The following is a 144,179-nucleotide window of genomic DNA, read 5'->3' on the forward strand; positions in this document are numbered from 1 at the left end:
AAAAATAATAGTTTTGAGCTGATGTTCTAAAAATACACTTTTACAATGATTCTGACATCAGGGATTTTGGGCACAAGTCGAAGATTGAAGAAAAAAAAAAGTCAAATCTGTGAGAGCTGGAATCGCACGGCCAATGTCTGAGTCTGTGGATCTGAGGCTCAACCAGTGATGTTTAGAACCACAAACCTTCAGGTGAGTAGGCAAATGCTCAACCAGCTGAGCCACCGTCGCCCCCTGTTGGTGATACTTAAATAAAAACTGACGGATTTAGTTTGTGGCGCAAAAATGTGGCTGGTTTTGCTTGAACAGGTTTGTTTTAAAGTGTTTTCTTTCTGAAGAGCGTCGGCAGTTTCCTCCAGAGAGAAGAACGACACGACGGAGCTGAGCCAGTTGTGTGTGTGACGGTGTGTGTATGTGTGTGTGTGTGTATGTGCTAATTACTTCACCTGTGAGTTCATAAACGGTGATGAAGACGACATTAGTGGATGAAGAGCGGTCTGTTCACTTTACGAGCCGTTAACATCGGCGTGGCGGCGTGAATCACTCGTCACGGCTGTTTTATGATCATTTACGACGCTGTGGTGAAAAATGTGCCACAGACGCAGTGAAGATGTGATTCTGATTCTGATTCGGTTTCGCCGCGTGTGATGGACGACACGACTCAGAGGACGCCGTTCTGTCTCTTTTATGACATGATCAGAGTTTAGCTCAAAGACTCAGAGACACAAGGCCACGTTAGAGGAGAATCTGCAAAACACTTTATATTTTACATTTTAAATGATTTACACAGGCTCCAGTGTCCAGCAGAAATCTGACCAATCTGAAGAAATGTCTTGTAGTAGTGGAGACATTTTTCTTCGTTTGACAAACGTCTTCACTCCAACGATTTGTCCATTTGACAGATTTTATATATATATATATATATATATATTTGTGTTTATGTTCAGAGTATAATTCAAACACTATTTTCATTTTATTAAGAAAACATTTGTAAACTCTGCCCCTGGATCTGGAGCTGTGACCGGGACATGAAAACCGACTCGGATGGAACCAAACTGACCTGAGGCGGCTCCGACCTGCGGGTGGAGAAGAGGCTTTATCTTTGTGTCCAGTGTCACAGTTTCCATAAATTCGCACTTTTCCAAACATATTGTGTCAAAGTTTATATTTTAAAGCGACAGCATCAGGTCGGGACGTCCTCCTGGTGGAATCGTCTCAAACTCAAAGTCCTGACCTGAGCTCCGTACACCTGCAGGCTCCACCATGACACGGCCCATTGACTAAAGTAATACAGTTTGCTGCAGACGGGGGGAGACGTGTAATCCATTTTCCTGTCAGACGGCGGCGTGTAGCTCGGGCCCCGGGGCTTTGCTCAGTAGTTAAACCTTCACACTCTGTGCTGCGCCTGCGGTGGAAAAGGGCCACAGTTTTATGGCCCAGATCTCAGCGGGAACCTCGCCGTGGCGGCTCGTATAATATCCTTAAACGGGTTAGCTCATATTAGCTTACACGCTGCTCCAAACATCCAGCAGTTTGTGAACAAGGAGCCTTTATGTGTAATGTCATCGTCAAGTCTCTCACGATGAAAAGCGATTACACAAACACATCGTCCAAAGCCACAAACGAACTCTGAGGTAAGTGAAAATTGTTGCTTTAACTTTATTCACCCCGGGTCTTTTCAAACTGTCACATTTTGGAGTTTTAATCAAATAAATACAAGTTTTCTCTCCAAACTTTTGACGATTCTCACGGTCAGAGTCGAGGCTGTAGCGTGGACTGTTTATGTGAATGGACGTAGCTAACCTGCTAGCGACACGCGCCAAACAGGAAGTGATCATGTGCGCACTTCCTGCTCCGTCAACTCTGGCTGCAATTCACTTTCTACTGAAAAACTGCTGTCAGACTCATTTTGGTCTTAAATGTTCGTATTGTAGGAGTGAAGACGTTTAGCTGCTCGTCCAAGCCGCAGCTAAACGTCTTCACTCCTACAAGACGCTTCTTCTTCATTTGTGGTCAGATTCCTCCTGGACACTGCCTTATTTCTGTCTGAAGGAGGCGCTAACGACACTGAAACTGTAAACACCTTTCGTCTCCAGTTTCAGCCTTAACGACCCTATTCAACCTTTAATTGTTCTCTTTGTTCCTGTTTGCTTTGGGTCTGAATGAGCACAAATGAGCACAGATGTTCCCTGTCACCTGCTGTTATTCTCACACTCGCCCCCTGCTGGAGAGTGTGTCCGACTGCAGCTGAGATTAAAAAAAGAATAACTTTGTCTAATATCAAAATAAACCAGTGGATTTTGTGATGTTTAATTGTATAAAAATGGAAATAGATGGAGCTACGTCGAAGAAGGGACATGTTTCCGTATTGAGGCATTATCGACACTTCTGCCCATTTATGTTATGGTTTATTTGAAAATCATCCCATGGGTTTGTTTCGAAAAGGTTTTATATCACACAAAAAGACTCTTCTGAGCTTTAATCCATGTTAGAAGGTCGTTAGTGCATCAAAAACAGACCTGGAGTTGTGTTTTGTTTCATTCACACATGTTTGAGTCACTTTATTATTCGTCTGTCACATCTACAAAGCTCAAAATGCGACGTTCCACCTTGTGATGTCATCAAGTGGTAGTTTTCAAGTTCCTCCTCCTTTTACCTTTAGTTCAGTCGAGATAAGAGACAACTCCAGGACTGAAATGATCCAAATGATTCTATAAATGAAGGTGTGTGGAGTTTAAAAACACAGTGGAGCACTTCCTGTATCACATGATGACATCACAAAGTGGAACAGAGATTATAACAGAACATGACGATACAGATGAGAAAATAGCGCACATTAAAAGAATATTAAATACATTCTTACTATGAGTGGAATTGCCTCCCCGCAGATCTGACCTGTACTTGTCTTAGTGACCTGTTGTCTCAGGTTACATCACACCTCTGTCACGACGCCAGAACCACAGAGACGACTCGTAACTAACTGTGTCCTTCACTGTGGCAGTATTTTATGAAACGTGACGCGGGTTGAAAATGTGTCAAAACTTTGCACATTTTCAAAAGTCGTGCCTCAGAGATGGAGCCGCGACGGCGCCGTCCGGACGACCTTGAACCGGACGACCTCGGACCAGGGACACAAACACAATCTCTTGTTTGCTCATTACGGCGGCGACGTGAGGCGAGTTTTAACGACTTTGAGACTGAAACTGACGGAGCAGAAGTGAAAAAACAAACGACAAGACTCAAGACGTTTATGTGTCAAACTGTTTTGTTTCTGATTGAATCCTACAGGGGGCGCTATGTAGGGGTCACACCATCTTTATCTGTGTCCAAATGTCCAGTTGGTGAGAAAACTGTGCACTCAAACTTTCCCACAATGCACCTTGTAAAGCCGTGTTCCTCAGTGGTCAGTAGAGCGGTCAGTATATCCCACAATGCACTGGGAGAGTCATAAAAACCCCAGTGGACAGAGACAGGTCTTTAACTGGACACAACACGACTGAAGCAGATGAAGCTCTGGTTTATCTCACTGTGGATCTGATTCTGAATAAAACTCTGAAATAAAGCGTCGCTGTGTAAAGTTGCTAGCGTTAGCCGCTTTAGCTCGAGCTGTTAACAGAGCCACAATTTCCACATCTCAGATAAAAAAGTGAATAATCCAGTGTGTTTATGTGAGATCAGCTCCACATAAACTCGTCTGATTATTATTAGTCCATAAAGACTTGAGTCCAATCTGATCATTATTTATGACACAAATCCACTTTTATCACAGTTTACACTTTACACTTTTGCTCTGACCTGCGGCTGAAACAGAAATAAACTGATTAAATCCAAACAAACACGTTACAAAATTCTCCACTTCATAAACATGTCACATTTACAGTATTTATGTAATCGGTCGATGCATAAGACGTTTTCCTGGACTGTCCACTCCACTGACCGTCTCTGGAGCGAGCGCCAGAAAAACAACACGTCAGACATTACAGCCACGGTTACCACGGTGACGTAAAGCTTCTCCCTGTGGCTTTCCTGCTTGAGAGTTCAGCTCCTGCTCGTCTGTGGAGATGTGATTGTGTTACTGAGGCCGAGCGCAGGCACGAGTCAGACCTGTGGAGACGCGAGCCCGTTCACTGGAAGATAAGACGATAAAAAGAAGTAACATGAACAAATGAGACACGTGTTTCAGGTGCAAGGTTAATGCTACACAGTGGAACATTTCAGGCACAGGAGTGACATCTCCATGGATACGAGCAGATGACACTTGACCTGATGCAGCTTTAGTCACAGAAGCTTCATCAAACTGTTTGTGTTTTGAAAATGAGGGAAACTCTCGTGCGAATGGAAATGAAACTGAGATAAAGAGACAAACGTTCCTGGTTTGGTCCAAGTTTTGTTTGTTTTTTTATTTTGGATTTCTGACCTGGAGCATCATAGCAACCACAGAGCCAATCAGGAGGGAGGCTGCTGAAGGGGCGTTACCTTCAACAGCGTCACAGGAGAGACCTCGGGCGGAGAACGCTCTGTGGTTTGATCTTTACCTCGGCGACTGAAGCGTTTCACAGTTGTAGGTTCGATAACGATGTGATATTTTGTGTTTGAGACGACACCTTTTGTTGCTCTTGTTCCTGTTTGTGTTTTTAATGTTTTGCTTTTGACACTTTGTTGTTTTGAGCTGATGTAAAGATTGTGTCGCTCGGCGGCTCGTCTGTTTTGGAGGATCTAATGAGTCGAGACCACTGTTGTTTTTCTCTTGTTTTGTAAAGAAATAATCTGAAATAAACCCAGAGCAGAGCCTGAGATCATCTGGAGTCTCCTGAAACGACACTGGGAGACAGAGGTTTATGAATCCATCACCGAGCCTCATGTTTCTGTTCGGGGCAGTGATTTTCTCGCTGGTCGTCCTGTCGCTGGTACAGATTGTGTCTGGGTCTCTGTTTTCTGTTTTCCTTTAACATTAGAGACGGGAGCTGTCATAACAAACCCATGAGCCGTGCTCTTATCTTAAAAAATGGACACTACAGCTGTGATAAAGACAAATATGTGTCTTAAGGCTCTGCTCTTTCCAAATGAAGAACAGATAAACTAATAGTAAATGACACTGTGCTGTTATTACGGCAAAACTACAACAACTGTGTGTGTTTTTGTGTTTAGACCAAAAAAAAGTCATTTAAATCAGATCATTCTGTTATAATTTACACATTTTAAATCACAATATTCATCTAAAACCACTGAATAAAAGAAACAAGAAAGACGCCATAAACGTCATGACAATAAAGAGGCGTGCAGCTGTAGCGCCCCCTATGGACAGATGCACGTCACACTAAAGCAGAGCGTTTTAAAAATTAGTTTAAAAAAAAATGACGATGCGACATTGCTGAATCCTACGAGTATCAACGATTAAGAAAATAAAACTGGAGAAGGAAGAGCGGACGTCACAGGGGGCGTGTCACAGGGGGCGTGTCACAGGGGGCGTGTCACAGGGGCGTGTCACAGGGGGCGTGTCACAGGGGGCGTGTCACAGTGGAGGTTAAACGGGGGCAGATCAACAAAATGGCGTCTTGAAAATAGTGGATTAAAGATTAAACTCAAACATGAATCAGTCCAAATAAAACTTCAGAGGCTCAAGCAGAAGAAACGACTGAAACATGAGAAACATCTGAACAGTTTGAAGAACATGGAGGTTTACCAGGACAGAACCTTCAGCCTCCCTGGAGACTGTCTCTAGTTCTGGCTGGTTTAGTTCTGGTTTGGTCCAGGTCTAGTCTTGTCAGTTTTGGTTTTACATTTATGATCCTGATCACTGTTAAAACATTGTCTAGTTTCACATTTTGGTTTGGACCCAATTGGACGACTGAAGTATCACAGTGTCGACTGACTCTGGCTCCACTTCACCCTCTGTGTCCCCCTCTGTGTCCTCTCTGTGTCCTCTCTGTGTCCTCTCTCTGTCCTCTCTCTGTCTCTGTCCTTCAGACTCATTCTGGTCTTAAATGTTCGTATTAACCCTCTACATGATCCTGGGGTTTTTATTTCACTATTGTGTCTGTAAATCAAGATCTGAACATTAATAACAGACAAATCAGGTCCTTCTTTCCCCGAGGTCGCTCCTGTTAGCGTTAGCAACAGGTTTGATTGACAGTGTTTCTAAAGGAAGGGGCGTTACCTTCAACAGCCTCGCTCCTGATTGGCTCTCTGGTTGCTATGATACTCGTGGTCTCTACACCTGCTCCAGCCTGGATGAGCTTCCTTTGACTGAACGCTGTGACACATTAAACACATTAAACTTTCAGCATTTTCAAAACCCTTAAATTGAAAAGTGACTGATCTGCTGCTTAACACTTTTCCAATAACAGGCCGAGCTCTGGACTCATCTCCTTTAAACGTTCTCTTCTGTAAAGTCGATCTGAACAGTCCGCCGTTAAATCCGATGTGAACGTGCGCTTCATAAATGAGGCGGGTGAGGGACCGCAGAGACTTTTTATGCAGCGAACGCCTGACATTAGTGTTACTATGGAAACCGGGGCGTGTGGTTATGTGAGCAGCACTGACTGGTTTGTTAAGGAAATGAAAAAGGAGCAGAAGTCGTGACAGTTTGCATGTGTAAGAGTCAGATGTTGGAGCAATTAAGAGCTGAGGTTGAACAGGTGGTGGATTTTCTAAAAGAGCTGGATAATTATGAGTAATACTCCCTCCAAACGGGAAAATCATACAGCAAAGGAGCATGGGAACGCCACGGACTTAAAGCGCCGCAGTGCACTGTTCTGAGTAATGTTTCCTCATCACACACAGACCTGGAGTTGTGTTTCATTCTCACATGTTTAACACACAAACTTTAGACTGAGTTCTTCTCTCAAACTGAAAACACTCTGTTCCACCATCACCAGCATTTGGTCTGTGTGAATCGTTCTCTCTCTGAAGTGTCACAAAAACCACAAACATCAGACCAAATGACATCATGATAGTTATAATCTCAACAGAACTTTCATCTCACCAGAACCAGAGACAGAACCAGAGACAGAAGAGCCAGTGGAAACAGTTGGACTTTAGTGTCAGACTCAGATGAACCAAAACTTTAGACTTGAGCTGACGCTGATGTGTCTGGACTTTGGTCAGACCAGGGTTTGTTTGTTTGTTTGTTTGTGTTGTGAATAATAAAGAAAAGCTTTTATTTGACTCTATTTTTGTCTAAAATGTTACACAGTGTGGCTTTAATTACCCAGCGTCACAAACAGAGTAAACGTTGAAACTTTTCCACCTTTATCTCTTCGTGGTTGTTCCGTTCGGGCGTCAGAGCCTCAAACCCAGAGACGCTCCCAGGACGACGGCGAAGCTTTGTGTCCACGGCGTCTGGAGCTGGAGATAAAGAGCCACTGGAGCCTCCGTCTGGACCGATGCTGCGGCGCTACGGCACGCCAACACAGGACCACGACAACACGACAACATGCCACCACAGGACCACGCCAAAACGCCAATACGCCACTACGCCAACACAGGACCACGCCACCACACCACCACAACAACACGCCACCACAGGACCACAGCAACACGACAACATGCCACCACGCCGCCACGCCACTACGACAACACAGGACCACACCAACACGCCACCACAGGACCACACCAACACAGGACCACGCCAACACGCCGCCACAGGAACACGACAACACGCCACCACATGACCACGCCCCCACACTCCCCTGGACGCTCTCCTGCTGACTGAACACACACATACTTCGGACGTGTGTTCATCTTATTCCTGAAGTTGTCGTCGTCTTTTGGTTTGTTTTATCTTGTTGGAGCTGCAGATCTTGACGGTGAAGAAGTTCTAAAGGGACAGAGCCGTTTAAGACTCAGAGAATCAGTTCAGTGTCGACTTGAACATTTGACACAAACCAATGACTTTATATAATATTTTAGCAGCAAAACTTTTCCCAAATTCTCCATTGGAACGAACAGGATTTCTCCTGAGTCAGAAGAGCCACAGCGAAGAAAAGAGCCGTTTAGTCGCATTAACGGAAAAAGTGGGCGTGGCAGAATAAGGTCGATATAAAAGACGATCCTGCTGCGTTAGCTCACGGGCGGCTCGTCCTGTGATGAGACGAGATACGGCCCACGTCTGTTTGAGTAATGTGGGCCGCCTGAGTGGATTACACTGAGCAGACTCATTTGTAAAGAGCGACAGCAGCGATTATGTTTTCATGAATCTATCAAAGGCGTTTAGGACGAGTTAAAGGAGACGACAGGAGCGTCTGACAGAAACAGCTGTTCTGTGAATCCCCCAGCGACTCTGGACAAACGAAAGTAAAACAGACACTGAGCCGAGAGTCTGTGGAGCAGGAGATGAGTGGAGTTATGTAGAGAAGAAAAAAGGGAAATATATTATTTTTGAAACATATTTTATATCCCTCCCTTTGCTTTGTCAAAAAATACATCTAGTTATTTAAGTCTGTGTCCACATTTTGCCTGTGATGTTTAGACTCCAGTCAGTTTGGACACATCCCTTCAATGTGTTTTTTTCTTTATTTTTATGACTTTCTACATTTTATATTCACACAGAACACATCACATGTATGAAGTAAGACAAATGGGATTATGTGATAAAGAAAAAAAATTAAATAACTGTACTAAAAACAAAGCAAAAGGCGGAAACTATGAATATTTGAAGGTAAAATATAAAAACAATATTTAGTAGAGTTATTTAAATTTCTTTCTTTGTTCATATCTTTGAGATTTGGGCTGAAAAACATGGATTTCTGCAGAATCAGTGGGTGAAGCACTAAACTCTTATTCTGAGGTGACGTTTGTATTTGTAAATCACACGTGACCAGTGAGCTCCATTTCACATCTCACTGAAAACAAACAAAACAAATCCGGCTGGACGATCACGATTGATCGAGTCTGTAACGGACGAGGAGATGACGACTGATATAAATCTGTGTAAAAAATACAGAGATGAGTCTGAATTTACCAAATAAATATTTACCTTTAGTTCAGTCGAGATAAGAGACAACTCCAGGAAATGATCCAAATGAATCTAGTGAAGGTGGAGTTTAAAAACACAGTGGAGCGTAGAGTGTGTGTGGGGCTGTGTTGTGTTGGAGCTCAGATCTGAAGTGGAGGTGATTATGAGCGTGACATCAGCTCTAATCCTCCTGTAAACGTCTCCGGTCCATCGCAGACTCTGGTCCATCGCAGACCCGGGCTCCGTCGCAGACTCTGGTCCCTCTGATCTGAGATTACACAGAATTAGCCGCTAGCTCCATTAGCAAAACATGATCACTTCAGTAAAGATCAGGGGCTCAGGGGCCGCAGGTTTATCTGTGCCACAAATGAGACGATAAGTTAAAGAATAAAGATTTAGTCTATGTATAAAAGACTAAATATGAATAAAACTTTCCCACAATGCACCTTGTAAAGTCGTGTTCCTCAGTGGTCAATATATAAGATCAGATAAGATCAGATCAGATCTGCCTTTATTAGTCCCACTGTGGGGACATTCCAGTGTTGCACTGCACAGTTAAAGAACAGAAGGAAAATGGAACATTCAATAAAACAAGATAATAGATAAATAGCTTGAAATAATTTAAAAAAATAGACTTAAAAATAAACTAAAAATAGACTCTAATGTAACATCTCTGTAAAGTGACTTGAGTATTGCACATACGTGTGAATGACACATGTTCAGTGTTCACTGTGTTCATTGTTCAGTCTGACACTGAAGCTGCTCTCCAGGACAGAGCGTCCTGCAGGGGGCGAGACTCATGGACCAGCATAGAAATGACCTTAGCCAGGACCCTCCTGTCCCCCACCTCCTGAGTCCAGAGGACAGCCCAGGACCCTCCTGTCCCCCACCTCCTGAGTCCAGAGGACAGCCCAGGACGGAGCTGGACTTCTTGATGACCATGTCCAGCTTCTTCCTCTCCCTCTCTGTGATGATGTGTGAATCGCTCTGCGTGGGGGGGGGGCGCTATAGAGTCCACTAAAGAGACAGGGGTCAGGGGCTGGGGGAGACACCAGCTGCCAGTGTCTCACTTTCATCTGTGCATGTGTAAGGTCAAAGGTCACTAACCACCAGGCCAGAGTTCAAAACGACGTCTTAAAGTTTCATATTACACTGTTCTAGGGACGCACAAAAACACTTTCTCCAAAACGAGTATCAGTTTCCTTATCCTCAGATGATCCTTCATCCTTAGTTCTCACGATACCAGACATTATTTTTACTGAGGTTCAATTCAACTGAACAATTACATAAGATTTTTAAAGCGTCGCTGAAGTTTTCATCTTAGGATCCTGATCTGAGGCTGTTTATCCAATGTCATTTATTTAAACTGACCCTCTGCTCTCTGTGCTGACCGCTCAGGAGTGACTTTAGCTCTGGTGTTGACCTGAGGACACAGGAGCCGCTCACTGAACCAAACGAGGCCACGCAGAGAATGTGACTCAGCGGCGAGTCTCAGACGGATGTGACTCGTCCTGTGGAGCCTCAGACTGACTCACGACGACGGGTTTGGTTTAATTAGAGGAGCATTTTTTCTTCATCTCAAATTAGCCCAGATCACACGTGTCATTTCAGCTGTTTGTCTCTGAGGCCTGAGGAAAAGTTAAATCTGTCACTGGACAAAAAGTTTAGAGTGAAGACGTTTGACTGTTTATCCAAGAGGCTTCTTATTTATCTTTATTTATACAGATACAGATTTATGGGCTCTGTTTAAAATACAATATAAACAAACAAAACAAACACGTCCATATTTACGTTAAAAACAGGAGGAGGTGTAAAAGTTTGTAATCAGATTATTAAAGTCTCCAGTTTTGTTTTCCGTTAAAGTTTGTTCCATTTTTGTGAAGCAGAACAGATCAAAGCCTCTTCCTCGTCTCAGTCCTGGTGCTCGTCTTTATCCTTATGTGTCATGTGATCTGGGGTTAAATGTTGAGGCATTCTGGGAGATTTTAAATACTTTATGGACACATTTATACGGAGCTGTTCTCATCTGACAAATTCACTCTTCTTCAGTTCTGGTCAGATTCCTGCTGGACACTGTCTTATATCTGTCTGAAGGAGGCGCTAACGACGCTGAGACTAAAAACACCACCTATTATCATCCCGGCTCTATTGTTCTCTTTGTTTCCTTGTTTGCTTTGGGTCTGAGGGTGGAGCGATGAAGTGTCTGAACATTTTGTCCAGTTGACAGATTTTACATTTGGCTTTTCTTTTGTTCCATCCAAACAGAGATAACGCTGAGTGTCTGGAGCAGTGCATGATGGGTAAAGGACACAGGAGTCAGTGATTCAGATGATTCTTCGCTGAGACTCGCTCCTGCTTTTGTTTCATCTTTAGTGACACAAGCATCAGTCACAGCCACCAGCAAATGTGCCTCATTCATCAAACCCCAAGAATCAGGCAAAACAGGAGGAGCCAACGAGTACGAGCGCACAACACACACACACACACCCCCACAATGTCTACACACACGACTACACACACACACACGTACACACACACACACACACACACGTACACACACCCCTACACACACACGTCTACACACACACACGTCTACACACACACACATACACCCCCACACGTCTACACACACACACACAAACCCCAAGAACTCAGGCAAAATATGAGCCAATGAGTACGAGCGAACGACAACACACACACACACAAACATACACACATCTACACACACACGACTTTTGTTCTCGTCTCGTGTCCTTTTCTTACTTGAGACTTTTGAGGATTTTTGCACCAGTGAAATAGAGACAGTGTAAACTCCAGCCACAAGGGGCAGTAAAGGACCAAATGTTCTTTTTATTTACAGCTGCGACTCACTAACGCTCCGATAAGACGCAAAATGGACTAATGATGTCACTTTATCAAAAACAGACCTTGGACTTGTAACATCTACAAAGATCAAAATGCGACGTTCCACCTTGTGATGTCATCAAGTGGTAGTTTTCAAGTTCCTCCTCCTTTTACCTTTAGTTCAGTCAAGGTAAGTGACAACTCCAGGACTGAAATGATCCAAATGATTCTAGAAATGGAGGTGTGTGGAGTTTAAAAACACAGTGGAGCACTTCCTGTATCACCACACGATGACATCACAAGGTGGAACAGAGTGTTTTCAGTTTGAGAGAAGAACTCAACAACTCCAGGTCCGTTTGTGACGAGAAAACAACACTATAGGTCACAAAAACCAGAGTGACACGAGCCGTTTAAAACATGTCTCTGAATAACAAACACAGCCAGTCTAATTCTCATCGTCCTCACGTCTCAAATATAAACCAAGTCGTCTTAAAACAGAGCGGAGTCGTTTAAATCACTTTAATTGAACTCAACGGGAAAAAGATGCAGTCGGCTCAGCTCTTTACACCGACACTGAAAGGGCAGGAGTCAGTGATGCAGAGCTGAGGTTTTTGTGGCTCCCGGCGTCTGGTCAGTTTAGAGTATTTGTGTATACGCCCTGGTGGATGTGTTTGGTACTGCAGTTTAACCAGAGAAATCACCACACAACACGACAATGTGGACAATTATCAACAGAGACTGAGTTCAGAAATGTGATTGTTTGTGCATTTCTTCTGTCTTTTGTTCGTTTCTCTCCATGAAACTCCTCAGATTTTGTTTTTATCACATGTTTTTGGACATTTGTTCTTCATTTTTTCAGTTCTTACAGTCGTCTGTGTGGAGCACTCTTTGTGTATTTGTACGAGCGATATCAAAAGTGAGCGGGAAATGAGATTTTTAATAGAACATAGTGTTTATATTCTGTCAACTGGACAAATTGTTGTAGGAGTGAAGATGTTTGTCTGCTCGTCCAAGCCGCGCAGACAAACATCTTCACTCCTACAAGTCTCTTCTTCAGTTCTGGTCAGATTACTCCGGGACACTGCCTTATTTTTGTCTGAAGGAGGCGCTAACGACACTGAAACTGAAACTAAATCACCTGTTTGTTTAGTTTGTGTTTGTTGTTGTTCTGTTGAGCTTCACTAAGTGTGCACTGTGTCATATTTAACATAATATCTCAGGATCTGTGTTTGATTCTGACCAAAACTGAAACAGCCAAACGTCTGACGACTCAAAAACTATTCTCTGTCCGTGTAAAAACATTGTTATATCTTAGAAATGTTCTGAGGAGTGTTTTTCTCTGTTTGATTCTGTGACACTGGAACAAAATACTACCCATCTCTATTTATTCATTTATCGTTTATATTCGTTTGTTAAAAATCAATAAAAAAACAAAACAAAACAATGAGTGAAAAAGCGACGACACATTTGACCGTTTTAAAGTCACTGGTCACATTAATTATAGTTTTTCCTCGTGTGTTGCACAAAAGGTCAGTCTCAAAACAAAATGAAACTAAGAAAACAAAGACACTGGAGTTTAAAAAGTCTCAGGAAATATGGTCTTCAGGAAAAAAACAAAACAATGGAGGAAAGTTATTTTCTTAATTAAAGTGTCAAAACCACAGACTGTGAAGAAGTGACTGAAAGTGTGAGACGTCACCTCAGCTTCAGCTCAAATGAAGCTCATCGAGGCTCAAGAAGGTATAGACCACGAGTATCATAGCAACCAGAGAGCCAATCAGGAGCGAGGATGTTGAAGGCTGAGCCCAGGATCATGTAGAGGGTTAATACAAACATTTAAGATCAAAATGAATCTGAAGCAGCAGAGACAGAGAGAGGAGACGGTTTAAAACACAGAAAGTGAAAATGGAGCAGGAAGTGCGTCTATGATCACTTCCTGTTTGTAACGTGGCGCTAGCATGTTAGCTCTGTCCATTTATATAAACAGTCTATCCACACAAATACCAACAATTTAAACTTGATACTGGATTTTAGAACAAAAACCTAATGTTATGACTTTATATCTGAGCTTTAAAACACATTTCCATTGACCAGCAGTTGGATCGTGATGTTATTGATTAACGCTACGATTCCCGCCGTTTTGGCCCCTCCCCCCTGCTGCGCCTCAGTGATGTGATGGAGCACGTCTTCAGCTCAGAGTTTAAACGTTTCACTCAGAGCCGTGTTTAAATACATCCATCTGACTCTGATGACACACACGTAGAGGAGTGTGTGGGGCAGAACGTGGAGTCTTCGTGTCGATGGAAACATGTGGGAATCATTCCGACGCCGGGAATCTGCGTCCTGCTCCTCCGGCTGAAAGGTCGTCCCAGAGCGAACTGTAAATGTGCTTTTCAACGTCTCACAATCAGACGAGGCTGTAACCTGAGCCCGAGTGTGAAGAGAGTGAGGATCAGACAACCTGCACACACAGGGTTTAGAGCAGGATTTACACATTTATACTGTTTATTTAAGGGGTCTGTTTACTTTACTTTTATTACATGTTTAAAATTCTCTCTTTTCATATATAATCAGTATTTATTAAAAGTCCTATGTTTGACTCTTGTAGCTTTTAGTGCATCAAAAACAGACCTGGAGTTGTGTTTTGTTTCATTCACATGTTTGAGTCACTTTATTATGAGTCTGTTACATCTACAAAGATCAAAATGCTCTGTTCCACCTTGTGATGTCATCAAGTGGTAGTTTTCATGTTAACTCCTCCTTTTACCTTTAGTTCAGTCGAGATAAATCTGGAGACACGTGCACACACCTGACGTCCCCTGAGAGGTTCTGTGGAGATTTAAAATCATACAGTGGGACATTCCAGAGCGACATCGTCTCCATGGAGACACTCAGAGCCTCTGAAGTGTTTGTGTTGTCGTTGTGAGTTGTGTGTGTAGTGTTTGTGTAACATGTATTTGCGTGCTAACTTATATTTATTAATTAATTGTTAATAAAAATAAAAGTTCCTGTGTGAATTGGGCTGAGTTTGACTGAATCAGTAGATTGAGATTCTGCTGGAGCTGGTGTAAAATGCAGGAGGCAGGAATTATGTTGGTGCTGGTGCCGTATATTGAAGTGAATTATATTACAAAATAATATTTACAGAAACAAAAACAGCAAAACACAAAATAGTAATAATAATGACAACAATAATGAAAACCCCGAATATTTACAGTCTGCAGATTTGAACAGGTCAGATGTGATCGGTAAGTGCACTTTAAGGTCTAGTTGGTTGAGATGAGTCGGTTGCAACAAAAGGAAAAATATGAAAGGAAGTTAATCCGTACAGGTGGAGTCCACTTAATACAGACTTTTCAGTATTTGAGAGTTTGTCTTTGCTTAGTGTCCATTTGTATTGTTCATTAGAATAGTGTCCATTGGCTTTGATTATAGTTAAAAAGAGTGGAGCTGTGTCACCTCCTACCAGACCCGTAGGTGATGAAGCTGTAGGTTCTGGTCTCGCCATCGTAATCAAGAACACCTGACCTGTATTTGAATAAACACGACTAAATAAGTGACTTGAATAAATAAAAATCAAATGTCTAAAGTAATTAACCTGAGCTGAGTTACATTGTTCAGTTCCATTGTGTTCACAAAATAATGCACCATTCAAATACAATTAATCAATTAATTGCTTAATTGCAAATAAATAATCTTTGAACACGGTGCTGTGGCTGTAGCCCATAGCTGCAGTGTTAACCTCGCAGGTTTTCCCATAAATACATTCAAAATAAACATTTAGCAATAAATGGTCTTAAATTAGCGGCATAAACATTAAATAGTCATTTCACAACAAAGTGCTAAATGCTCCACAAAGGCATTAAAAGTGTTTTACAATGAGCACAAACAAGAAAACAACGTTAGCCCGAGCATGCTAATGCTAAGCTAATTAGCTTAGCATCGGACGCTAGCGGCACTTTACATTCATTCAAACTCACCAATTCCCCAGTTTAACATCACATGATGACGTCACGGACTCCCCACGGACCGAAGGTTTAGATCTACAATGTTCAGAGAGGAACTACTGAGTTTGTTGAAGCTTAAAAACACAGAAAAGAGCGAATATTGTAAATAGTTTGGGCCTGACCTTTTCACAGCTGCAGCTCTGACCCGGAAGAACCGACACAGAGTGAAAAGACGCTCTGCTGTGATTGGCGGACTCGGGTCACGTGATTAGGGGTGCGGTTACGTAAGGCACGTATGAGACACGGAGCAGAAATAAATATATAAATGTAACTTTTATATAAACAAGATTTAACGGCAGGTCAAAGCAGGAGTTTAATAAAACATTTAATAAGACAGAATTTTAACCTGGTGTTAAACCTTTCCTGCTTCGCGTCCCCTGACCGTGGTCGGGAGACACAGGGGAGAGCCGTCCTCTCCAGGGCCGAAGGGTCGCTCGTCCTTCGGGGTTTAACCCCCAGTTCTTTACCTTGTTGTTTGGAGTGTGGTGCGAGTTGAAAGACCACTCCAGTCTGCTGCTCAAGAGTTGGCTGCTTTATTAGCTCTGCTGCACCGTCTTGTCCCAGGACCACTCTAGACTCACACACATCTCGCTTCTTCGCGGGTTGAACCAAAACTATATGCGCCACATGCACGCGCACGCCACCTCTCACTCACGCTCACGCACCACACTGAGCTAAAGCACATAAAAGTCTGACACACATCGCACAACACAGGGTTACATTTGTGTTGAGCTGAGTGTGGTGTTTGTGTTGTCGTTGTGTGTGTGTGTGGTGTTTGTGTTGTCGTTGTGTGTGTGTGGTGTTTGTGTTGTCGTTGTGTGTGTGGTGTTTGTGTTGTCGTTGTGTGTGTGTGGTGTTTGTGTTGTCGTTGTGTGTGTGGTGTTTGTGTTGTCGTTGTGTGTGTGGTGTTTGTGTTGTCGTTGTGTGTGTGGTGTTTGTGTTGTCGTTGTGTGTGTGTGGTGTTTGTGTTGTCGTTGTGTGTGTGGTGTTTGTGTTGTCGTTGTGTGTGTGTGGTGTTTGTGTTGTCGTTGTGTGTGTGGTGTTTGTGTTGTCGTTGTGTGTGTGGTGTTTGTGTTGTCGTTGTGTGTGTGTGGTGTTTGTGTTGTCGTTGTGTGTGTGGTGTTTGTGTTGTCGTTGTGTGTGTGGTGTTTGTGTTGTCGTTGTGTGTGTGGTGTTTGTGTTGTCGTTGTGTGTGTGTGGTGTTTGTGTTGTCGTTGTGTGTGTGGTGTTTGTGTTGTCGTTGTGTGTGTGTGGTGTTTGTGTTGTCGTTGTGTGTGTGGTGTTTGTGTTGTCGTTGTGTGTGTGTGGTGTTTGTGTTGTCGTTGTGTGTGTGGTGTTTGTGTTGTCGTTGTGTGTGTGGTGTTTGTGTTGTCGTTGTGTGTGTGTGGTGTTTGTGTTGTCGTTGTGTGTGTGGTGTTTGTGTTGTCGTTGTGTGTGTGGTGTTTGTGTTGTCGTTGTGTGTGTGGTGTTTGTGTTGTCGTTGTGTGTGTGGTGTTTGTGTTGTCGTTGTGTGTGTGGTGTTTGTGTTGTCGTTGTGTGTGTGGTGTTTGTGTTGTCGTTGTGTGTGTGTGGTGTTTGTGTTGTCGTTGTGTGTGTGTGGTGTTTGTGTTGTTGTGATGCTCCAGATATAGAGACAGAGACACCACCTGATTGTGTCCTCCATCAGAGTCTGAGAGGACAGAGCAGAAGACGGAGGAGCAGACGGAGGAGCAGACGGAGGAGCAGAGGACGGAGGAGCAGAGGACGGAGGAGCAGACGGAGGAGCAGAAGACAGAGGAGCAGACGGAGGAGCAGACGGAGGAGCAGACGGAGGAGCAGAGGACGGAGGAGCAGACGGAGGAGCAGAAGACAGAGGAGCAGACGGAGGAGCAGACGGAGGAGCAGAGGACGGAGGAGCAGAAGACAGAGGAGCAGCAGACGGAGGAGCAGCAGACGGAGGAGCAGCAGACGGAGGAGCAGCAGACAGAGGAGCAGCAGATGGAGGAGCAGAGGACGGAGGAGCAGACGGAGGAGCAGAAGACAGAGGAGCAGCAGATGGAGGAGCAGAGGACGGAGGAGCAGACGGAGGAGCAGAAGACAGAGGAGCAGACGGAGGAGCAGACGGAGGAGCAGCAGACGGAGGAGCAGCAGACGGAGGAGCAGCAGACGGAGGAGCAGCAGACGGAGGAGCAGACGGAGCAGCAGACGGAGGAGCAGATGGAGGAGCAGACGGAGGAGCAGCAGACGGAGGAGAAGACAGAGGAGCAGAAGACAGAGGAGCAGAAGACAGAGGAGCAGAAGACAGAGGAGCAGACGACGGAGGTGCAGAAGACGGAGGAGCAGCAGATGGAGGAGGTGGAGCAGTGCTGTGTGGGCTCAGATGGAGACGCAGGAATTTGACCCAACCCAGTGAAAACTGGTCTGAGTCCAGGGTCACGCCTCCACCCACAGAGTCTGACCCCGGACGAGGCGTTTGTTCAACTCGAGGCAGAAAAGTAGTATGAGTAGCTTGAGTATGAAAATGTAGAGTTTTATGGAAATGAAAGACGTGGGAGGAAAAAAATATTTTGTCAAGAGAACTTTTATTTCCAAATAAGTTTAGAGCGAAGTAAAGTACAGCTGTGCCTCGATATAGACCATTGTGTCGTGCGTCCTGATTGGCTGTTGGACTGTAGACCATTGTGTCGTGCGTCCTGATTGGCTGTTGGACTGTAGACCATTGTGTCGTGCGTCCTGATTGGCTGTTGGACTGTAGACCATTGTGTCGTGCGTCCTGATTGGCTGTTGGACTGTAGACCATTGTCCATCAGTCTCCTCCGTGCCGTGTCTCCTGTCCAGTACAGAATGTGTTCAGACAAATTTACATAAACGTTGGATCTCAGTGTGACTCTGAAGTGCTGTACGTTTGCAATTTGTTTTCTCCCCGACAAAACCCACAATGTCGATGAAACGTTCTGCACCGACAAAGACGCCTACGAAGGTTTGAACTTTGAGAGAGTTTAAACGAGAGCGTTACCTTCAACAGCCTCACTCTATGGTCCTTGGGCAAGACACTTCCACGACTCGACTGTATAAATGTGGTGTTTGTGGCGCTCGGTCGTAATAATCACTCGACTCATTCAGTATCGTGTATAATCTTATATATTATGACTTTTTGGGTCAGTATTTCTCGTGTTACTTTTTCTTTGCAGGACTAATACATTTTTGATTATTTTTTGTTTTTTTTGATCAAATTTAAACTGTAAAATGTTGAATTCATCACTTGTCTCTGACTCATTCCAGACTCAAACTCACGACTAAACTGTTTCATTCTGTTTGTTTATTGCAGCTCATGTTTGTAGATTTAAAATAGTTTTTGTGGAATTTTTAATACGCAACTCTGCTCCAAACTCCTAAAAACATATTGTCATTTCCCAAAAGAACAAACTCTTTCTCCAATAAAGAGCCTGATGTTCATCTTCAGCGCGTCGAGTGATGGAGCCGAGTCAGATCTGCGACGCTGCGGGACTCGAGTCCAAAAACACAAACCCCGAGGGAGACACAAGCACGTCCTCTGCACACGGCTCCACAGACAAAAGCCCAGATGCCCCGAGTCCTGACGTCGTTTGGAAGTGATTTGTACAAACGGTTTGAGTCAAATCTAAATTTGAGTTTATTTTGTGCAGACGGAGCCAAAACATCTGGAATCAGCCGATCTGGATCTGAGTCAAACTGAACACACAAAATATTTGTTTTACAGATTCTGAAAATTAAATCCGACGTGTGGGACGAGAGCGGCTCAGCTGGTAGAGCGTTTGCCCACTGAGCTGAAGGTTAGAGGTTTGAATCCCGCTCTCAACAGAAACATCACAGGTTGATGGTGCGATTCCAGCAGATGAATACTGTTGTTGTGTCATTGGGCAAAACACTTAACCCCCTCACACATTTATATGTGTAAGTTTTTGGAAGGTGTAAAAGTTCTGTATAAAAATGTAACAGTTTGTAGTTGGGGCCGTTTGCTGCAGATCAGGGTCAAATCAGTTTAAATCTGAATAGACACAAAAAGTGTCTATGTCCAGGCGTCACTTTATTATTATTTATTATTTATTTATTTATTATTATTTCTCTCTGTAAACAGCAGAATGTTCTGTCTCCATTGAGGTCTCGTTCTGTAGAAAACCTGTGGTCAGGAGCCTGTGGTCCGAGTTTAACAGTTTGATTTTACACAAAAAAGTGAGAGTGACTCACTGAGAAACTGTTGGCTAATGCTAATGCTAATGCTAACGCTAATGCTAATGCTAGAGACTGTGATGTTGTTTGAGAGGGACTTGTCTAACAGCATAAATCACCTCACTGTTGGAGTTCAGGTCAGTTCTTTCTGTGTTAAAATGAAGCTCAGATTAAAGTGTCAAAGAGCTTCAGACAGAGCAGTGCACACAGTTAGCATCACGCCGGGAAGTGTTGATGACATCAGCTCTATCAGTTGTAGTTCTCAGATTTTTACAGTTTTTGAAGCCTGTATTTGCTTTGTTTCATGTTCTCTTCTGTGTGTCTGCACAGATCCATCGTCAGGAGTAAAATATTCACCATCACAGTAAAAAAAAGACAAACTGAACAGAAACGTCGCTGACTTTGCATTTTGGAATTTTCAATCCAAGATGGCCGACTTCCGGTATGTCAGGGGGTGTGGCCATAATAATCTTTTTTGTTTGGCATCACTTGAAGAATGCGTGTACCAAATTTCGTGGCTCTACGGCAAACTTGACGTCGGGACGTCTCCCTTTGACGCAATGTATTTTGACTTTTGTAGGGGGCGCTGTCGCGCCATTTTTTTTTTATACCAAATGATGCACCACATAAAAAAATAAATTTTTCCAGACCTGAATTTTGGGCAAAATTTGGTGAGTTTTTGAATATGTTCAGGGGGTCAAATTGCTGCTCAAAGAGACTTTGAAATGTACGAAAATTAGTCAATTTTCCCATTAGGATAACATGGGCTGTTTTGTGCATCGCCATGGCAACACAGTGAAAAATATGACATGGGTCCAGTTGACTTTTTTCATCAGGATGACATGAAGACTCATTGTGGCAATTTTGACAATATTCCATGAAACTAATGTTTTTCTGATGATTGGATAAATGTGGGAGGTTTCCCATTAGGATAACATTGGCAGTTTGTCACATCGCCATGGCAACACGGAGCAAAAAAACACATGGGTCTGATTGACTTTATTGATTGGGATGACCCAATAGACTCATCGTTTTATTTTATTTGTGATTATTATTATTATTGTTTGTGATCTAAAAGCACAATTGAAAAAGATAAAAATTGTCTCCGTGGCGCCGCCTTAAAAAGTCAAAATACACGATGTAAATGTGACGACTCCAAACCTTTTTCAACATTTAAAGATGTTTGTGTTTCCCTCAGTCGTCCTGGTCTGATCCAGAACAAAAGACCAAGTTTAAATCTGTAACTGGACAAATCGATGTAGGAGGAGCTAACGACACTGAAACTGTAAACATGTTCACAGTTTCAGTGTCGTTAGCGCCCCCTTCAGACAGATATAAGGCAGTGTCCAGCAGGAATCTGACCAGAACTGAAGAAGAGACTTGGACGACTCCTACAACGATTTGTCCAGTTACAGATTTAAACTTGGTCTTTTGCTAAACATATAAAGATGAAACTTAGTGTGACAAAGGCCCATGACACATAAAAAACTCTATTCTGACCCCGTCCTAAATCCAACAGGACGTCGGCCATATTGGACAGAACGCCACTTTTGCAAAATTTCCCTTCTCTTACTTTTTATATCTCCACCTTGGAATTTATTTCAAGATGCTTGAAAAAAGGTAAAACTAACCAAAACTCATGTGCAATTAAATATTATTATTTATTTTTTTGATGAATTTTAAAATGTGAAGCAGTGCTTCACCAACACTGTTTACAGTGCGGGTGGAGAGCTGCTGACCTCCACTGGGGATGTTGTCGGGCGGTGGAAGGAATACTTTGAGGATCTCCTCAATCCCCCCGTCATGTCTTCCGAGGAGGAAGCAGAGACTGGGGACCCGGAGGCGGACTCGACCATCACCCTGGCTGAAGTCACTGAGGTGATTAGCAAGCTCCTCGATGGCAAGGCCCCGGGGGTGGACGAGATCCGTCCCGAGTACCTCAAGTCTCTGGATGTTGTGGGACTGTCTTGGCTGACACGTCTCTGCAACGTCGCGTGGCGGTCGGGGACAGTACCACTGGAGTGGCAGACCGGGGTGGTGGTCCCTCTGTATAAGAAGGGGGACCGGAGGGTGTGTTCCAATTACAGGATGGGTTTGGCTAATCCACAAATCAGTGACTGAAAGGCTCACGAACAGCCTCACGAACTCATGTAAAGTCCATGCTGCTGTTCTGTAACCACAACAGTCTACACACACACACACACACACAACAAGGCGAGTTAAGTGTCTTGCTCAAGGACACCAAACCCACCAGATCCGCTTAGCGGCGTCTCGCTCTCTCAAAAATCCTGGTGAATATCCCTGAGCGTGTCCTGTTTTTCCGATCCTGTTGTTGCTGTTTCTCTGTATTTTCCACACTTTGGGATAACTCTTGGACTCTGATTCTGAGTTGGAGTTGACTTTGTGCTGACTCTACGCTCTTCTGTCGCTCCTCCATGTGCTTTTGTTGTAACTCGTACACTCTGTTCTCCAGCTCCAGTTTGTCTTTTGTCAGGTTTTCAAAGTGACTCGTCCAAAATGCGTCACTTTCCCTGTGATGTTTCTCTAAAGTTTCTCTGAGCAGAACCTCACGTTTTAACGCTAAACTGTTCTCATTAAACATATTTTCAGTCTGGGTTCTAATTGCAAAGAGATGAGCAGCTTCCCTTTGTACCATTTCGTCTTTTAAAAGTTCTACTTTTGTTCTTAAATTAGCGTTTTCGTTTTGCAGAAACTTTATCTGGACCTGCTGATCTGCCAAAGTAGATTTTGCCTGTTGAGCCAATTCATTCCTCAAATTCTCAATATTTGCTGCAAGTTTTGAGTTTTCTTTTTCCAGATCTGTGCCTTTTTGTTCCTTCCTCCGGTCCATGTCTATGGAATCCTCGACTTGCCTTAGCACTTGATCAGAGAATTTAAAAGGAGCCTCTTTTTGGCTCAGTTTCACTTTCAAAATCTCGATCGTTTCTTTAAGTTCTGCTCGTTCTTTCTGCAGATTCTTAATCGTTTGCTCCTTGGCTTCAGTTTCCATCTGTTTTTCCTCCAAAATCGTTTCTCTCTGGGCCTCCAAGATTTGCAAGTTGGAACATTCCTTCTTCAAATGTTCTATCTTTTGCCCCATAACTTTGCTCATCTCTAACTGCCCCTCCATCGTCTCTTTGACAGATCTCAGCTCCTCGTTTTCTGCCTTCATGACGTCCTCGTTTAGTTTTGCTCGTGTTTCCTGAAGTTCCTTCTCTTTCTGAGCCAACTTCTGCTGCTCTAGTTGGAGCTGCTCTTCAAAGTTTCTCTGCTTAGTGTTGAACTCCTCCTGTTTCTCACGAAGACATTTAACTACATGTTTAAATTCTTCTTGAAAGTCTTCTACTTCCTGCTCTGAATCTTTGATCGAGTGTTTCAAAAAGTCTTTTTCTGCCCTTTCCTTTTGAATATCTCGATCTAACCGGCTCACCTCCCTTTTAGAGATCTCCAGTTTATTTTCCAAATCTTTCTGCTCCTGACTCCACTTTTCTTTGTCCTCCTCAAACTTCATTTCTTTGATTTTGTGCAGTTGCTTAAGATTTTCGATTTCTTTTTTTAACTCTGCCGTTTCGTGTGAATCGTCCCCTCGTTCATGATGTTCCTCAGTTGTTTCTCTGGTTTCAGTCTGAGTTTCTGCAGTGGATGTTTGAAGCTCAGACTCTTTTACACTGAACCGAGACTTGAGTGTTTTCATCTCCGTTTCATATTTTAGGACTTTCTTCTCAGTTTCTCTTTCTGCTTCCTGCCACTGTCTAAACTGCATCTCCATTGTGCGTTGTTTCAGAGTGAGCCCTGAGACTTTATTTCCCATAACTTTGCCCGTCTCTAACTGCCCCTCCATCGCCTCTTTGACAGATCTCAGCTCGTTTTCTGCCTTCATGACGTCCTTGTTTAGTTTTGCTCGTGTTTCCTGGAGTTCCTTCTCTTTCTGAGCCAACTTCTGCTGCTCTAGTTGGAGCTGCTCTTCAAAGTTTCTCCTCTCAGTGTTGAACTCCTCCTGTTTCTCACGAAGACATTTAACTAAATGTTTAAATTCTTCTTGAACGTCTTCTACTTCCTGCTCTGAATCTTTGATCGAGTGTTTCAAAGAGTCTTTTTCTGCCCTTTCCTTTTGAATATCTCGATCTAACTGGCTCACCTCCCTTTTAGAGATCTCCAGTTTATTTTCCAAATCTTTCTGCTCCTGACTCCACTTTTCTCTGTCCTCCTCAAACTTCATTTCTTTGATTTTGTGCAGTTTGAGTTGTTGCTTAAGATTTTCGTTTTCTTTTTCTAACTCTGCCGTTTCGTGTGAATCGTCCCCTCGTTCATGATGTTCCTCAGTCGTTTCTCTGGTTTCAGTCTCTTGAGTTTCTGCAGTGGATGTTTGAAGCTCAGACTCTTTTAGACTGAGCTGAGACTTGAGTGTTTTCATCTCCATTTCATATTTTAGGACTTTCTTCTCAGTTTCTCTTTCTGCTTCCTGCCACTGTCTAAACTGCGTCTCCATTGTGCGTTCTTTCAGAGTGAGCGCTGAGACTTTATTTCGCAGACTCTCTACTTTGTCCAACAATTGAATATTTTGTTGTTTTAGTGAGTCCAGATCCTCGCTCTGTTTTACGGCGTCTTTATCTTTGGTGAGTTTATCAGAACTGCACGTTTCTGACTTTACTCGTTTCAGTCTTTTGATCTGAGCCTGAATGTCCTTTGCGTTCATTGTTGTGTTTGTGAATCTGTTTCACTAGTGAGTTACTCTCTATTACTATAATCTGTTACTCGTGAGTTTATCGTGAGTTTATCAGACAAGTTCTTCTGCTTCAGCTGAAGGTTTGAGTGTCTTCTCTCTACAAACTCTCTGAAACTAAAACTTTGAGGCTTTACAGGCTGTGCCACTTTGTGACATCACACAGTTTGAGAATCCCGGTTGCCGTGGCAACGCCGTGGCAACGCCGTGGCAACGCCGTGGCAACGCCGTCAACACCGGCCCTCAGGGTTTTTTATATATAAATATACAGGCATCGCCATGGCAACACCGTGCAAAATACAAAATTGGCCCCCGACTTTTTGACGGGAACGACCTGAAGTGTTACTGTGGTAAATTTCACAATGAAGTGAATAAGTCGTTATAAGTTTTTGAAATGTACGAAAATTAGTCAATTTTCCCATTAGGATAACATGGGCTGTTTTGTGCATCGCCATGGCAACACAGTGAAAAATATGACATGGGTCCAGTTGACTTTTTTCATCAGGATGACATGAAGACTCATTGTGGCAATTTTGACAATATTCCATGAAACTAATGTTTTTCTGATGAATGGATAAATGTGGGAGGTTTCCCATTAGGATAACATTGGCAGTTTGTCACATCGCCATGGCAACACGGAGCAAAAAAACACATGGGTCTGATTGACTTTATTGATTGGGATGACCCAATGGAATTTTATATCAAATTTGGTAACATTTGGGAAAACTAAATTTTTGGCCGTCCATACAAATATATTCGATGTAACACAATCGACTGGGAAAGTTCACTGTAACTGAACGCCGTCGTGCGCTTTAACTGAACGCCGTCGTGCGCTTTAACTGAACGCCGTCGTGCGCTTTAACTGAACGCCGTCGTGCGCTTTAACTGAACAGTTCCTGGTAAATTGTCAGGTCATATCATGCTTTACATCAAGGAACCACACACACACATTCACACACCAGCGCACACACACACACACTGGAGCTGGAATCGCACCACCAACCTGTGGATCAGTGGACAAACGCTCTACCAGCTGAGCCACCGTCGCCCCTTTGATAAGAAATTTTTATACATTATGAACAAATGAACGTGACGCAGTCGTCCTTGGTAATGAAAAATAAATCTGACTAAATTACTTTTATTTAATAATGTGAGTTAAACTTTAAACTTCAAAATGAGTCACTGTTTTTTCAATAAAATAAAAACATCACATGATTTATTATTTATGTTACAGGCCCAAAGTGAAAGACCCAGGAATCAGTCACATGTAGAAACTGTGAGAGGAACTAATCACCATCCATCCATCCATTTTCTTCCTCTTATCCGGGGCCGGGTCGCGGGGGCAGCAGTCTAAGCAGGGACTCCCAGACTTCCCTCACCCCGGACACGTCCTCCAGCTCCTCCGGTGGGACCCCAAGGCGTTCCCAGGCCAGCCGAGAGACATAGTCCCTCCAGCGTGTCCTGGGTCTTCCCCGGGGCCTCCTCCCGGTGGGACATGCCCAGAACACCTCCCTAGGGAGGCGTCCAGGAGGCATCCTGAGCAGATGCCCGAGCCACCTCAGCTGGTTCCTCTCAACGTGTAGGAGCAGCGGCTCTACTCCGAGCTCCTCCCGTGTGACCGAGCTCCTCACCCTATCCCTAAGGGTGCGCCCGGCCACTCTGCGGAGGAAGCCCATTTCAGCCGCTTGTATCCGCGACCTTGTAATTTCGGTCATTACCCAGAGCTCATGACCATAGGTGAGGGTAGGAACGTAGATTGACCGGTAAATCGAGAGCTTCGCCTTCCGGCTCAGCTCCTTCTTTACCACAACGGACCGATACAGCGACCGCATCACTGCAGACGCTGCACCGATCCGCCTGTCAATCTCACGCTCCATCCTTCCCTCAGTCGTGAACAAGACCCCGAGATACTTGAACTCCTCCACTTGGGGCAGAGACTCACCACCCACCCGGAGAGAGCAAACCACCTTTTTCCGGTCGAGAACCATGGCCTCGGATTTGGAGGAGCTGATTCTCATCCCAGCCGCTTCACACTCGGCTGCAAACCGCCCCAGTGCTGCAGGTCCTGGCTTGAAGAAGCCATCAGGACAACATCATCTGCAAACAGCAGAGATGAAATCCTGTGGTTCCCAAACCAGGCCCCCTCCGGCCCCTGGCTGCGCCTAGAAATTCTGTCCATAAATATAATGAACAGAACCGGTGACAAAGGGCAGCCCTGGCGGAGTCCAACATGCACTGGGAACAGGTCTGACTTACTGCCGGCAATGAACACAGCTCCTGCTCCGGTCATACAGGGACCGGACAGCCCTTAGCAAAGAGCCCCGGACCCCATACTCCCAGAGCACCCCCCAAAGGACACCACGAGGGACACGGTCGAATGCCTTCTCCAGATCCACAAAACACATGTGGACTGGTTGGGCAAACTCCCATGAGCCCTCGAGGACCCGATGGAGAGTATAGAGCTGGTCCAGTGTTCCACGACCAGGACGAAAACCACACTGCTCCTCCTGAATCCGAGGTTCGACTATCGGTCGGATTCTCCTCTCCAGTACCCTGGAATAGACCTTACCGGGAAGGCTGAGGAGTGTGATTCCCCTGTAATTGGAACACACCCTCCGGTCCCCCTTTTTATACAGAGGGACCACCACCCCGGTCTGCCATTCCACAGGCACTGTCCCCGACCGCCACGCGATGTTGCAGAGACGTGTCAGCCAAGACAGACCCACAACATCCAGAGACTTGAGGTACTCAGGACGGATCTCATCCACCCCCGGAGCCTTGCCACCGAGGAGCTTGCCAACCACCTCAGTGACTTCAGCCAGGGTGATGGACGAGTCCGCCTCTGGGTCCCCAGTTTCTGCTTCCTCCTCGGAAGACGTGACAAAGTGAAAAGTGAAAGACCCAGGAATCAGTCACATGTAGAAACTGTGAGAGGAACTAATCACACAATCCTCAAAAATAAAACACACAACTGTTTTCCAAGTTGTGTCCTGCGTCCTGATTGGCTGTTGGACTGTAGACCATTGTGTCGTGCGTCCTGATTGGCTGTTGGACTGTAGACCATTGTCCATCAGTCTCCTCCGTGCCGTGTCTCCTGTCCAGTACAGAATGTGTTCAGACAAATTTACATAAACGTTGGATCTCAGTGTGACTCTGAAGTGCTGTACGTTTGCAATTTGTTTTCTCCCCGACAAAACCCACAATGTCGATGAAACGTTCTGCACCGACAAAGACGCCTACGAAGGTTTGAACTTTGAGAGAGTTTAAACGAGAGCGTTACCTTCAACAGCCTCACTCTATGGTCCTTGGGCAAGACACTTCCACGACTCGACTGTATAAATGTGGTGTTTGTGGCGCTCGGTCGTAATAATCACTCGACTCATTCAGTATCGTGTATAATCTTATATATTATGACTTTTTGGGTCAGTATTTCTCGTGTTACTTTTTCTTTGCAGGACTAATACATTTTTGATTATTTTTTGTTTTTTTTGATCAAATTTAAACTGTAAAATGTTGAATTCATCACTTGTCTCTGACTCATTCCAGACTCAAACTCACGACTAAACTGTTTCATTCTGTTTGTTTATTGCAGCTCATGTTTGTAGATTTAAAATAGTTTTTGTGGAATTTTTAATACGCAACTCTGCTCCAAACTCCTAAAAACATATTGTCATTTCCCAAAAGAACAAACTCTTTCTCCAATAAAGAGCCTGATGTTCATCTTCAGCGCGTCGAGTGATGGAGCCGAGTCAGATCTGCGACGCTGCGGGACTCGAGTCCAAAAACACAAACCCCGAGGGAGACACAAGCACGTCCTCTGCACACGGCTCCACAGACAAAAGCCCAGATGCCCCGAGTCCTGACGTCGTTTGGAAGTGATTTGTACAAACGGTTTGAGTCAAATCTAAATTTGAGTTTATTTTGTGCAGACGGAGCCAAAACATCTGGAATCAGCCGATCTGGATCTGAGTCAAACTGAACACACAAAATATTTGTTTTACAGATTCTGAAAATTAAATCCGACGTGTGGGACGAGAGCGGCTCAGCTGGTAGAGCGTTTGCCCACTGAGCTGAAGGTTAGAGGTTTGAATCCCGCTCTCAACAGAAACATCACAGGTTGATGGTGCGATTCCAGCAGATGAATACTGTTGTTGTGTCATTGGGCAAAACACTTAACCCCCTCACACATTTATATGTGTAAGTTTTTGGAAGGTGTAAAAGTTCTGTATAAAAATGTAACAGTTTGTAGTTGGGGCCGTTTGCTGCAGATCAGGGTCAAATCAGTTTAAATCTGAATAGACACAAAAAGTGTCTATGTCCAGGCGTCACTTTATTATTATTTATTATTTATTTATTTATTATTATTTCTCTCTGTAAACAGCAGAATGTTCTGTCTCCATTGAGGTCTCGTTCTGTAGAAAACCTGTGGTCAGGAGCCTGTGGTCCGAGTTTAACAGTTTGATTTTACACAAAAAAGTGAGAGTGACTCACTGAGAAACTGTTGGCTAATGCTAATGCTAATGCTAACGCTAATGCTAATGCTAGAGACTGTGATGTTGTTTGAGAGGGACTTGTCTAACAGCATAAATCACCTCACTGTTGGAGTTCAGGTCAGTTCTTTCTGTGTTAAAATGAAGCTCAGATTAAAGTGTCAAAGAGCTTCAGACAGAGCAGTGCACACAGTTAGCATCACGCCGGGAAGTGTTGATGACATCAGCTCTATCAGTTGTAGTTCTCAGATTTTTACAGTTTTTGAAGCCTGTATTTGCTTTGTTTCATGTTCTCTTCTGTGTGTCTGCACAGATCCATCGTCAGGAGTAAAATATTCACCATCACAGTAAAAAAAAGACAAACTGAACAGAAACGTCGTCACTTTTCCTCCAGTGACACAAATCACTTTTTCCTTAAAAGCAGGAGATGCGGTGAGTTCGGGTTAGGCTCAGATACTCCATTGCAGCGGTCGGCTCTTCGAGGATAAAGCCCCTGATCATGAAGGAGCTGAGGTTTAGTTTGTCTCAGACCTGAAGAAAAGGAAAAGTCGTTTATTAAAACACCGAGCGTTGACGTGTTTCCTCAGAGTCTTCATCTGGACGTCAGGTGGAAACACGTCGGCCGCTCCGTGTCATAATAAACGACTTGTGCCTCTGATTTTTTGAGCTCGTTCATTCACACGTCTCTGTTCCTCCGTGAGTTTTAGTTTTATTGTATCTCAGACCTGGACGAGAGGATCACACAGTCGTTTTACATCGTTTACATCGTTTACATCGTTTTACATCGTTTACATCGTTTACATCGTTTACATCGTTTACATCGTTTACATCGATGTGGCGACACTGGAAGAAATAAAAACCTCAATATTATGAAACACGATAAACATCCAACTGAAATGTGCCAAAACAAACACCAGAGTCATGACGGGAGCAGGTTTACATCCATTTTCTTTTACAGGTTTACGTCCATTTTCTTCTGCTCTTCTGGGGCCCCGGGGCAGCAGAGTCTCCCAGACTTCCCTCATCCCAGACACTTCCTCCAGCTCCTCCGGTGGGACCTCAAGATACCAGCCCAGAGACATAGTCCCTCCAGCCTGTCCTGGGCCTCCTCCCGGTGGAACACCTCCCCGGGGAAGAGTCCAGGAGGCGTCAGACGCCCGAGTCTCAGCTGCTCCTCTGCACGAGGAGAAACACAAACAGAGAAGAAGCGACAGAGAGAGACGTCACAGCTTCAGCTCCACATGAAGAGACCACGAGTATCACAGCAACCAGAGAGCCAATCAGGAACGAGGCTGCTGAAGGTAACGCCCCTTTCATTAACATAAACATTTAAGACCAAAACGTCGAGTCTGACGCAGCAGAAACAGAGAGACACAGATTTTCAATGTAAAGTGAACTGGAGCCAGAGTCGATGGAGACGTTTTAATGCGCCGTTAGCGGAGTTAGCGGAGTTAGCGGCGTTAGCGATGTCCGTTTATATAAACATGAGGAGAATGTGGAGGACTGAAAGGACCGAAAGTGCAGCCATATGACCTTTAAATCACATTTTTATAGGTCACAAAACGTCACAAAACGACACAAAACGACACAAAACGACACAAAACGACACAAAACGTCACAAAACGTCACAAAACGTCACAAAACGACACAAAACGTCACAAAACGACACAAAACAACACAAAACGTCACAAAACGTCACAAAACGTCACAAAACGTCACAAAACGTCACAAAACGACACAAAACGACACAAAACGTCACAAAACGTCACAAAACGACACAAAACGTCACAAAACGACACAAAACAACACAAAACGTCACAAAACGTCACAAAACGTCACAAAACGTCACAAAACGTCACAAAACGTCACAAAACAACACAAAACGTCACAAAACAACACAAAACAACACAAATCGTCACAAAACGTCACAAAACGTCACAAAACAACACAAAACAACACAAAACGTCACAAAACGTCACAAAACGACACAAAACGACACAAAACGACACAAAACGACACAAAACGACACAAAACGTCACAAAACGTCACAAAACGTCACAAAACGACACAAAACGTCACAAAACGACACAAAACAACACAAAACAACACAAAACGTCACAAAACGTCACAAAACGTCACAAAACAACACAAAACGTCACAAAACGTCACAAAACAACACAAAACGTCACAAAACGTCTCAAAACGACACAAAACGTCACAAAACGTCACAAAACGTCACAAAACGTCACAAAACGTCACAAAACGTCACAAAACAACACAAAACAACACAAAACGTCACAAAACGTCACAAAACGTCACAAAACAACACAAAACAACACAAATCGTCACAAAACGTCACAAAACGTCACAAAACAACACAAAACGTCACAAAACGTCACAAAACGACACAAAACGACACAAAACGTCACAAAACGTCTCAAAACGACACAAAACGTCACAAAACGACACAAAACGACACAAAACGACACAAAACAACACAAAACGTCACAAAACAACACAAAACATCACAAAACGTCTCAAAACGACACAAAACGTCACAAAACGTCTCAAAACGACACAAAACATCACAAAACGACACAAAACGACACACTTTTGACACACTGCCAAGGACACGTCTGTGTTTCACTTTTATTTTCAGATTCCAAGGTGATTTTCTCTTTTTAAATTTCTGTTCCAGCCTCTGCTCCTTGTCACAGGAAAACACAACGAGATGGATTTATATTCTGTGGTTTAAAGAATCACCTCAGAGTCTATGGAAATAACCAGAGCAGTACGACTTTAAAAGACTTATATTACACAAAATGGACCAATGTGAGATTAAACACACACACCCCAACCCACACATAAACACACACACACACCCCCACATGAACACCCCCCCCCCACACACACACACACACACACACCCACACACACACACACACCCCCACACACACACACACACACCCACACACACACTGTGGTGCTGTTAAATCATGTCCAGAGTTTTAACTTTATAGAACCGTCGAGCTCCTGGTCTCGAGGCTCCGCCTCAGCTCAGTCCAAACCCCTGGAGTCCTGCTGTTACAGCGCCTCCAGTCGGACTAGTGGACACTCAGTGGAACTACAACTAAAAAATCATGGTGATTTTGATCTATTTTCAGATCATAAACTTTTTCTCAGCCCAAAATCCGTCTGTTTTCTTAAACTGTTTTTAATCGTGAGCTTCTTCTACGCTCTGTCGCTCTGGCTGAGCTCGAGCTCTGATTGGTCAGAGCGGTCACATGGTACGACATGAACGATCACCTGAGCGACGTGAACGAGCCCGACTGTACTGAACGAGCCGCAGGTTTAGAACATGGACCAGACGCTCCTGAAGCACAAACATGAGCATTTATTATTTATCATGTATTTATTATTCCTTTGTCTCCTCCCATTGTTCCACTCGCTCCAGTCGCCCTCAGGAGGGAGAGAGAGAAGGAAAGAGGAAGAGAGGAGGGAGAGAGGGAGAGAGAGAGAGAGAGAGAGACATGTAAACATGTAAATGAAAACAGATACAACAAGAAGAGGAGGGAGAGAAAGAGAAGGAGAGAGGGACAGAAAGAGAGTTATAGCAGTTATATGAAGGAAAAGAGAGCGGGAGAGAGGGAGAGAGTTATGAGAAGCAGATGAAATGATGGGTGTGAAGGAATGCAGAGGCGTGGCCTCAGACTCCAGCTGATGGAGACAAGAATAGAACAGAGGAAGAGAGAGAGAGAGGGGGAGGGAGAGAGAGAAAGGGAGAGAGAGAGAGAGAGGGAGAGAGAGAGAGAGGGAGAGAGAGAGAGAGGGAGGGAGAGAGAGAGAGGGAGAGAGAGGGGGAGGGGGAGAGAGAGAGAGAGGGGGAGGGGGAGAGAGAGAGAGAGGGGGAGGGGGAGAGAGAGAGGGACAGAAAGAGTTATAACAGTTATAAGAAGCAGAGGAGAGAAAGAGAGAGAGGGAGTGGAGCCTGTGTATGTGTGTGTGTATCTGTGTGTGTGCATATGTGTGTATATATGTGTGCGTGCGTTTGTGTGCGTTTGTGTGTATATCTGTGTATATGTGTGTGTGTATGTGTGCGTTTGTGTGTATATGTGTGTGTATATCTGTTTGTGTGTGCGCGTTTATGTGTGTGTGCGTTTGTGTGCCTGGAGCCTGTGTGTGTGTATGTGTGTGTATATCTGTGTGTGCGTTGGGGTGTGTGTGTGTGTGTGCGTATGTGTGCGTTTGTGTGTGTGTGCGTATGTGTGCATTTGTGTGCCTGGAGCCTGTGTGTGTGTGTATGTGTGTACATATGTGTGCATTTGTGTGCGTTTGTGTGCGTTTGTGTGCGTTTGTGTGGAGCCTGCTGTGGCGTTGGCCTCGCTCTGACCCTGAGGACGGCCCAGTTCTATATTTATATTTATGGAGCCTCAGTGAAACGACGCTCAGATGCACCGGGACCTGAACGTGACCGTGATCCTGCAGAGAGAAAAAGACCAGAGTCTGGAGGAATTTTGACGCAACAACGACGTCGAGTTTAAAGAGACGAGTGAAAATCCGACTTTAAAGTGTTTTCATTACATCATCAGTGAAATGTGGACTCTGCATCTGGAAAAGTCTGTGGTTTATTTACGCTCGTTTGTTTATACGGTTCATAAAACACGCCTGATGTTGTTTTTCCTCACAGCTGGTGGTGTTCTACATGTGTCTCCATGGTGGAATGTTTAGCCGTTGCCATGGTGCACTGCCAAAAAAGATTTAAGATCGTCTGAAAAAATATAAAAATGGATTTAAAGAGACACATGTTCAGGAGCCTGTGGTCAGTCTGAGCTCATGGTCCAGTTTAAGAGTTTGATTTTACACAAAAAACTGTTGGCTAATGCTAATGCTAATGCTAATGCTAATGCTAATGCTAGCTTGTGATTGTAATATTAAGTGTGAAAGATTTGTTTAGCAGCACAGATCAGCTGTTGGAGCTCAGATTAAAGTCTATGGTGAGTCACAGAGCTGCAGACAGAGCAGTGCCCACAGTTAGCATCAGTCAGACTTGAGCTCAGGTCTGAGGGACACACAGAGACACAGGCCTGAGGACACGACGCCGTGATAAAACCTGAGTCTGTCCTATTTAAAATGTGCAAAAAAAAATCTGATTTTATTTTTTTAAAAACTTCATAAAATGAACTGGTCTGACTCTGGGTTTATTTTAGAACCACAAAAACAGAAAAGAACAATCCAAAAAATCAGACAGAAAATAAACTCGTCCATTTTGTTTATCTCAGATTCACCTCCAACACGACGCAAATCAATATCACCACAAACACTTTTTAGATACTTCAAACCACAATACACCAGCGAATGAGCCACAGCGCCCCCTAAGAGCCACTGAGAGCCACTGAGAGCCACAGCGGCCCCTAAGAGCCACTGAGAGCCACTGAGAGCCACAGCGGCCCCTAAGAGCCACTGAGAGCCACAGCGCCCCCTGAGAGCCACTGAGAGCCACTGAGAGCCACAGCGGCCCCTAAGAGCCACTGAGAGCCACTGAGAGCCACAGCGGCCCCTAAGAGCCACTGAGAGCCACAGCGCCCCCTGAGAGCCACTGAGAGCCACTGAGAGCCACAGAGCCAGTCCAGAGCGAGCCTGTTGGAGGTCATGCTGCCTCCTGGTCACATTCTCAAGAAACGTCTAGAAAATCCTGCTCTGCCAAATGAAAATGAGAAAATGAACAAATCTGAAGAGTCAATAAAAATCCTGAGACTTTAATGAATAAATCAGACCTAAGACCAGAGTGAGTGATGGTACAAAACTTTACTTTGTGATGGAAATATGGAGTTTTTATAAAGTTTGAGGGATTTAAACCAGCACTGAGAGAACTGGACCTTTACCCTGTAGAACTGGGACAACAGCAGAGTCGACATGTTCTGGATGTTCTGAATGTTCTGGATGTTCTGGATGTTCTGGATGTTCTGAATGTTCTGGATGTTCTGGATGTTCTGGATGTTCTGAATGTTCTGAATGTTCTGAATGTTCTGAATGTTCTGGATGTTCTGAATGTTCTGGATGTTCTGGATGTTCTGGATGTTCTGAATGTTCTGGATGTTCTGGATGTTCCTGAAATAGAATCATGATAAACCTGATGCCCTGCAGACTCACCACAGACTCTGAGGAGCCAAAAAGTGACGATGCAAAAAGACTCTGCTTTTGTTTCAAACGTTTAAGTCGACTGTTTCCATGTTTAGCCTCAGAGTCGCTGATGCGGACGCTCAAGGTTTTGTTCTGTTTTTAACCAAACTTCACCGAACGAGACTCGAGTTGAACATCTGAACACAAACTCGTCTGGACTCTGAGGCTTAAACCATCACTCTGTGTCCTCGAAAACAGACCTGGAGTCGTGTTTTGTTTCATTCTCACATGTTTGACTCACACTTTATTATTAGTCTGTTACATCTACAAAGATCAAAACGCTCTGTTCCACCTTGTGATGTCATCATGTGGTAGTTTTCAAGGTAACTCCTCCTTTTACCTTTAGTTCAGTCGAGATTGGACATTTGTCGTAACGTCTGGAGGATCAAAGGTTCAGACTCAGGTAAAAAGCTGAACAGAATTTATTTACAAACACGGAAAGGTAAATGTTGGTTGACGGAGCAGATCATAGAGAGCAGAAGGTCGAAGTCTTCGAGCAGGTCGTGGGTCGCAGGGCTGGAGGGTGGGGATGTTCGTACCGGTGGAGGCGAGCTGGGTCGGAGGCGGAGAAATTCCAAGGAATAGGATCTGGAGAAAAAGAAGAAAAGAGCAGAGAACTGACACGAGCACGAAACTACACTGTACCACGGAGGAAACACCGATGATCTGGCGACGTGAGCTGGTCCTCGGTCCCTTAGCGCTCCACGGGTGAAGGTTTGATTGCTGATTGGCTGCAGGTGTGTCGTGGGTGGTGCCAGAGTCTCCGCCCCCAGGTCCAGACACAGACGGGAAACACAGGGACGGACTGGGATCTGGACACAACTCCAGGACTGAAATGATCCAAATGATTCTAGTGAAGGTGGAGTTTAAAAACACAGTGGAGCACTTCCTGTATCACCACATGATGACATCACAAGGTGGAAGAGAGTAAATACTTTGGCCCTTCTGTGTTCTTGTTTTTGGGGGCGTGGCTTTGTCGTTACGGTCTGATATAAACCAAACAAGTTTCCAGTTTGTGCATTCTGTTCACTGAATTAAACTTATTCTGACAAAACAAAAGACAAAAACATCAAGGAGCCGCCGACAGCTCCCATAATCTGAAGAAAACGTGTTCTTCAGCCGCATCTGCAGGAGCCGCGTTTCCTGTTGATAGAATCGGCGTAAATCAAATTGCTGATGTCACATTTGTCAAAATTTGGAATAAAGTGACAAGTTTGAGTCGATCTCCAAACACTGGAGGAGTGAACGAGCTCAGGGACACGAGAACGAGCCAAAAACACAAAATGAAATCCTGATGTTTCAGATAAAATGACATCGGTGTAAACACAACGGAGAAAGAACGACTTGGAGAGCTGAGAGGGTTTCAGTTTGGAACAACTCATGCAACTAAAATATGTCGTTCAGAGGAAGAGAAGAAGTGCTGCACATTTATTTAGGCTGAAAGTAAAACTGAAGGAAGGAACAAGAGAAAAACTAAAAGTATTTTTGATGGTCCTGAGATGTTGACATCACTTTTAACGTTAGACGTGTTTGTCTTCTTACCTTTTGGTCTGTAGTGTGTCTGTTTACACGTCTGTGGGACGAGGAGCCTCTAATATGAAAAGAAGTGGGTCCAGTTCTGACCCTTGAGGTCCCGGGACAGGAGACTCCTCTGTCCCTGTGGTCTCCTCTGTGTCTCTGCACATTTCAGAGATGAGGAGCCGTTTCCCATAAAATCAAACCCTTTATTTTCAAAGGTTTTTGGGTTTGCTCTTTGAACATTTTAAAGTTTCACTTGTAATTAAATAAATTATTCAACTGACTATGAATGTTTTATTATTTCACTACTTTTATTCATATATTCATTAAATCAAACTGTTCAGATGTTTCTCATGTTTCAGTCGTTTCTTCTGCTTGAGCCTCTGAAGTTTTATTTGGACTGATTCATGTTTGAGTTTAATCTTTAATCCACTATTTTCAAGACGCCATTTTGTCGAACTGCCGTTTAACCTCCACCTGTGACACGCCCCCTGTGACACGCCCCCTGTGACACGCCCCCAGTGACACGCCCCCTGTGACACGCCCCCTGTGACACGCCCCCTGTGACGTCCGCTCTTCTCCAGTTTTATTTTCTTAATCGTTGATACTCGTAGATTCTGCAGCGTCGCGTCGTCATTTTGGTACAAATAAAAATGCTCTGCTCTAGTGTGACCTGCCTCTGTCCACAGGGGGCGCTGCAGCGGCGCTTTGTTGTGACGACGTTTACGGCGACGTCAGCTCCATTGGACACTGCAGTTTTCTAACGCGGCAGTCAGTGGATTTGTTTCTTTTATTAATCCTTTTAGATGAATATTGTGATTTAAAATGTGTAAATTATAACAGAGATGAGAACCATAGAGACACAAGCTCAATAGAACTGATTAAATACTTGATTTAATAAACAAGCTCCAGTTTTTGACAGTTCTATCTGTGAACAAAATGACATAAATTGATTGTTCAGTTGTTGGTGGCGGCGTCTTTAAAGTCATGACTCTGCACTAAACAGAAGCGCTTTGAACTGAACACGGCAGCTGAAGCATTTGGCTCTTTATTCACCGGACTGAAGCTCCTCACACTCTCCTCTCACTCTCCTCTCACTCTCGTCTCACTCTCCTCTCACTCTCGTCTCACTCTCCTCTCACTCTCGTCTCACTCTCCTCTCACTCTCGTCTCACTCTCCTCTCACTCTCGTCTCACTCTCGTCTCACTCTCCTCTCACTCTTCTCTCTGTGGTGGAGACATTATCACCTGATCCAGACTAAAATGCTCTGACCTCGTTTAAACTCTTTCCTCTTAAAGTCTCTGTGTCACTGAGTCTGGATCATTTCCCTCTGATGAAGAAGAATCTGAGTCTGAGCCAGAACCAGAACCAGAACAGAACCAGAACCAGCGGGTTTGTCTGGAGCAGTGTTTCTCAAAGTGAGGCCTGGGGGCCACTGAGGGGAGGGGGTCGCAGGAGGATTTAAAATCTTCTACTGAAATAAAATCAAATAAACCAGATTTAAAATCTTACAAACTGAAATGATGCATCAGATTCATTTGGGCTCAAGCTGCACGGCTCCTGTGGGGACGGGACGATACTAAGGTTAAATAAAATAAATAAATAAAAACTATCGTACATCGTCCCATCCCTCATGGGTGTGTCCGCTCTGGGTGTGTCCCCTCTGGGGGTGTCCGCTCTGGGTGTGTCCACTCTGGGTGTGTCCACTCTGGGTGTGTCCGCTCTGGGAGTGTCCCCTCTGGGTGTGTCCACTCTGGGTGTGTCCCCTCTGGGAGTGTCCGCTCTGGGTGTGTCCACTCTGGGTGTGTCCACTCTGGGTGTGTCCGCTCTGGGAGTGTCCCCTCTGGGTGTGTCCACTCTGGGTGTGTCCCCTCTGGGAGTGTCCCCTCTGGGAGTGTCCCCTCTGGGGGTGTCCACTCTGGGTGTGTCCACTCTGGGGGATCTGGACGTTTATAGAGACTCTGCTCAAATGAGAAGCTCCACATTATTATAATAAATCTCATCCTCTCAGTGAGTCTCACCTGTCGTTAAACTTTTAGGACAAGCACAAACTAAAATCTGGGCACATTTTCAAAAAGGCGCATTAGCGCCACCAACTGGGTAAAAGATGAACCACATAAAATGATAGTGGACATAATGACACAGCCCCACAGAGAACAGACTGACAGCTCAGGATAAACGGCTCCACCACAGCGTCACCAACGGCCGAGAGGAAACAGGAGGAAATGAGGCGTGTCAGCGCCATCTGCAGCTGGCACAGTATTTATGTGACTGAAAATAAAGTGATAGCAGAAAAGATGAATCTACAGCAGAACCAAACATTTAAACCTAAAGCTCCATAATGTAAAGCTCCAGGTCGTGTGTTTGCCTCAGAGGCTCCTCCCCCTGAGCGCGGCCTGATCATCGTTTAAATTATGAGCCTCATTGTTCTCGTCACATGAATCTTCATCATCAACTGACAGAAAATGAAAGTCTCTGAGGCGACACGTGAAAGAGGAACAAGTGAAGTGATATGTTCATCTGATCAGAGTTTGCTTGTTCTCTCTGTGAGTCCTGATCAGGATCTGGACTTTTGTAGAAGCTGCTCGTCTGTGACCTCTGACCTCTGCTCCTCGTTCAGGGTCAAATGCAGACGACAAATGGGACCAATGAAATTGACCCTGTTTCTTTTTATCAGTGCACGACAGACAGTGACTGTGAGATATAAATATAATATATAATATAATAAAGATATAAATATATTATTAAAGCTCCTTTAGTCACATGACTCGTGCGGTTTGAGTCGTTTAAATATGAAAACACAGATTTTGGCTTTGAAATTATAATTTATGTTCTCTTTATCGCCCCCTGCAGGAGCTCGTCTCTTCCATCTGTCTCTTGTTCATGTCTCATACGTCTTTCTTGGATGGTGCTCCTCCACCTGCCTCCACCTGCCTCCACCTCCCTCCTCATCCTCCTCAAACTAATGGAGCACATAACAGACTAAAAATAGCTCCGGACACAAAGTCAATTCCTTTTTCCCTCTTCGTTGTGTCTTCCTCTGGTTCTATTTTTTCTGCGTCCCTCAGGAGGGAGTCGAGCGCTCGTCAGGTCGTTTATCAGGTGGAGGATTTGGACGTATGTCGTGGGTCGTGGCTCCGCCCCCCCTCGGTCTGACCGCAGAGGTGAGGGGGCGGAGCTATGATGGAGGCCAGAGGGACTTAACTAAAGCTGCTGTGGCCCAGAGTATTACTGTGTTTGATCAGCTCAGTTAAGCCTCTGATGAAGAGATGTGGAGGAGGTGAAGCAAATAAAATGAAAAAACGTCAAAATCAGATTTATGTGTTAATCTCATTTAAACTGGGATTATTTATCACACAAACTGTATCTTTAATCCATGTTCTAACACCGATCCCTCCTCAAAAACAGACCTGGAGTTGTGTTTTGTTTCATTCTCACATGTTTGAGTCACTTTATTATTAGTCTGTAACATCTACAAAGATCAAAATGCGACGTTCCACCTTGTGATGTCATCAAGTGGTAGTTTTCAAGTGAACTCCTCCTCCTTTTACCTTTAGTTCAGTCGAGATGATGATTCAAATGATTCTATAAATGAAGGTGTGTGGAGTTTAAAAACACAGTGGAGCACTTCCTGTATCACCACATGATGACATCACAAGGTGGAACAGAGTGTTTTCAGTTTGAGAGAAGAACTCAGCCTAAATCTGCAGGTTTGTGTGTTAAACATGTGAGAATGAAACAAAACACATCTCCAGGTCTGTGTGTGACGAGGAAACATTAAACAGATCATAAATAGGGTCGTGTGCTCCTTTAATCTCTGCTTCAGTCAGTTTAAAAACGTGGCGTAAATTGGTGTGAAATTAGATTCTGAATGATTCTGTCCCTCGCTCTGCCTCATTAAACCTGGAGGACACATTTTTCAGTGGCTTTAAAAAAAATAAACATTATAAAAACACAGTATTAGTGTATTCCTCTGTGTGTTACGCCTCAGTATTCAGAAATACACAAATTACAGTTTTCAGTAAATCGTATATTCATGATCGTGTTTTAAGGCAAAGACGATTTTCTGTCACGGTTGGGATCATAGACTTTATATAAACGGACTGTGACCTGCAGCCGCCATCACGTCCAAACAGGAAGTGATCATAGGCGCAATATAGGCTCCACTTCACTCTCTCTGTCCTCTCTCTGTCCTCTCTCTGTCCTCTCTCTGTCTCTGTCCTTCAGACTCATTCTGGTCTTAAATGTTCGTATTAACCCTCTACATGATCCTGGGGTTTTTATTTCACTATTGTGTCTGTAAATCAAGATCTGAACATTAATAACAGACAAATCAGGTCCTTCTTTCCCCGAGGTCGCTCCTGTTAGCGTTAGCAACAGGTTTGATTGACAGCGTTGCTAAGGGAAGAGGCGTTACCTTCAACATCCTCGCTCCTGATTGGCTCTTTGGTTGCTATGACACTCGTGAGTCAGTCACTTCTTTACAGTCTGTGTTTGGGACATTTATCTTAAAAAGTATTTTCTGATGCATTTTAGAGACTGAGGTTTTACTTTTCCTTCAGTTTGTTTTGTCTTACAGAAAAGACTCAAGGTGTTTGAACAGCTCTGTGTAAATGTGTTGACAAGAAACTCCCAGAACATTTAACCCCAGATCACATGATGCATAAGGACAAAGACGAGCACCAGGACTGAGACGAGGAAGAGGCTTTGAGCTGTTCTGCTGCACAAAAATGGAACAAACTCCAAAGACAAACTGAACTGGAGACTTTAGAGACACAATCACAGTTTAATGATCAGGACGATTGTCCTCAGACCTGCTCCTGTTTTTAATGTTTTAAATGGACTTGTATTTATTTATTGGTTTGTTTTTTGTTTGTATTTTTGAACAGTTGACCCATAAAACAGAGTCTCTTTGTATAAATAAAGATAAAACAGGATGAAGTCTGGGCTTTTTGCCACAAACCTCAGATCAGTTTGAGTCTCATTAAACCTCAGGCTCATTTAAAAACAACTTCACTGAAAAATAAAGTCAAGGTCCAAACTTTTACTCGTCCTTTTCTCATTTTTCAAGATTTATTTCAAGAAACTCGTCCAAACTTTCTCCCGTCACAAACAATTGAAACGATGGATTGATTCGACCGTTGTGTTGGTTCCAAATTGTTGTGCGTTCATTCTGAGTGTTTATGATTGTGCGTTTGTTCAACACAAAACAGAATCCTCCGCACAAACGTGGCCCAGACGCACAAACAGCAGGAAAAGGTTAAACGGAGCTAATCACAGCGACAGAGGAGCCATTACCACCGTCTTGTGTGTAATGAAGCTGGAAGTGCGGCCGACTCCCCAAACGCTGCTCGTAAACGGAGCGGCTCCACACACAATGACACACAACGACACACAGGCTGGGACGCACACAACGACACACAAAGACACACAACCACACACAAAGACACACAGAAGGCACACAACGACACACAAAGACACACAGAAGGCACACTAAGACACACAACGACACACAAAGACACACAACGACACACAGGCTAGGACGCACACAACGACACACAAAGACACACAAGCTAGGACGCACACAAAGACACACAACGACACACAGGCTGGGACGCACACAACGACACACAACGACACACAGAAGGCACACAAAGACACACAACGACACACAGAAGGCACACAAAGACACACACAACAGGACACACACAACGACACACAGGCTAGGACGCACACAAAGACACCCAAAGACACACAGAAGGCACACAAAGACACACAAAGACACACAGAAGGCACACAAAGACACACAAAGACACACAAAGACACACAAAGACACACAAAGACACACAAAGGCACACAAAGACACACAAAGACACACAAAGACACACAGAAGGCACACAGACCAGGACACACACAACGACACACAGACCAGGACACACACAATTACACACAGTCCAGGACACACACACTGTTTTAATGTTAATTTTATGATGATTATTTGTGATTTGTGGGATTTTAACGACTTTCTTATTCTGTAAAAGGTGAAACAGCCAGAGAGAACAGCTCAGGACACAGTCTGCTGTTCATCTACATAAGAGAATAAACAGAGAGAACAGCTCAGGACACAGTCTGCTGTTCATCTACATAAGAGAATAAACAGAGAGAGCAGCTCAGGACACAGTCTGCTGTTCATCTACATCTCAAAGACACTGAGTTAAAGAAGAGATTTTTGTTTGTTTGAACAGGAATGAGGCCTGAGACACCACCTGTCCCTCATCTATAACTCCACCCTCAGACACAAAGCAAACAAAGAGAACAATAGAGCAAGCCAGGATGATAATAGGTGTGAAATCACTCATTAGGGGCTTGAATGACTATGCTAAGTAGGCACAGTGCACACTTAGTGAAGCTCAATAGACCGAATCAATAAACAGAAACAGTAAACGACAGATGTTTTTAGTTTCAGTGTCGTTAGCGCCTCCTTCTGACAGATGTAAGGCGGTGTCCAGGAGGAATCTGGCCACAAATGAAGAAGCGGTTTGTAGCTGCAGCAGCCAAACGTCTTCACTCCTACAACAGATCTGTCTAAAAATAGAAGAATTAAAACGATCCGTCAAAACAAACCAGATTAAAAACGACGCAGATTAGAGCATTTCCTGTTTTAAGCGAGCGCCGCGTCCACGCTGTGAACGAGCCTCTGCAGCAGAACCACACGACCATCTCCAGAGCAGCTGCTGTTTCCCACTGAGCCTCTGTGAGATGGATGTGTTCATCTCTGCAGCAGCGATCACGAGACGGGGCCACACGTGTCTGTGTTTGGGCTGAGTGTGAGTCAGACGAGTTAAAGCTCCACGTTACGCTGTTTTCTCCTCTGTGTTTGGATGTTTCCTCGTCACAAACAGACCTGGAGTTGTGTTTTGTTTCACTAGAATCATTTGGATCATTTCAGCTCCTCGAATTAGCAATTTTGACTGAGCTAAAGGTGAAAAGAGCTGTTGAAAACTACCACTTCATGACATCACAACGTGGAACGGAGCATTTTGAGCCACTCTGCAGATGAACAGTTGGTTTTGTTAGATTTGCTCTGATGAATCACCAAACGAGCAAACATATGGAGGAGTGTTTGAGTTGGCAAATCCGAGCAGTGAGTCTATTTATTACTTCTGTTTATTCACAACAGGGACCAGTTTTACTGCATCACCAGAACCAGACGTAGATAAACTCCACACTCGGACTAAATAACACCTCAGCTCAGAGTTCACTGGTCCCTGGTTTATCTCAGGGGTCACGTTCTAAAAATAATCCACAATAAGCGAAATCTGTGAAGTATCATCTTTATTTTTTACATTATTCTCTCTGTTTTTGTCTGTCAAACCCCTCACCACACACTTTATACACTTTTCTCACACAGGCGTTAACATTTTCTCACATTTCTCTCTCGTTTAAACTCTCTCAAAGTTCAAACCTTCGTCGGCGTCTTTGTCGGTGCAGAACGTTTCATCGACATTGTGGGTTTTGTCGGGGAGAAAACAAATTGCAAACGTACAGCACTTCAGAGTCACACTGAGATCCAACGTTTATGTAAATTTGTCTGAGCACATTCTGTACTGGACAGGAGACACGGCACGGAGGAGACTGATGGACAATGGTCTACAGTCCAACAGCCAATCAGGACGCACGACACAATGGTCTACAGTCCAACAGCCAATCAGGACGCAGGACACAATGGTCTACAGTCCAACAGCCAATCAGGACGCACGACACAATGGTCTACAGTCCAACAGCCAATCAGGACGCAGGACACAATTAATGCACATTCAAAAAAAATTCACGAAACAGCGAGACCGTAAAAGATGAACCACGATATAGTGACAGACAACTGTAAACGAGGTGTAATTCTCCCTGTACAGACACAAGTGCACAGCACTTTACATCAAGAAACCACCACTTGATGACATCACAAGGTGGAACAGAGCATTTTGAGCTTTGGAGATGTTACAGACACATAATTAATGATGTGTTGAGTGTATTTGGGTTTGTTTTTGTCATCACAACATGATTTAAACCTCACAGGTGAAGAACGGACCAAATCCTGTGTGCGTCCATGTCATGTTTCAGTGATGTCATGTTTCGGTGACATCATGTTTCAGTGACATCATGTTTCAGTGACGTCATGTTTCAGTGATGTTTCAGTGACGTCATGTTTCGATGATGTCATGTTTCAGTGACGTCATGTTTCGGTGACATCATGTTTCGATGATGTCATGTTTCAGTGACGTCATGTTTCAGTGATGTCATGTTTCAGTGATGTCATGTTTCAGTGACGTCATGTTTCAGTGGTGTGAGCCGTTTCCGTTCTGTAATGCCTCTCTGTTGTTAAACTTGTTCTTCATTACGTGGTGTTTCCTCTTTACACAGACGTGGCTTCAAAGCTTTTCCAGCCTGATCGAGTTTCAGACACAGAGCCGTTTCCTCCAGGTGAAAGAAGAACATCCGAGCACTTTGGAAAATCATCAGCTCCAGTCGGACTCACAAACACAATTAGGGAAGATTGGTCGGATCAGGATCCAGTGATGGAGAAGGTTTTTCTTGTGGCTCTTTTCTAACGAGCAGGAAACCGGAGGGTCTGATTAGAGCCTGATTATTCTGAGGAGCAGGAAAATGGATGTGAACGAGACGAGTCTGTGTTTGGTCGTTTTGTGGATTTGGGACATTATTCTGTTCCACTTTTTTCTTTATAGTGAACAAAGATCCTCTGTGTCTCAGTCGTCCAGGTCTGAGCCACAGTGAAAGGAAAATATAAAATCTGTCTCTGGACAAAAAGGTTTAAAGTGAAGACGTTTCTCTGCTCGTCCAAGTCTCTTCTTCAGTTCTGGTCAGATTCCTGCTGGACACTGACTTATATCCGTCTGAAGGAGGCGCTAACGACACTGAGACTGTAAACACCTTAAAGTGCGTTCACATCAGGGCAGACTGTACCAACGCCCTCAACGCCCTGAGACTGTCCCAACGCCGTCCGGAGCTCAGTCGCTCAGTCGCTCATTTCCATCATGTGATTCTTAAAAATTCTCATAACATTTAGAACAAACTGTAAAACTTATTTTCTGTGATAAATTCGTTTGCTGCTTCCTCTGTTTCTTCTGCTCAATGTTTTGTTAAACCTCCATGTTTGTTTTTACCTGAGTGCAGCTTCTCTCTGATTGGTCAATCCACCTGTCAATCACACGCTCCAGATCCGCTCGTCTTTGTAAAGTTCTGAGCGTGTGGTTCAGGTGAGATAGTGGGCGGTCTCACCTGTTAGCATACGAGCTAGCAAAACATCTTCACTCTGAAACTTTTGTCCAGTCTCCAGATTTGAATTAAATGTTTGCAATGATCGAGCTGTTAGTTTGTTTTTGTTTTACATTTTGGACACTGAACTCCGTCCCTCATGAGTGCGGCGGTCGTTGGTTGTTGGTCGGCGGTCGTTGGTCGTTGGTCGGTGGTCGTTGGTCGATGGTCATTGGTCGTCAAAGGGGCAGCGGGTTCAGGTCGGTTGCCGTGGAAACAGCCTGACTGCCTAGAACCATGTGACCTGCATGAAACTATAATGTGCCTTTGTGTATTTATGAGAGTGAGATATAAATAAATCATACGTCACATTAGTATTTTTGGGCCGAGCGCTCGATCTGGAGAGGTTGGATTCTGCTCTCCTCACTCCACAGATCTGATCCGTCTGTTTGTAAAAGAAAACAGGTCGATGTTTCTCACCTCTTCCTCCTCTCGGACGCGTTTATTCTGAAGCGTCACATGAGACACATTTAGAATATTTTTACTTTTTGGTGGAGAGTTTAGATAAACGTCATCATCAGGTTAAACTTACAAGTCAGACCTGTGGAGAGGCGAGCCTGATGACAGTAAAAATACATATATTCCAATTAATCCGGTTAATTCGATCTCTACCGATACAAGCAGGCAGTAGATGGCTCACAGAAAAGTTACATAATGCAGCTTTAAGCACATTGTGTGAAATATGTGAGATCTGTGACGCTGCACTTTGCTCTGACGTCTGGAATTTACACTTTAAAAATTAAAATAAAAAAAAGACTAAATAAAATGTCCAAAGTGCAGAGACAGAACACGGATCGGCCTCGTGCGACGGCGGTCTCCTCGTGCGACGGCGGTCTCCTCGTGCGACGGCGGTCTCCTCGTGCGACGGCGGTCTCCTCGTGCGACGGCGGTCTCCTCGTGCGACGGCGGTCTCCTCGTGCGACGGCGGTCTCCTCGTGCGACGGCGGTCTCCTCGTGCGACGGCGGTCTCCTCCCGCTCGCCGTAAAATCGTTTGGGACTTTGAATCGTGTTCCATTCTCTCTGTGATGTTTTTATGTTGATGTTTCCTAATCATGAATATTTAGCTTTAGTTTTTTTAATTTAATTCACAAAACCAGGACAGAATCACAGTGAAAAAACTGATAAAAATAAATTATAATGAAGACGACGATAACAGACGTTTATAACGACGTAAAGTTCAAAAATAACATTAATAAATATTATCAGTGACCAACAGAGAGACAGTGAAAAGATGCACATTTATTTATTCTTTTTTTCTATTTTACTACTGTTTTTTTTATTTTACTTTTTTTATTGCATATTCTGTGTGGTTTGTGTTTTGTTTTCTGTGCCGTGTTGTTGAATATTACACTTATTACATTCATCAAACAGGAGGGATGTAAAATGTTAAAATGAAATAAAATATATAAAAATAAATTAAGAAAAACAATCACAGTGACATTACACAACGACACAAAAGAAGCATAAATAAAACTTCATGTGACTGTGTTGTACTTTCTCAGAGGCGTCAGTTAAAGGGAGGGCATCAGGCACAAACACTGATTCTACATTTTCATTCTGAAGTAAAACAGAGTTAGTTTTACTCGACTGATGATGATGTGGTTAATAATAATCCTGCTCAGTGCGAGAGGAACTGCATGTGTTTGTCTGAGGAGCCAATGGGGCCAAATCTGTGGGATTTTGACCGAACGCCTCAAAGTCAGACTCCTCCCTAAACGTCAGACTCCTCCCCAAACGTCAGACTCCTCCCCAAACGTCAGACTCCTCCCCAAACGTCAGACTCCTCCCTAAACGTCAGACTCCTCCCCAAACATCAGACTCCTCCCTAAACGTCATGATCCCGTAGAGCGGTGGATCTGGTCAAGGACAGTCGCCCCGCAGGGGTCAGTGAGCAGAGCCGTGACAGGGCTGGGGCGCGGCCAACACGGGTCGCGTGGAGGAGGAGGAGGAGGAGGAGGAGGGATGAAGAGATGGAGGGTGGAGCAAAGGGGAATGTCCTGCTCTTAAAATAAAGCAGGTAAAAAAGGAGAGATTTTTGCAAACTCAGAGAAAAAGAGTCAGAACAAACTCAGAGCGAGAGAATCGATTCGATTTCATCATTTCACTGCAAAAATCCTCACCTGGAGACGCCACACCTGACAAACCCCGCCTCCACAGACTGAATCACATGACACAGACCCCGCCTCCACAGACTGAAATTGTGTTGTTTGGTTGTGTTTATTGATGTGTTGGGGTTGGTTGTCGGGCTGTGGGGTGGCTGGGTGGGTTTGGTGGGTGGGACTGATTTTAATGCTTTGTAAAGCACTTTGTGTTACTTTTTTGTATGAAAAGTGCTATATAAATAAAGTTTGATTTGATTTGATTTAAATCACCTCGAAGGGCGTTCATGTTTTGGTTGATGGGGGAAACCGGAGTACCCGGAGGAAACCCATCCAGACACGAGGAGAAACATGAAAAACTCCACTGTCATGATCCGCACTGTCCGCTCCTGGTTTTCCTCCCTGTGTGCTCTTCCCCCTCCCTCACCTGCCTGTACCTGGAGCTGGGCGGAGCTCTCGGCTCCTCCCACGCGCACACCTGCTCTCCATCTGGCGAATCACCACACCTGCCGTGGATAAGAGGAGATGGGGGAAGACACTCAGTGGGAGATCGTCTGCATGTCCTCACCCTGTCTGTGTCGTCTTCTCTTGTTCCTGTCGTCCCTGTGTTCCTGTCGTGCTCCGGCCCTGGATGTCTCCTGCCCGCTCTGCCCTACGCCCGTCTGGTCTGCCTGTCTTCCTGTCGTCCCTTCATGTTGTCTGTCCCTGTGTCCCGTGTTCCTGCTCACCTGCTCACCTCCGGATCACCCTCTGTTTGTACTTGTCCCATTTCTACAATAAATCCTGTAAATATTCCCCGAGTCTGCATCCTTTGGTCCGCTACACTCACCCGTTATGACATCCACACAGAAAGGCCTGGGCGACCCGGGGATCCAACCAAACCTTCTGCTGTGAGACATGAGCCACTCAGCCACCGAGATATACACACAAAAACACAACAACACACAAAAACACAACAACACACAAAAACACAACAACACACAAAAACACAACAACACACAAAAACAAACAACAGGAAAATTCAGACAAAACAAAAAAAATCGGCCAGACGAGGAGGAGGAGAGGGTCCATCTGTCATCGGGGCATCTGACAGAGTTACACTCCACAGGGGGAGTGGGACAGGGGACAACATGTGAATAGCATTGCTGATGAGAAAATAGGACAAAGCAGAGGATAGTGCTCAGGTTGCCATACTTCCCCCAGCTAGTTACTCCTACTGCAGCCTGTCTTATCCCGGGTTTGTCCCTAACTCCCTCACTATGTAACCTGGTCTATACCGAAGAGGAAGGTTTTAAGCCTGGTCTTAAATACAGAGACTGTGGGGGCCTGTTTAACATCAGCAGGGAGTTGATTCCATAGCACAGGAGCTTGGTAACTGAATGCTCTCCCTCCCACTGTACTTTTGGACACTCTAGGAACCACTAATAGTCCTGCATTCTGAGAGCGGAGTGCTCTGTTTGGCTGGTACGGGACAATAGCATCTTGCAGATAGGATGGGGCCAAACCGTTTAGGGCTTTGTATGTCAGGAGGAGGACTTTGAATTTGATTCTAAGCTCGACAGGAAGCCAGTGCAGATATTTTAGTACAGGACTGATGTGGTCTCTTCTTTTAGTTCCTGTTAGGACTCTGGCCGCTGCATTTTGGACCAACTGGAGGCTCCTTATAGTACAACACGACACAGACCCCGCCTCCACAGACCCCGCCTCCACAGACCCCGCCTCCTCAGACTGAGTCACATGTTTGATACATAAATGTGTGGAGTCTCTGTTCATGTCAAAGTCTCATCTTTATATTTTTCTTTTCTCTCTTTTCCTCAGTTTCTTCGCAGCAGCTTCAGCTTCACCTGTTTCATAAATGACATGATAAAGTTTTTCCCTCGTGGCGTCGAGTCCTGATCAGAGTCTGGTCTCTGGTCCAGGACAGACTGAGGTCCAGAGGCTCTTAAAGGGATAATTAAAGTCATATTTAAATGTTTAAAGGGATATCGATGCAGAGACTTTTGCCGCAGTGAAAACAGACGTTATATTTAAACCCTGAGCTCTGTCCTCGACTGACCTGCACTGACCTGAGCCACAGACCTGAGCCACAGACCTGAGCCACAGACCTGAAGCACAGACCTGAGGCACAGACCTGAGGCACAGACCTGAGGCACAGACCTGAGGCACAGACCTGAAGCACAGACCTGAGTCACGTGCTCTCGTGGCGGGAGCGCGCGCGCGCCGCGTCAGCTGGGTCTATTTTTAGAAACAATGTTGCAGCGAAGAATCAAACACCGAGACTCAGAGTCTGTGAAGAGCCGCGGGAAGAGCCGCGTCTCCGGCTCTTCAGGCACCGGCTGTTCGGCCACGGGCTCATCAGGCATCGGCTCTTCAGGCTCCGGCTCTTCAGGCTCCGGCTCTTCAGGCTCCGGCTCTTCTGCTGCAGGTGTCTGTTGCGCACAGGACGCGCTGGACGCACGCGCAGAGTCTCTGATACCACAGGATGTGTGCGTGTGCACGTGCGTGTGTCCGTGTCTGCGCGTGTGTCCGTGCGTGTGCCCGTGCGTGTGCTCGTGCGTGTGCGCTCGCGGGGGGCGCGCGCCGCTGGACGCCAAACTTTTGCTCCGTGGAGCCGCTGAATCTGACCCGGTGCGTGTTTCCTGTGAGGAGCTGCTCTGCTTCTGCTTCTGCTTCTTTTTCTTCTTTTTCTTCTTTTCCTTCTTTATCTTCTTCTTTTCTCTGACGCTGATGCTTCGTGTCTTGGGGCCACGCGCTCTGCGGGATTTTCTCGTTTGAACTTTTGCACATTTTGTGCACATCCTGCACATCCCGGGCACATTCTGCTCCTATGGGCGTCAAACACTCGTCCCGCTGCGTCCTCAGGAGGAAAATGGCGGAGTCTGAGTCTGAGGTAAGTCACAGCCAAATGTAAAGATGCGGAGTTTGTGACGCTGCGCGGGACTGATGCACCAAACTGGACAGGACAGAGGGACAGAGACAGAGACACAGAGACAGAGACACAGAGACAGGTCAGAGACACTGAGACAGAAGCAGGACACTGGACAGGGACAGGACACTGGGCACAAACTGGACACCGACAGAACAGACACAGGACTGTGATCTGCTCCTGTCTCTGTGTCCAGGACAGAGACAGAACACAGGACACAGGACACAGGACACTGGACACTGGACACTGGACAGAGACAGGTGCGGGTCTCAGTGACTGTGGACAGACTGTGGTTTGTGTAAAAGTCTTTGCTGCTGTGGACAGAGACACCAGGACAGAGTTTAACCTGAGACTCAGAAGAGTCTGAGACTTTTATTTAGTCCAGATTTAAAGACACTTTAAACACAGTGAGTCTCAGAGTCTCAGGACAAAGTGGATCAACTCGTCTCAACATGTAGTTTTCAGGCGTGAGTCCAGTTTCTATGACATAAGTCTCCAGAGATCAGGTCTGTGGAGTGGCGCTGTCCGAGGTGCTGCAGACTCTTTTTCCTGTGGGACAAACTGAAAACAGTTTTATTCTGAGCTCTTTTCCTTCGCGCTCGTCTCTGTTTGTAAAAACGTCTTGACTGAGGTGAAAGTTTTTCATGACAGACTCAAAGAGCAGAGTCTGGAGTCGTGAGGCTTCAATTATTCATCCTAAAAAGTTCCCTGGAAGTGGTGGACGGCAGAGGCTCGGTGCAGTATCAGCAGTGTGGAAAATCATGCAGTACATTATAATGAGAGGAAGGACCCACTCCTCCTCCTCCTCCTCCTCCTCCTCCTCCTCCTCTTATCTCCACAGCTCTAAGTGCAGTAATGGCACTAAACCAAATGGGTTCCTCTGCACTTCCTCATGAAAAAATGTGAAACCACATTGTTCCTTTGACCTTGTGTCGTGTGGATGGCGTTGATTTGGCTTTGATTTGGTGTTGATTTGGTGTTGATTTGGCGTTGATTTGGTGTTGATTTGGCTTTGATTTGGCTTTGATTTGGTGTTGATTTGGTGTTGATTTGGTGTTGATTTGGCGTTGATTTGGCTTTGATTTGGCTTTGATTTGGTGTTGATTTGGTGTTGATTTGGCGTTGATTTGGTGTTGATTTGGTGTTGATTTGGCTTTGATTTGGCTTTGATTTGGTGTTGATTTGGTGTTGATTTGGTGTTGATTTGGCGTTGATTTGGCTTTGATTTGGCTTTGATTTGGTGTTGATTTGGTGTTGATTTGGCGTTGATTTGGTGTTGATTTGGTGTTGATTTGGCTTTGATTTGGCTTTGATTTGGTGTTGATTTGGTGTTGATTTGGCGTTGATTTGGCGTTGATTTGGCGTTGATTTGGTGTTGATTTGGTGTTGATTTGGCTTTGATTTGGTGTTGATTTGGCTTTGATTTGGCGTTGATTTGGTGTTGATTTGGCGTTGATTTGGTGTTGATTTGGCGTTGATTTGGCGTTGATTTGGTGTTGATTTGGCGTTGATTTGGTGTTGATTTGGCGTTGATTTGGCGTTGATTTGGCTTTGATTTGGCGTTGATTTGGTGTTGATTTGGCGTTGATTTGGCTTTGATTTGGCGTTGATTTGGTGTTGATTTGGTGTTGATTTGGTGTTGATTTGGCATTGATTTGGCTTTGATTTGGCGTTGATTTGGTGTTGATTTGGCGTTGATTTGGCTTTGATTTGGCGTTGATTTGGCGTTGATTTGGTGTTGATTTGGTGTTGATTTGGCATTGATTTGGCTTTGATTTGGCGTTGATTTGGTGTTGATTTGGTGTTGATTTGGCGTTGATTTGGCTTTGATTTGGCGTTGATTTGGCGTTGATTTGGTGTTGATTTGGCGTTGATTTGGTGTTGATTTGGTGTTGATTTGGCTTTGATTTGGCTTTGATTTGGTGTTGATTTGGCGTTGATTTGGTGTTGATTTGGTGTTGATTTGGTGTTGATTTGGCTTTGATTTGGTGTTGATTTGGCGTTGATTTAGCGTTGATTTGGCGTGACATTGATCTGATGTCGAGTTATTAAAAGTGTCCAGTTTCATATTTGGACGTCTTTTACTGATGGAGTGTTTCATTTCCTCCGTTGCCGCGGTCACAGTCTCACTCTTCACTGCAGAGGGTCAAAAAGAACAAAAAAAAAAAAAGGACTGTCCATAATTAATGTTTTTTATTTGTTCATTTTTCTGGGCTGCACAAACAAAACTCGGTCTGTGTCGTGTGGAGCGTGGGACATTTACAGCTGTGACTGTTTTTTTGCTTCTTAAAAAACAAAAAACAAAAAAAACATCTTGCCTCTCCACAGATCTGATCTATACCTTGTCTTAATGTGTCGCCTGATCATTTTAATGAGTCAAATGCAGAGGGGAAACATCTCTACGGGCGATGCTAAAGTGTACCTTAACTTTAATGCTATACTGGGGACATTTTTGCATAAAGAACAAGCATCTCTATGGATACGAGCAGAAACACACCACCCACACACCACCCACACACCACCCACACACCACCCACACACCACCCACACACCACCCACATGACCCTTTGGAGCAGGGCCGTCCACAGACATTTTGGGGGCCCAGGGTAAGAAGGCGAATATGGGCCCCTTTAATATAAGTTAATAGGATGAAGATCCAATTCTGGGCCCCTGATGTTCAGACCTGCCACGATAACAGTTTGAAGAAAGAAAAACTGTGATAAACGATGATACACTGGTCCCTCGTTTATCTCAGGGGTCACGTTCTAAAAATAACCCACAACAGGCGAAATCCGTGAACTATCAGCTTTATTTTTACATTATTCTCTCTGTTTTTGTCTGTCAAACCCCTCACCACACACTTTATACACTTTTCTCACACAGGCGTTAACATTTTCTCACATTTCTCTCTCGTTTAAACTCTCTCAAAGTTCAAACCTTCGTAGGCGTCTTTGTCGGTGCAGAACGTTTCATCGACATTGTGGGTTTTGTCGGGGAGAAAACAAATTGCAAACGTACAGCACTTCAGAGTCACACTGAGATCCAACGTTTATCCATAAACTAAAAAAGCAAACTGAAAAATCCACGAAACAGCGAGACCACGAAAGGTGAACCACGATGTAGTGACGGACGACACTGACACAATAAGAATAAGAATGTCGGATGATTCCAGAAAACATGTTTTAAAAGACAGTGTCATTAAAATGTCTGAGCTGCAACACATAATGTCAAGTTTATTTCTATAACACATTTAAAACAACTTCACATAAAAGTAAAAAAAACAGCAAATATACAGACACACGACACACAGGAAAAGAACAAGAACACACCTGTGTCCTGTGTTAAATACCAGGGAGAAGAGGTTTTCAGTCTGGTCTTAAACTGTGTTAGACTGAGAGGATCTGACAGGCAGAGGGCGCTGTTCCAGAGTCTGGGCGGAGCCACAGAAAAGGCTCAGTTGCTGATCAGAGTCATTAATTGAACCTTTTCCAGCTCAAACGTCCCCCCTGCACAGAACAAACACACACACTGTAAATATTCTGCTCCAGATTTCATACACTGAACCAAAAGTTGATATAGTTACCTTTTTTTTATATTTACAATATTATGCCCCATTTGACCCCGCCCCCATCACTGCCTGATTGACAGCTCTGCAGCCCCGCCCCCACATTGAACAGGTCCAGAGCCAACGCAGCGTTTGGACTTTTATAACAGAATCAGATCAGAGCTGCATTCTCACGTTAGAGTCCTCATCTTCAGAGTGTGTCCTACAAAGATGTGTCCTACAGAGATGTGTCCTACTGAGGTGTGTCCTACAGAGATGTGTCCTACAGAGATGTGTCCTACAGAGATGTGTCCTACAGAGGTGTGTCCTACAGAGATGTGTCCTACAGAGGTGTGACCTACAGAGATGTGTCCTACAGAGATGTGTCCTACAGAGGTGTGTCCTACAGAGATGTGTCCTACAGAGGTGTGTCCTACAGAGGTGTGTCCTACAGAGATGTGTCCTACAGAGGTGTGTCCTACAGAGGTGTGTCCTACAAAGATGTGTCCTACAGAGGTGTGTCCTACAGAGGTGTGACCTACAGAGATGTGTCCTACAGAGATGTGTCCTACAGAGGTGTGTCCTACAGAGGTGTGTCCTACAGAGACGCCTATACTTGGACGTCGCTAACCTGCAGCCGCTGTGTTCCAAACAGGAAGTGATCATGTGCACTTCCTGCTCCATTGACTCTTTGTCCATTTCACTTTCTGTGTCCTCTCTGTGTCCTCTCTGTGTCCTCTCTCTGTTTTCTCTCTGTCCTCTCTCTGTCCTCTCTCTGTCTCTGCTGCTTCAGTCTCATTTTGGTCTTAAATGTTCGTATTAACCCTCTACATGATCCTGGGGTTTTTATTTCACTATTCGCTCCTGTTAGCATTAGCCACAGGTTTGATTGACAGTGTTGCTAAGTGTCCGCTCCCTGTTAAACCAGCGATGTGGACAGGAAGAGGCGTTACCTTCCACAGCCTCTCTCCTGATTGGCTCTTTGGTTGCTATGACACTCGTGAGCTTCCTTTGAGCTGAAGCTGTGACGTCTCACTCTTAGTTCACTTTACTCACTCTATGTCCTGGAGTGTCTCCTAAACAGACGCCTCGTCTGCAGCTGCAGTGTCGTCTTAATCCTGCTGTCGCCTGCAGTGATTTACGCTGAGCGCGGCGGCGTTTACAGAGCCTCATTGGATTTTGTATTAAACTTGGCGTTCTCTTAATCACATCTGCCTCTCGTGTCAGTATCGACTCGGAGCTTGGACTCGATCCAGATGTTTAAACGAGGTCTTTGTTCTGCCCCTCGTCTCATTCTGTTAATCAGGACAGACTGAAAATGAAGTTTAATTGTTTTTTCACTTTAGTTTATTTTACAACACAATACGATCGTGATGAGATTAAACAAACTGTGTCTGCAGAGTTTGGACTGAATCATGTTTGAGTTTCATCTTTGTCCATGTTTCAGATCTGAGACACATTCACATAAACCTGGACAAAATAGAACAGGCCTTTTAAAAACAGAAAAATCTTACAAAAATTATTGCTAACCACTCTGCCAATGTGTCCAGCAGAAACTCCCAGACCTCCCTCACCCCAGACACTTCCTCCTGTGGGCCGATATCGTCACAATCTAAAACTTCAAACATCATTTTGACAAAAGGAGTCGATCGAGTTTGACGCCACAAAATCACAGCAACAATGAACTATTTTCAACACAACAAACAGAAGCTGTTCCTTGTGTCCAGTTTATGTGTTTTTCCCGTTTCAGTGTTTGGGGCGACAGTGGCTCAGTTGGTAGAGTTTGTCCATTGATCTGAAGGATGAATGGAGTCGTTGGGTGTGTGTTTGAGTGGTTCTTTTGAGTCACTTTTAGTCTTAAAGTTGGAAAAGTGCTGGAAAATGTGACTATTTATAATTTTTACCATTAGTTTAAATTAGAATCTGACTTTGACACAAATCTGAGCAGAATTTATCGTCTCAACCAGGATTTAGTTTGTTTGTCTTTAGGTCAAACCTGCAGATAAAGGTCCAACATCACACAAACCTGACTCTTCTAAACTTTAATCCATGTTCTAATGCTGTTCCCTAGTGAAATAACACACCGCCAAAGCTCAAAACACTCTGTTCCACCTTGTGATGTCATCAAGTGGTAGTTTTTTTTCAAGTTAACTCCTCCTTTTACCTTTAGTTCAGGAGTAGATTGACAAATTTCAGGACTGAAATGATCCAAGTGATTCTAGTCAAGGTGGAGTTTAAAAACACAGTGGAGCACTTCCTGTATCACCACATGATGACATCACAAGGTGGAACAGAGTGGGTTTTTTTTCAGTTTGAGAGAAGAACTCAGCCTAAATCTGCAGGTTTGTGTGTTAAACATGTGAGAATGAAACAAAACACAACTCCAGATCAGAGAATAGTGTAATATCGGTCCTTTAATGTCTGATTATCTCATGTAAAAACATTGTCAGGTGGTGCAGGTGGTGCAGGTGGAGTTTTTATGGCTCTAATAAGGAGGTTGGGTGTAGCTGATGAGGCTAACAAAGGCCCATTAAAGTGCACATCTCCCATCGCTGCAGTTTGTTGGACTTATCGACTCGACTCTTTACAGCGTGAGGGAATAAGGAAACAGTCCAAAGTGTTTGTGCGATGATCCGAGCTGGAAATAAACTCACTGTCTCCTCCTGGTCCAGTTGTTCATGTAGAAGTAGAACTCTCCAAAATGAGAGTTTATCGTGAAAAGTAAATTATAAAATGTGTTAAAGGCCCATGTGACGCTGCTCTAATGTCGTTTCCTCGTCACTGAGGAGACTCTAGAATCAGGATCTGCCCACGAGCAGAAATCAGCAGCTCTGTGTCCTCCAGAGACTGGAGCTTCATCACTGATCAGCTGCAGGTGTGTCCTGCGTCCTGATTGGCTGTTGGACTGTAGACCATTGTGTCCTGCGTCCTGATTGGCTGTTGGACTGTAGACCATTGTCCATCAGTCTCCTCCGTGCCGTGTCTCCTGTCCAGTACAGAATGTGTTCAGACAAATTTACATAAACGTTGGATCTCAGTGTGACTCTGAAGTGCTGTACGTTTGCAATTTGTTTTCTCCCCGACAAAACCCACAATGTCGATGAAACGTTCTGCACCGACAAAGACGCCTACGAAGGTTTGAACTTTGAGAGAGTTTAAACGAGAGAGAAATGTGAGAAAATGTTAACGCCTGTGTGAGAAAAGTGTATAAAGTGTGTGGTGAGGGGTTTTACAGACAAAAACAGAGAGAATAATGTAAAAAAAAAAGATGATACTTCATGGATTTCGCTTATTGTGGATTATTTTTAGAACGTGACCCCTGAGATAAACCAGGGACCAGTGAACAGAACCTTTAACATCTGACTTACACTTTGACTTGCACTAAATCTCTGATTGAACCTGCTGCTGTTACTTATGTAAGACACACACACACACACACACACAGGTCTCGTTTCAAACAATGAGGCTTTGAAATCTCGTCCGAGCTCTGTGAGCCTCGTCTTTCAACCAGAATTGTTCGTTCAGTTTAAAATAGAAACAGATTAAATCAAAAGGAGTTTCTCTGATGGAGCTGGAGGGATTTTGAGTTTTATTTTTAGACGTTTAAAGGCTCGTGTCACTCTGTTTCCTGATCTACTTTATGATGTCACTTCCTCGTCACACACAGACCTGGAGTTGTGTTTTGTTTGTTTTTTTTGTTTCATTCTCACATGTTTAACACACAAACAAACCTGCAGAAAACACTCTGTTCCACCTTGTGATGTCATCATGTGGTGATACAGGAAGTGCTCCACTGTGTTTTTAAACTCCACACATCTTCATTTCTAGAATCATTTGGATCATTTCAACTTCTGGAATTGCTGAAGTCGACTGAACTAAAGGTAAAAGGAGGAGTTAACTTAAACTACCACTTGATGACATCACAAGGTGGAACAGAGCGTTTTGAGCTTTGGAGATGTTACAGACTAATAATAAATGAAACAAAACACAACTCCAGGTGTGTTTTTGAGGAAACATCATTAGAACATGGTTTAAAGTTCATATGAGTCCAGTTTGTGTGACGTTGGACCTTAAATACTCCATTTTAAACTTTAATCTTTATCTTGTGTTTGCAGCCGACACAGCCTCAGCCGATCCGCATCATCCCGTCTCAGCCCATGTCGCTGCCTAAGCCCGTGCCTTCGGTCCAGCCCGTCCCTCGTCCCGCTCTGCCCCCCCACACGCCTCACGCCTCCAGCCTGCCCACCTGCCCCGGCCGAGGAAAGATGGCCAAGCTCCTCAACCCGGAGGAGATGACGTCCCGGGACTATTACTTTGACTCCTACGCACACTTTGGTATCCACGAGGTATGTGCAGCTACACAACGCTACGCTACGTTTTGTTTTACTGATTCTTTTTTCAGATCAAGGTTTTAGTTTGTTTTCATCCCTGGAGGACGATAGCGCCATCTGCAGTTCTTCATGACAGTATGGCAGTGGTGTGTGAGAGTAAAAAGGCCCCTCGTCCCGATTTAAAGTCCTGTGTTTCTGTTGCGTCCTTAATGCAGCACACAGTGTTTGTTGTTCTCTGTCCTTGTCCAGATTGTGGTTCTCTCTTTTACGATGTTCAGAAATGGCTGATTTGAGTCGCTCCTGTTCTGTTTTCTGCGAGTGAGAAGTCAAAACTGTCAGGGATGAAAATAGAGTAAACCTTGATTTGTGTCTGTGTCCCTCAATCGTCCAGGTCTGATCCCAAAGTAAAAGAAAAATATAAAATCTGTCAACTGGACAAATCGTTGTAGGAGTGAAGACGTTTCTCTGCTCTTCAAAGTCTCTTCTTCAGTTCTGGTCAGATTCCTGCTGGACACTGACTTATATCTGTCTGAAGGAGGCGCTAACGACACTGAAGCTAACGCCTGTTTGTTTACAGTTTCTGTTTGTTGACTCTGTCTGTTGTGCTACTCTACAGTGTGCACTGTGCTGTAAGCATGTTCCTTTTATCCGATCAGAAGAATCACTGGAGCAGAGAGTAGAATCACTCGGGTTTTATTGTTCTCTATACATCCAATCTAATACACGTCAGGCGTGATGCTGTCCCTAGTACGTGCACGGAGATCTCAGGGGCGCTCCTGTTTTGATCTGAGTGCCTGACCCTGAACGCCACATTTAAACATAAATCATGAATATTCAGTAGCTCGGTGTGGACATCTTCTTCTTCCTTCTGGCACTCCTCTACCCTCCAGGCGCTCCACTGGCGCAGCATTATCTGTAACAGCTTAATCTGAGGACATGCTACACAATCTATCTATTGTCACAGTACGTTCTTTTCTCTGCGATAGGGCAAGAATGGAGTGTGTTTGTGCAGTGTTGTCCTAAATCTCCTTTTAGTCTAATCTTTAATATTATGAGCAATGACGTTTACGTCCTTCAGTGCCTAAGTCATACTCAGTGTAGTCATTCAGGTCCCTAATGAGTGATTTCACATCTATTAGCATCCTGGCTAGCACTACTGTTCTCTTTGGTTTACTTTGTGTCTGAGGATGGAGTTATAGATGAGGGACAGGCCTCATTCCTGTTTAATGAAGGATTGTCTTTCCAAACAAAAATCTCTTCTTTAACTCTCCTCTCAATCCATTTCTTTTCTCTGGCTCAGATCTGACCCTCTCTCTGTTCAAAGCAGTGGTCAGTGTCTTTGAGATGGAGATGAACAGCAGACTGTGTCCTGAGCTGTTCTCTCTGTTTATTCTCTTATGTAGATGAACAGCAGACTGTGTCCTGAGCTGTTCTCTCTGTTTATTCTCTTATGTAGATGAACAGCAGACTGTGTCCTGAGCTGTTCTCTCTCGTGTTGGTTCTTTCTCTTATGGAGTGTGTGTTTCTCCAGTGTGACGCTCACTCTTCACTGAATGGAGGAGACACATTACTTTGTTTGTGTCTCGGGGTTTTGTCCTTTGGATGAATCAGTTTCTCTCTGAAAGTGTTTGTAGGTTTGAAATAGACCAGAATCTCAAATAATTCTCTTCAGTTTTTCAGACACTGTGTGAGGAATAGTTACACCTTTCCTTCTCGTTCAGATTCCCTGTTGTCCTGTTTTTATTTCTCTTAGATCTATTTTTTGAATAAAGGCCTTAAATATCATTTTTCCCCCGTCTATAACTCCATCGTCTGAATCAAAACAAAGAGAACAGTAGTGCTGCCCAGGATGCTAATAGGTGTGAAATCACTCACTAGGGACTTGAATGACTACACTGAGTATGACTCAGACACAGTGCACACTTAGAGTAGCACAACAGAGTCAACAAACTAAAACTGTAAACAAACAGGTGTTAGCTTCAGTGTCATTAGCTCCTCCTTCAGACGGATATAAGTCAGTGTCCAGCAGGAATCTGACCAGAACTGAAGACGAGACTTGGACGAGCAGAGAAACGTCTTCACTTTAAACCTTTTTGTCCAGTTGACAGATTTTATATTTTGCTTTTACTATAAACCTTAGTTTGAAAAAATAATGTATTAAAATAAATGATGAGACCAGATGAAGCTCGAGGAAACACAAAGTGAGAAGAGTGTAAAAATAAAATAATGAAATGTTTTGAATGTTTCTGAATTTATTTAAGAAAAGAGGGAAAAGTGCATATTAATGAACATTTAGACAAGTATAAATATGACAGATTATAGTCGTGTAGATCATTTTCACCTTCAGACGCCCGACAGGTGTTAAAAATAAACACACACATAAACACACACTGTTTACAGTTAGACAAGACGAGAGCAGTGATCAGTGTGTGTTCAGTGTGTTCAGTGTGTGTCAGTGTGTTCAGTGTGTTTAGTGTGTTCAGTGCGTTGATTCAAGGGTCTGTGGTTCAAATCCCCTCAAATCCTCACATTAAATAGTGAAGTAGTGAAGGTCACAGGTTGGTGGTTGAATCTCCAGGTGAAGACTGTGTCCTTGAGCAAGACACTGACCCATAAAAAAAATATATTAATGTAAGTTTGTAAACCTGGTACATATATTATCTCCAAAACATCACCTGCAAAAAAAAAAAAGTCTAAAAAGCTTAGTTTTCTGTCTGTATTGATTTGTTTTAATTGTGATTCCGAGCGTTAAAACCAAACACCACTTCATCTAACTGGTCTTTAAAAAGTGAGTAAAACATGAAAACCTTTGTAATGTTTCTATTTTAGACGACACGTCTCCATTATTTCTGAGTCCAGATCAAATATTCAGGCGTGTCATTTTCCTGGTGCGTGAGTGACACTGCGGCGAGCGGCGTCTGACAGGTGAGTCCTGGCTCTGCGCCGACCTCCATCACCTCGTTCAACTCCGAGTGTTTTGACAGAAACGGGACAGTGTTTATTTAAAGGTTAGAATCGGCCGGTCCCATTAAAGGACGATCATGTCCAACGCTCGTCCAAAAGAGCTGAACCTGGAGGAGCGGCCAAGTCCCTCGGCCAAGTCCCGCCGCCAAAAGTGTGAGGGAAAGGACGTCCTGAAATAGAACGTTCAGTTTTAAAAAGAAGATTCTCCAAATATGTTTTTTTAATAAGTTTGATATGAAGATCAGGGCTTTGAGAAACAATAAATGATAAACACAGACACTGGGGAAAAGGGTTAAGTGTCTTGCCCAAGGACACAATGATTTTTCTGTTGAGAGCAGGATTCTAACCGCCAACCTTCAGATGAGAGCACAAACACTCACACTCTGTCACTGAAATCTACAACAAACACAACGATACAAAGAGGAAGTGTTTTTTAAGAAATAATTGAACAATATCGTGAAACCTGGAAGTTTAAATCTCTGTTTATGTTTATGTTTATGTTTATGTTTATGTTTATGTTTATGTTTATGTTTATGTTTATGTTTATGTGTCCATGTCCATAAACAGACACTCGTCTTATCGTCTGTGACTCTGCGTTCGGTCGTTTTTATAAATCCTCTGTTGTTCTTCGCCTGTAAAACACGAGACTCCAGGTCTGTCAAACCCCAGGGGCCGTTTGGCCGTATTGTTCTAATCTGATCTTCTTTGTTCCATATTCAGGAAATGCTCAAAGACGAGGTGCGGACGCTGACCTACCGTAACTCCATGTACCACAACAAGCACATCTTCAAGGACAAAATCGTGCTGGACGTCGGCAGCGGCACCGGGATCCTCGCCATGTTTGCTGCCAAAGCTGGAGCCAAGCACGTGTACGGAGTGAGTCCAGATTTGTCTTTTATCATGTCACTGTGGGTTTTTTTGCAATATTTTATTTTTGCTTTCAGTTTAGAACAAAGAGACAAAAGGCGTTTGACGTTTGGGTGTAACGGGGTTTTTCTGTCCTGTGGTGTGACTCGACTTTGCAGCAAATGATTTTCAAAAACAAATCGATTCTACAACAATTGTAAGGAGCCTTTTCACAAACGTTACATAATCATCTGTTGAACTGTTCAGGACAGTGTGTGCTCAACTGCGCCCCCTAACTCTCCAAATTTCCAATGTCCAAATTTATGTCCAAATTTATCTCTGAGGTTTTTGTCAAGTCACGCTAAAATGTATAAATATTTAAAGATCAGACCGTGGACAGGGGCTGGGGGTGGGTCTAGGGTCAGGGGTCAGAGGTCAGGGGTCAGTCAGTGGACAAGGAGCTGCAGGTGGACGTCACTGTCACATGTTACACACAAATAAAAAAAATACTTCACCAGAGACACTTCTGTCTTTAGAAAGAGGCATGTTTGTGTCTCAGTGCTAATGCTAATGCTAATGCTAATGCTAATGCTAATTTTGAGGCGTAATATTAAAACAACACAAACTGAAATGTTCTACAAATAAACACAACTGTGTCAACTTTATTTCAATGAATATTACAGGTTGTTTATTTTATGTTTTCTGATTTTAAGTAAAGTGTTTGACACAAATGCTCAGTGTTTGTGATTTTGGACAAGATTTCCCCAAAGTCAAACCAGAAACTGTTTATTTTGTGGTTGGACGAGTTTGAACAGACAGAGCAGTGTGTCCAGAGTGAGTGTGTCCAGAGTGAGTGTGTCCAGAGTGAGTGTGTCCAGAGTGAGTGTGTCCAGTGTGTGTGTGTCCAGAGTGTGAGTGTGTCCAGTGTGAGTGTGTCCAGAGTGAGTGTGTCCAGAGTGAGTGTGTCCAGTGTGAGTGTGTCCAGAGTGAGTGTGTCCAGTGTGAGTGTGTCCAGTGTGTGTGTGTCCAGTGTGTGTGTGTCCAGTGTGAGTGTGTCCAGTGTGAGTGTGTGTCCAGTGTGTGTGTGTCCAGAGTGAGTGTGTCCAGAGTGAGTGTGTCCAGTGTGAGTGTGTCCAGAGTGAGTGTGTCCAGTGTGAGTGTGTCCAGTGTGAGTGTGTCCAGTGTGAGTGTGTCCAGTGTGAGTGTGTGTCCAGTGTGTGTGTGTCCAGTGTGAGTGTGTCCAGAGTGAGTGTGTCCAGTGTGAGTGTGTCCAGAGTGAGTGTGTCCAGTGTGAGTGTGTCCAGTGTGTGTGTGTCCAGTGTGTGTGTGTCCAGTGTGAGTGTGTCCAGTGTGAGTGTGTGTCCAGTGTGTGTGTGTCCAGAGTGAGTGTGTCCAGAGTGAGTGTGTCCAGTGTGAGTGTGTCCAGAGTGAGTGTGTCCAGTGTGAGTGTGTCCAGTGTGAGTGTGTCCAGTGTGAGTGTGTCCAGTGTGAGTGTGTGTCCAGTGTGTGTGTGTCCAGTGTGAGTGTGTCCAGAGTGAGTGTGTCCAGTGTGTGTGTGTCCAGAGTGTGAGTGTGTCCAGAGTGAGTGTGTCCAGTGTGTGTGTGTCCAGTGTGAGTGTGTCCAGTGTGAGTGTGTCCAGAGTGTGTCCAGTGTGAGCGTGTCCAGAGTGAGTGTGTCCAGTGTGAGCGTGTCCAGAGTGTGTCCAGTGTGTGTGTGTCCAGAGTGAGTGTGTCCAGAGTGAGTGTGTCCAGTGTGAGTGTGTCCAGTGTGAGTGTGTCCAGAGTGTGAGTGTGTCCAGTGTGAGTGTGTCCAGTGTGAGTGTGTCCAGTGTGTGAGTGTGTCCAGAGTGTGAGTGTGTCCAGTGTGTGAGTGTGTCCAGTGTGAGTGTGTCCAGTGTGAGTGTGTCCAGTGTGAGTGTGTCCAGTGTGTGAGTGTGTCCAGTGTGAGTGTGTCCAGTGTGAGTGTGTCCAGAGTGAGTGTGTCCAGTGTGAGTGTGTGTCCAGTGTGAGTGTGTCCAGTGTGAGTGTGTCCACATGTGGAGTGTGTCCCAGCACATGTGCATTAAAGGGGTAACACAGAGGGACCCGTCAGCTGAATGTAATCGGTCTCATGTCTGACCGTTAGCACACAGGACACACACACATGGACACACACACAGGACACACACACAGGACACACACACAGGACACACACACATGGACACACACATTAGCACAGGGACACACATATGGACGTACTGGAGCCTCTGGTCACACAGGACACGCACATGGACACACACACATGGACACACACAGGACACACACATGGACACACACATGGACACACACAGGACACACACATGGACACACACAGGACACACACACAGGACACACACAGGACACACACATGGACACACACATGGACACACACATGGACGTCCTGGAGCCTCTGGACATACAGGACACACACACATTAGGACATGGACACACACAGGACACACACATGGACACACACACATGGACACACACACCCCGACACACACATGGACACACACACATGGACACACATGGACACACACACATGGACACACACATGGACACACACAGGACACACACATGGACACACACATGGACACACACATGGACACACACATGGACACACACATGGACACACACAGGACACACACATGGACACACACATGGACACACACATGGACACACACATGGACACACACATGGACACACACATGGACACACACATGGACGTCCTGGAGTCTCTGGTTCCAGACTGAACCTGCCGCCGTCTGGTGGTGATTAGTGGGGACATGTCTCTGGAGGACAGTTGACGTTATGTTTGTGTGTGTGGCCCTCAGTCTGTGTGAGCTGCTCTCTGCCTTAAGACGGTTTACATTTATTTAGTTTAGTTTAATTTCGCTGAAAAAAATATTGTGATGTTTATGGAAAGATTTTAATATTTTTCTTAATTTATAGTTTTTTTCTTTTTGACTGTTGTTTTACTCCATGTTCTAATGTTTCCTCTGAATCAGACGTGGAGTTGTGTTTTGTTTCATTCATGTGTTTGTGTGACACTTTATTATTCGTCTGTTTGTGTGTTAAACGTGTGAATGAAGTGTGTGACATTAGTGTGATCAGAGCTAATGATGCACATGTGCTCTGTGTGTCTCACTCGTCCTCTGTCCAGTCAAACATCTGAAGGTTTGTCTGGTTCACTCATTATCGTATGTTCCGGTGGCCGCTCCACAGACCTGGTTCATCACATCTTTTTACACAGAGAGATGGAGGAAAGTGTCCGAATGAAACCTGGACTCACAGAGGGACGTAAAAGTAAAAGTCTCTGTCTGAATCCAAATTGTCGAGCAGTTTAACCTCCGTCTCTGCAGGGGGCGTTAATGTGCCCCGGCCACGGATTTAACACAGACAACGTCCACAATGAAGAGTAAAAAGTGATGAGCAGATTTAGTTTGGATCATTTAAAAGATTCAAGAAAATGATTTGAATCAACACTGAAACATCGAAAAAGAAATACATTTGAACAAGTGTAAAAAAGAGAGAGGACACAGGGGGGACACAGAGAGGACACAGGGGGGACACAGAGAGGACACATGGGGGACACAGGGGGGACACAGAGAGGACACAGGGGGGGCACATGGGGGACACAGGGGGGGACAGAGGGGGACACATGGACACTTTCTAGGACGTAGCGGCTGTAGTTTGACTCTGTCCATTTACAGTCTGATAATAACAGTCCTGCATAAATCCCCCGTGTGTCCATTGTCCATTATCGGCCCTAACGTCCCGGTGCTTCTTTTGGTCTCTCTGGTTCCTTCTATAATTAGTTTAGTCTAAATTGGGCCTAAGTGTGACCCATTTAACACGATACAGAAAACATCACTGACACTGTCTCCCTCAGAGATCTGATTATCCAGCAGGTCCAGAGTCTAGTCCTCACGTCGTAAACAGTTTACGTGTCTTTTATTTGCAGACCTTTGTTTCAGTGGATTGTTTTCAGATTCACATCGTGCAGACGAACAAACTCTAAAGATCTGATTATTTATGATGAATCTCCTCCACAGTCTGTGTTTCTGCAGCTCACCCTGAAGATGCTTTTTCACCTCCAAGCTCCTTTCTCACCTTGAAGCTCCTTTTTCTTAAGTAATGTCGGCAAAACTTAATCCTGCGAAATGAAAAGCCTCTGAATACTCCCAGATGAAAGAGTAACTGTACTCTGAATACTCTGAGTACTCAGATACATTTATTCAGTCACTAACACAGTTGTTTATCGGGGCTGGTTGTGTTTTGGCTGAAGTCTCTGGGACCAGCCGCTGATGAGCCTGAGGCTGTGGGGCCCCTGAGGCTGTGGGGCCCCTGAGGCTGTGGGGCCCCTGAGGCTGTGGGGCCCCTGAGGCTGTGGGGCCCCTGAGGCTGTGGGGCCCCTGAGCCCAGTGAGTCCGGCTCTAATGGGGCAGAGGAAAGGCTCCAAACTGCACCTGTTCAGTCAAACAAAATGGCGGTTTCTTCTGCTCCTCGGGTCTAAAGTTTAGTTTTTTCTTTTACAGACTTATAGACGTAAACAGGGCCGTTCACATTTCGGGGCCTGGGGTAAAGAACCTCACATGGCCCCCCTCGAAGGTAAATTCATAAATAGAAGGGCCAATTGGCTCAGTGCACATGAAGAAATCTACTTAAGTAAAAGTATTTAAGTACCTATTTAAAATGTGCTTTCAGTATTTCTCAGTGATTTTGATTAAATATGATGCATATTTTAGTCACAGTAACAAACAAATCAACTTCTTCAGAATGTTGTGTTTATTTTAGTTTTGCTCAAAGTCGAAGCTTAAACTTTATTCAGGACGTTTCTGTGAACATGATGAAAATAATAATAATAATAATAATAAGTACTTTTACTCACTGAACCAGGACTAAGGCCTAAACTGCATCAATAATTAAAACTCATTTCCTCTAAACGTTTCGTCATGAAGGAGACGTCAGACGTGGTGAGACTGACCTTTCAATGACCTTCACCTCGTGTTTGATACAGTGAGAGACGAGGACCTGCTGGACACATTTATCTGGGGTTTATCAGGGTTTTATCTGGGGTATATCCCAGGACGTCACAAACAGACGACCATAATGACTTTACGTGGACTTTTATGAAACACCTCAGGGCTGAGGTGATTTCTAATGACGCCATGTTTTTTTAAAATCAGTGTTAAATCTGTTTATTTTACTTTAGAATGAATTAAAAGTTTATTTTTGAAGCTTTGGTGAATGGCCACATTTTTATATATCACTTTTCCAACTTTGAAGACTCTCAAAACACTTTACATGAAGGAAACACTCACAGTCACACACACACACACACACACACACACACACACACACACACACACACACTGGGCGAGGTTAAGTGTCTTGCCCAAGGACACAACAGCAGCATTCTTTTGTGGGAGCTGGAATTGCACCGCCAACTGTTTTTATCTTTATTTATACAGAGGAACCCAAGGAGAGGACTCTTTTACTGGCACCGTGTTCAAAATACAGACAGAAATAAGTAAATAAGTGAATTTAAAACATTAAAAACAGGAGCAGGTCTGAGGACAATCGTCCTGATCATTAAACTGTGATTGTGTCTCTAAAGTCTCCAGTTCAGTTTGTCTTTGGAGTTTGTTCCATTTTTGTGCAGCAGAACAGCTCAAAGCCTCTTCCTCGTCTCAGTCCTGGTGCTCGTCTTTCTCCTTATGTGTCATGTGATCTGGGGTTAAATGTTCTGATTAACAAACAGCTGAGGCATTCTGGGAGATTTTAAATACTTTATGGACACATTTATACAGAGCTGTTTTACAAGGCACTTTTCCATAGAGTGAACACGATTCAAACCACCATCGTTCTGCCAACAGATCTACTGTCGCTCTGCACAAACACGTCTGATTCTGCTCTGTGTTTATGCTCCACAGTCGACAAACACCAGCCAAAAGTCAAACTGGAAACAGAAACTGGTGAGAATAGATTTATAAGAGACTAAATGGATCCACTGGAGTCATGTTGGTCTCAGGTTGTTTCATAAACACGACGCAGTAATTTAAGTGTAAAGTTTCAGCATCATCAGCCTGTAGTGTCCGGACCGGACCGGCTCTGTGGAGTTTATGACCAGCAGCTGGATCGCACACGTCAGAACAACGACGAGGCTCGTCTTTGGTCGACAGAAAACAGAACACGGCGTCCACACTTCAGGAAATGTACATCCTCAGGAGCAGCTCCTCAAAAACACGTCTCTGTTTGGGCCACGTCCCACTGGAGTCAAACCACGATTGAGTCAAACCACGATTGTTTTACCAATGAAATCAGACATTTCCAGGACGGATGATTGATGGCAAAAGATAAAAGTCTGAAAAGTGTCAAACGCAGAGGCTCAGATTAAGATAAAATGAAAGTGAGGACAGTGCAGCTCCACAATCAGACTTTAGAAAATAGAGAAAATAGAGCAGAGTGGGAAATTTACAGTTTTAAAAAAGTCTGACAGGAGGAAAAGAGAAGAGGAGAGGAGGAAGACAAGAGGAGGAAGAGGAGAGGAGAGGAGGAGCTCGGTGGTATCGTTCCATTTACACTTGAACAGAAATGTCCCACACGGTGACAGTGGCTCAGCTGGTAGAGCGTTTGTCCACAGGTGTAGTGTTTATTTATTTATTTATTTATTTAACCTTTTTTTCACCAGCCAAAACATTAAGAACAAATTCTTATTTACAGTGTTGGCCTGGGCCAGAGCCGCCGAGGGAAGAGGAGTTAACACAATTAGACTCACATCATTTCATTAAAAAACAAACATTTACATCTGTCTCTAAAAATCTCCTTTTGTATCATCAGTAAAACATTTACACGTCTTTAAAAATGACCTTCAGTTTACATTTAAAAGCAGAAAGAGAAATGAAGGAGTCCAGTTTCAGTGAGATTTGAGCCACATTCCAATCATTAGAAGCATCGAAATGACACGAGGCCAAGAGACGACCGAGACTTAGGAACGTTCAGTCTGATGAGCTGAGGACAGAGTGTTGTATCTGGAGGGAGACTCTTGTTGGAGCAGCTGACGTAGAGAAGAAGGTGTGAACCTGAGCCTGGTTTTATACACAAACATAAACCAGTGCATGTTTGGGCGAGACTGAAGTGAGGACCGCCTGAGTGAACAGAGACAGGGACGTGTCCTGGGCATTTGGAACAAAATCGCAGAATGAGAAATGGAATCTAATTTTGCAGGGTTACTTTTGGAAGCATGTCCATAAACGATGTCGCCGTAGTCAAACTGTGGAAGAATCTCAACAAAGGCACGTTCAGCTGGGATTGTGAAACAGGAGCAGTTTCTGTACAAAAAACCCAATTTAGCCTTTACCTTTGCCTCTAAGACAGTGATGTGATGATGGAAAGATAACGTACTATCGAGCCAGATTCCCCGATATTTATAATCTGTAACCTGCTCAAGGTGTTTCCATCTGCTGTGAAAGAGTTTATGAGGATTAGCAGTTTTAATGCGGCTAAACCAGATTGCCCTTGTTTTTTTGCATTTAGTGTTAAGTCCAGTTGCAAAAAGGCTTTCTCTACATTAAGAAAACTTTCTTGTAAATTTTGACTATTTCAGGGCTGGGGCCAGAGGAATATAAAACTGTATCATCTGCACAGACTTTGCTAACAGACAATGGGAAATCATTAATATAAATGGAGAAGAGAGTTGGTCCCAGGACTGACCCTTGAGGGACTCCCCTGGAAACGTGGAGAGGTTGAGAAAGTCGAGAGTCGATCATTACCTGTTGTACTTGGTCTACTAGAAAATTTGAGAACCATGAGACTGGAAACCCCAACACGGCGAAGTTTTTCCTGTAAAATGCGGCGGTGAACTGAATAAAAAGCTTTTGCTAAATCAATAAAAATTGCTGCACAAAATAGTTTGGAGTCTAGTGCAGAAGTGATATCATCAAGGACTTTTAAAACAGCTGTGATACAACCATGACCTGAAGAAAACCAGACTGTGCCTGAGTCAGAATGTTACACATGGAAATATAGAAACAGGCCTGTGACTGTTCAAGTCAGATCGACCGCCACTTTTAAAAAGCGACGAACCAATGCAGATTTACACTCTGAGGTATTTCACCAGTTTGAAGAGACAAATTAAAAATGCTAACAGCTCTAGATTCACTTCTTTTACAGTGAACGGTTTAAAAGAGTTTTTGATCCAACAGGTTTTACACTTGTGGAGACATCAGAGTCTGTGTTTACATCAAAAGGGTGAACTTTGTAAAGTGGTGGTTAAAAACATGTCCACACTGAGTTTATCTGTAACCACATTATTATCTGTGACAGACACAGATGGAACAACTCATTTATTTTACTGTTTAAGTGTGAGTTTGAGGCATCTGTTCATTTCTCTTTAAAATAGCTCGTCTTTGCCCGGCGTGTTGCTTGTGTGGCCTTGTGACGAATTTGATGAAATACTAGTCTGTCTTTTTCTAAACCTGATTTTTTATCTTTGCACCAGGCAGCATGTTTTTCCCTGAGCATCAAAGGCTAAATCATCAGAAAACCAAGGACTAATGTGATTCTTAATGCGCATGTTTTTAATGTTTTTAATGTTTTTTAATGGGACGTGCTTATTGATAATTGTACTGAAATTATTTTTGAATGTTGGGATAAGTACTGATTTTTCCCAACATATTCCTGATAGATCATGTAAAAAGGCTTGTGTATTGAAATTCTTTAGAACTCGCCTGTGACTAAACTGATGTAAAGTGACTCTTAAGGATGAAACAGTGATCACTAATGTCACTGCAGAAGGTTCCAGAAGTATACATGTGAGAATTATATCAATTAATGTTGTTTATCTGGAGTCATAGCGAGTCGCCTGAGAAATGATCTGTGTGAGGTTTAATGAGTCAAACTGTAAAAGGACATGTTCAGGTGTTTTTAGCATCTCCCTGTGTTCAGTGTTTCAGACTCATTCTGGTCTTAAATGTTCGTATTAACCCTCTACATGATCCTGGGGTTTTTATTTCACTATTGTGTCTGTAAATCAAGATATGAACATTAATAACAGACAAATCAGGTCCTTCTGTCCCCGAGGTCGCTCCTGTTAGCGTTAGCGACAGGTTTGATTGACAGCGTTGCTAAGTTTCTTCGGTTGTTGTGATACTCGTGGACAGAATTCTAAATCTGTGACTCTGCTCCACTCTGCGCCGCTGTCTCCTCATTGAGCTTCACTGAACTCTCTCTGACATCCTCTTCTTTATTCAGTCCAATTTAAATTCTACACTACGGTTTTGAATTTAAATAAAGCTTTAGACACATCTGTGGGACTTGTTCTTATAACATCACTTCATCATTTTCACTTCATCATATTTCCATTTTAGTTCCTCCAGAGAAAACCTGCCGAGCTCCTGATGTTCCTACAAACTCAGACTCGGTGCATTTTTCATTCCGCCCTGTGCCCTCCTCATAACAGGTTCACACAAATGAAAAGTGATTCCGGGCAGCGCTACCTTTGAGTCCAAAGTACAGCAGACTTCCCATCACGGATCATATTCCCACGAGGATCCCAGTCCATTACCTCCACTCACTCCTCCTTCTTCTTCTTCTTCTTCTCTTTTGCCAGATTGAATGTTCCAGTATATCAGAATATTCGGAGAGGATCATCAAGTCCAACCATCTCGACAGCGGTGAGGGGGGACGGGGGGGAGGGAGGAGAGGGGGGAGGGGGGACAGGGGGGACGGGGGGAGGAGAGAGAGAGAGGAGGAAAAGAAGAGGAGAGAGAGGAGGAGAGGGGAGAGAGGATCATCAAGTCCAACCATCTCGACAGTGGTGAGGGGGGACAGGGGGAGGGGGGAGAGGGGGGAGGAGAGGAGAAGAGAGAGAGAGAGGAGGAGAGAGAGAGAAGGAGAGGAGGAGAGGGGGAGAGGAGGAGAGGAGGAGAGAGAGGAGGAGAGAGAGAGAAGGAGAGGAGGAGAGGGGGAGAGAGAGAGAGGAGGAGAGAGAGAGGAGAAGAGAGAGAGAGAGAGGAGGAGAGAGAGAGAAGGAGAGGGGGAGAGGAGGAGAGGAGGAGAGAGAGAGGAGGAGAGAGAGAGAAGGAGAGGGGGAGAGGAGGAGAGGAGGAGAGAGAGAGGAGGAGAGGGGGAGAGGATCATCAAGTCCAAACACCTCGACAGCGGTGAGCCCGAGATGAGTGTGCACTGAGGGTGAACGATAACACAGCTAACAAGGCTAATTAAGCTAACGCTGAACTGTCAGCTTAGGTCTCCACACTGCTCCTACAGGGGGCGCTATGTAGGGGTCACACCATTCTTATCTGTGTCCAAATGTCCAGTTGGTGAGAAAACTGTGCACTCAAACTTTCCCACAATGCACCTTGTAAAGCCGTGTTCCTCAGTGGTCAGTAGAGCGGTCAGTATATCCCACAATGCACTGGGAGAGTCATAAAAACCCCAGTGGACAGAGACAGGTCTTTAACTGGACACAACACGACTGAAGCAGATGAAGCTCTGGTTTATCTCACTGTGGATCTGATTCTGAATAAAACTCTGAAATAAAGCGTCGCTGTGTAAAGTTGCTAGCGTTAGCCGCTTTAGCTCGAGCTGTTAACAGAGCCACAATTTCCACATCTCAGATAAAAAAGTGAATAATCCAGTGTGTTTATGTGAGATCAGCTCCACATAAACTCGTCTGATTATTATTAGTCCATAAAGACTTGAGTCCAATCTGATCATTATTTATGACACAAATCCACTTTTATCACAGTTTACACTTTACACTTTTTTCACCCAGAGTCACGTGACCTGAAAGTCGTGAGCCGTGTGTGAATCTGTGTGTGGGGGCGCTATAGAGTCCACTGAAGAGAGTGAGGGTCAGGGGCTGGGGGAGACATTCAGACACAGACTGAGTGTTATTTTTTATTTTTATTTATTTAATTTTATCTTATCTTATCTCGTGGTGTTCTTCCAGTGACCGGCTCGTCCTCGGCGGCTGATCTTTTCTCATTTCAATTTAGTTTTGAAATGTCACTGCGTCCTGAGACTTTCATTACTGCAACTTTACGAACAACTCAGCCAACGCCAAGAGAAATAACCATCCCACAGACGGTCAGGGCCATATCTGCGTATATAAAGTCTGTATATAAAGTCTGTATATAAAGTCTGCGTATATAAAGTCTGCGTATATAAAGTCTGTATATAAAGTCTGCGTATATAAAGTCCGCGTATATAAAGTCTGTGTATATAAAGTCTGTATATAAACTAGGCTCTTGTAATTGAAGGGCGAGGTCACATTTCACTCTGACACTCGATTTGGGAGACTTTCAAAGCCGCTTCCCAAACTCGATTGCGAGCGGCGTGATGTAAAGCCGAGTGGCCGGGGTAAAGATCTGCTTCGTGTTCGACGGAGCGATTTCCATAAGAAAGTGAGGGCTGCCATGGCAACACAAACTGAACCAGATAAACTCTCAGTCCCCCCTGACAAATGACACTGCACTCAGAGATAATGCAGACGGGTTATTTTGAATTCTGAATTTTAAAGGGCCCATATTAAACTGTTTTCTGATCTGTTTTAATGTTTCCTCGTCACAAACGGACCTGGAGTTGTGTTTTGTTTTATTTAAACATGTGTCAATGAAACAAAACACAGCTCCAGGTCTGTTTTTGAGGAGCTAACGGGTTTATAACATGGTTTAAACCTCACAAGAGTCAATTTTGTTTAATATAGGACCCTTAAAATATTCCAAATTTGGTATTAGCCTCTCTCACCGGCGTTATTAAAGCGGAGTATCAGATGGAGGACATTACAAAGGCAGCACATTACACTGCTCTGCGCCGCCTGCATCTAAAACACACTCTGAATATCGCAAACTCGCTAAAAAGAACATTGTTAGCAGCTCTGGGACGAGTGTGAACGGCTCTCGAATCCAGAACTCCAGGCACGTAGTGAACCTCTGATGTACCGAAGAGTTTGTGAGAGCGAGAAACGAAGAAATAGATTGGAATACGAAATAGATTAGCCCAAAGTACAGTCATAGAGGTTATGGAGATGACACCACAGCCTTTAGCGAACGGCAACATTATCTGAGCGTCAGAGGAGAAGAATGGGATCGTTCTCTGTAAAAAAAACACTAAATCTAAAAAGTGAAATGTCCTTTACATCGACTGTTTATATAAATGGACGTAGCTAATCTGCAGCAGTGATCATGAGCACTTCCTACTCCATTTATTCCAGCGTTAGCAACAGGTTTGATTGACAGCATCGCTAAGGGAAGGCCTGGCTCCTGATTGGCTCTGTGGTTGCTATGATACTCGCGGTCGTAATTCCAAATATCAAACTCAGCTCTAAATTCGACGCTAAACCCGCCCCAGCCTCAAGGAGCTTCATTTGAGCCGTCACTTTTTTACACGGTCTTTTGTCTTTTATCTCCCCGTCCTGAGCTAACACGCGGGTTCAGCTCTGCACAGTCACAGCATCAACAGAGAAACTACTTTCACTTTCCATTTAGCTAAAAAAGATCATTTTCCTCTTGTGTTGTTCATTTTTCTGCCTCAGTCTGACGTCGAGGGTCATTTTTCCAATAAAACACTGTCAGTTCATGACGTCTGTTTAAATAAACACACACATTTTTATCAGGTGATGTTAGTCAAAATGTTTTGTGTGATATTTTCTGTTTCAGTTATTACCATTTTCAGAGGAAAGGTGGAGGAGGTGGAGCTGCCTGTGGAGAACGTGGACATCATCATCTCTGAGTGGATGGGCTACTGTCTTTTCTACGAGTCCATGCTCAACACGGTCATCTTCGCCCGGGACAAGTGGCTGGTACAGTTTTATCTGAGAGGAACAGATTTGTTTTATATTTTTATAAAGAAGTGACTTCCGGTTAATCTCGTGTCTGTAGTTTTAATCTCGTGTCTGTAGTTTTAATCTCGTGTCTGTAGTTTTAGTCTCGTGTCTGTAGTTTTAATCTCATGTCTGTAGTTTTAATCTCGTGTCTGTAGTTTTAATCTCATGTCTGTAGTTTTAGTCTCGTGTCTGTAGTTTTAATCTCGTGTCTGTAGTTTTAATCTCGTGTCTGTAGTTTTAGTCTCGTGTCTGTAGTTTTAATCTCATGTCTGTAGTTTTAATCTCGTGTCTGTAGTTTTAATCTCATGTCTGTAGTTTTAGTCTCGTGTCTGTAGTTTTAATCTCGTGTCTGTAGTTTTAATCTCATGTCTGTAGTTTTAGTCTCGTGTCTGTAGTTTTAATCTCGTGTCTGTAGTTTTAATCTCATGTCTGTAGTTTTAGTCTCGTGTCTGTAGTTTTATTTGATTCTTCGCTGACCTGTTTCTCGTCTCTTTCCCGGTCAAACAGAAGCCCGGAGGCCTGATGTTTCCTGACCGCGCCTCGCTGTACGTCCTCGCCATCGAAGACCGACAGTATAAAGACTTTAAAATCCACTGTGAGTCTCACACTTCAGGCAGAATATTTATGTTTTAAACGTCTCATTTCACTGTGTCCTGATCTGCTCTAATGTTTCCTCATCACAAACACCCGGAGTAGTAATAGTATTAGTATTAGTATTAGTACTAGTATTAGTATTAGTACTAGTATTAGTATTAGTATTAGTATTAGTACTAGTATTAGTATTAGTACTAGTATTAGTATTAGTATTAGTATTAGTATTAGTACTAGTACTAGTATTAGTATTAGTATTAGTATTAGTATTAGTACTAGTACTAGTATTAGTATTAGTATTAGTATTAGTATTAGTATTAGTTCAATTCAGTTCTTGTGTATTTTTACAGCACATTTAAAAAACTTGAACTGAACCAAAGAGCTTCACATAAAAGTAAAAACAGACACACGACACACAACAGTCACACACCTGTGACACACACCTGTGACACACACCTGTGACACACACCTGTGACACACACCTGTGACACACACCTGTGACACACACCTGTGACACACACTGTGTGTCGTGTGTTAAATACCAGGGAGAAGAGGTTTTCAGTCTGGTCTTAAACTGTGTCAGACTGAGAGGATCTGACCAGCAGAGGGCGCTGTGCCAGAGTCTGGGCGGAGCCACAGAAAAGGCTCAGTCACCTCTGGACCTGAGCCTGGTCACTTGACCTCTGACCTCAGAGCTCTGGGTGGATGCACCGGCCCAAAGACACTCGGACTCAGACGTGGTCAGGCCGGTCACTCAGACGTGGTCAGACATGGTCAGAAGTGGTCAGACGTGCTCAGACGTGGTCAGATGTGGTCAGACGTGGTCAGACGTGGTCAGACGTGGTCAGACGTGTTCAGACGTGGTCAGACGTGGTCAGGCCGGTCACTCAGACGTGGTCAGACGTGGTCAGATGTGGTCAGGCCGGTCACTCAGACGTGCTCAGACGTGGTCAGACGTGGTCAGGCCGGTCACTCAGACGTGGTCAGACGTGGTCAGATGTGGTCAGACGTGGTCAGGCCGGTCACTCAGACGTGGTCAGACGTGGTCAGATGTGGTCAGGCCGGTCACTCAGACGTGCTCAGACGTGGTCAGACGTGGTCAGGCCGGTCACTCAGACGTGGTCAGACGTGGTCAGATGTGGTCAGACGTGGTCAGGCCGGTCACTCAGACGTGGTCAGACGTGGTCAGACGTGTTCAGACGTGGTCAGACGTGGTCAGGCCGGTCACTCAGACGTGGTCAGACGTGGTCAGATGTGGTCAGACGTGGTCAGGCCGGTCACTCAGACGTGGTCAGACGTGCTCAGATGTGGTCAGAAGTGGTCAGACGTGGTCAGACGTGCTCAGACGTGTTCAGACGTGGTCAGACGTGGTCAGACGTGTTCAGACGTGGTCAGACGTGGTCAGACGTGGTCAGACGTCCTCAGCCTCGTGCTTCGTTGGTCTTTCTGCCTCAGTGGACACAGTGCAGGGTCGTACATTATTTTTATGTGTCAACAGTCCAGAGCACTTCTGTCCTGGACGACTCTCAAATGGACAGGACTGAGCCGAGCTGCTGGACACAAACTGCCCTGAAGTGCACCAACGCTAACGCTAATGCTAAAGCTAATGCTAAAGCTAATGCTAAAGCTAATGCTAATGCTAACAGAGTGATTTACAGCTCCAGCAAACAAAACAAAACAGAGAGAAGCCTTTGTCTGAGGCCTGGACGGGAATCAGCATTATTATTATTATTATTATTATTATTATTATTATTATTATTATTAGTTGTTGTTGTTGTCATGGAGATAAGAGAAGGAAAAGTGCAGGAGAAAAACAGTTGTCCTAAAACAGTTCTATTAAAATTCTAAAGTCTGTATTTATAAAAGCCAAAATAGAGACACTTTAGTTTAAACCCGACGTGGTTTGGTGTCAAATGTAAAGTGCATTATAAATAAAATGTATTATTATTATTATTATTATTATTATTACGTGTCACTGAGGGTCAGTCGCTTCATAATGAGTCGCTGTAAATATGACCATTGACCATAATGTAAACCTCCTGCCCTTCTGTATCTCTCATAGTGACTGTATTTAAAGTGTGTTTTTATTATTATTATGATGAAGTGCCTTTCAAACTCATATCCCACAGGCAGAGGCTCATATGACCCATAATCCTCTGCTCCTCAGACTCGTGTCATTAACACTGGACTCAAGTGGAGACACAAATAATGTAAAGACGACGTCCTGCGGCTCAGTGACCTGCTCATTATCAACAGAGAAGTGCAGACCCCCAGCCTCAGACTCTCTCTCTCCCTCTGTCTCTCTCAATCCCTCCCTCCCTCTCCCTCCCTCCCTCTCTCTCTCTCCCTCTCTCTGTCTCTCTCCCTCTGTCTCTCTCTCCCTCTCTCTCTCTGATAACACAGAGGCTGTGGAGTTTGAGGAGCTGATCCCTCTCTCTCTCCCTCTCTTCCTCCCTCTCTCTCCCTCTCTCTCTCTTTCACCCCCCCTCTCCCTCTCTTCCTCCCTCTCTCCCTCTCTTCCTCCCTCTCTCTCCCTCTCTCTCTCCCCCCCCCCTCGCCCGCTCTGCCTCCCGCTCTCTGGCGCACTTCCTACCTCACTCTCCCTCTCTCCCTCTCTCTCCCTCTCTCTCTCTCTTCCTCCCTCTCTCCCCCTCTCTCTTGTGGAGTTTGAGGAGCTGATGTTCATAAACGTCTCTGTCAAAATATTTTATTCATGTTTAAAACAGACGAGGGTCAGAGTCTGGATTATTCTAGACTGGTCTGTGAGCCGGAGGATTAAAATAACTCAGAGATGAGGCTTAAAGATGCAAATGCAGCTGCATTTTATATTTTAATGATGTTACTGGAGCTTATTCTTTGTGTTGGTTTGTCTATTTGGTCCTTCCCTTAAAACTAAATTTTTAAACCTTTGAACGTCACTCATGAAGGTGAAGAAAAGGGATTCAAACCCTCAACCCTCCGATCACAGAGCTGCTCTTCACACGTTCATCGTTGTTTGTCAGTTTGCTGCAGTGTTTGTGACAAAGACGACAAAGACGACAAAGACGACGTCTCATGATAAAGACACAGACACAGTTTATTATTGTTTATACGACGCGTTTCATGACATTCAGACACTTTTCCAGAGCAGTTTTCATCCAAACGCACTCGTGGTGAGACCCTTAAATCGAGGCTCCCAGTCTGTGCCATCGGCTCCTCTGACTCTCACCAAAGCTCATACACACTCCTTATACTGGGCCGTGTGGGTCAAGTGTTTTACCCAGGGACGTAATGACAATTTGTGCCACTGGCGCCCCCCTGTGGCACCTCATGTTCCCTGCAGTCTCCCATCGCCCTGTGTCTGAGGTCAGATCAGACACAGATCAGACACAGAGCAGATCATTGTGAAAGTTTGAGAGTGAATCTGGAGAAAGTGTTGGTGAGTTTGAGGCGTCTGTCCCAGGGCGACTGTGGCTGCGGCGTGGCGGTCTGTGTCCACACGTGCGTAACACTGAGCGACTGTGTGTTTCAGGGTGGGAGAACGTCTACGGCTTTGACATGACCTGTATCAGAAACGTGGCCATAAAGGAGCCGCTCGTGGACGTCGTCGACCCCAAACAAGTGGTGACCACGGCGTGTTTGGTGAAGGTGAGTCACATGACCATTTACGACGAAGACGTTTACATCACAACAGTCACAAGGATGAAGCTGAGATCGATCTGTTACACGACAACAGCTCTGTATAAATGTGTCTATAAGGAATAAAACTCCCAGAATCCCTCAGCAGAACATTTAACCCCAGATCACATGACGCATAAAGACGAGCACCAGGACTGAGACGAGGAAGAGGCTTTGAGCTGGAAAAACTGAACAGAACATGTCAGTGTCACATGTCGCGCCGTCACTGGGTCTTTATGGATAAAGAAAAAGCCTCAAGAGTCGATCAGTCAAATCTGAGACAAAAACACAAACACAGAGACATAAATGGTGTAAAGATCTGTCAGCTGAATCTTTAAAACACTCGTTAAACAGACCTGCTCTTCTCTGGACACAGACTCTTTATATAAATGGACGTCGCTGACACACCTCCGCCGCCGCCGCCGCCGCCGTTCAAACAGGACGAGGTCATGGGCGCTCTTCTAAATCTATAAACGAGCCGCCCTGGGTTCATCCTCGTGGCGTCAGATGTGACTGTTTCAGATTTATCACCTGTTCATGCTTCACTTTCTCTGATTCACTTCTGTTCAAACGTTTATGAAGCGTCTCATCGACTTTGACGTCTTTGTAAATGTTCGTTCTCGTGGGACTCGCCGCTGTGGCTCGCTCTGTTCTGATCACCGTGACATTGGCGGCGTCGTACCCGTTGCATAAACATAATGTCGGACACATTAGTGGGACTCTGCCCTTGGCGCCCGTCTGTCCCTCGCGGCGCCGCAGATCGGGCGCCGTGCCGTGCATGTCGATCCCTCGTCATATTGACCTTCTCGTCTCTCCTCGGTGATTGGATCGTGGCTTCACCTGAGCTCACCTCGATCCTGGAGGTATAAATGTCGTGGGGTTTCTCCGCAGATGTGGCCGCGCCTCCCGGGGTCGTCTTTGTCGGAGCGGTTTGGCGTCTTTGATACGGCGTTCGTACGGCGGTCGGTGTTTGTGAGATAACAGCTCTGATTGAAGCAGGATCCAGGCGGAGGTGTTTACAGAGATTATCATCCGCGAGGAAATAAAGAGCAGCTGTGGGACTGGAGCTTTGAAACTAATGCAGTGTAGACGAGATTAGCCCTTTAAAGAGGCACTGTGTAACTTTTCTGGTCGTGGAGTGTGACATTAAGCACATCCATGGAGCTCATGTCACACACAGACCTGGAGTTGTGTTTTGTTTCATTCTCACATGTTTAACACACAAACCTGCAGAAAACACTCTGTTCCACCTTGTGATGTCATCATGTGGCGATACAGGAAGTGCTCCACTGTGTTTTTAAACTCCACACACCTTCATTTATAGAATCATTTGGATCATTTCAGTCCTGTCTCTTATCTCGACTGAACTAAAGGTAAAAGGAGCTGTTCACTTGAAAACTACCACTTGATGACATCACAAGGTGGAACGTCGCATTTTGATCTTTGTAGATGTAACAGACTAATAATAAAGTGACTCAAACATGTGAATGAAACAAAACTGTGATTTTAAACAGTATTACATGTATTTGCACATATTTCTACACTATTTTATTCCACTTGTGACACTGGATGGTTTTATATTTCTCTGGACTCTCTGTTAGACCAGATGCCCCGACGCCTCTGCACTCGGGTCAGGACATTTACTGGAGAAATATTTTAAGATACGTTTTCTCTGACAGCTCATTAGCGCCACATCTGCGGAGGGCGAGTGTCTTTAATCTGATCAAAGGTGATTTTTCTGGACTTATTTAGTTTATCAGGGAACGAGGAGAATAAATCATTTTTCGTTTGAGTTTCTTGAGTTTATAGAGAGAAAAGACTGAGAGTGAAACGTCACCACAGCTTCAGCTCAAATGAAGCTGGTCGAGGCTGGAGCTGCTGGAGCGTCTGGATTCGATGGTCAATGGAACCGGACGTGCGCTCGTGGTCACTTCCTGTTTGTAACGCGGCGGCTGCAGGTCGGACATGTCCATTTATATAAACGGTCTGTGTTTGACTCGTCTCCGCGCTAACGTTCATCCTCTTCTTCACTCGTTCGCGGCTCGGTGCTCTCATTCTGCCGTTCCTCTGTTTTGGTGCAGGAGCAGAGTGTGGCCCCTGAGGCTCTGACGTTAATGTTTCGCTCTTACATCATCAGGAGGCCATAGTTTCACTGTGTAACTCAAATGTTTGGTGTGATGTCCAAAGTCTACGTCCCGTGTCCAGTGCTTTGACTTATCTCAATGGCGCCCCCTATAGGCAGTGATCGGGAGAATACTTTGAAAATGTGTTTAGTCACAGAATACTGAATATCTGCAGTAAAATGTACTCTGTAACGTACATGGTCCAGAGTCCTGTCCTGAACTCTCTGAATACTCTGAGTCACATTGAAATCATGAAGACGCAGCACAGGATTAAAAACAGTGAAATGTTTGTGTGTTTGTGTGTTTGTTTGTTTGTTTGTTTGTGTGTTTGTTTGTTTGTGTGTTTGTTTGTTTGTGTGTTTGTTTGTTTGTTTGTTTGTGTGTTTGTGTGTTTGTTGTGCGTTTCACTCATCAGAGAAGCAAAAACACACCTGCCTCACCACACGAGCTGAGTTTGTGGTTTTCTCTTTAAAATCCTACAGTTTGAAGCGTAAACGACGTCGTCAAATACGTCTGTGTAGTCCTCTGATTTTAGAAAAGTAACTGTACTCTGAAAGTAACTGTACCAGATTACAGTTACTCCAGATGAGTATTCAGGATAGTTATTGTCGGTACATTTAGTTCCTCCTCTGTCCTGCAGTGGGTCAGTTTGAAACAGTTTGGTTCTGTCTCTGGAGCAAAACAAACAAACGTCTGAAAATTTACATTTAATCTGAACTCAATTTATTGGTTTCAGATTAAATTTATTTGCAAATGATGGTGTAAAATAAGTATTTGGTCAATAACAAAAGTTCATCTCATACTTTGTTACATTCCCTTTGTTGCAGTGACAGGTCGTTTTCTGTCTCCAGAGGTTTTCTCTGTTGCTGTAGTTTGGTCCGTTCCTCCTGCAGATCTCCTCTAGAGCAGTGATGTTTTGGGCAACATGGACTTTCAACTCCCTCCAAAGATTTACTGTGGGGTTGAGATCTGGAGACTGGGCCACTCCAGAACCTTGAAATGCTTCTTATGAAGCCACTCCTGCCCGGGCGATGTGTTTGGATCATTGTCACACTGAAAGACCCAGCCATGTTTCATCTTCAGTTCCCTCGCTGATGGAAGGAGGTTTTCACTCAAAATCTCATGATACTTGGCCCCGTTCATTCTTTCCTTTACACGGATCAGTCGTTCTGGTCCCTTTGGAGAAAAACAGCCCCAAAGCATGATGTTTCCACCCCCATGATTCACTGTAGGTCTGATGTTCTTTGGATGTAACTCTGCATTCTTTCTCCTCCAAACACGACAAGTTTTTGGCAAAAAGTTCTATATTTTGGTTTGATCTGACCATGTGACATTGTCCCAATCCTCTTCTGGATCATCCAAATGCTTCTGTCAAACTTCAGACGGGCCTGGACATGTCCCGTCTTAATCAGGGGACACGTCTGGCACTGCAGGATTTGAGTCCCTGGTGGTGTCATGTGTTACTGATGGTCCCTTTGTTACTTTGGTCCCAGTTCTCTGCAGGTCATTCACTCGGTCGTGTGGTTCTGGGGTTTTTGCTCTTTGTTCTTGTGTCATTTTGACCCCACGGGGTCAGATCTTGGTGGAGCCCCAGGTCTTGGTCTTGTTCCATTTTGTAATACTTGCTCCACAGTTGATTTGTTGACTCCAGCTCTTACCTGTTGCAGATTGAGTGTTCGGGGCCTGGTGTCTACAGTTTTGTTTGTGGTTCCTTTGCTCTTTGGTCTTGTCCATAGTGGAGTTTGAGTCTGACTGTTTGAGGTTGTGGACATGTGTCTTTTATACTGAGGACGAGTTCAAACAGGGGCCATTAATACAGAGAACGAGTGGAGGACAGAGGAGCCTCTGAAAGAAGAAGGGACAGGTCTGTGAGAGACACAGATCTTGTGTTTGTAGATGAACAAATACTTATTTTACTGAGGAATTTACAAAATAACTTCTTTAAATATCAGAGTGTGATTTCCTGGATCTTTCTGTCTCATAGTTGAAGTGAAACTATGATGAAAAGTACAGGCGTCTCTCGTCTTTTTAAGAGGAAGAACTTGAACAGTTGGTGGATGAATAAATACTTTTTGACCCTCTGTACTTTTGACACACATGGGCTCTGTGTCTCTGTCCCGGCGTCTCTCAGGGTGAGAGTAAAAAGTCTCGTCCTGGTTTAAAGTCCAGTTCTGTCCTGTTTTTACATCAATTCTTTCCTTATTTATCGATGTTTAAATTATAAAAGTAGAATTCTCTCACAGTTTTCATCATGATCTAGTTCAATAAATCCCAAAGAAGAAGTTCATCAAAAATTAAACAATGAAATAAAAGAAACAGAATAAATGAGATTTGAGTCTGAATTTAAACAGGTCAAAGTTTGTGATGGAGCCACACGGAGACAAATGTGTCCTCATGTTTGTCTCATGTGTCTCTGTTTGTCTCATGTGTGTCTCTGTCTCTCATGTGTCTCTGTCTCATGTGTGTCTCTGTCTCACGTGTGTCTCTGTCTCTCATGTGTCTCTGTCTCATGTGTGTCTCTGTCTCTCATGTGTCTCTGTCTCATGTGTGTCTCTGTCTCATGTGTGTCTCTGTCTCTCATGTGTCTCTGTCTCATGTGTGTCTCTGTCTCTCATGTGTCTCTGTCTCATGTGTGTCTCTGTCTCATGTGTGTCTCTGTCTCTCATGTGTCTCTGTCTCACGTGTGTCTCTGTCTCTCATGTGTCTCTGTCTCATGTGTGTCTCTGTCTCTCATGTGTCTCTGTCTCATGTGTGTCTCTGTCTCATGTGTGTCTCTGTCTCTCATGTGTCTCTGTCTCATGTGTGTCTCTGTCTCTCATGTGTCTCTGTCTCATGTGTGTCTCTGTCTCACGTGTGTCTCTGTCTCACATGTGTCTCTGTCTCATGTGTGTCTCTGTCTCTCATGTGTCTCTGTCTCATGTGTGTCTCTGTCTCTCATGTGTCTCTGTCTCATGTGTGTCTCTGTCTCTCATGTGTCTCTGTCTCATGTGTGTCTCTGTCTCATGTGTCTCTGTCTCTCATGTGTCTCTGTCTCATGTGTGTCTCTGTCTCATGTGTGTCTCTGTCTCACGTGTGTCTCTGTCTCATGTGTGTCTCTGTCTCTCATGTGTCTCTTGCAGGAGGTGGACATTTACACGGTGAAGCCTGAGGACCTGAGCTTCACCTCGTCCTTTTGTCTCCAAGTCCAGAGAAACGACTACGTCCACGCCCTGGTCACGTACTTCAACATCGAGTTCACCAAGTGTCACAAGAAGACGGGGTTTTCTACAGGTGAGACTGAAACTGAGTCCAGACTGAAACTGAGTCCAGACTGAAGCTGAGTCCAGACTGAAACTGAGTCCAGACTGAAACTGAGTCCAGACTGAAGCTGAGGTGTGTAACAGTTTACTCTTATACTCTTATGGCGTGGAGCTCTGCAGATCACACGGCCCCGTCCCGGCGGTGCTGGGTCGAGCGGCGTGGGGTGAGCGGCGTTCACGAGGCGGCGTTCACGAGGCGGCGTTCACGAGGCGGCGTTCACGAGGCGGCGTTCACGAGGCGGCGTTCACGAGGCGGCGTTCACGAGGCGGCGCCTGATGGGGCCTCAGAGATATCGATGAGTGCCGTTAATAGAAGTGTCAGTTCACATTAGAGCAGCTCAGACGTGTCCGGTCACTTTGATCAGACACAGGCCTGACTTCTTCTACTTCAGCTGTGGAGTTACACTGACCTCTGCTGGACGAGGCGTGAACTGCAGTTTACAGTGTAACAGTTCAGAGCTCAGTCATCAGACAGTCGTCAAATCACTGAACTAATTATGGATTTTTATACTTAAATCAAAAGAGAGTTATATATGGGTTTGGTTTTTTTTTTATAAATATTTATCTGTAAATTTATTATTTTTACATGAGCAGATGTTTGGGCTGTATGTGTCATTTTTATTTGGAGGCCTGTAGTTTACTCTTACTACAGTCACATTTACAAAAGTTAAATGTATTTTTCTGTCAAAACTTTACATGTTCTGTTGTTTCCATTGAGCATCTTGTCTCCATGGAGATATTATTACTTTGCCTGGAATGTTCCACACTATGTCACAAATTATACATCATGAATTTACTGAATTATTGAATTTACTCAACATTCCAGGTAAAGGTTCCACTGCAGGAGACCAGCAGGGGGCGCACCACACACACTTAAGAGCAGGGGTCCTCAACCTTTTCTGCACCACAGACCGGAATAATGTAGGTTTTATTTTCACAGACCGGACAGATAAATATGGACAAAATCAAATGAAACCCTCCTCCTCACAGGCTGAATCAGTGGAGTCCTGAGCTTGTTTCTTGTTTCCTTCTTGTTCACGTTTGTTTCTTTCATAAACTCTAAAGTCTTGTCTTTTAATCCCGGTGCTTCGTCTCATGAGCTGAAGCAGTTTTGAAGGTTTCATCGCCTCGTTCACTTTTCCTCCTCATATTCCACAGAGCCGACTCGGCGCGTGAGACTCACCTGTAGAGACAAACTCACATTTTAAGTAGGACTCCTGGTGTCGTCTGTTAGATTTAGATTTGTTTTTCTTGGAGGTCGTAGGCTCCTCTTCTGGCTCCTCTTCTGGCTCCTCTTCCGGCTCCTCCTCTTCTGGCTCCTCCTCTTCCGGCTCCTCCTCTTCCGGCTCCTCCTCTTCCGGCTCCTCCTCTTCCGGCTCCTCTTCCAGCTCCTCAGTCGACCTTTTCTCCACAGACTTTTGTTTGTGGCTCATTCTGACTCTCTTGTGGCTCTTGTGGCTCTTGTGGCTCTTTTGTGCGTCGTGTCTGATGTGTTAAACGTGATTCGTCGTCGTGGAGACAAGAGCAGATAATAAACTTGACACATCAAATACATTTCTGTGGCAATTTCCTCTCAGGATTTTCATTTTATTTGTACGGACGAGCTCATTATCGCGTCACGAGGGACGAGCTGAAGTTACGTCAGAGAAGATGCGTCGCTGATAAACTCTTTGCTGTTTTCGTGGTTGGGGATCTCTGCTGAAGACGGTGTAAATGGTAAAAGGTGCATTTTTATATCTTTTTTTCACCTTAAAGTGACTCTGAGTTTGTGTTTCCAGCTCCAGACGCCTCGTACACTCACTGGAAACAGACGGTGTTTTACCTGGAGGATTATCTGACGGTGAGGAGAGGAGAGGAGATCACAGGGAACATCTCCATGAAGCCCAACGACAAGAACATCGTGAGTGTTTATCCACCGTGACCAGGCTAAAGCAGCACTGTGGCACTTTTCTGGTGTTTGTCTCTGTGGAGATGTTAATGTCTTGCCAAGAATGTTCCACAGTATGGCATTAAACATATCTACACTACCACAAGGGCGAGTTACAGGTCAGATCTGTGGTGAGACAAGCGTTGTGTTAGCAGGTTAGCTAGGTCCATTTATACATAAATCTGTGTCTGATGTTCGAGATCTTTGACGAGTAAAACGCCTGTAATTCAGTCATTGATACGTTTAATGCCTGACTATGGAACATTTTTAGCAAAGCAACAACGTCTGCATGGAGACAAGCACATCTAGGAAAAGTTACATGATAAACCTTTAAATTACACTGAAATGAACAAAATCCAGAATCGACTGTCGTTGCTGGTGTTTTTGACGTTTCTATAAAATACTGTGGAACATTTCATCAGGGGCTGTTTTCATAGTTTTTTGCCGTGTTTTTTCTTTAGACGGAAATGAGACGCGTTTGGACCAGACTCTGAAAAACAATCGTGAAACTGCAGTGTCCTTCGTCCACTTCATGTACGATATGACCTGAAGTTTTAAAATTAATATATTTAATGAATGTGCAGACTGACGTGGACCTACAGGAAACAAATTAGAACGAAAAAGTCTAAAGTTCCTTGGTTCAACTCAGATGTTTATGTCGAGAGCAGGATTCAAACCCGATCAGAGAAGAAACACTCGACCAACTGAGCCACTGTCCATCCTTAAAAAAAAATAGATCTTTAAAAACACAACGACAAAAAAGTTCTTCCTTCACGTCTGCGACAGAGAGTCACAAAAATCCAGCAAAGTTGTGGAGAACAGTCAGATCCTGCTCAGAACCTGGACTTCAGATATTATCTCCTGGATTCAGCTGCTGAAAACTCTAAAGAGGAAATATGTGACGTTTTTAAGTCGTTTTATCTCCGTACATAATGTTTGGATCATAATTCTGGTCCCTCTGAACCTCAGGGAGAAACACATTTTCTCTTTAAAACCCTGAACTCACATGGAGGTCTTAAATGCTCGCCGCTCCATAGATCCAGACGAGTCCACAGGAGCTGATGACCCAGGTCCAAAACGTCTCGTACTTTAATTCAACGTCTGTCACATTTTTTTAATTTATCGATTCAAATGCAGTTACACCAGAATCATGGAAAACGCCTCATGTTTTGCCTTTATATCAAAGTGGAGCAAATAAAATGTAAAGTATTTCCTCTGGACAGGAGCAGACGAGTTTAAAGACACTTTTTAAACTTTGAGCTGAGGGGTTCCCCAAGGCTCAATTTTGGGCCCGTTATCGTTTGCTATATTTTTAAATTTGATTGGTTACTGACGTCCGTGTTACAAAACGGGAGCTGATGTCACTGTAAATATCACAACAAAGAGTCAGCGCCCCCTATGGACACTGTGCACCAGTGGGCGTGGACCAGTGGAGGTGAAAACACTGATTAATCGGCAAAATGGCGTCTTGAAAATAGTCGATTAAAGATGAAACTCAAACATGAATCACTCCAAATACAAAACGGTCGATGACATAAACAGAGAAAACGTGTTTAAAATCTGAAAAGTCCGTTTTGTTGAATTGTTTTGATTTAAAATGTTTTGATGTTTTTTGTAGCGGGACCTGGACTTCACCTTCGAGCTGGACTTTAAAGGACAGCTGTGCGAAGCCGCCATATCACACGACTACAAGATGCGTTAGACTGAGCGGGGGGCGGGTCACTGTTACCATGACGACCCACATCACTGGAAAACCTTCAGGATCAGCGCGTGGGACTCCAGGGGGCGCCGTTTCAGGCCAAAGACGCGTCACACGGCGGCGGTCGAACACTGTGGGTCTGGAGTTTAACGACTGTTACAAAAATGTGAATGTAAAACTGACACAAAGGGTCAAAGGGCAAAGGTCACGCCCCTCGCCACAGCAAAAAATACTCACTCTCACATGTACTGAAGTAAAAGTAAAAAGTAAAGTACAGATACTGCTCTCACATGTACTGAAGTAAAAGTAAAAGTAAAGTACAGATACTGCTCTCACATGTACTGAAGTAAAAGTAAAAGTAAAGTACAGATACTGCTCTCACATGTACTGAAGTAAAGGTAAAAGTAAAGTACAGATACTCCATGTCCCTCTCTGTTAAACTGCAGCAGCTCATTCACATTTTGTTGTTTTGGGCTTTTACAGAAGAACATTGACCTTTGACCTTTGCGTCTCTCTGGTCTCCATGGCGTGGTCTGCCTGACCTCTGACCTCTGACCTCTGACTCTGGGTGAATGTTCTGTTTGTGAAATGTGGTTGTTTCTTATTGTGGTGAAGTTTATTTCTGTTCAAACTGTTGATATTTTTGGTGCAGGTTTAAAGGTGCAGTCTGTCACTTTTCCGCTCGTCTCCATGGAGATGTTAACACTTTGCCTGAAAGGTTCCACAGTATGACATTAAACTCACCCTGAAAAACACTCATCTGACTGATCCGACCCAGTTTAATGCCACACTGTGGAACATTTAACATGCACTTATAAAAGACAACGGCAACAAACTGACTCAGTATGTCCCCTGTGTGAGACACGGAACCTTTAAAACAAGATCTCATGAGAGTCTATGGATAAAAACTAAGCAACAGAGAAGAGAGAGAGAGGAGAAGAGGAGAGAGGAGAAGAGGAGAGAGGAGGAGAGGAGAGAGGAGAAGAGGAGAGAGGGAAAGAAGAGGAGAGAGGAGAAGAGGAGAGAGGAGGAGAGGAGAGAGGAGAAGAGGAGAGAGGGAAAGAAGAGGAGAGAGGGGAGGAGAGAGGAGGAAAGGAGAGAGGGGAGAGAGGGGAAGAGGGAAAGAAGAGGAGAGAAGAGGAGACACAGAGAGAGGAGGAGAAATGGAGAGAAGAGCTGAGAGGGAGAGAAAAGGAAGAGAAGAGGAGAAGAACTTTTAACACAAACACTGGCTGCACTTGGGTCCAGGACACACTTGTTCTTCTTCTTCTTCTCCTTCTTCTTCTTCTTCTTCTTCTTCTTCTTCTTCTTTCTTCAGGTGGGAGTCACAGGTGAGTCTCAGTTTTCAGGAGGATGTGATTGACAGGTGGATTGTCCAATCAGAGACAGGCACAGTCTGTACATATCGAACAAATAAAGGAAAAAATATGATGAGCTGAAAAACATGGAGGATTTGTGTAGAATCGATGAACAAAATGAGATTTTATTTGTAAATCAGAGGCGACCAATGAGCTGCTTCGTCTCACATGAGTCACTGAAATAAACAAATGTGATTGGACGAGGACATTTGAGACACAGCGGAGGACGAGGAGAAAGACTGAGATCAAACTGAGCCACCGCAGCAGTTTAAGAATGAACCTGTTTAAACATGAACCTGCTCCTGTCGTTGGGTGTTTGTTTGTGTTTGTTTGTTTGTGTTTGTGTGTTTGTTTTTGTTTGTTTGTTTGTTTTTGTTTGTGTTGTTCTGTCGTTTACACAGGACTTTAATGATCTGGGCTCTGTACAAATGAAATTCCAGGTACAGCTTTAATCACATCTCCATGGAGACAAACAGGAGGCGGACCCTCGACTCAAAATGTTACACAGTGCACTTTTAAATAAATCGTTTTATTAACTGTGACGATTCTGTTTGGAAACTGACAGAAACTGAAGCCAAGGATTTACTCGTGTGACGTGAGGTGCTCCTGTGGTGAACTGAGGTCATGTGATCGTCTGTGAGGTCATGTGATCGTCTGTGAGGTCACGTGATCGTCTGTGAGGTCACGTGATCGTCTGTGAGGTCATGTGATCGAGCTGATGACGTCGTGCTTCGTGTTTCGTCCTGAATGCCTTGACCAAGTGCCCAACCGAACCTCAGCCGATCCCCAAACACCAAGACTCATACTTTATTTTTACATTTTTATATCAAACTGGAAAATGAGCTGCAGACGTGAATTAAACTGATGTAAAAGACGGAATATTAAGATAAAAACATATTATTTAAGCTCATATGTTACACAAAACTGACTCCTGTGGCTTTAAGTCGTTATAATGTCGTTAGTGCATCAAAAACAGACCTGGACTTGTGTTTTGTTTCATTCACATGTTTGAGTCACTTTATTATTCGTCTGTTACATCTACAAATCTGACCAGAAAGAACTGACTTATCTGAAGTCCAACAGCTGATCTGTGCTGTTACACAAGTCCCTCAAACAACATCATAGTCACAAGCTAGCATTAGCATTAGCATTAGCATTAGCATTAGCATTAGCCAAAGATTTTTGTGTAAAATCTCCTCACACTCAGACCGACCACAGACTCCTGAAAATGAGCTCTGTAAATTCATTTTGTGGCTTTTCTTGAGTTTTCAGACGATCTTCCATCTTTTTCCTCGGTGTTTGCTGACGTGTGCGTCGTGTCCCAACCGCTCGACATATCACCACAGAGACACATGTAGAGCAGCCCCAGCGTGACGTCCCTGCACAGGATCAGTAGAGGTGTTTATTTTCAGTAATGCTCCTCGGTAAATGTTAAGGTGACGTTTATTTTTACTGTTTAACTCAAAGCTGCTGCTGTAAATGAAGATGAAGATGAAGAGGAGCCAGTCACAACATTTTAATAGAATCACAGTTTTTATTTCTTTTATCTGTTGTTTCTTTATTAAGGGCTCACCATGAGATAAAACAGCCACATGTCTCACAAAACCAAAACATCCTGAAGATCTTGTCCCAAACTGTCCCATGTTTTTGTGCGTCTGTTTTGTGATCGTCTGAATTCAGTCGTGATGTGTAAGAGCAGCGTCCAAACACAAAACAGAGAAGCACCAGTGTCCCACAAACGTCCAGAGTCTGTCCCTCTGTCCCTCTGTCCCTCTGTCCAGGTCAGAGCCACAATTCAACAAAAATCTAATCTGTGACTGGACAAAAGTTGCAGGAGTGAAGTCGTTTTGCTGCTCGTGTCCTGGGCCCTGGGACAAATGATGCACAGTACAGACTCTGTGAGGGGCCCCTGTCTGCACCGGGCCCCGAGTAAACAGCACACTTTACCCCCCTCAGTGTGACGCCCCTGGAAGTCACTGATACACAACTTTGAGTAACTGTTAGTCTCATTTTCAGAGTTACTTTTTAAAATTCAAAGTAGGTATTTGATCATTTTGGCGTCAAACTGCACGATATTAAAGAGAAAAACTCAGACTCAGCTCTCGTGGGATTTGAATTTCTTAAATTAGTAATAAATCCATAACAGGGAAACAAACATAACGCTGTTTTTGATCCTATGCTGTATTTTTACTCTATGATTTGATGTAAAAGTACTCCAAGTATTCAGAGTACACGACTCTGATTGGACCGTGTTTTCGTTCCGTGTTTTCGTTCCGTGTTCTCGTCCCGGCTCATGTTTGTGTCCGTGCACTTTGTTCATCGTCAGGTCTCGTTCATTCCTCTTTAAATTTGCTTGAGTGGATTATTTCACATCGTGTTGATCCTAAAATAATAAACAGATGTTGAAAATGGTCTGTGGGTCGTGGTTTGACTTTCAGGGCGAACGCGGGGGTCAGGGGTCAGGGGTCAGGCTCCGGGACGAGGAGGCGGGACAGGACGACACGATGGAGCCGGAGGGGGAGGAGCTGAGAGCGAAGCGAAGGTTTAAGACGAGAGAGCGACATCTGGACCTGCACAAGCAGACCGACGTTTGGACCATAGATGTTTATATAAATGCACAAATCTGACCTGTGCCGCGGTCAAACAGGAAGTGGTCATGGGCACTTCCTGTCCCCTCTGTCCTCTCTGTCCCCTCTGTCCTCTCTCTGTCTCTGCTGCTTCACTCATTTTGGTCTTAAATGTTCGTATTAAGCGTCCTCTAGGGGGCGTCCTCTCGGGGGCGTCCTGTAGGGGGCGTCCTCTCGGGGGCGTCCTGTAGGGGGCGTCCTCTCGGGGGCGTCCTCTAGGGGGCGTTTGTGTTTGTTACAGTTGAGCGTCTGACTCTAGTTTTTATGTGAGACACAAATGTCCAAAAACAAAACATTTGATCTTGTCTTTGTTTTATTCCACAAATATATTTATAATATTTAGATACAACATAAATATGAAACTACAAATACAGCTCAGCACTTTACCCATAATGCCCCTGTGTCCTACTCATTTATATGAGCGTAATAAATATATTTATACAACAAAAACTGAACTAAATATTTAAATATATAAATTTAAACAGTTTTAAGTGAAAAAAGAAAATGATCGAGTGTGTCGTCAATAAAGAAATCAGCACAACACCTCCCCTTTAACAGACACCTCCCCTTTAAAAGACAGACACCTCCCCTTTAACAAACACCACCCCTTTAACACAGACACCTCCCCTTTAACAGACAGACACCACCCCTTTAACAGACAGACACCTCCCCTTTAACAGACAGACACCTCCCCTTTAAAAGACACACACCTCCCCTTTAACAGACACCTCCCCTTTAACAGACAGACACCTCCCCTTTAAAAGACACACACCTCCCCTTTAACAGACACCTCCCCTTTAACAGACAGACACCTCCCCTTTAAAAGACACACACCTCCCCTTTAACAGACACCTCCCCTTTAACAGACAGACACCTCCCCTTTAACAGACACCTCCCCTTTAAAAGACAGACACCTCCCCTTTAACAGACAGACACCTCCCCTTTAACAGACACCTCCCCTTTAACAGACAGACACCTCCCCTTTAACAAACACCTCCCCTTTAACAGACAGACACCTCCCCTTTAACAGACAGACACCTCCCCTTTAACAGACACCTCCCCTTTAACAGACACCTCCCCTTTAACATCTGTGTTGAGACAAAACGCTGCGTTAAACTTTGGACTTTGGATTATTCTCTCATTTTCACTTAAACTGGTGAAATAAAACCTGATGTAAAAATAAATTATAGTTTTACACAAAATTAAGAAGTTTGTGAAGAAATGTTGAAAAATCTGTTGAAAATGATAGAAATGCAGCGTTTTATTCATGACGTCACTCGACGAGTGTTTCTCTTTTTTTTTCTTTCTTTTTTTTTTGGTCAAATATTAATTTCTGTGACATTAGAGAAGTTCTGTCTCGATTTATGACCAGGAAGTAAAATACAAAACCAAATTATTTTGCCAAAACAGGAAAAACACAACACACAATATAATGATCTGGAGCAGGGCCGTCGACAGAAACGTGGGGACCCGGGGCAGGACGCCTCACATGGGCCCCCTCACATGGGCCCCCTCACATGGGCCCCCTCACATGGGCCCCCTGTGATTTAAATGAACATGTGCTGATCTGTGAGGTTTGGTGAAATGGGGCCAGTTGTTTTGGCACTTTGAGGTTTGACAAAAGGACAGAGTGAGTTTGTCTCTTTGTGTCTTTGTGTCTTTGGGTTCACAGTGACGAGGCCCCAGACGTCAGCAGCACGAACGTTTCTTCTCAGACGGAGAGTTCACCAACGTCACCGTCTTCTCTTTATGTCGATCTTCCTGCTCTTTTAAAATTCTACAAACCAGAAAAATCAAATATACGTTAAAAGGCTCGTGTCACATGATGTTTCATCGTCTCAAACAGACCTGGAGTTGTGTTTTGTTTCATTCTCACATGTTTAACACAAAACTGCAGATTTAGGCCGACTTCTTCTCTCAAACTGAAAACACTCTGTTCCACCTTGTGATGTCATCATGTGGTGATACAGGAAGTGCTCCACTGTGTTTTTAAACTCCACACACCTTCATTTATAGAATCATTTGGATCATTTCAGTCCTGGAGTTGTCTCTTATCTCGACTGAACTAAAGGTAAAAGGAGCTGTTCACTTTAAAACTACCACTTGATGACATCACAAGGTGGAACGTCATATTTTGATCTTTGTAGATGTTACAGACTAATAATAAAGTGTGACTCAAACATGTGAATGAAACAAAACACAAGTCCAGGTCTGTTTTTGAGGAAACATTGTTATGAAAACAATCTATTGATACTTTGCAGCTGATGTCATCAACATTCCCGTGTGTGACGCTAACTGTGGGCACTGCTCTGTCTGAAGCTGTGACTTAAGTTGAGCTTTAATCTGAGCTTTGTTTTAACACAATCTCACCAGACAGAGCTGACTTAGAGCTACAAAAAGGTGAGCTGATTTGTGCCGTTAACAGTCACAAGCTATCTAGCATTAGCATTAGCATTAGCATTAGCCAACGGTTTTCGTGTAAAATCAAACTCTTAAACTGGACCATGAGCTCGGACCTGGAAATGTGCTGTTTAAATCCATTTAGTTTTGTTTTTTTCTTGACTTTTCAGATGATTTTAAAACTTTTTTGTTTGTGTTTGCGCATGTGCATCGTGTCTCCATGGTAACTGTTGAACATTCCACCACAGACATGCATACAGAACCTCCCCTGCCTGACGTCACTGCACAGAATCAATACGACTGTGACTAAACTCTAATCCTTCGTACCGGGCCATCTGAACCATCGACTCCAGCACATTGTGTCCGGTGCAGGCGCTGCACTCGAGGAAGGGCATCTGACTTTCCTGACACAGAAAAACGATCAGCGATAAAACGTTTAAAGACACAGAGTCAATACTTTATCACCGACACAAATAAATGTAAAACCTTGGCCAGTCGTTCCCCCAGCGTCTTCTCCACTTGTCTCTCCTCTTCTCTGTCTGTTTTATTTCCCAAAAGCAAAACGGTGATGTCGCCCCCTGCTGCCTCCTGTAAAAACAACAGAAAAATTATTTTATATTTGAAATTTATCAAATTAAATTGACTCTTGTAAAAACAACAGAAAAAACTTTAAACGTGTCACACGAAATTGACTCTTAACATTTAATCCATGTTATAATATTTCCTCAAAAACAGACCTGGACTTGTGTTTTGTTTCTTTAAACAGTGTAATGTGTTTGTAAATGGTCACATTTTTATACATTTTCCACTTTAATGATACTTTACACCAACGAACCACACACACATCCACACACACACCCCGTCACACACACACCGTCACACACACACCGTCACACACACCCCGTCACACACACCCCGTCACACACACCCCGTCACACACACACATCCACACACACACCGTCACACACACACACAGTCACAGTATCATTTTCACATTCATAGTCTATAAACCAGAGGACACTTAGTTGTACATATAGTGGGATGTTGCAGTTTAATGGTTCTGTATTTTGTTCAGTGGCTGCACCACTTTAATAACAGTAGAGGGCGCTGTTTCCCTTCTGTGCCGTGCCAGTTCTTTTCATCTTATTATTGTGAGGGATTTTCTAGCAGTGCAGCTACATCAAGCTAGTGTCTTGATTTACTAACACGAAAGTAAATGACACGAGCCACCAGGGGGCGCAGACCTATGGAATGTACCAGAACACATGAAGATTTAGTGCCCGTCTCAGGACTCTGTTCTGTCTGTTCTGTCTGTTCTGTCTGTTCTGTCTGTTCTGTCTGTTCTGTCTGTTCTGTCTGTTCTGTCTGTTCTGTCTGTTCTGTCTGTTCTGTCCTTTCCTCAGAGTCCGTTGCTTCATTGTTCACATTACCTGTGTGGATCATTAAACTCTTCTGACTTTATGTTTCAGTCTCTTGGTCTTTGACACAATAGAAACGAACATTCTTACATTTTTCTTATTGCAGTAATAATTTCTCATGATAATAATGTCTCTTTTATACTCTTCTATTGTCTGTGAATAACTGCACATTCCTTTATTCCATGTAACTCTCCTCCTTTTTAATCAAACACACTGTGCAGATCTTTATTCAGATTTAACAGTTTCATGTCGCACTGATGAGGTAAACCAGTACAAACATTTGAACGTGTATTGAGCAACGGACTCCATTTTCTTTTTTGCGTAGTCGCGGTGCATGATGGGATATAGCAGTGTGTGAAGTGTGCATGGACGCACGCTTCGGTTACGGCTGATCTCCGTGGAAAAGGTGGAAATGTAGGGCACATTTTGTCCTGCTCATTCGTCGGGAGCATTGAATTGGGACAGGCCTCGTCCCAACTGCTCTGCGACGCTTCCAGTGGTGAATCTAAGGCCATTTTGGAGAATTGAGACACGGACGACATGACCCAGTTTATCTGAACACGTCCCCGAGCCGCAACAACAGACTTATATTTTCAGTTTTACATTTTCAGTGTTTCGTTTTCAGACTCACGTTGATGCTGGTGATCCAGTGTCGGACGGCGGTGAAGCTGCTCACGTCTGTGATGTCAAACATCACGATCACGCCGTCGGCTTTACGAAAGAACTGTTTGGTGATGCTGCGATACCTAAATAAACAAACAAAACATTAAAACATTTAGTTTCGTCCAAATATGAATCATTTAAACACACGTCTGTACCTCTCCTGTCCCGCCGTGTCCCACATCTGCAGAGCGATGAGACTGTTGTCCACCAAGATGGTCTTTACACTGTAGTCCACACCTGAAAATGGACAAAAACCGTCTTTACAAAAAATGATCTTTATAAAACACGATCTTTATAAAACATGATCTTTATAAAACATTTGGCAAAAGAACATCATGAATCGAGCCAAACGCACCGACTGTGGCGGAGATCCCCGAGTGGAAACAGTCCTCACAAAACCTTTTAAGAAGTGAAGTTTTTCCTACACTTGAGTTTCCAACGATGATGATTTTAAACAGACGATCTGGAGGAGAGAGGCCTTCCTCCTGAAAAACACCAACAAAGATTTAAAAAATGTTCTAAACCTGAGACTGAACGGTCGACTGAGGCAGATCTCATGAGATTCACAGACGTACGAGGATCCACCTCGGCCCAGTCACGACCGATCAGATTTAAATCATCATCAGGACGTTTTTCTGATCTCAGTGAGAGACGCCCCAGACGATGATGATGATGATGATGATGATGATGATGATGATGTTCTACACATCAGTCTGAGGAGGTTAAATCTCCGGGTCTCATTTATAAAACATGTACAAAAATGTGTTTTTGTATTAAGTTTGTTGACTTTTTACTTTTCAATCCACAAACTCTGACGTTTGAGGTTTTCAGAGACGAGACTCGTCTGAATCTGAGACGTCACATTTTATAAATGGAGGTCAAACCAAACCCACCTGTGTCTGAACAGGTCAAACTCCCACCGTCTCATTTCTGTCATTGTTCAAATACATTTTTCTATTTATAATAAAGTTCTTGTTTGAAACCAGAGACCACAGGCCCTGGTCATTTTGCTGCTCACATTTAGGGTGGTCTCTTTGCCGACGGGTTGACCTCTCGGAGACGTCGGCGTCTCGTCTCTCGTCAGTGGAACGATGTCACTCATGACGGCGTCCACGCTCTCGTCCTCGTCCTCGCTGCACTCCCTCAGAGCGCCCTGCAGGTGGCAGTGGTTCTGCAGGAGGTGTGGGAGGTGGTCTTCTTCTATGGAGATGATCCTCTGTAAATGTCCTCGAGGTCCTTCTGGAGAGACGCCGTTCAGCCGCGTGGAGTCGCCCACAGTGTCCACCTCGTCCTCACTGCAAGACACAGGGACAAATAAATTATAATAAAATAATAATAAAATGACGATTATTAATAATAATCATTTCTATTTACAGCAGGTTTTAGGTCAGATTAAGTCAAACGTATTTTAAATAATGTAAATATCAGAGTCACATGAGGCTTTACCTTCTGAAGACGTCTGAGGAGGAGCCTTTGGGTGAAGGAGAGTAAGAAGATCGAAAAGAGCTGGAGCTTTTCTTTGGTTTCTGTTCAGAAGAGAATAATAAACAGAACAGATCCTGAGTCTGCAGTTGGACAGTTTGATTCTACACAAACCTGAAAACTGATGTCTCTCTCGTCTCGTAAATATTTGTTCATTTCTCTGGAAAAAGGTAAAAATGAAACAGAATTATTCCTGATGAAAGGGGAGAGTATTATATTTTGCAAGACGTTGAAACGGTTTTAAACGTCAGAGTTTGCATCAGTAAAAATCCGGTGGTGCTGATCTCACCTCATCAGGTCGAGCTGTTTCATTAAACTGGCTCGTTCTCGTTGAAGTCCCTCAGTCAGTCTGTACATTTCACTGTGACCATAAAAACAAAACACATTCAGCCTCGTGGAGTGACAAGAGGACAGGGAATGTGGTGGAATTAAGTTATTGATTTATTCAGATCTGATTTAGACTTAAAATGTTTGTGTTTCCTGATTAAAATAAGACACTCAAAGATTTACAGAACGACACAAAGACGGATCCATCCTCTGTTTATATAAATGGACATAGCTAACCCGCTAGCGCCGCGCTACAAACAGGAAGTGATTATGAGTGCAGTTCAGCTCCATCGACTCTGGCTCCAATTCACTTTACACTGAAAAATCGGGTCCTCTCTGTGTCCTCTCAGTGTCCCCTCTGTGTCCCCTCTGTGTCCCCTCTGTGTCCTCTCTGTGTCCCCTCTGTCCTCCCTCTGTCCTCTCTCTGTCTCTGTCTTCAGACTCATTCTGGTCTTAAATGTTCGTATTAACCCTCTACATGATCCTGGGGTTTTTATTTCACTATTGTGTCTGTAAATCAAGATCTGAACATTAATAACAGACAAATCAGGTCCTTCTTTCCTCGAGGTCGCTCCTGTTAGCGTTAGCAACAGGTTTGATTGACAGTGTTGCTAAGCGCCCGCTCCCTGATAAACCAGTGGTGTGAAGAGGCGTTACCTTGAACAGCCTCACTCCTGATTGGCTCTTTGGTTGCTATGATACCCAGGATTAGAATTCCGAATATGAAACTCGTCTCCAATTTCATGGCTAGACTTTCTATGGTCTATGGTCGGGTCAGACTCACATCTCCTTCTCCTCGTGTAAATCGTTGGGTCAGACTCACATCTCCTTCTCCTCGTGTAACTGTGTCGATTGCTTCTGGAGCGTCAGCAGCTGCTCTTGGGCGTGGCTCAGTTGGCGGCTCGTGTGCTCCAGCTCCCGCAGCAGCTCCTCGTTGGTTTGTTTTAACTTGACGTTCTCCTCTTTGGTCTCGTGTTGTTCGCTGTGGAGGTCCCTGCACTGATGCTCCAGCTGCAAACACCACGACACAGAGTTTATCAATAATTCACTGAGATGTGGGAGTAAAACAACGACAAAAACACAACAGGGAACAGAAAGAAGACACAAAAAAACAGAAGAAATGGAAAATGAACCACATGCCAACACGACTTTATATTTACAAACAACAAACAAAACTAATAAAAAAAAAGTGCATAAGTTGATTTAAAACATTAAAAACAGGAGCAGGTCTGAGAAAAAATGTTTATCTCCACATTATTAAAATGCATCTGTGGCTCCAATTTATACAGTTTTACACGTCCTTAAAATATATTCTATTTTTGTGACGTAAAACAGACGATAAGTGTGAGTTTGTTGAGTTTGTCGGGTGTGACTTCTCCTCAGATGTGACTTATATGTGAAATGATTCAAATCTATAAAGTCACATGTTGGTTCTTGTCACAGTGACAGTCGTGCGAGGGGCTCTAGACTTGGACCAGTATCTACTCCTCCTGAACCACTCAACATTTAAAATATCAACATTACACTCATTTAAAAGACAAACACTCAACAAAAATGACACTAAAACAAAATGGTTTCTCTTGTTTTTTCTGCTTTATTTATGTGATTAACTGTTAATATCTTACGTTAACAAACCAGACACGTGTTCAGTTCTGTCTGTGCTTCATGGAGCTGAATAAATATAAATGTGTTACGTTAGCGTGATGTACTGATATTCAGCCTGTTGGTCCACATTTTATTATTATTATTACAACTTGATTTAAAGAGAAAATGTCTGTTCTTGGTCTCGGATTTTGTCAAATAAATTTCCTTAAAAATGTGTCTTATAGTCCAGTCCTTATGTTTTTTTCACTAGTGCGATTTATTCTCCAGAGTTGATCTTGTTTTTCTTACATTTGTGCAGTTTGACCCGACACAGACACAGACACTTTTGTAATTCAGATGATGTTTGTTAATGTGTTAATAAAGATTTATCTCTCAGGGTTCACTCACCCTCTTCTGCTTCTGAAACAGATGTTCCAGTTCTTTTTCTTTGGACGAAAGCTGAAGCTCCAGGTCTTGGCTCCGAGAGAGAAACTGTTTATAATCCTGAAACGAGAGAAGAAACAGAGGATTAGACGAGCGGCTTTTACACTTTCACCCTGAGAAAACTCCACTTCATAAATTTATTTGACCTGTAACAGAATCTTGTCTTTCTCGTTTTTGATTTGCTGCTCCATCTCCTCGTACAAGTATCGGATCTCGTCATCGTGACTCGCGGCTTTTCTGTCAACAATGAAATATTTGAGTCGTTAGATACAAGATTTGAACTTTATCTGCAAAAGGATGAACGTTAGTCCTGGTTTAGTCCTGGTTTAGTCCTGGTTCAGTCCTGGTTTAGTCCTGGTTTAGTCCTGGTTTAGTCCTGGTTTAGTCCTGGTTTAGTCCTGGTTTAGTCCTGGTTCAGTCATGGTTTAGTCCTGGTTTAGTCCTGGTTCAGTCCCGGTTTAGTCCTCCTCCAGGTTTGTTTTTGAGGAGTAAACATTAATAATAATAATAATGCATTTTATTTATAAGCGCCTTTCAAAACACCCAAGGACTGAACAAAATAAAATGAGATAAAAACAAACAAATACAATAAAACGTGACAAAAACTGATTGATAAAAGACGTGTGATTGTTACAAGAGACAGGACAGACTGAACAGGTGAGTTTTGAGTCTGGATTTGAAGAGTGGAGAGGTCTGAGGTTTGATTAGCACATGCCCAAAGTCCATTTAATCTGATACAGGATAAATCATATTCTGACGCTGACCTCTTGAGGGCGCTCTCCATCTCGCTCTTTTCCTGATTGGCCTCGAGGAGCTGTGACGTCACTCGGGCCAGAAAGTCCTCAAAGTTGGACAGGAGATGTGGCTCGTCCCGGCGGAGCTGCGCCCACAGACTGCGGATCTCTGTGGCACTGGAACGAGGGGTTAATTTTTAATGGAGAAGTGTGTGTGATGCTAACTGGAGGCACTGCTCTGTCTGAAGTTTGTTTTCACACACTCTGACCATAAAGAGCTGATTTAACTGAACTACAACAGACGAGAGGATATTTCAGTCTTATATTAAAACTTTGTCGTCGTGTTTGTCCGTTTGTGCATCGTGTCTCTATGGTAACCGCTGTACATTCCACCATAAAGACAAATGTTCAACACCCCCATCATCGAGTCACCGCAAAGTATCAGTGTTTATTCAGTCCATTTGACAAGAAAATAAAAAATTAAAATGTGCGTCACAGGTCGTTCTGTTTCACTCGTGACTGTTTAGCTCAGTGTTGGTTTGACACGGTTCAGATCTTTACACAGTTTAACGAGCAGCCATTTTGTTTATTATTTTTATTTTGTGAATGATTTGAACGTTTCACACTGAACTGGAGTCTTAGTTCTTTTGTGTTTGTCTTTATGGCTGTGTTCAAATTTGAGCTTAGATTTAGGCTTTGTTTGGTTTAGTCCTGTAGTTTCAGCTGCACAAAGTCCACATCAAAACTGGGACTGGGACTAAACTGGGGACTAAACTGGGACTAAACTGGGGACTAAATTTGGGACTAAATTTGGGACTAAACTGGGGACTAAACTGGGGACTAAATTTGGGACTAAACTGGGGACTAAATTTGGGACTAAATTTGGGACTAAACTGGGGACTAAACTGGGGACTAAATTTGGGACTAAACTGGGGACTAAATTTGGGACTAAATTTGGGACTAAACTGGGGACTAAACTGGGGACTAAACTTGGGACTAAACTTGGACCAGACCAAACCTGGTCTTGATCAGCTCAAACCAGGACCATATCATGTTTAAAAGTGTGAAAGTAACTCTAGTCCAAACTACGTTTCAGATTTAGTCTCAATCGATACTTTGCAGCTGATTATCAACATCCTCTGGGAGTGTGACGCTAATTGTGGGCACTGCTCTGTCTGAAGCTTTTTTAGACTTTAATCTGACTTTATTTTAACATAATCTGACCAAAAAGAACTGACTTAGATCAAACTAACAGGTGAGATGATCTGTGCTGTTCAACAAGTGCCTCAAATAATATCAGTCACAAGCTAGCATTAGCATTAGCATTAGCATTAGCCAACAGTTTTTCAGTGAGTTATTCTCACTTTTTTGTGTAAAAATCAAACTGTTAAACAAAACCATGAGCTCAGACTGAACAGGTGCGGTTTAAATTTTATATTTTTTCTAGTTTTCAGACGATCCTGAATCTTATTTATTAGCGTTTGCTAACGTGTGCATTGTGTCTCCATGGTAACTGCTGAACATTTCACCACACAGACACATGTAGAACACCCCCAGCGCTTTCAGATTCTAAAATGTGATGATGTCATACTCCCAGGTGGGTGGAGCTACAGACAGATTTCTCCTTTAACTCTGTTAATCACATTGTACTTTGTCATGAAATATTCAAAAGTAAAATCACAAAGAACTCACTGTGTCACAACAACATCTGAACTTCTTTACAGAAATGTTCATTAATGTACATTGTCCCTGTCAAATAAACTACATAAATAAATGAACAAACATAAATTATCTGCACAACCTCTGTGTCAAATCTGATTGGTTTAGAATGTGTGACATCATCTGTGTTAAATCTGATTGGTTTAGAATGTGTGACATCATCTGTGTTAAATCTGATTGGTTTAGAATGTGTGACGTCGTCTGAAACACACCGATATAAACCATCTCTTTAACATTTTAGTTTCATCTTTTCTAACTCACTTTTCAAAGACGTGACTCGCTCCCAGACTGTCCATGAGGAGAGCGAAGTGTTTCTCCTCTTCATCATCAGGACCAGACAGATGCTCCTCCCACTGACCCTGGTACACCGTCTCCACCGAGTCGTGACCCGAGGTGTTTACCTCCATATTTGACTCAACATGAACATTCTGCCCAAACAAGAATTCACCTGGAAGAACAGGGTAAAAAAAACAAACATAAAACATAAAAAACAAACATAAAACACAAAAAACAAACATAAAACATAAAAAACAAACATAAAAAACAAACATAAAACACAAAAAACAAACATAAAACATAAAAAACAAACATAAAACATAAAAAACAAACATAAAACATAAAAAACAAACATAAAACACAAAAAACAAACATAAAACATAAAAAACAAACTCAAAGTTCAGTCTGTTTGTGTAAACATAGTTTGATCTGGAGCTGAGGCTGTGGTGACGTCTCACTCTTTTCACTCTGGGGTGATACTCACTAAAGCCTGAGGAGAACTCGTCCAGGGTCAGGTATCCGTTCCCGTCCGAGTCCAGCGTGTCAAAGACGTGCTCCAGGTCGTCAGGGGTCAGAGGGAGTTCAGAGTTCAGCCTCTGAGGAACAAAACACATCTGCAACTGACAACACTCAAGAACAGCACTGTCACTATAGCAACAAGTACTTCACTCTGTACTTCACTCTGTACTACACTCTGTACTACACTCTGTACTACACTCTGTACTACACTCTGTACTACACTCTGTACTACACTCTGTACTACACTCTGTACTACACTCTGTACTACACTCTGTACTACACTCTGTACTACACTCTGTACTACACTCTGTACTACACTCTGTACTACACTCTGTACTACACTCTGTACTACACTCTGTACTACACTCTGTACTACACTCTGATGAGCAGATAGACATGAGAGAGTAGTACAGTGTACAGTACAGAGTGTAGTACTGTGTGTAGTACAGTGTAGTACTGTATGTATTTGAGTGTAACTTGTCGTCATGTCCATTTTTGATGTTATTTCTTTAAATTACTTTTTAAATATTCTTTTTCTTCCTTTAAAATTAAAGTTGCATAAATATGTTGTTGTTTTTTTGTTTTGTTTTTTTTACAAATTTCACACAGTTTTAGAATAAATTCACATTCCATTTTTTTTTGCATTTTAACAGAAAAACACCAAACTTTTCTTTAAATATTTGCAGAGACGGTTTTGGTCTGAAGAGAAACACGTTTAAATGATTTAATAAAACTGCACCTTCATCTCCAGGTTAAATCTATAAAAGACACAAACACAAACAGTTTTATTCTTTATCCAAAGAGTCTCACAGTGTGACATGAAAAAAGACAAAAGACAGAATGAGCTCATCTGTTCACACCAGGGGGCGCTCTAACGATTTAAGATACAGGCCAAAATTAAGTGATACAATAAATTGTAATTTTCTTATTTTTGTGAAAACCTTTGCACATGTGACAGTTTGACACTTTATCAAAGAAAAAATAAGATTATATTTGTTAGAATTATCTTTTTTAAGACAGACAGTTACATAATTATTAAACTGGACACATTGAGTCATTTTTAAAGTGTCCAGCAGGGGGCAGGAGAGGCCACGGGGGCAGGAGAGGCCACAGGGGGCAGGAGAGGCCACGGGGGCAGGAGAGGCCACAGGGGGCAGGAGAGGCCACAGGGGGCAGGAGAGGCCACGGGGGCAGGAGAGGCCACAGGGGGCAGGAGAGGCCACAGGGGGCAGGAGAGGCCACGGGGGCAGGAGAGGCCACAGGGGGGGGCAGGAGAGGCCACAGGGGGCAGGAGAGGCCACAGGGGGCAGGAGAGGCCACAGGGGGGCAGGAGAGGCCACGGGGGGGGGCAGGAGAGGCCACGGGGGGGGGGGAGGGGGCAGGAGAGGCCACAGGGGGCAGGAGAGGCCACGGGGGCAGGAGAGGCCACAGGGGGGGGCAGGAGAGGCCACAGGGGGCAGGAGAGGCCACAGGGGGCAGGAGAGGCCACGGGGGGGGGGGGGGGCAGGAGAGGCCACGGGGGGGGGGGGGGGCAGGAGAGGCCACGGGGGCAGGAGAGGCCACGGGGGGGGCAGGAGAGGCCACGGGGGGGGGGCAGGAGAGGCCACAGGGGGGCAGGAGAGGCCACGGGGGGCAGGAGAGGCCACAGGGGGCAGGAGAGGCCACGGGGGGCAGGAGAGGCCACAGGGGGCAGGAGAGGCCACGGGGGCAGGAGAGGCCACGGGGGGGGGGGCAGGAGAGGCCATGGGGTGTGATATTTGGGAAAAGGCTTCGTTACAGTTTTGGTAGAACAGGTTTATTTTTGAAAATCATTTTGTATTTTTCTCCAGAGAAAAGACACAACAGGACAAAAAAAAAAACATCACACCCCAAAACTCCTGAAACGTCAAGAACCTTTAATCTGAGACACGTGTGTGAAGAATATTTAAAAACTATGACATAAAACAGGGACGGCGAACAACCATAAGAGTCAAAGAGCCACACGACACACTGACCTGCCAAGACACACACACACACACACCCCCACACACACACACACACCCCCACACACCCACACGCACACACACACACACACCCACACGCACACACACACCCACACGCACACACACACACACACGCACACCCATTACTTCCCATAAAACACTCCTCTCCGCACAAAACCGCAGCATTGTACTTCTGTTCATTTCAAGATACATGTCCAGCCTCAACACACACACCAAATGCAGCTTAGCAAGAGTTAACACACACCTACCCCAGAGGTCAGATACCCCCCACATACACACATAAACACACACACACACACACACACACAGGCATCTCTTCCTCTCTCTCTCGCTCTATCAAACACACACACACATTTTCTCTTTCTCTTCATCTCTGTCTCTGACACACACACACACACACACACACACACCTACTGAACACACTTCAGACACACACATAGGGCCTGTATAATATAAACTGATGGAATATTTTTAGTTTATTTTTTAAGTGTATTTTTTTTTTTTTATTCTAAGCTTTTTATCTATTATCTTGTTTTATTGAATGTTCCATTTTCCTTCTGTTCTTTAACTGTGCGGTGCAACACTGGAATTTCCCCCCTGTGGGACTAATAAAGGCAGATCTGATCTGATCTTATTAAAATATTAACAGAAGCATAAATCAGGTGTTATTTCCAAACCACATCACAGATTTTCTTACCTTGTTGGTGATGGGATGATAATCTCAGTGGGATTTTTTATCTGGAGCCAAAGTTTCAATTACATCCACAAAACACTGTTTTAAAAACTCTCCTTCGTTGTACGTTTTTTTTTAGCACGGGCGATCTCCATGACACTTTATAGGACGCAAGTGTGAAGGTGCGTTCACACCGGTGCGTCAGGTGCGTCGCGTTCACACGTAAACTCAATGGTGGACGCGCGTCTTGGCCACGCTGCGTTTAACACGCGCGTGCACCATTGACTTTACGTGTGAACGCGACGCACCTGACGCACCGGTGTGAACGCACCTTCACAGTTTGTCGATGCTTGTTCCATTGCTGAAACACTTGAGACTTTTTACCTGCTTTTCCAGGTGCTCAGTTTGTGCTTGTTGTTCAGAATCTTTAAATTCCACATGAGCCTGGAGCTGAAATGAGGCTGAAGATTTGAGCCTTGAAATGTGATATTATATAAACAGAGAGATGTGCCATTCTGTTCAATAAAAAATAAGCATCTTCCCATTCCTCCAGAAATGTCCCGTGTTCATCCTCATATTTTGGTTTAGTTTTGCATTTTGTCATTTTGACTCGAGGGTAACAGTCACACGCGCATCAAATGTTTACTTATTTTCCCGCCATTAGACGTGACCCGCAGATGACCCGCGGTCACGTGTCAGACGCAGCGTAAAAAAAGATGATAAATCAGTTTTTATATATTGTTTATTATTTGTTTTAATAAGCCCTGGTGGATTTGAATGTGTTTGAAGAGAGAAAAAAATAAGTGAAACATGAAACGATGCAAAGAGCCACAGTAAATAGAAAATATGATGAGAGGCAAAGAGCCGCGTGCGGCTCAAGAGCCGCGTGTTCACCTCCCCTGATATAAAACAAGATCAGATCAGATCTGCCTTTATTAGTCCCACAGGGGGGAAATTCCAGTGTTGCACCGCACAGTTAAAGAACAAAAGGAAAATGGAACATTCAATAAAACAAGATAATAGATAAATAGTTTAAAAATAATTTAAAAATAGACTAAAATAAACTAAAATAGCCTCTAATAAAAAATTAAGTATAATGTACAATAAGAGGGACAGAAACATAAAGACACAGCAGTTTGTGAGTCGCATGTTTGTCAAACTGTGTGCCATTTATGTTACACAAACTACACAAGTCACACAAAATGTGTTTTACTGTGAAAGAGACACAGGACGTGGATGTGATGAATCTGTTATTATGATATAAATTCTTACTTTATTCAGTTAAAAGTTGTAAATAAAGACGGATCTGAAAAGCATTTTTCCTCTTGAACTTTTACATTTGCTCAGTTATTTTTTATTTTGTGGATTTTTGATCCTAAAACTTACCCAAAATAAAAAGTACAAATGATGTTATTCAACATCTCAGAACAAAACCACTGCAGAGGTCAGAGGTCAGAGGTCAGAGGATGATGGACACCAGATATTTGAGTTTTTTGTCTCACATTGTGATTATTGATCCTTTTCCTCTGATACTGTGTGATTTTCATTATAGATCAATAAAGTCTCAATTTTAATAAACAGAAGTGAAATATTCAGGTTTGTTAAGTAAAAGTACAGATATCAGAGCAAAAAATACTCAAGTAAAAGTATCACATGGAAAAATATACTTACGTATTAAAATACCTGCTCAGAAATGTACTTAAAACCTGTGAGAAATACTTTTACTTTTTACTCTGAGTCTTTAAAGCTTCAAATGTGGAGATTTAGATCAAGATTTGAGCTGAATTTAGTTCAACAGAAACAAAATGAATCGTGTTTTTTTAACCTGTTTATTTATATATTTTTTCTGTTTTTATTTGTTTATTTTGTTTATTTGTCATTTTGTTTAAATTCTGATAAACCCTCGTTTCTGCAGGTCTCACACGATAAGAAAATACTTTTACTTTTCAGTCCAGTTCAAAAATGTAGTGGAGTAAAAGTACAGATACTGCTCTCAGATGTACTCACAGTACTCACAGTACTCACAGTACTCACAGTACTCACAGTACTCACAGTACTCACAGTACAATGTACTTACATAAAGTACAGATACCTAAAGTCTTTACTAAAGTGCAGTACTTTTGTACTTTCATGTTCCTCTGACACATCTGAGCGTTTCAGCTTCAGTTTCCTCTAAATTCTCACATTTTTAGAACAGAAATAATAAAAACAAAAATATTTCTCTGTTTTATTTTGGAGCTCGTGGCCTTGAGCCGCTGGACACGGCGCCATGTGGCGTTTTCTCACACGATGTAATGATTGACCCTCAGTAGCTCCACAGAGGGAGCAGAGCGGCTCACAGCGGCTCACAGTGGCTCACAGCGGCTCACAGTGGCTCACAGCTCCACAGAGGGACCAGAGCGGCTCACAGCGGCTCACAGAGGGACCAGAGCGGCTCACAGTGGCTCACAGAGGGACCAGAGCGGCTCACAGCGGCTCACAGAGGGCTCACAGCGGCTCACAGCGGCTCACAGCGGCTCACAGTGGCTCACAGCTCCACAGAGGGACCAGAGCAGCTCACAGCGGCTCACAGCGGCTCACAGCGGCTCACAGCTCCACAGAGGGAGCAGAGTGGCTCACAGTGGCTCACAGCGGCTCACAGCTCCACATTAAGGCCGTGACTTTATCCGACATAAAAACATCTCCCAAATCTTTATTTAAACAACTTCTGTGGACGTGTGTAAACAGCCGCTCCTCTGTTGGTCTGGGACGTCCTGCCACGTTTACTCTGCTCTTTTATTTACAGAGGACAGTTTAACGAGGACAGTTTAACGAGGACAGTCTAACGAGGACAGTCTAACGAGGACAGTATTTGGAGCTGTTCTTGTAAAGTGTCTTATCTGCTCGGTGCATATTCCTTCTGTCAGCGACACATTGACCACGGCGCCAAACAGAGCGTCAAACGACAACTTCAGCTGTGAGAAACAACGAAATAAAACCACAACACGCACAAAACCTGATGTGTGCAGCACAAACAACAGAAAACACAATAACACTGCACTGGAGAGCGGAGAGGAGGCGACATACGGCCCTGAGAGAAGTTTAATTTATTCAAACATTAACATACGCCCTGGGTTTTCATTGATCTGAATCAAAGGCCCAGGTCTGAATGAGCCTCTGAATCTGCACAATAAAGACAGAAAAGTGGACACATTAAACACAGGCCCCTCGTCCCGGGCCGCGCTGAATAAACCCCCGTCCTAATATCAGCGTTTCTCAATGGGAGGATTATTAATAGACTTTTGAGAGGCTGGTGTTTGAGTCTGAACAAGCGCCAGACAGAAGCACTTTCATAATGAGGCACGATGGAAAATGACTCAAAATGTATTTATTTATTTAAACGGGTGAAGAGTCTGTGAAACGTGAACGTCCTGCACGATGAGTTTCATAAAAAGAGTAAAACAAAACTACAAGTGTAAACATGTACAAAAGTATAAGAGTATAAATGTTTTTACAGAGGTCGAACTGCACCAGAGCTGAGATGGAAAATGGACGTTTGGTCATTTTGTTTCATAAAAATCTTATATATTTATATATTATATAAGTAAAAGTGGAGACTTTGGTGCCACAGTCGAGGTTTAATAATGAGTTTAACGTTTCTCCTCAAACCTGCTCCTGTTTTTAATGTTTTAAATGGACTTTTGTTTGTCTCAGGCTCCAGATCCTTTCAAATCTGTCACCTGGACAAAAAATTTAGTTTTTATTTTGAACAGAGCCACGACAAAGACTCTGAGCTGTTTAAATAAACATAAATAAATACAAATAAAATGAATGTGGAAACAGACTAAAGCCCAGTGTGTATGTGCTAAATGTGCTAAATGTGCTAATGTGCTAAATGTGCTAAAAATGCTAAAAATGCTAATGTGCTAAATGTGCTAATGTGCTAAATGTTCTTATGAGCTAAACGTGCTAAATGTGCTAATGTGCTAAATGTGCTAATGTGCTAATGTGCTAAATGTGCTAAAAATGCTAAAAATGCTAATGTGCTAATGCTAAAAACACCATGACTTTTATTTGCTTATTTCTATTTGGAAAGACATTTTTTCATGATTAAAAACTTATTGGAAATGAAAAAAAAACAAGTATGAAACAGTTTTTGTAGCGACTGTTTCTTTTCTGCTCTGTGTGGAGTGAAAAACTCTGATAGAAACAATAAAAACATGATCTCTCTGCTCAGATGAGTTCACTCTGTTTTTCATGGCCGACACTGAGACCCCGAGTCCGAGGAGCTTTGGTCAGATTTTTGGTTCAATATTTAAAACCATTTTAAATTATTTCACCACATTGTGTCATTTTAATTTACTCCAAACATCTTCCGTCTGTTTTTATCTTTACATTAAAGTGTTAATATAAAGATCTGTGTTTGTTCTTGGTCGACCCAAACTAAATATCGGTCTGTGCTGGAGCTTTAGGAGCGATATCCTATCTGTTAAACAGTGCAGATATCGGCGTGTGTGCGTGTGTGTCGGGGTGTGTGTGCGTCTGTGTGTATCTGTGTGCGTGTGTGCGTCTGTGTGCGTCTCACCTGCAGGTCCCGTCTCGTGATAAAACCTTTATTTTCAGTGTCACAGATCTGAAAAAACTCCAGAATGACGTTCTGTCCTGTGAAGTCTCTGTTCTTTCTTCCGTCTCCTTCGTCTCTGCTCGTCTGACTCCTCCACACGCGCCGCACTTTGGACAGGACAGCACTGTTGGTGGTGGTGGTGGTGGTGCTGCTGCTGTTGCTGGTGGTGGTGCTGGTGTTGCTCTTGGTGCTGCTGGTGCTGATGTGGTTGTTGTTGGCGGCAGACGCAGCCATAACGTCTGAAGAAGTTTGGAGATGAAACAGATGAAGCTGCGAGTGTCATTCACATGGTCTGAGCAGAGGAGGAGGAGCAGAGGAGGAGGAGGAGCAGAGGAGGAGGAGGAGCAGAGGAGGAGGAGGAGCAGAGGAGGAGGAGCAGAGGAGGAGGAGGAGCAGAGGAGGAGGAGGAGCAGAGGAGGAGGAGCAGCAGAGGAGGAGCAGAGGAGGAGGAGCAGAGGGGGTGGAGGCGCAGAGGAGGAGGAGGAGCAGAGGAGGAGGAGAAGCAGAGGAGGAGGAGAAGCAGAGGAGGAGGAGGAGCAGAGGAGGAGGAGCAGCAGAGGAGGAGCAGAGGAGGAGGAGCAGAGGGGGTGGAGGAGCAGAGGAGGAGGAGAGGGGGTGGAGGAGCAGAGGAGGCGCAGAGGAGGCGCAGAGGAGGCGCAGAGGAGCGGTGGTAGTTCACAGAGCTCGTCTGTCTCTTCGCTCAAACTTTAATGAACCTGAGACACAAAAGGAAAAGAGCAACAAATGAACAAATGTGAAAGTTTTAAAGCTGCAAACTGGACTTTTCTGATGTTTCTTCATGTTCTAGTTTAATCTTTAATCGACTATTTTCAACCCAACATCATTTCAGCTCTGGATTTATCACTAAAAAGGAGCTGTTCAAGTGAAAAAAACACTTGATGACATCACAAGGTGGAACGTCGCATTTTGATCTTTGGAGATGAAACAGACGAATAATGAAGAGGAAACAGCATCAGAAACATCACACCTGCTTCATTTGGGCTGAAGCTGTGGTGAGCTTTTCTCTTCTTTCTGTGGTTTATTTGTGTCGCACAAACTCGTCATGTGACCAAAACTACGACACGTGAGAAAAGAGTAAACCCTGTGTCCTGTGTTTATTAAATACCAGGGAGAAGAGACAGAACTTTCAGAAAAAATTAAAAGTACAAACAGACGTGTCCTGGATGTTTCTGTACAAATCGATGCTTCAGTTTCATATTTATCTGAAACACTCGAGTCTAAAGTCGACGTCGGGCCAAAGACTCAAAGAGACTCTGAGTTTGACTTGAGCGTCTCTGAGTATCGACGGGTGGAGCGTGTGTATCGACGGGTGGAGCGTGTGTATCGACGGGTGGAGCGTGTGTATCGACGGGTGGAGCGTGTGTATCGACGGGTGGAGCGTGTGTATCGACGGGTGGAGCGTGTGTATCGACGGGTGGAGCGTGTGTATCGACGGGTGGAGCGTGTGCGCTGGTCTGGACCAGTGACCACGAGACAAAAGGTGAAGCAGAAAGAATCAGGACGTCTCCACTTCTGAGACACAGAGACTGAGCCAGAAGACACAAAGACAAACAAACACACAAGAGGAAGTAAAGGGGTGTGTGTTGTGTTTTGTGTTTTGTGTTGTGTTTTGTGCTCGTTAAAGATCCACTGTGGAACTTTTCTATTGCAGAGTCTGACGCCTGATGATTCCATGAAGATGTTTTTGTTGTTGTCTGTTTTCCCACAGACTTAAATGGACAGAGCTAACCCGCTAACGCCGCGATACAAACAGGAAGTGATCACGTGCACTTCCTGCTCTGTCGACTCCAGTTCAGTTTATCTGTCAGACTCATTTTGGTGTTAAATGTTCGTATTAACCCTCGACATGATCCTTTTGTGTCTGTAAATCCAGATCTGAACATTAATAACAGACAAATCAGGTCCTTCTTCAACATCCTGGCTCCTGATTGGCTCTTTTGTTGCTATGACACTCGTGGTCCCTATATCTGCTCTAGCGTCGATGAGTTTGATTTAACTGGAGCCGAATGTTCCACAGTTTGACTTTAAATTCTTCTCCAGACCTGCGGTGGTGACAGGTCGGGTCTGTGGAGAGGCGAGCCCGCTCACTTTGTGCAGGTTTGTCGAGGTTTTTCTTAACAATTCATACAACTGTGATAAATGTAAAACAGACGAGTTAAATGCTACATTGTGGAACATTCTAATGACATCTCCATGGAGACGAGCAGCAGCGCGTCACCAGGACTGGACCAATCAGGCTGTGGTCACGTGACGCTGCTGTAACGTGTTTGTTCAGCTGGTTTAAACTGTCCACTCTGTCCACTCTCTGTCCACTCTGTCCACTCTCTGTCCACTCTCTGTCCACACTCTGTCCACACTCTGTCCACACTCTGTCCACACTCTGTCCACACTCTGTCCACACTCTGTCCACTCTCTGTCCACACTCTGTCCACTCTCTGTCCACTCTCTGTCCACTCTCTGTCCACACTCTGTCCACACTCTGTCCACACTCTGTCCACTCTCTGTCCACTCTCTGTCCACTCTCTGTCCACTCTCTGTCCACACTCTGTCCACTTTCTGTCCACTCTCTGAGAGACACAAACTCTGGTCTGCAAAATAAATCTATCCAAATAAATCCACCTGTAAAGTTACGCAGTGCACCTTTAAACTCCCCTCAGCGTCTCCACGGTTTAGTTTTGTGTTTAAGGTGAATCTTAAATGTAATAAAACGTTAAATAAACTCGTGTCTCTGTGTTGGACATTTCCACAGAGACACAGTTGAGTCTTTGCGAAATGAAGCTGAAGAAACAAGGAAGCGTCAGAGCAGCAGGTTAGACACGTGTGAAACTCAACAAACACTTCCTCAAACACAGAGCGAGCACAAACAACAACAAAAACAACAATAAAAACAATAAAAACAACAAAGACAACAACAAAAACAACACGTGATTCAGTCAAACTCACAGATTAAACTCGCTCAGCTCCAGATGATGCTGCGCGTAAAACTCACGGAGCAAAAAGCGTCAAACCCGCGTCCAGAGCGCGCCCCCGGGACTGCGGAGTGTCCCTGTGTCTCTGTGTCCCCTGTGTCTCTGTATCCTCTGTGTCTCTGTGTCCTCTGTCTCTTGTCTCTATGACGCGACACAAACTCTGGAGGAATTTGTCCAGAGTAAAGTTTACAGAGGGCGGAGCCACAGAGACATGTGGTTTGGTCACCATGACAACGACCAGGAAGTACACACACACACACACAGACTAGAGGTAAGATCTTAAGCCCGAGCCCGACCCTCTCTCTAGCTGACTTTTTAAAATAAATATATGTTTATAAAAATGTATACTAAAACAATGTGTGGATACTAAACTTAGGAATACTTGTTATAAAAAAAATAACTTGTATAAAACAGAGAAGGCGCTGTAAGGTAATTCTATTTAACTACTAAACAGGAGCCGCAGAGCCAGAGCCGCAGAGCCAGAGCCGCAGAGCCAGAGCCGCAGAGCCAGAGCCGCAGAGCCAGAGCCGCAGAGCCAGAGCCGCAGAGCCAGAGCCGCAGAGCCAGAGCCGCAGAGCCAGAGCACACTCTGCGCACGTGAACGCCCCCTCTTCACCTCCGCAAGTCCACATCTATTTAGACCTGGTGTCCCTGATATGGAGCAGCAAGAAGTAAAGGATAAACTAAAGACAGGGGAACTGAAAAGGCAAACACGCACCGGCCAGAGTGAGGTGTGGAAATGCTTCAAATTGATTGTTGAAAATGCTACAGAAACTTGCGTTGGCTTCGCTGAATGTGGTAAATGTGGCGCTTTGCTTCATACGAGAGCAAAAAGACAGGACAGCAGACATTTAAACAGCTGTACTGGCAAAAGTGATGATCAAACATCTATATTATCATTTGTCCCACAGGCCGCACGTCTTCGCGCTGAGCAGGTCGTCACAGACAAGTGCGTGGACTTTTACTGTCAGGACCTTAGACCATTTTCAGTAGTTAGTGGAGAAGGTTTTTAATTACTAGGCTTATTTTTACGCATGTTTAACTTTGTTTGGTTCTTTATTTTTTTTATTTATCCTCACAAATAAAATATGAAATTTCGGGTTTGCTTCGGGCTCGGGCTGGGTCGGGCTTTAATACCCGCGGGCCTGGGTCGGGTCGGGCTGGATTTTTTAGGCCCGATCTTACCTCTAACACAGACACATTTATATATATATATATATATATATATATATATATATATATATATATATATATATATATATATATATATATATATATATAGGCCTGAACACACACAGATGTGTCTTCTGTCTCTTTAATACCGGGTCTGTTTATTTTTATCTTTTGTTTTTTTTTATTGTACATTCGGTGACGTCATCTGTGATGTTACACTGGTCCACCAGGGGGAGACACTACGCCCCATAAATCCTCCTGGACTTATTTCACTTTCATAAAGGCAAATTAAACTTACTGTCCTTCCCACGTATTTTTATTCATAAAGAACAAATCTCACGTTTGGCTCCAGTTCAAATAAAAACATGTTTTTTACACCAGGGATTTTTTTTTCTCCTGGAAACAAATGAGTCAAAAGTTCCTTAACCTCCTCAGACCCGAGCTGCATCGCTTTATTCATTTCTCTTGGACCTGATGAGTCTAAATACAAAGAATTATCTTTTTTCATTATGTAGATTCTGAGAAAAAAAATATGTAAATCAAATGTCGTCATATGTGACATTTTACTGATTCTGATAAAACATTTGAATAATGATTTACAAAAACTATTAAGACCCTGAAACAGAAACATTTGTCCTGAGTAAAAACAAAATGAGAAACAAAAATTGTGTCTCTTGGAACAAAGTGTCTCATGTGAAGAGACAGGAGCAGGAAGAAAAATAAAATAAAATAAAATGAAATATTCTAAACTGTTAAAATGAATATATATATATATATATATATATATATATATATATATATATATATATATATATATATATATATATATGTATATATATATATATATATATATATATATATATATATATATATATATATATATATATATATATATATATATATTTGCATTGTTTCTGTTCTTGTTGCTGTTTTTCTTCTAATAAAAATGTTCATTGTGGCCCAGACCCAGAATGTTTCAGGTTAAAGTGTTTTTCACATGTTCCTTGGTCTCATCCCATTTTCAGTATTTTAAAAAGTAAAAATTAAAAACAAACTATTTACAAAAACAGGTGAGTTTAGAGAAAAACATCAGAAACTTCTTCATCTTCATCTGTTTCATGTTTTGTTTATGTTGAGTTTGTTCAAAATGGGGCGTCTCATTTCTGCTGTTTCCAGGAGACACTGGTCTTTTCCTCCTCCTCTGGTCACTCAGACTCACTGGACGTCGATTTGCAGCAGATACAGAGAAAATAGAGACAGACGTGTTTGTGCAGGACGACGCACAACTGTGTGACGGGATGTTTATTTCTCACATGAGTGAACAAACAATGACAAGACTTTTCCCTTTGTTAAATCCACAGGAGTTAAATCCACAGGAGTTAAATCCACAGGAGCTGCTTTTACGACATAAATAAATGAAATGAAGCTGTTGAAGTCGGTGAAGTTCATGCTGCTGTGGCACAACTTCAGACGTGGATTTGACAGTTTCATGGTAAAATTCTTCTGGATTTGAATGAAAATAAAAGACACTGGACGTGAGCAGAGACGAGGCTTTACCAGGTACAAAATACAACCAAATACTATAAAACCAAGTAGCATTTACATTTAGTCCTGTCACAATAAAGAGCTTCAGTGTCGCTCGTCCTTCAGAGACAAAAGTCACTGACACTTTTAAATCTTAAAGTTAAACTCACCAAATTTTAGCAGTAAATGAACTGAACCTTCTGAGATTTTTGTCGATAAATACAGTTATAATTGTCACTTAGACTTGAACTTATCACGACTTAAACTAGAGGAAGTAAAAACGACCGAACTGTTAAAAATAATGTTTTTTTAAGTGTCCACATTTTCAGTTTGTCCCTGAACATCTCGATCCAACTCTGCGTCACATTTAAATCACTTCCGGCTCATGTCTCTTATTTGATCCTCGATATTCTGTTTTAAGTCGTTTATCATCTGAGGTTTATTCACAAACACATTTTCTTTAAGATCGACCCACAGGAAGAAATCAGGACGAGTCAGGTCTGTGGAGATACTGCCCCCTGTCTGTGAAAAACACTTATTATTCCTTTAATGGCGTTTACTCTCGGGGCGTCTCTGGTGTTAAAATGTGGAGTTTGACCCATGTGACTCAAAGTTCCACTGTTCGTTCCTTGGTGCTGGATTTGCTCAGATTAATGTGGGAGGAGTCGATCTAAACGCTCTGGAAAAATACAAATATTTACAAACAAAAGAGTAATGATCTTTTTCCGCTGTCAGTGACGTTTGTCCATTTTTCATGGGCACAGTTTCTTTATAATAGTGAGGACATTTGTTATTTCAGTTGTCACATGATCTGAGCCGTAGAGTTTGAGTGAGTCTGTGGCTCATTGTTGCTTCTTTTTGCTGTTTCTCTGCTGCAGCTCAGGCTTTTAATGAAACGTCCTTTTAAAAACACTGGGATCATCTCATGTTATTATTGTGTCAGGGGCATAAAGTCGTTTCAGTGGAGGGAGGTGACCATGTCCCATCGAAAGGACGTCCCTGAGGACACCCAGGACACGCGGGAGGGACTGCGATGTCTGGGAGTCCCTGCTGCCCCTGAGACTTGGCCCCAAAGAAAATGGACGGATGGAAAATGATGGTTTATGTTTCAGTGACACGTGACAGGATTATTTACTTCTAATAAGTTTCAGCTGAAGAACAAATGTATTTTTGCAGAAATGTGAGACTGATCAGGTCCATAAGCTCCAGACGGTGGAAGAATCAGGTAAAACACAAACGAGACGATGATACAGACGTTTAAAGACGGTTAAAGGAACAACGAAACGGTTAAAGGAACAACGAAACGGTTAAAGGAACAACGAAACGGTTAAAGGAACAACGAAACGGTTAAAGGAACAACGAAACGGTTAAAGGAACAACGAAACGGTTAAAGGAACAACGAAACGGTTAAAGGAACAACAAAACGGTTAAAGGAACAACGAAACGGTTAAAGGAACAACGAAACGGTTAAAGGAACAACGAAACGGTTAAAGGAACACTTTCTGCAGCCACGTGTGACTCGGTGCATGTAATATTCTGGACCTGAGTCAAACTGGAGCCGTGTTTCTGCCCCAGTGAGTCCACAAAACACCTGACCGTGCACTTTTCTGGATTTTTCTACGTACATTTATAATGTTTCTTTCGCCTCCTCAGGGCCGGCCCAGCCTATAAGCAAACTAAGCGGTCGCTTAAGGCCCCGAGGCCTCAAGAGGGCCCCCAATCTGGCAACCCCCCACAATATACATTGCATTTAGTACGCGCGCAGTACGCGCTACTGACGCATCTCCGCTGTAGTGCAGTAAGCGCACTGTGTAGTGCACACACTGTGTAGTGCACACACTGTGTAGTGCACACACTGTGTAGTGCACACACTGTGTAATTCAATTCAATTCAATTCATTTATTTTTGTAACGCCCAAAATCACAACAACAGTTGTCTCGAAGGGCGTTCATGTTTTGGTTGATGGGGGAAACCGGAGTACCCGGAGGAAACCCATCCAGACACGAGGAGAAACATGAAAAACTCCACACAGAAAGGCCTGGTGACCCGGGGATCAACCAAACCTTCTGCTGTGAGACATGAGTGATGCACTCAGTCACCGTGCCGCCAAGACACAAAAAACAAAACAACAGGAAAAATCAGACACAACAGGAAAAATCAGACACAACAGGAAAAATCAGACACAACAGGAAAAATCAGACACAACAGGAAAAATCAGACACAACAGGAAAAATCAGACAACATAAGAAATCGGCCAGGCGAGGGGGAGGAAGACCAGACGAGGAGGAGGAGAGCCAGGCAAGGAGGAGGTCCAGCTGTCATCGGGGCATCTGACAGAGATACACTCCACAGGGGGAGTGGGACAGGGGACAACATGTGAATAGCATTGCTGATGAGAAAATAGGGCAAAGTAGAGGATAGTGCTCAGGTTGCCATACTTCCCCCAGCTAGTTACTCCTAGTTACTAGTGTACCGCACACACTGTGTACTGCACACACTGTGTAGTGACACATGATGTATTTGTAATGACAATCTGGCAACCAACTGAATGACGCTACACCTGATCTGATTGGCCAACTTTATTGTAGTCGAGCACGAGTGTGGAGTAAACAAATGTAATGTAACGATACTGAGGGCGGTCCAAGATGGCGGCTTGAGCGGTAGCTCTTTTTCAATCGGCTGCGCCAAAACTCGTTTTTTGCTATGGAAAACTGCTTTTAAACGCTACTTCAAATCTTTTCGGTACTGATAAACTGCTGGAACACTTTCTGAAGTCTCAATGTTTTCTCGGGACAGGAAAAGATCCTCCAAAGAGAAAAAAAATCTAGCTACTTCCACAGCCATGGCTAAGGCTAGCAACAGCAAGACTACAGCCAGCGCGGAACACGACTACTTCAAAATACCCGACGACAAAGATATGATGATGGGAGAAGAAGAATTCCCTTCCCTGCCTCTCTCAGTCGAAGGAACCCCCTCTAAAGAACCAGCACACAAAAAAGCTCTGTTTGCGATGCCTGGAGGAGAAGGGAAGAAAGAATGTGGCTGTGACCAAGATGTTATTGGAGTTCTGTCAAATCTGATTAACACCCGATTTGACGACTTAGAAAAACTGATCAGTGCGAACACAATGAGGATTGAGGGTCTTAAAAAATCTGTAGACTTTGCCTATGATCAGATTAAAGACATTAAACAAAGAGTTGATGTGATTGAAAATAGCACTGTCCTCCAGCTAAAGGGACGACTTGTTGAATCTGAACGCTACTCTAGACGCTGGAATCTGAAACTTTACGGGACCAGAGACTGTGAACAAAGATGATGTTAAAAAAGAAACCATTCAAATCTGCCAGAGTGTTCTCCCTGAAGGTAAACAAAAGCTCCCCGATGTGATTGACACTGTGCACCGCTTAGGGAAACTGAAGGAGAACGAGAGCCGACCAAGAGGGATCATCCTGCAATTCTCGTCCAGAACCTTCCGAGATGCTGTGTGGAAAGCCGCAAAAAATAATTCTTTCCTAAAAGAGCGCCATCTTTACTTCACGGAGGATCTTTGCCCAGCGGATCGCGAAAGAAGAGCAGCGCTATGGCCAGTGGTCCAGGCGGCCCGACGAGAGGGAAAGATCGCTTACTATGTTGATCCCCGCGCGTACATCAACGGCAAAGAAATCGGCCTCCCAGGAACCTGATTTTGTGAGGGTCTGATCTACACCCGGTATAAGCTCACGTTTGTTTTCAGCTGTTTACAACTTGAAGAATGCTGACCACTTGTTCCAATATTCTTAATTTTTATTTTTTATTTTTTTGTGGTCCTAGACGCAAACTTTTTGTTCTATATTATCGGTTTGAGCTTTTACCAAATCTCACTAGCAGCTAAAAGGTTGCACTTTGTTTATCTTAGCATCTTTCATTACTTGGTATATGAGGGAACGTTAATTCTCTTCACTTTTTTTATATATTTTTTTTCTTCCACTCTATTTGTTAATAATGGCGCTGGACTGAAGTAGCACACTTCTGTACTCAGGTTCTTGCTCTTGTTTTTGTCTTTATCTTTAGGTTCCTTGAAGGTCAGGGGGTTAAAAAATGCCATAAAACGTAAAGCATTATTTCTGTTTGCTAAAAACTTAAATACAGACTTTTTCTTTTTCCAAGAATCCCACTCTACATGTGATGACACTAACTTCTGGAGGGTGATAATATTTTCCCTTCACATGGAAGTCCACATTTGGCTGGCGCTCTCACGGTAAAGCACAAATGTGAAGGTGATATCCTCTCACACAAATGTGACAGTGAGGGACATTTTGTATTCATGGTGTTGGACTATTATAATAAGACTTTCATTATTATTAATATTTATGGTTACAACTTAAAACATAAAAATTCCGAACTCCTATCCACCATAGAAAATAATTTAATTGACTTACTAAACCAGTACCTAATGCAATAATAATTATAGGAGGAGATTTTAATGATACTGAATAATCAATTAGATAGAGCCACCACAGACCAATAGTACTGATAATCAATTACTTACATTTATGCAACGTTTCAGTCTAAAAGACTTTAGGAGAGAAAAATTCCAAACAGATTTACAGTTTACATGGAGTAACAATAATGGATCCAGACAGTCACGAATTGACTACTGGCCGGTGTCTGATTGTCTAGATACAGATGATAACGTTGATATTCTCCCTCCTCACTGATCATAAAGCTCCACATTAACATCAAATTACCTCAAAGTAAATCCCAAAACAAGAAAGCCTACTGGATGCTAAATAATTCTTTACTCAGACTGGAGACGGTACAACAAAAGATTTCTGAAACTATCTCTTACTATTTTGATAAAGCTAACTTTGAAAACTGTTATAATAAAAACTGGGAACTTTTCAAATATGAAATAACAAAATACCTAAGAAAACATAGTTCAGAATTAAAGAAATATAGGAGAGAGGACATTATGACCTTATCCACAATAAATCCAAAAGATCTCTCAGAAGAAAACAAAATGAGTTTAGCCTCTTTACAAAATAAACTAGATGATCTTTATAAAAAACGAGCTGAAGGTCCTTTGTAAGATCTCGTTTAAAGTGGTTAGAAGAGGGTGAAAGTAACTCATCTTATTTCTTTCAATTGGAAATTTGAAAACTGATTTTTGAGTGAAACTAATTTTCACTGCTACGCTGATGACACTCAGCTGTACTTATCAATGAAACCAAATCAGACTGATCAAATAGATAAACTCAGTGTCTGTGTGAAGGACATCAAAACCTGGATGACCTTGAATTACCTGCTCTTAAATCCTGAAAAAACAGAGGTCATTGTCGTTGGTCCCAAAGGTCAAAGAGATTCTCTGTCAGACCAGATAATCTCACTCGACAATGTGAATATAGCTTCTAGCCCTACTGTAAAAAATCTTGGAGTCCTATTTGATCAAAATCTCTCATTCATGGCCCATATAAACCTAGCTTGTAAAACCGCATACTTTCACCTGCGAAATATAACTAAAATTAGAAATATTTTACCTAAAAACGATGCTGAAAAACTCATCCATGCATTTGTTACTTCCAGACTTGATTACTGTAATTCCCTGCTCGCCGCCTGCCCCAAAAGTACTATAAAGTACTATAAAGTACTATAAAGTACTATAAAGTACTATAAAGTACTATAAAGTACTATAAGGAGCCTCCAGTTGGTCCAAAATGCAGCGGCCAGAGTCCTAACAGGAACTAAAAGAAGAGACCACATCAGTCCTGTACTAAAATATCTGCACTGGCTTCCTGTCGAGCTTAGAATCAAATTCAAAGTCGTCCTCCTGACATACAAAGCCCTAAACGGTTTGGCCCCATCCTATCTGCAAGATGCTATTGTCCCGTACCAGCCAAACAGAGCACTCCGCTCTCAGAATGCAGGACTATTAGTGGTTCCTAGAGTGTCCAAAAGTACAGTGGGAGGGAGAGCATTCAGTTACCAAGCTCCTGTGCTATGGAATCAACTCCCTGCTGATGTTAAACAGGCCCCCACAGTCTCTGTATTTAAGACCAGGCTTAAAACCTTCCTCTTCGGTATAGACCAGGTTACATAGTGAGGGAGTTAGGGACATTAAAACCCGGGATAAGACAGGCTGCAGTAGGAGTAACTAGCTGGGGGAAGTATGGCAACCTGAGCACTATCCTCTACTTTGTCCTATTTTCTCATCAGCAATGCTATTCACATGTTGTCCCCTGTCCCACTCCCCCTGTGGAGTGTATCTCTTTCAGATGCCCCGATGACAGCTGGACCTCCTCCTTGCCTGGCTCTCCTCCTCCTCGCCCGGCTCTCCTCCTCCTCGTCTGGTCTCCTGGCCGATTTCTTATGTTGTCTGATTTTTCCTGTTGTGTCTGATTTTTCCTGTTGTGTCTGATTTTTCCTGTTGTGTCTGATTTTTCCTGTTGTGTCTGATTTTCCTGTTGTGTCTGATTCTTCCTGTTGTTTTGTTTTTTGTGTCTTGGCGGCACGGTGACTGAGTGCATCACTCATGTCTCACAGCAAGAAGGTTGGTTCGATCCCCGGGTCGCCCAGGCCTTTCTGTGTGGAGTTTTTCATGTTTCTCCTCGTGTCTGGATGGGTTTCCTCTGGGTACTCCGGTTTCCCCCATCAACCAAAACATGAACGCCCTTCGAGACAACTGTTGTTGTGATTTTGGGCGTTACAAAAATAAATGAATTGAATTGAATTGAATTCAGTGCATATACAACAATAACAGGTGAAAAAACGTGAGGTGTTGCCTCAAACAAACGTTTAAGACCAACGTCATTTGCGTCTCCAGCAGCTGATCCTCTAGTTCAGGGGAGTCAAACTCAAATCCACAAAGAACCAAAAATAAAAACTGTGACAAAGTATTTACGGAAAAATGTATATTTATTGAAAATTTTTGAAAAACATCTGCAATTTATGGGCCTTGTCGTCGTTAGTTACCATTCCTATTTACCTTTTCTCCAGGAAAAAATACATAGGAATTTGAAGTAACATCCTCTAACTTCTAACATTAAAGGATGTCACCTTCTGTAAAAAAAAACGAAATAAAACCACATAATTAGTCATTGTGTAATTTGTCAGTCGTCCAGGTGTAATCCATAATAAATGAAAAATATAAAATCTGAAGACATTCACTGCTGATCCAAGACGCTTCTTCAGAGCTGAAGAAACGGTTTGGACGAGCGAAACATCTTCAGATTTTATATTGTTCTTTTACTCTACGTGGAAACTGTCTCTAAAGGCTAAGATGTTTTAGTCGGTGAAGAATCGGCATCAGCTCGTTTTCAGGAGCACGTTCACTGATCACTGTTGGGCCCCTATATGCCAAACAGGATGAACCTTATTTTTTCTGCGTTTAAACAGTTGTTTCCACCACGATGTCTTTGGTGGTGGCTCTTCTCCACCTTCTGACCTATTGTTGTGTGGAAAGCAGACATTTTCCCTACACATTTTCTCGCACAGATATTTTAAGATGTGGCAGCACATGTCTTCAGGAGCTTGGTCCTCCTGTGCTCTTTGGGCCTCAGTTGCCTCTGGATGAACCTTATTCTTTTTAAATCTAAACACTCGTCTCCACCATGTTGTTGGTCGATGTTTTTCACCCTGTGACTGATTGCAGGTTTCAGTCATTTTTGCAGATGGTTTACTTTTAATTTTGAGCCATGATCCAATTTTCGTCTTTTGACTCGGAGGTTCATTCAGTGGACTGGCAACTGACGAGAACATTAATTTAGATTTTCTGTCCTTTATCCCATTTGCAAAATTATCTGTAGATATTTGTTGCAAGACTAAACCCGAAACTGTCTTAGCAACTTCCTGCAAAATGTCACTTTCTAGGTCAGCGAGGATTTGTCGGGTCTGAAAGTTCCAATTGTTTTTATACTTTCGTTGAATTCCTTTTAAAACCTCACAATGTATTATAAATTTATCTTTTGCCTCACTCTCTGCGGGATAAGTATGCGAGGGGCTTGGGATCATTTCGTCTTCATCTGGACTTTCTAACGTCTCCTCAAACAAACTGATGTCGCAACTAGAACCTTGAATATCGGCTTTTAGTGGAAGAGGCTCAATAGGTGTTGTAGGTAGAGCGACATGTCCTTGTGTTTCTTGTGTTGTGTGAGCACGTGAGAAAGTATCATCTTCTAAATCCTTCGTTTTCCTCTGTGCTTTCTTAGGGCGGTCAGATGAAACAGAGCTAAGTCCTTCTTCTTCGTGGATGTCAGTCGTTATAAACAATTGATCTTCAAGGTCCAAATTGAAAAACCCATTGACGACCTTGACAGGTTGCAGGTTTTCCTCGTTGTCCATTGGAGTCTCTAGAATACCCTGGTTGAGACACTTTGTGTTGTCTATGTGCTCCAGTGTTTGGGTGGGTCTTATTGCTTCCTCCTCATCTCGGAGCGGCTCTGGTACATGTTGTGGGACGTGTGGACTGGGCTGTTCAGGAGGGCTCAAATCAGACACAGTGGTGGACCCTTTAAGAGCTAAGGCCATGAGGCCACGAGCGTTCTCACTGTAATCACTGTCATCACCGATCAGATGTTCCATCGTCACAAAGGGGTGATGGAGTGCCTCCTTGGGAGTGATTCTCATCTCATGGTCCAGGTCCAGAAGTCTCTTTATGAAATCAGCAAAGGCCAATCTGTCTCTGTGCTCTGGGTCTCCCGTTCTTGTATGAGACCCCTGAAAAACACTGTCTAAAGAGCTGAATTTTCGAGCTAGACAATCTGGGACCTTGGGCATGTCTTTTCTTTGTCTGCCATAGTACTCCTTTAAGGTTTTAAGTCTCCACTGTGTGAAGTCACCTGAAGGGCTTACAAAGTAATCTAAAGACAGATGGCCTTTTTGGAGCACTTTTTCGCTTGGAAGTCCTAACAGTTTGACGATGGTCCTGAGATTGTCGTATTCTGAATGTTCACTGAAAAGACAGTATCCTGTGAAACACTCTGCCAGAGTGCAGCCTAGAGACCACATGTCCACAGCCTCAGTGACTTCGCAGCCTAGAGTGATCTCTGGAGCTCGGTATGGAAAAGGCTGCCTTATGTCCTCAGCGTCCATTATGTCTGCATAACCAGCAAGGCCAAAGTCAATGAGTTTGACTTTAAAAGGCTGCTTACTGTGGTTCACCAGCATGATGTTGTCTGGCTTTAGGTCTGCATGAATGATCCCAGCCGTCTTGAGACCGTCAAAGGCCACCAGGAGCTGCTGTGCCACTGGACGGAGCTCACACAAAGACAATAGCTTTCCTCTCATCTGCATAAAGTCGAACAGGCTCCTGTCTAATGTTTCAAATACCATGCATTCGGAGTCCTGTTCCACAAAGTATTCAATGAACCTGACAATATTGTACTTGTCTGGTTGTAAGAGGCGCAACTCCTCCAAGATCTCAACTTCGTCTTCGAGACTGCTACTGGCGTTCTTCAGGGTTTTAACTGCCACGACCTCTAAAGTCTGAGGGTGAAAGCATCTAGTGACTGCACCAAAAGCCCCTTCCCCAAGTACGTCCAAGACGATGTACTCCCCTAACTTAAACAGGGTTTGATCTGGTCTGGAGGAATATCCTGAAGCCATTTCAGTATGTATTTAGGTTGGTCAAAAAATTAGATATCTAAGCAACAGAAGAGCAATACACGAACAATACACGAACAATACACGAACAATACACGAACAATACACGAACAATACACGAACAATACACGAACAATACACGAACAATACACGAGCAATACAAGAGCAATACACGAACAATACACGAACAATACACGAACAATACACGAACAATACACGAACAATACAAGAGCACTTGAAAATTGAATTGAAAAATTGAATTGACTTTGTTGTGACCGTTGAGTTTGATCTAACAAGTACTACAAATCGATTGCTTTGTGTCAAAGAATCACTTCGTGTCAAAGAATCACTTTGTCAAAGGATTTCTTTGTCACGGTTGCCATGGTGACGAGAACTGTTACTGGTTGCTAGGTGAGTGTCCTAGAGCTGGTCACATGACTTCATGACAACATTATAGAATGCCTCATTTAAATGTGAGCTGGAGAACAGTCAGGATTCTATGGTAGAATTTGCTGTTTAAAGTGACTGTACCTAGTTTTCATATAATTGAGCTAAATCTGTCTTGCTCATTACAGATATATTGTAAACCACAACATCACAAGGGGAGACTGAGCATTTTGAGCATTGGATATGTAGACAGACTAATAAACCAGTTTTTTTTTTTTTTTATGAAGTAACAACATTATAACATGGCTTAAAGCTCACAAGAATAGAATCAATTTTGTGTAGTACAGGATCTTTTTTTTTTCTTATTTTATTTTGAAGAACACCCAGTGACATAGAAACACATACAATATTTACAGCTTATTATTTACAGAGAAAGTTGTGTTGATGTGTAAAAGTGTTGGGGGGGGGGGGGGGGTATCTGCATTATTCTGTCTTGGTTTTCTTTGTAAATATGTGTGTGTGTGTGTGTGTGAGGGGGGGTGTGTGTGAGTGTGTGTGCGGAGATAAAGTAATACTAATAATAATAATAAAAGTAAAGATAACGATAACAGGTTTTATTATTGCTGTCATACTCGGTGTGGGTCAATATTGCTCTATGTTAGTTTTGTGGTCCTAATGGTGGTATTGGTTATTTAGATTTAAATGTAAAATGTGTGTGTGTGTGTCCTGTACAATGCATTAAAAGAGGCAAGGTTTTGGTGAGACTCACTCAAGGGGCAGTACCCCCTAGCAACGCCCCTAGCAACGCGCCCATTCCTTGCTAACCCTAATCTTTTAATTTTTTTTATTTGTTGTCAATTATTATTATTATTGATTAATAATTAATTTATTATTATTAATAATTGTTATTATTGTGTATTTTTATATATATATATATATATATATATATATATATATATATATATATATATATATATATATATATATATATATATATATATATATAATTATATATGTGTGTATATTTAAATTATTATTTAATAATTCGTGTTCTTTATTTTAATATTTAATATGTGTACACATATATGCTGGATCTCATTTTTTAAAAGAACCACATTTTCTTCTTTCAAATTTGTATTCATTTTTGTAAATAACTCTTTTATTATGATTATTATGATCATCATCATCATCATTATTATTATTATTATTATTATTATTATTATTATTATTGATTAATTCATAAATACAATAATTTACTATTATTATTAAAGACAAACATTTTATTTTGTTTTAAATGAGTCTCACTTTGGCGTCACATAAAGAAACAGTAAAGAGCCGGTGTTTAGAACGGCTCTTTGAAAGGAGCCGGTCCAAAAGATTCAGATCCCAAAAAAAGAGCCGTGAGTCACATCAAGAGTTTGAGGTTTGACTTTTAAATAAACTCGTTTTAGTTCAAAAATGTCATCAATTTTTTTTGGTGCATTTATACTACAAAAGTACTACAGAAGTACTACAGAAATACTACAGAAGTACTACAAAAGTACTACAGAAGTACTACAGAAGTACTACAGAAGTACTACAGAAGTACTACAGAAATACTACAGAAGTACTACAGAAGTACTACAGAAGTACTACAAAAGTACTACAGAAGTACTACAGAAGTACAACAGGAGTACTACAGATGTGCTACAGGAGAAACAGGCAAAACGTTTGGCTCATTGTAAATCGGCTCAAACAGGTTTAGATTTAAATCAGTTTCATTTCCAAAGCGTCAATAAGACCTGGACCTGGACCTAGACCTGGATCTGGACCTGGACCGGGACCCGGACCGGGACCCGGACCGGGACCCGGACCGGGACCTGGACCTGGATCTGGACCTGGACCTGGACCTGGACCTGGACCTGGATCTGGACTGGGACCTGGACCTGGACCTGGACTGGGACCTGGACCTGGACCTGGACCTGGACCTGGACCTGGAGCTGGATCTGGACTGGGACCTGGACCTGGACCTGGACCTGGACCTGGACCCGGACCTGGACTGGGACCTGGACCTGGACTGGGACCTGGACCTAGACTGGGACCTGGATCTGGACCTGGACTGGGACCTGGATCTGGACCTGGACCTGGACCTGGACTGGGACCTGGACCTGGGCTGGGACCTGGACCCGGACCTGGATCTGGATCTGGACTGGGACCTGGACTCGGACCTGGACCTGGATCTGGACCTGGACTGGGACCTGGATCTGGACTGGGACCTGGACTGGGACCTGGACTCGGATCTGGACTGGGACCTGGACCTGGACCTGGACCTGGACCTGGACCCGGACCTGGACTGGGACCTGGACCTGGACCTGGACTGGGACCTGGACCTGGACTGGGACCGGGACCTGGAACTGGACCTGGACTGGGACCTGGACCTGGACCTGGACTGGGACCTGGATCTGGACCTGGACTGGGACCTGGACCTGGACCTGGATCTGGACTGGGACCTGGACTGGGACCTGGACTCGGACCTGGACTGGGACCTGGACCCGGACCTGGACTGGGACCTGGACCCGGACTGGGACCTGGACCTGGACCTGGACTGGGACCTGGACCTGGACTGGGACCTGGACCTGGACTGGGACCTGGATCTGGACTGGGACCTGGACCTGGACTGGGACCTGGACCTGGACTGGGACCTGGACCTGGACTGGGACCTGGATCTGGACTGGGACCTGGACTGGGACCTGGACTGGGACCTGGACTGGGACCTGGACCCGGACCTGGACTGGGACCTGGACCTGGACCTGGACTGGGACCTGGACCTGGACCCGGACCTGGACTGGGACCTGGACCTGGACTGGGACCTGGATCTGGACTGGGACCTGGACCTGGACCTGGACCTGGACCTGGACTGGGACCTGGACCTGGACTGGGACCTGGACCTGGACCTGGACCTGGGCCTGGACTGAGACCTGGACCTGGACCGGGACCTGGACCTGGACCTGGACCTGGGCCTGGACTGAGACCTGGACCTGGACCTGGACTGGGACCTGGACCTGGACCTGGGGAGAGTCTGTGTTTGTCTTTTGGTTTCAGACTCAGTTTTTGTGACTCCAGATGGATCTCGTTTCTCTGCAGTGGAGCAGATTATGAAACGACCAAGAGGAAGAAGCTGTGAACACACGGGCTCTACTGACGCCTTGTGGTCGTCACTGGAACAGCACCGCACATTTAGAGTCTGTTTCAGGCAGAGCAGGATGAAGCACTCAGAGGTATAAAAAAAAAAAAACCCAAACAAACAAAAAAACTTCAGTCAAAGTAAAAGCAACAAAAGCAAAAAAGTACATCTTTAAAAATTAGCTTAAAGAGTAAAAGTATTTCACACAAGTGTTGTTCATTTGTTAAAGTGCAAATGTAGAGATAAAGATTCAAAATGAGACAGATTTTGTTCAACAGAAACAACACAAATCCATTTCTTCATTTTTCTTATGAATTTTGTGTTTTTATTTTTGTTTGTTGTGTTTATTTTTGTGTATTTATTTATTTTTGCTCGAAGCTTGAACTCGAAAACTTTGGTCAGGATGTTTCCATGAACATGGTAAAAATACCTCCCTCAAACCAAATGAAAAGTACTTTTACTTTTCAGACCTGTTCATAAATGTAGTGCAGTAAAAGTACACATCCTGCTCTCAGATGTACTCAAGTAAAAGTAAAAGTATCCACTGTAAAATGTACTTAAAGCTACACTGCTGCCTGGGGACGTTACTTTGCCTGGAATATTCCACAGTATGGCATTAAGCCAGAGTATCTCCACGGCAACAAGCAGGTCAAGTTACAGGTCAGACCCGTGGAGAGGGGACTTCACTCGTGGAAATACATGTTTGTTGAGTTTTATGGGACACATGACGCAGAATAAAACAGGATGATGGGACTTTGGCTGCGTCAGGTCAAACTGTGATGTTTGTTTGTGTCTGTGTGACGCTCGTGGTTCTGTCATGTCCAGATCTTTGCTCTGTTGTTTCTCCTCAGTGTCCGGTCGGTCCGTTCTGTCTGTATCTGTCCCACAGGATCTTGGTTCATTCTCCTCGACCTTTGGAGGTGTTTTCACCTTTGACCTCGGGGTTTTCAGTCCGTTCTCTGCACAGATGTTTCACTCTGGCTCCTCTTGGTTCTGTCGCTCCATGTTTGTTTTGCAGCGTCTCACACCTGCAGTTATGAGCTGGATCAGGGGCCTCAGTCTACACCTTGGGTCTGGGACCTCCTCCTCTGCGCAGTCTGCTTCAGTCTGCTTCATCCTGCTTCAGTCTGCTTCATCCTGCTTCAGTCTGCTTCATCCTGCTTCAGTCTGCTTCATCCTGCTTCAGTCTGCTTCATCCTGCTTCAGTCTCCTTCAGTCCGCTTCAGTCTCCTTCAGTCTGCTTCAGTCTCCTTCAGTCTGCTTCATCCTGCTTCAGTCTGCTTCAGTTTTCTTCATCCTGCTTCAGTCTGCTTCAGTTTGCTTCATTCTGCTTCAGTCCGCTTCATCCTGCTTCAGTCTGCTTCAGTCTGCTTCAGTTTTCTTCAGTCTGTTTCAGTCTGCTTCAGTCTGTTTCAGTCTGCTTCAGTCTGCTTCAGTCTGTTTCAGTCTGCTTCAGTCTGCTTCAGTTTTCTTCAGTCTGTTTCAGTCTGCTTCAGTCTGCTTCAGGCTCAAGGACAGAAACACTTCAGAATGAGCTTCCTCCTGAAACTGTTTATAAAATGAACTCAAGACCCGACACTTTGGAAAAACATCTGAGCTTCACATTTATCAGTTTGTCATGAAGCGGAAGTTTAAGGAAAAAACTAAAAATACAGGAAATGTCAACGAGATCTGAAACGGGATCCTCTGAACAGAAAGAACTGACTTATCTGAACAACAACAGGTGATTTGTGCTGATAAAGACTCAAATAACATCACAGTCACAAGCTAGCTTTAGCATTAGCATTAGCACTAGCATTAGCATTAGCATTAGCCCACAGTTTGTCAGTGAGTCACTTTCACGTCTTTGTAAATTCAAACTCGTAAACAGGACCATGAGCTCGGACTGACCACAGGCTCCTGAACATGTCTCTATAATCAGTTTGCTAATGTGTGTGTCCCCATAGTAACTGCTGAACATTCCACCATAGAGATACATGTAGAACACCCCCAGCGTGATGTCACTGCAGAGAATCAACAGTACGACAGATTTAGGTCTGAGTGATTTGACCTCCACAGTCTGAATGTGACAGTGGAAACAGGAGGCTGCAGTAACACGACTCACCACATGATGGAGCTGTGGTCAGGGGAACAGGACGGTGCGTCTGTTCAGTGAAAGAGGAAATGACTCCAGAGACACACAATGGTGCAGTATAAACATTTACTATGGCAGTACTTTATGAAGTACTTGTACTTTTCACAAGTATTTTACTGCTCTGGAGGAGCCAGTGTCCAGGGGGAAGTTTTACCTTTACTGCAGTACTTAAAGATGCAGTATGTGACCTTTCAGGAGGGTTTGCTACCTGCTGATCTCCATGGGGATATTTATTCAGTCGCGTGGAATGTTCCACAGTATGGCATTAACCGTATCTTATTAAATGGGTCAAATGCACAAGAAAAATCTGAATAATCAAATGCTGTTGTTACCGTTTTAGTCGTGATCATTTTTTAATTGTTTTTTAATTTAATTTTTATTTTTCTAATTTTGATACATGTGTTTTACCTGTGGACTGTTTATACAAATGGACATCGCTAACCTGCTAGCATAGACTAGCAGGTTAGCGATGTTGATTTATATACATACAGTGTTAGCAACCGGTTTGATTGACAGCGTAGCTAAGTGCCCGCTCTCTGCTAAATCAGTGACGTGGGCGGGAAGGGGCGTGACCTTCAACAGCCTCGCTCCTGATTGGCTCTTTGGTTGCTATGACACTCGCAGTCGGAATTCCAAACACAGATTCGTCACTATTCGTCGTTATTCTTCGCTGTTCGTCTCTAAATTGGGGTCTAATTGTGAGTGTAGTTTTCCTCAGCTGTGATTGGTTGATTGCTCTTAAAGGGGCGGTGCCTTCACTAACATCAGCGTCTGAGGGACAGTGACGCTGCGGTGATAAAAGTGACCACAGGGGGAGACAGCGAGCCAGTCTGAGGGTGACAGAGGTACGGCTCGGAGCCAAAAGTCCCCGTGGCTCATTAGAAGAGCGTCAGTGTGAAGCGTGTGAAGCGTGTGAAGCGTGTGAAGCGTGTGAAGCGTGTGAAGCGTGTGAAGCGTGTGAAGCGTGTGTCGATCCTCACATGGCGGTGCATCTGAATCGATCTGACGGAGAGGGGGATTGTGGGTAATATTCCAGCCCAGAGGTGTGAGGCTAAAGGTCGCCCTGGCTCTGTACCTGCTCAGGAATCTGCAACTGACAGAGAAATCTTTGAACGGGCAAAAACAACTCCCCCCCGTTGCCATGGAGACGAGCAAGCCACACCACCGGAACGAGTTACAGGTCAGATCTATGGAGTGGTCACCCCGCTCCCGGTAAGAATGTGTGTTTTTGAGCATTAAAAAAAACAAAAAACATCTGTAGCTCAATGAAACGCAAGATGAACATGATTAAAGCTCCACTACGGAACATTCCAGGTAAAGTCATAACCCTTGTAGTAGCAGCAGTAGCAGTCGTAGGAGCAGTAGTAGTAGTAGTAGTAGTAATAGTACACGGTGACAGTCCCACCGTTTGAAAAGTTCCACAGTGCTGCTTTGTGTTTCCAGCGGCTCACGTCCTGCACATGTGAAAACTTCAATATTTAGTTTTATTTTTTATATTCTGTGTTTATTTATTTAATCCATTCACTTCCTGTATTTATTTTTTTGTACCTGTCGTATTTTCGTGACATATTTCTCCGGTTGAAGTATCGTCTCCTGATGTGTCCTCCTGATGTGTCCTCCTGATGTGTCCTCCTGATGTGTCCTCCTGATTCCTCCTGATGTGTCCTCCTGATGTGTCCTCCTGATGTGTCCTCCTGATGTGTCCTCCTGATGTGTCCTCCTGATTCCTCCTGATGTTGTTCTCATCAGGAGCAGTGGAACCATCTCCAGATCCCGGTCCGGTCCTGGTCCAGATCCTGGTCCAGACTCTGCTCCTGGACCATGCCCCGCCCCTGGACCACGCCCCGCTCCCGACTCACCGATTGACCCACGTTCACTTTTTGCACTTTGTAAACAAACTGTTAAACTTTCCGAGTTGTGTCTTTGGTCCGAGTGTCAACATTAAACAAAATAACACAGACACAAACTCTACAGTGTGTGGACTCGGCTCTTTTATGGGAGTCGAATCTTTTGGATCTGTTCATGTCTAAGAGCCGTTCAAAACACTGGCTCTTTGACTTTTTATTTATTTATTCATCTCATTTCTCATTTAATCTACAAACTGATCCCAGAGAAAAGGCCGAGGCTCAGGTGAGTTTAAAACAGTTTCACCTTTAAAATGAAACGGAATCTGGATAAAATGTGTCACTACAATAATAATAATAATAATAATGATAATGATAATGATAATGATAATGATAATGATAATGATAATAAAAATAAAAATAAAAATAAAAATAAAAATAATAATGATGATGATGATGATGATGATGATGATGATAATTTAGTTCTTTTAAAAAAAATTGATCTGATTCCAAACGTTCATGTTTAGGACTCGTTCCAAAGACCCGTCTCAATCCTCACGTCGCATCATGAAGACGAGAGCAGCAGCTCTGGGTTTAATAGAATCAAATAGAATCATAATTTCTGAACAAATAAATACACAGAAATGGGGCATTAAAGAGGAGGTATTTACCTCTGTGGGGTATTAAAGAGGAGGTATTTACCTCTGTGGGGTATTAAAGAGGAGGTATTTACCTCTGTGGGGTATTAAAGAGGAGGTATTTACCTCTGTGGGGTATTAAAGAGGAGGTATTTACTTCTGTGGGGTATTAAAGAGGAGGTATTTACCTCTGTGGGGTATTAAAGAGGAGGTATTTACTTCTGTGGGGCATTAAAGAGGAGGTATTTACTTCTGTGGGGTATTAAAGAGGAGGTATTTACCTCTGTGGGGTATTAAAGAGGAGGTATTTACTGTGACAGAGTCTTCGACTGTGAGGAGGGTTTGAATAAAGACAGATCTCTAGATTGCTCAAACATGGATGACATTTAAAACTTCTTCACACGTGTTTTTGGTCAAGAAAAAGAAAAGTAGATTTAGTAAAAAACTCCGTCTTTAAAAAAGTTCCCATGAGGCTTAGCGTCTCCATATTAATGTTTCACTGTTTAAATCATGAGCCTAAACTGCGGCGTGTGTGTGTGCGGAGGATCAGACACTGCATTATTCATCCTCTGTGTGTGTGTGTGTGTGTGAGTATGAGGGTGGGTGTGTGTGTGTGTGTTGGGGTGTGTGGGGGTGTGTGTGTGTGTGTGAGTGTGTGTTGGGGTGGGGGTGTGTGTGAGTGTTTGTGTGTGTGTTTGTGTTTTGTGTGTTTTTGTGTGTTTTGTTTACATTTACACTCTAGGTCGATTCCCACGTCTCCCCACTCCCTCCCTCACACACACTGTGCACGCTCTTACCCAGCATGCCGCGGGGCGTGGAGCGGCGCGCACAGAAAACACACTGATTATAAAAGTGTAAATACGGTTACGCCGCACGACGAGGCCTCGAGTGTCAACAGCCAATCAGACGCCGACGTGAGCCGCTCTCGTCCTGTACGCGCCTTTAGAGCTTTGACCTTATTTTAGCTCCCACACGTCTTAAAGCTTCACTGTGGAACTTTTCTGGAGGAGGCCTAAAGCTCCACCCACACTGTGACGTGTTAAAGTGGAGCGTGTGGAGGTGGAGGAGCTGATGGTGCAAAATGTGGCTCTACTGTAAAAATGATATGAAATTAATTAGATTTACCAGTGAAAATACAAGTCTGGTATCGATACTCAAAAGTCTGGTATCGATACTCAAAAGTCTGGTATCGATACTCAAAGTCTGGTATCGATACTCGAGTACTCAAAATGAAGTACTCGAGTCGTTTTGTAAAAAGTGGAATTGGTGAATCTCTAATTATTCATGTATTTATTCATTTTCCAGAGCATGTAGTGCCTGAAGTTGTAAAAGTCCAACATCATTAACATCGTTTTTAAATTCACCACGAAATATAATCTGAAAAAAAAAATCTGATTCAGTTTAATTTAAATAAATGGAGAACAAAAAGTTGAAAAAGTTTGAAATATTTTATTCCCTTCAGATTTTAGCAGCAAAAATAAAAAACACAAATCACAAAATAAAAAATACAAGTATCAAATATAAAACTGATCCATTTTAAAATAAATCACTTTTCGTTTTTTTGAGAAATGAAACGAACAAACACGAACGAGTGACGTCATGTGACCAGAAACACGATCAATATTTTATTTATTAAACAGCAGAAGTGAAAATAGATTATTCAGCGTCGAGACGTTTAAGGACATTTATGTATTTACACAAAAATCCTCTGGAATAAAGGTCCTGGAAAGTTTTGCATCCATCCATTTTCTTCCTCTTATCCGGGGCCGGGTCGCGGGGGCAGCAGTCTAAGCAGGGACTCCCAGACTTCCCTCACCCCGGACACGTCCTCCAGCTCCTCCGGTGGGACCCCAAGGCGTTCCCAGGCCAGAGAGACATAGTCCCTCCAGCGTGTCCTGGGTCTTCCCCGGGGCCTCCTCCCGGTGGGACATGCCCAGAACACCTCCCTAGGGAGGCGTCCAGGAGGCATCCTGAGCAGATGACCGAGCCACCTCAGCTGCTCCTCTCAACATGTAGGAGCAGCGGCTCTACTCCGAGCTCCTCCCGTGTGACCGAGCTCCTCACCCTATCCCTAAGGGTGCGCCCGGCCACTCTGCGGAGGAAGCCCATTTCGGCCACTTGTATCCACGACCTTGTCCTTTCGGTCATTACTCTCGTAGGTGGTGGGTCCACGGGAGGACGGCCCCACGTCGTTCCTTCGGGCTGGGCCCGACCGGGCCCCGTGGGGAAAGGCCCGGCCACCAGGCGCTCGCTGCCGAGCACCCACCCCAGGCCTGGCTCCAGGGTGGGGCCCCGGTAACGCCAGTCCGGGCGACGTAAACGGCCTCGTTGGATTTCTCTTCATGTAGGGCTTCTGAACCGCTCTTAGTCAGACCCGTCTCCCAGGACCTGTTTGCCATGGGTGACCCTACCAGGGGCATGAAGCCCCCGACAACATAGCTCCCAGGATCATTCGGGTGCTCAAACCCCTCCACCACGTTAAGGTGGCGGTTCGGGGAGGGGCAAGTTTTGCATCTCACTCCAAATAACCGACACAAATCTTTGAACATTTATTTTCTCCGTCTGAATAAAACCATACTGTCGTGTAGAACGTTGTGTTGTCGTCTGAAACACAGAGAGATAAGACTGAACATTCAAACAGACGTCTTTATAGTCTGTGGTTCACTATAGTAGCATGCTAACATTGCTAACGTTGCTAATATTGCTAAAGTTGCTAACTGTTTCTGGTTCGTTGTAACGTGTTTTGTGATTGTGAAGATCTTTGATTGACTTCTGTACAAACTGTGCTGCACAAATAAACCTTTTTTCTGTTCTGTTAAAAAACATGCATTCTCATCATTAGTAGGCTCGCCTCTCCACAGATCTGACACCTTAGTACTTTGCTTCAGTCCTTTGTCTTTGGTTTCGCCCTTTGCTTTAGCCCTTAGCCCTTAGCCCTTAGCCTTAGCCCTTTGCCTTAGCCCTTAGCCTTAATTCAGTTCAATTCAATTCAGTTTATTGTAGTCATTGTCACAAAAAGAACAACGAAATTGTGTTTGGAGCATCCCATAAAGTGCAATCCATAAGAAAAATAAAATAAATACCCTTAAACCCCAGTGTAACATTGACCCAGTGTGGCTTCAGTACAACATGAGACAGTACAACATGAGTCTTGTAGCGGCATGATGGTGTCAATAAGGTGCATAGAAACAGGGACATACAGACAGGGACTTGAGAATAATGACAAAATGCAACAATGCAACCAGTTCAGTGTTATTGAGAGTTGAATGTGGTTTGTGTCCGTGAGAGGGGGGCAGAGAGGGGCCGAGAGGGGAGAGGGGCAGAGTTCAGGAGCCTCACAGCCTGTGGATACAGACTGTTGGCCAGTCTGGATGTTCTGGCCCATATGGACCTGTACCTTCTCCCTGAGGGCAGCAGGTGAAAAAGATGGTACGCAGGGTGATGTTGATCCCGCAGGATGTTGTGCACTCTTCTCAGACAGCGAGTGGAGTAGATGGTGCTGATTTCTGGAAGGGTGGTTCCGATGATTCTGCTGGCTGCTTTCACCACCTGCTGGTCAGCCTTAGTGCAGCTGGAGAACCACACTAAAAATCCATATGTCAGAACACTACTGATGGCACAGTTATAAAAGTTCAACATCAGCCTTAGCCCTTTGCTTTAGCCCTTAGCCTTAGCCCTTTGCTTTAGCCTTTAGCCTTAGCCCTTTGCTTTAGCCCTTAGCCTTAGCCCTTAGCCCTTTGCTTTAGCCCTTAGCCTTAGCCCTTAGGCCTTAGCCTTAGCCCTTTGCCTTAGCCCTTAGCCTTAGACTTAGCCTTTAGCCTTAGCCCTTTGCTTTAGCCCTTAGCCTTAGCCCTTTGCTTTAGCCCTTAGCCTTAGTCCTTAGCCTTAGCCCTTTGCTTTAGCCCTTAGCCTTAGCCCTTTGCTTTAGCCCTTAGCCTTAGCCCTTTGCTTTAGCCCTTAGCCCTTTGCTTTAGCCCTTAGCCTTAGCCCTTTGCTTTAGCCCTTAGCCTTAGCCCTTTGCTTTAGCCCTTAGCCTTAGCCCTTAGCCTTAGCCCTTTGCTTTAGCCCTTAGCCTTAGCCCTTAGCCTTAGCCCTTTGCTTTAGCCCTTAGCCTTAGCCCTTTGCTTTAGCCCTTAGCCTTAGCCTTAGCCCTTAGCCTTAGCCCTTTGCTTTAGCCCTTAGCTTTAGCCCTTAGTCTTAGCCCTTTGCTTTAGCCCTTAGCCCTTTGCTTTAGCCCTTAACCCTTAGCCTTAGCCCTTAGCCTTAGCCCTTAGCCTTAGCCCTTAGCTTTAGTCCTTAGCCTTAGCCCTTAGCCCTTAGCCTTAGACTTAGCCTTTAGCCTTAGCCCTTTGGTTTAGCCCTTAGCCCTTAGCCCTTAGCCTTAGCCCTTTGCTTTAGCCCTTAGCCTTAGCCCTTTGCTTTAGCCCTTAGCCTTAGCCCTTGCCCTTAGTCCTTAGCCCTTAGCCTTAGCCCTTAGCTTTAGCCCTTGCCCTTAGCCCTTAGCCTTAGCCCTTAGCTTTAGCCCTTGCCCTTAGCCCTTAGCTTTAGCCCGTCTCCTTAGCCCTTTTCTTTAGCCCTTTGCCTTAGCCCTTTGCTTTAGCCCTTAGCCTTAGCCCTTTGCTTTAGCCCTTTGCTTTAGCCCTTAGCCTTAGCCCTTTGCTTTAGCCCTTAGCCTTAGCCCTTAGCATTAGCCCTTAGCTTTAGCCCATAGCCTTAGCCTTTAGCCTTAGCCCTTAGCCTTAGCTCTTTGCTTTAGCCCTTAGCCTTCACCCTTAGCCCTTTGCTTTAGCCCTTAGCCTTAGCCTTAACCCAGCGCATTAGCCCTTAGCCTTAGCCCTTAGCCTTAGCCATTTGCTTTAGCACTTAGCCTTAACTCTTAGCCTTAGGCCTTAGCTCTTTGCTTTAGCACTTAGCCTTAGCCCTTTGATTTAGCCCTTCGCCTTAGGCCTTTGCTTTAGCCCTTCGCCTTAGGCCTTTGCTTTAGCCCTTAGCCCTTAGCCTTAGCCCATAGCTTTAGCCCTTAGCCTTAGCCCTTTGCTTTAGCCCTTAGCCCTTAGCCTTAGCCCTTTGCTTTAGCCCTTAGCCTTAGCCCTTAGCCTTAGCCCTTTGCTTTAGCCCTTAGCCTTAGCCCATAGCCTTAGCCCTTAGCCTTAGCCCTTAGCCTTAGCCCTTTGCTTTAGCCCTTAGCCTTATCCCTTAGCCTTAGGCCTTAGCCCTTTGCTTTAGCCCTTAGCCTTAGGCCTTTGCTTTAGCCCTTAGCCTTAGCCCATAGCCTTAGCCCTTAGCCTTAGCCCATAGCCTTAGCCCTTAGCCTTAGCCCTTAGCCTTAGCCCTTAGCCTTAGCCCTTTGCTTTAGCCCTTAGCCTTATCCCTTAGCCTTAGGCCTTAGCCCTTAGCCTTAGCCCTTTGCTTTAGCCCTTAGCATTAGCCCTTAGCCTTAGCCCTTTGCTTTAGCCCTTAGCCTTAGCCCTTAGGCCTTAGCCTTAGCCCTTAGCCCTTAGCCTTAGACTTAGCCCTTAGCTTTAGCCCTTAGACCTTAGCCCTTTGCTTTAGCCCTTAGCCCTTAGCCTTAGCCTTTAGCCTTAGCCCTTTGCTTTAGCCCTTAGCCGTTAGCCTTAGCCCTTAGCCTTTTGCTTTAGCCCTTAGCCTTAGCCCTTAGCCCGTTGCTTTAGCCCTTAGCCCTTTGCTTTAGCCCTTAGCCCTTAGCCTTAGCCCTTTGCTTTAGCCCTTAGCCTTAGCCCCTTGCTTTAGCCCTTAGCCTTAGCCCTTAGCTTTAGCCCTTTGCTTTAGCCCTTAGCCTTAGCCCATTGCTTTAGCCCTTAGCATTAGCCCTTTGCTTTAGCCCTTAGCCTTAGCCCTTAGCCTTAGCCCTTTGCTTTAGCCCTTAGCCTTAGCCCTTTGCTTTAGCCCTTAGCCTTAGCCCTTAGCCTCAGCCCTTTGCTTTAGCCCTTAGCCTTAGCCCTTTGCTTTAGCCCTTAGCATTAGCCCTTAGCCTTAGCCCTTTGCTTTAGCCCTTAGCCTTAGCCCTTTGCTTTAGCCCTTAGCCTTACCCTTTGCTTTAGCCCTTAGCCTTAGCCCTATGCTTTAGCCCTTAGCCCTTAGACTTAGCCCTTAGCCTTAGCCCTTTGCTTTAGCCCTTAGCCTTAGCCCTTAGGCCTTAGCCTTAGCCCTTTGCCTTAGCCCTTAGCCTTAGACTTAGCCTTTAGCCTTAGCCCTTTGCTTTAGCCCTTAGCCTTAGCCCTTTGCTTTAGCCCTTAGCCTTAGTCCTTAGCCTTAGCCCTTTGCTTTAGCCCTTAGCCTTAGCCCTTTGCTTTAGCCCTTAGCCTTAGCCCTTTGCTTTAGCCCTTAGCCCTTTGCTTTAGCCCTTAGCCTTAACCCTTTGCTTTAGCCCTTAGCCTTAGCCCTTTGCTTTAGCCCTTAGCCTAAGCCCTTAGCCTTAGCCCTTAGCCTTAGACCTTTGCTTTAGCCCTTAGCCTTAGCCCTTTGCTTTAGCCCTTAGCCTTAGCCCTTAGCCTCAGCCCTTTGCTTTAGCCCTTAGCCTTAGCCCTTAGCCTTAGCCCTTTGCTTTAGCCCTTAGCCTAAGCCCTTAGCCTTAGCCCTTTGCTTTAGCCCTTAGCCTTAGCCCTTTGCTTTAGCCCTTAGCCTTAGCCCTTAGCCTCAGCCCTTTGCTTTAGCCCTTAGCCTTAGCCCTTAGCCTTAGCCCTTTGCTTTAGCCCTTGCCCTTAGCCCTTTGCTTTAGCCCTTAGCCTTAGCCTTAGCCCTTAGCCTTAGCCCTTTGCTTTAGCCCTTAGCTTTAGCCCTTAGTCTTAGCCTTTTGCTTTAGCCCTTAGCCCTTTGCTTTAGCCCTTAACCCTTAGCCTTAGGCCTTAGCCTTAGCCCTTAGCCTTTAGCTTTAGTCCTTAGCCTTAGCCCTTAGCCCTTAGCCTTAGACTTAGCCTTTAGCCTTAGCCCTTTGGTTTAGCCCTTAGCCTTAGCCCTTAGCCTTAGCCCTTTGCTTTAGCCCTTAGCCTTAGCCCTTTGCTTTAGCCCTTGCCCTTAGCCCTTTGCTTTAGCCCTTAGCCTTAGCCCTTGCCCTTAGCCCTTAGTCCTTAGCCCTTAGCCTTAGCCCTTAGCTTTAGCCCTTGCCCTTAGCCCTTAGCCTTAGCCCTTAGCTTTAGCCCTTGCCCTTAGCCCTTAGCTTTAGCCCGTCTCCTTAGCCCTTTGCTTTAGCCCTTTGCCTTAGCCCTTTGCTTTAGCCCTTAGCCTTAGCCCTTTGCTTTAGCCCTTTGCTTTAGCCCTTAGCCTCAGCCCTTTGCTTTAGCCCTTAGCCTTCGCCCTTAGCCTTAGCCCTTTGCTTTAGCCCATAGCCTTAGCCTTTAGCCTTAGCCCTTAGCCTTAGCTCTTTGCTTTAGCCCTTAGCCTTCACCCTTAGCCCTTTGCTTTAGCCCTTAGCCTTAGCCCTTAGCCTTAACCCAGCGCATTAGCCCTTAGCCTTAGCCCTTAGCCTTAGCCATTTGCTTTAGCACTTAGCCTTAACTCTTAGCCTTAGGCCTTAGCTCTTTGCTTTAGCACTTAGCCTTAGCCCTTTGATTTAGCCCTTGCCCTTAGCCCTTTGCTTTAGCCCTTCGCCTTAGGCCTTTGCTTTAGCCCTTAGCCTTAGCCCTTAGCCTTCGCCCATAGCTTTAGCCCTTAGCCTTAGCCCTTTGCTTTAGCCCTTAGCCCTTAGCCTTAGCCCTTTGCTTTAGCCCTTAGCCTTCGCCCTTAGCCTTAGCCCTTTGCTTTAGCCCTTAGCCTTAGCCCATAGCCTTAGCCCTTAGCCTTAGCCCTTAGCCTTAGCCATTTGCTTTAGACCTTAGCCTTATCCCTTAGCCTTAGGCCTTAGCCCTTTGCTTTAGCCCTTCGCCTTAGGCCTTTGCTTTAGCCCTTAGCCTTAGCCCATAGCCTTAGCCCTTAGCCTTAGCCCATAGCCTTAGCCCTTAGCCTTAGCCCTTAGCCTTAGCCCTTAGCCTTAGCCATTTGCTTTAGCACTTAGCCTTATCCCTTAGCCTTAGGCTTTAGCCCTTAGCCTTAGCCCTTTGCTTTAGCCCTTAGCATTAGCCCTTAGCCTTAGCCCTTTGCTTTAGCCCTTAGCCCTTAGCCTTAGCCTTTAGCCTTAGCCCTTTGCTTTAGCCCTTAGCCCTTAGCCTTAGCCCTTTGCTTTAGCCCTTAGCCTTAGCCCCTTGCTTTAGCCCTTAGCCTTAGCCCTTAGCTTTAGCCCTTTGCTTTAGCCCTTAGCCTTAGCCCATTGCTTTAGCCCTTAGCATTAGCCCTTTGCTTTAGCCCTTAGCCTTAGCCCTTAGCCTTAGCCCTTTGCTTTAGCCCTTAGCCTTAGCCCTTTGCTTTAGCCCTTAGCCTTAGCCCTTAGCCTCAGCCCTTTGCTTTAGCCCTTAGCCTTAGCCCTTTGCTTTAGCCCTTAGCATTAGCCCTTAGCCTTAGCCCTTTGCTTTAGCCCTTAGCCTTAGCCCTTTGCTTTAGCCCTTAGCCTCAGCCCCTTGCTTTAGCCCTTTGCCTTAACCCTTTGCTTTCGCCCTTAGCCTTAGCCCTTAGCCTTAGCCCTTAGCCTTAGCCCTTTGCTTTAGCCCTTAGCCCTTTGCTTTAGCCCTTAGCCTTAGCCCTTTGCTTTAGCCCTTAGCCCTTTCCTTTAGCCCTTAGCCTTAGCCCTTTGCTTTAGCCCACATATGTCAAACTCAAGGCCCGGGGGCCAAGGCTCGAATTTTTGTGGTTTATAAACTTTTTATAATTTGAGTCATTTCAACTAGATTAAGTCCATAGTATATGGTTCAGGTTTAGTCCTGGTCCAGTCCTGGT

The 144,179-nt window shown here is 44.0% G+C and overlaps 3 protein-coding genes across 3 annotated transcripts; 1 reads left to right on the plus strand and 2 right to left on the minus strand.

Annotated features, from left to right (window-relative positions):
* The first annotated feature begins 58,941 nt into the window (after window positions 1-58,941).
* LOC117372286 (protein arginine N-methyltransferase 8-B) lies at window positions 58,942-89,097 on the plus strand. Its single transcript, XM_033968069.2, has 9 exons — window positions 58,942-59,153; window positions 62,823-62,978; window positions 72,580-72,643; window positions 75,632-75,774; window positions 76,306-76,393; window positions 79,901-80,016; window positions 85,289-85,439; window positions 87,247-87,368; window positions 89,014-89,097. The coding sequence occupies exons 1-9, from the start codon at window positions 58,965-58,967 to the stop codon at window positions 89,095-89,097; spliced, it is 1,113 nt and encodes a 370-aa protein (XP_033823960.1). The 5' UTR covers window positions 58,942-58,964.
* Window positions 89,098-94,098: 5,001 nt separating this feature from the next.
* Window positions 94,099-115,069, minus strand: cracr2aa (calcium release activated channel regulator 2Aa). Its single transcript, XM_033967975.2, has 18 exons — window positions 114,889-115,069; window positions 111,886-112,640; window positions 104,611-104,722; window positions 104,112-104,298; window positions 102,162-102,308; window positions 101,544-101,634; window positions 101,362-101,457; window positions 100,193-100,380; window positions 99,332-99,403; window positions 99,157-99,202; window positions 99,007-99,086; window positions 98,579-98,855; window positions 97,916-98,045; window positions 97,716-97,797; window positions 97,529-97,643; window positions 95,966-96,067; window positions 95,807-95,883; window positions 94,099-94,856 (listed from the first exon to the last, which is right to left on the minus strand). The coding sequence occupies exons 2-18, from the start codon at window positions 112,156-112,158 to the stop codon at window positions 94,769-94,771; spliced, it is 2,163 nt and encodes a 720-aa protein (XP_033823866.1). The 5' UTR covers window positions 112,159-112,640; window positions 114,889-115,069; the 3' UTR covers window positions 94,099-94,768.
* Window positions 115,070-124,629: 9,560 nt separating this feature from the next.
* On the minus strand, window positions 124,630-127,190 carry LOC117371928 (homeodomain-interacting protein kinase 3-like). The gene is made up of 2 exons (XM_033967601.1): window positions 125,561-127,190; window positions 124,630-124,646 (listed from the first exon to the last, which is right to left on the minus strand). The coding sequence occupies exons 1-2, from the start codon at window positions 127,188-127,190 to the stop codon at window positions 124,630-124,632; spliced, it is 1,647 nt and encodes a 548-aa protein (XP_033823492.1).
* Window positions 127,191-144,179: the final 16,989 nt, after the last annotated feature.

This window comes from Periophthalmus magnuspinnatus, chromosome 6 (assembly GCF_009829125.3).
Source record: "Periophthalmus magnuspinnatus isolate fPerMag1 chromosome 6, fPerMag1.2.pri, whole genome shotgun sequence".
In the NCBI taxonomy this organism is placed as follows: Eukaryota; Metazoa; Chordata; class Actinopteri; order Gobiiformes; family Gobiidae; genus Periophthalmus; species Periophthalmus magnuspinnatus.

Coding starts and splice junctions, on each gene's coding strand:
- LOC117371928 (XM_033967601.1), bottom strand. CDS start 127,190: ATGGCTTCAGGATATTCCTCCAGACCAGATCAAACCCTGTTTAAGTTA.
- cracr2aa (XM_033967975.2), bottom strand. CDS start 112,158: ATGGCTGCGTCTGCCGCCAACAACAACCACATCAGCACCAGCAGCACC. Junction 101,635..102,161: donor ATGGAGAGCGCCCTCAAGAG/GTCAGCGTCAGA, acceptor CATTGTTGACAG/AAAAGCCGCGAGTCACGATG. Junction 99,203..99,331: donor AAACAGCTCGACCTGATGAG/GTGAGATCAGCA, acceptor ACCTTTTTCCAG/AGAAATGAACAAATATTTAC.
- LOC117372286 (XM_033968069.2), top strand. CDS start 58,965: ATGTCGCTGCCTAAGCCCGTGCCTTCGGTCCAGCCCGTCCCTCGTCCC. Junction 72,644..75,631: donor GTCCAACCATCTCGACAGCG/GTGAGGGGGGAC, acceptor TTTCTGTTTCAG/TTATTACCATTTTCAGAGGA. Junction 75,775..76,305: donor TCGCCCGGGACAAGTGGCTG/GTACAGTTTTAT, acceptor CCGGTCAAACAG/AAGCCCGGAGGCCTGATGTT.